The 144,179-nt window shown below is 49.3% G+C and overlaps 1 protein-coding gene across 2 annotated transcripts; it reads left to right on the top strand.

The window, feature by feature from the left end:
• The first annotated feature begins 47,404 nt into the window (after positions 1-47,404).
• LOC146869337 (E3 ubiquitin-protein ligase TRIM39-like) lies at positions 47,405-136,562 on the top strand. 2 transcript variants are annotated; one of them, XM_085650879.1, is made up of 7 exons: positions 47,437-47,884; positions 65,800-65,895; positions 87,409-87,639; positions 105,932-105,954; positions 114,883-114,932; positions 115,451-115,528; positions 135,477-136,562. In XM_085650879.1, exons 1-7 carry the CDS (start codon positions 47,471-47,473, stop codon positions 135,986-135,988), a joined length of 1,404 nt encoding a protein of 467 aa, XP_085507005.1. In that variant the 5' UTR covers positions 47,437-47,470; the 3' UTR covers positions 135,989-136,562. The 2 variants fall into 2 exon arrangements, with proteins under 2 accessions (XP_085507057.1, XP_085507005.1); XM_085650931.1 differs by lacking the exon at positions 115,451-115,528 and having other exon boundaries at positions 47,405-47,884.
• Positions 136,563-144,179: the final 7,617 nt, after the last annotated feature.

The raw sequence follows: 144,179 nt of genomic DNA, 5'->3' as shown, positions 1-144,179 counted from the left end.
GCCCTCTCAGCCCCCCCCATTCATGGAGCGCCTCCATCGCTGCGGCAGCCCTCTCAGCCCCCCATTCATGGAGCGCCTCCATTGCTGCGGCAGCCCTCTCAGCCCCCCCATTCATGCAGCGCCTCCATCGCTGCGGCAGCCCTCTCAGCCCCCCATTCATGGAGCACTTCCATCGCTGCGGCAGCCCTCTCAGCCCCCCCATTCATGGAGCGCCTCAATCGCTGCGGCAGCCCTCTCAACCCCCCCATTCATGGAGCGCCTCCATCGCTGCGGCTGCCCTCTCAGCCCCACATTCATGGAGCGCCTCCATCGCTGCGGCAGCCCTCTCAGCCCCCCCATTCATGAAGCACCTCCATCGCTGCGGCAGCCCTCCCAGCCCCCCCATTCATGGAGCGCCTCCATCGCTGCGGCTGCCCTCTCAGCCCCCCATTCATGGAGCGCCTCCATCGCTGCGGCAGCCCTCTCAGCCCCCCCATTCATGGAGCATCTCCATCGCTGCGGCAGCCCTCTCAGCCCCCCATTCATGAAGCGGGTTCATCGCTGCGGCTGCCCTCCCAGCCCCTCCCATTCATGGAGCGCCTCCATGGCTGCGGCTGCCCTCTCAGCCCCCCCATTCATGGAGCATCTCCATCGCTGCGGCAGCCCTCTCAGCCCCCCATTCATGAAGCGGGTCCATCGCTGCGGCAGCCCCCCCAGCCCCCCCCATTCATGGAGCGCCTCCATCGCTGCGGCAGCCCTCTCAGCCCCCCCATTCATGGAGCACCTCCATCGCTGCGGCAGGCCTCTCAGACCACACATTCGTGGAGCACCTCCATCACTGCAACAGCCCTCTCAGCCCCCCATTCGTGGAGCGCCTCCATCGCTGCGGCAGCCCTCTCAGCCCCCCATTCATGAAGCGGGTCCATCGCTGCGGCTGCCCTCCCAGCCTCTCTCATTCATGGAGCGCCTCCATCGCTGCGGCAGCCCTCTTAGCCCCCCCATTCATGGAGCTCCTCCATCGCTGCGGCAGCCCTCTCAGCCCCCCATTCATGGAGCGCCTCCATCACTGCGTCAGGCCTCTCAGCCCCCCCATTCATGGAGCTCCTCCATCACTGCGGCAGCCCTCTCAGCCCCCCCATTCATGGAGCGCCTCCATCGCTGCGGCAGCCCTCCCAGCCCCCTCATTCATGGAGCGCCTCCATCGCTGCGGCAGCCCTCTCAGCTCCCCCCATTCATGGAGCGCCTCCATTGCTGCGCCAGCCCTCTCAGCCCCCCCATTCATGCAGCGCCTCCATCGCTGCGGCAGCCCCCTCAGCCCACCCCTTCATGCAGCGCCTCCATTGCTGCGGCAGCCCTCCCAGCCCCTCCCATTCATGGAGCGCCTCCATCGCTGCGGCAGCCCTCTTAGCCCCCCATTCATGGAGCGCCTCCATCGCTGCGGCAGGCCTCTCAGCCCCCCCATTCGTGGAGCGCCTCCATCGCTGCGGTAGCCCTCTCAGCCCCCCCCATTCATGGAGCCCCTCCATCGCTGCGGCAGCCCTCCCAGCCCCTCCCATTCATGGAGCGCCTCCATCGCTGCGGCAGCCCTCTCAGCCCCCCATTCATGAAGCGGGTCCATCGCTGCGGCTGCCTTCCCAGCCCCTCCCATTCATGGAGCACCTCCATTGCTGCGGCAGCCCTCTCAGCCCCCCATTCATGCAGCGCCTCCATCGCTGCGGCAGCCCTCTCAGCCCACCCATTCATGCAGCGCCTCCATTGCTGCGGCAGCCCTCTCAGCCCCCCATTCATGGAGCGCCTCCATCACTGCGTCAGGCCTCTCAGCCCCCCCATTCATGGAGCGCCTCCATCGCTGCGGCAGCCCTCTCAGCCCCCCCCATTCATGGAGCGCCTCCATCACTGCGTCAGGCCTCTCAGCCCCCCCATTCATGGAGCTCCTCCATAGCTGCGGCAGCCCTCTCAGCCCCCCCATTCATGGAGCGCCTCCATCGCTGCGGCAGCCCTCTCAGCTCGCCCCATTCATGGAGCACCTCCATCACTGCGGCAGCCCTCTCAGCCCCCCCATTCACGGAGCGCCTCCATCGCTGCCGCAGCCCTCTCAGCCCCCCATTCATGAAGCGGGTCCATCGCTGCCGCAGCCCTCTCAGCCCCTGTTAGACCTGACATCCTTGGCGTGGGTTTTTCCCCTATCTTTTGCCTCTGCTACCTGGTTTTTTGATGCTATGCTGAATTTCGTTTTTGCTGGTTTAGATGCTTTGGACACTCTGCCACTGCTAATCAGTGCCAGAGTGTAAGTGCTCCCTGTGTAAAATATCATATTGATTGGATATACCTGATTGGCATATTTGTATCACCATGAAGTCCCTAGTAAAGTGCACTGTGTGTGCCAGGGCTGGTGATGACAGATGCTACTAGTGGGCCTGCAGCGCTGAGTGCGCCACCCACATGAGTAGCCCTAAAATAGTGTCCCAGGCCTGCCACCGCAGGCCTGCCCGCAGTCCCTGGACTGCCATGTCCTCCTGGCCAGTGTCCACACTGGCCGGGCCTAACCCTTCCCTTTTTGTGCACATCAGTCATCCCTATGGAAGGCCCAAGTTACCCCCCTGGGCAGGGTGCAGTGCATGTAAAAGGTAGAGCGTGTACTAGTGCAGGTACCATGCTCTGGTAGTGAACAGCGGCCATTTTGTGTGTTCACTGCTGCAAGGTTATCTTGCTCCATAGGCTAACATGCGGGAGGCTGGTGCCAATGGCCATCCGCCTATCTTCTCATAGGAACAAGATAAGACATGAGTTTTTGATATCCCTGAGCTCAGCATTTAATAACACATCTTTTAGAAGAGGTTGTTTTTAAATCCTGAGTTGGAGACCAGTACTTTTTAGAGAGTAGCTGTTCTCTTGTCTGACCCTTCTGTGTGCCTGGGCATGCTTGTGGATTGACTGTCTGGTTTGAGAGTGACAGGGGCTGGGGAGCCCCCAGGAGGTTGGATGAGTCAGCCCTTTGCTGAATGACTGCATTCGCAAGTAGAGTGGAGGGAGGAGATAGCACCTGGGAGTGAATAGGGCTGTGCCTGCCTGCCACACTGCTGGCTCCACCTCCTGCTGGGCGGCTGACGACTCTGCCCCTCACTCTGAAAGGAAAGAAGAAGCCAGGAAAACAAAGTGCTCCAGCAACACCCAGAACTGGATCAGACCGGGCTCAGGACCCACTTGCACAAAGACTTCAAAGACTTTTAGGGGTATAAGTACAGGACCCCTGACAACAGATTTTTAGATTCTACAATCAAGAGGAACCTCTGCCAGAAGAAGGACCGCGGAAGAACTGAAGGAAGATTGCCTTGCTGTGTGCTCCAAGGGCTGACCTGTTCTGCTGTTCAACTGAAGGAGAGAAGAAGGGCTTGCTGTGTGCTGTGCCCCTGCCTACTTGTAACTACCAAGACTTTGCTGTGTGCTGTGTCGTTGACCGAATCTCCAAGGGCCTGAGAAGAGCTGGCCTCCTGTCCTGGAACCCAGGGTCAAAAGGTTCCCAAGAAAGTGAACTAAGCTATCAAGACCGTGCTGTACCTGCCTGGAGCGTGAATTTGTCAGCAGCTGCTAAGAGACCCGATCGGTGTGCTCATCGGCACACGGCTTTTGCGAGGGTCGGAGGACTGTGTGGCCTCCCCTCGTGAATTCTGCCTCAGATCATCAACGGGGACCCTGAGGGCGGCCTAGCCGTGGCCAGCACCCTCCAACCCCTGTTGCCGTGAAGGTTTCTCGCTGCCAGAGGGCCGTACATCGCCCCGCAATCTAGCCTGCGCTTCCGAGGTGAAGATCGAGCCCGCTGCCCTCTCATTGGTTGAGAGGATCAAGCCCCCTCGCTGATGCCGCGCTGGGATTGGCCAGCGTCACCGGGACATCCCGAGAAGCCGGCAGAGTGGTGTCCGAGTCATCGGCGTGACCCGTCTTCGTCGAGGGAGCCGCAAGTGTATTCAGCGTGCCCCCCCGGCCTGTGAACCTGTCGTGGTCCGGTTGTCCTCAGAGTCGCACGATGCTGTAAGGGGTCCACCTCCCGATAACCCCTTGGTCTGATAGATTATGCACAGACACAGAAGGGTGATCAGGCGAGGGAAGGAAAGGAAGGGGACAGCAGGGAGGGAGATCTGTAATGAGAAAGAACAGGAGACAGCGGTTAAATCAATCCCTAGCTGTCTTATATCACTTTCACCCCTTAACTCCCCCTTATACCTGTAAACGAAAGAAAGCCCTCTGGAAACAGGAGACCGGGTGGACCTGATCCCCAGGCAACTGGAACCCTACAGACAAGACACTGGTCAGCCTATGGTGTGACAGTCGTAAGAATACCCCCTTGTCGTAGTACCCCTCTGCGACCTGACCTACCATAAGTTCTGGATTCTTTTCTGAACAGGGGGGAAGGACGTATGCCAGCAGTGACCTTTCCTCCCCTGTAGTGATTACAAAAACGAACAAATAAAACGCAGCAGGGCAATGGATGATGAGTACTTTCAAGATGCCCTAGAAGGTTTCTCCCTCCTTTACTGTATCTATATTTCTGAGGCAATGTTCCCCAACATATATATGTAACAGCTTTATCACGGATGCTGGCCTCCTCCCTCGTAGAGGGTTGCCAACAAACACAGTTGCGAGATGCTCTCGCTCAGAACTTAGCGGCAGCCCTCCGCCCTCTTCAATGTCAAAAGGCGGGTTCGAAATCGGGATAGCAATATGCAAACGTAACTATCCTTCAGGAATTGCGACCCCGCACACCTCCAAGTGGCATCCAACGGGGCCACGAAAAACTCTGCAAACGTAACTATCCTTCAGGAATTGCGACCCCGCACACCTCCAAGTGGCATCCAACGGGGCCACGAAAAACTCATACAACGTATAATCAAACTACCCTCCGCCCGACTCGACGGGGGTAACCAAGAACAAAGGTGCGTACCAAGTCAGCTTAGGAACTAAGGGGTTGGTGCAGAGCACCCCTACCAGAACGTCGTTCTCCGTCCGCACCGCACTCCGACCTGGATATCAAAATAACCGGCACCCAACTGATGCCGGATGTTCCTTTCCTTCAACGCTGCGCCAAACGCGCTGACGTCACGAGCGCCAGCCCGCATTGTTCCATGGGACTTGTAGTTCCCGTTATGTCCGCCTCCAGCGGAAGGTAGACGCTCCGACTGACAGTGCTCTATTGCGTTCCCTATGGGCCACAACAGTACATCCCTCCCCCGAAGAGCACTGACACAAACATGCTTTCTTAGGATATTTCTTGTGGAACTGGGCTACAAGAGTGGGGGCGTGAACGCTGGTAGCTGGTTCCCAAGAGTTTTCCTCGTCCCCATAACCCTTCCAAGCCAGTAAATACCACAACCGAGAGCGATAAATCTTGGAATCAAGAACTCCTCTCACTTCGTATTCTGCTTCGCTATTTACAATGACTGGAGGAGGGTTCTTACTCGGTCCTACCAGAGCAGGCTTTACTAGGGACACGTGAAAAGCAGGATGTATCCGCAAAGAAGAAGGCAGAGACAGCCTCACCACTACCAGATTGACAATTTCACCACCCGATAGGGCCCTATGTACTTGGGGTTGAATATGCTATACTTCTTGAAACGAATGTTTCGTGTAGATAACCATACATAATCCCCCACTTTATAAACTGGACCAGACCGTCTACTCTTGTCTGCGAAAGCCTTGTATCTGCTCTTAGCCTCTCTCAAATTGGTTCTTGCCGCCTGTAAGGTTGTGTGAATGCGCTCTAGTCTACTCTGCGCCTCCGGTACCTTTTGTGTTTGAACAGGACTAAGGAAGGGCGAAAACCTTGGATGGAATCCATAAGAGCAAAAATAGGGCGTCAGTTTGGTGGAAGCATGCAACGCGCTATTATACGCTACCTCCGCCAACCAGAGTAAATCTACCCAATCATTCTTAGAAGCGCTAGAATTGCACCGCAAGTATTGCTTAAGGGTTTGGTTAACCCTTTCTGTCTGACCATCAGTTTGAGGGTGAAAACTAGTGGAGATGTTGGACTCTATTCCTAACGCCAAACACCAGGTCTTCCAGAAATGTGCTGTGAATTGTCCCCCTCTGTCGGAAACAATCCTCCTAGGCAAACCGTGTAGACGAACCACATTAACCAAGAGCAGGTGTGCTAACTGTCCTGACGTGGGCAGCCTCTCACAGGCTATAAAGTGTGCCATCTTTGTTAAATAGTCCACTATGACCGTGATCACTGTACAGCCCTTGTCACAAGGCATTCCCACTATAAAGTCCACTGAAATGTTTTCCCACGGGAGGTCAGGAGTGGGTAGTGGTTGCAGCAATCCTGCTTGTTTTGCATGTGAGGCCTTCATTTGGCTGCATATTCTGCATTCTTTGATCCACGTGCTCACATCTTCCCTGACTGTAGGCCACCAGAATTGCCTCAGGAGCCTTTCAAGCGTTTTCTCCCTTCCGTTGTGACCTGCTATAGGTAGAACATGACACCATTTGAATGCTTGAAGACGTAAAGCTCGGATGGGAAGGAGAATCTGCTTTCCTCGTAAGGGTATGTCTTGTACCAGTTTCCAGTCAGGATGTTTTCTCAGCCAGTTCTTCCATCGTGGATTATTAATGTTCCGGGATACACTCTTCAAAAACGGATCCGTGCACGTCGCCCCGATAACATGTTCTGGGCTGATGATGGCTCCTTTAGGAGAGATAGGGAGATCATTCTGGGATGCCTGCCTGGATAAAGCATCTGCTTTTTGGTTTTCCTTTCCGGGCCTATAAGTAACCAGAAAGTTGTATCCCGCAAAGAAGAGAGTCCACCTTAATTGACGGGGTGTAAGGTGTCTAGCCGCCGTCATGAACTGTAAGTTCCTGTGATCGGTATAGACCGTCACCACATGTCTAGCGCCCATTAAATGATGCCTCCATTCACTGAAGGCGTCTTTGATGGCAAGTAGCTCTTTTTCAGCAATGTTGTAATTGCACTCAGCGGGGTTTAATTTTCGTGACATGTACGCCACCGGATGTAATTGCCCTGTTTCGCCATGCCTTTGGGACAACACAGCTCCCAACGCTGTGTCGGAAGCATCCGCCTCCACGTTGAAGGGATGTTCTGGGTGTGCATGAGCCAACACAGGGGCCGTAGAAAACGCCTCTTTTGGTTCTTCGAAACCTTTTTGGGCACCTGCAGTCCCTAGAAAAACGGACTTCTTACGCAACAGCTGGGTGAGAGGGGTTGCCAATTCTGAAAAATGGTTGATAAAACGACGGTAACAATTGGCAAACCCTAAGAAACACTGTACATCTCTAAGGTTGTGTGGGGTAGGCCACTTCTTTACTGCGAGAACCTTCCTCTCTGACATTTCCTGCCCCCACGGAGTGAGGTTTACCCCTAGAAATTCCACCGATGTCACCCCAAACTCACACTTGCTAATTTTGCAAAATAAGTGGTGTTTTCGTAGGGTCTGGAGAATGGTTCGTACGTGTTGATTATGTTCTCTTGTGTCGTGGGAGTATATCAATATGTCATCGATGTATACTATGACAAAATGGTCCAGATATTCGCGAAGGACATCATTTAGGAAAAACTGAAAGGCCGCAGGGGCGTTGCACAGCCCAAAGGGCATAACCAAATACTCATAGAGCCCGAATCTAGTTTTGAATGCGGTCTTCCATTCGTCCCCACTTCTCATTCGGACCAAATGGTACGCCCCTTTCAGGTCTAAACGCGTGTAGATCACGGCCTCTTTTACCTGCTCCAGCAGAACATTAATTAACGGTAGAGGATACCGATTCTTCACGGTGATGGCATTTAATGCTCTGAAATCCACACACGCGCGAAGTTCTCCGTTGGCCTTAGGGATAAAAAAGAGGGGCGATGCAGCGGGAGATTTCGATACTCTGATAAACCCCAGGCCCACATATTTATCCAAATACTCCCGAAGGTATTTATGTTCCGGCTCTGTTAGCGCATACACCCGTCCAGCGGGAATGACCGCTCCCGGTATCAGTTCTATTTGGCAATCATACGACCTGTGTGGCGGCAATTCTTCTGCATTGTCCTCATTAAAGACATCTTCGTATTCTTTATATACCTCTGGTAAGGCTACTGCTTGTTCTACAGCGGTAGCCACTTGGTAACAAAGCGCCAATGAAGTAGCAGGGTTCTGTGTGGGAATTGTGCAGTTTGCCCAACAATAGTCGGATGTAAACCTCAGGGTTCTTTCGGACCAGTTGATGATAGGGTTGTGAAGGCATAACCACGGTAACCCCAGAATTAATCCGTAATGGGGTGCCGGAATAACGTTAAAAGAAATCAGCTCCTGATGCTCCTTCCCCTGTCGTACCGATAAGGGTCCCGTATGGAATCTCACGGGTCCTGAATCCAACATTTTGCCATCAACAGCAAAGACCATCTCAGGCCTCTTCTTCTCCTGTAACGTTAGTCCGAGTCGGACCACCTGATTCTGATCCATAAAACACCCTGTGGCCCCTGAATCCACTAACGCCCTGACTGGCAACCATACGTCTTGCACCATAATGTGTACTTTCACATAGAAATGATTTCTTTCCTTGGTCTCTATGTCTTCCAATGAAGGGATATACATGGAGCTCAAAGGATTCCCTTCCTCCTCCTTTAAGCTGACTCGTTTCCCGCCACTGAAGCGTTTGTTCTGGTTACCGCAGCTTTCTGCTCCATTCTTGAACCTTTAGGCCTCAGACTACATTCACGTATGAAATGTCCCTTCCGTCCGCAATACAAGCATAAGCCTCTCTTCCGCCTGTACTCGCGTTCTTCTGATGTGAGCGGGGAACGGACAGCTCCAATTTCCATGGGTTCCGATTTTGTTGGAACCTGGTGGTTCGCAGCTCTGGTAGGTTCCAAGCTAGGTACTGGTCTCTCCCTCCGTCGGTGATCCCCTTTCCTTGCGCTTATGCGATGATCCAACCTTAACACCAGACTGATGAGAGCTTCGCATGTGACAGGTTGTGGGTCAATCTGAGCCAACACGTCCTTCATCTCTTCGCTTAACCCCTGATGAAAAATGGCCAATTGCTTCTCTTCTGGCCACTCGGTTTCTGAGATCAGTCTCCTGAAGTCGTTAAGATAGGAGATAACATCCCTACTACCCTGTCGCAATTCGAGCAGATCTCTGTCTGCCGAGAGTGTGGCGGCTCTGCGGTTGAAGGTTTTCTCGAATTCCCCCAGAAAGGCATTCCAATCGTAGAGGAGTTGATCATCTCTTCTCACCAATGGGACTGCCCATTGAGCGGCGTCCCCCGATAAATAAGAGAGAAGAAAAGCGACCTTCGCATGGTTGGTGTTAAACGCTCTTGCCCTACAGGTGAAATGCAACATGACCTGGGTGAGAAATACTTGCAATTTCCCCCCATCCCGGTTGAATCGTTCGGGTGTGGCTAACTGAACTTGCGTGGGAATCTCCACTACTACAGGGGCCACTGGGGTAGCTCTTTGTAAGCCCGCATCAAATGGATTGCGTTCCAGGCGGTCTACCTGCGCCTGTAGTGTTGCTGTCTCTGTTCTAGAGGCAACCACCTCAGCCTGTAACAAGGCCAAAGCAGCTATGACATCCTCTAAAGTGGCCATCCCACCGTGCGACTGGGAGGACAGTAATCCGTGGGCCGGTTATTCTGTCGTGGTCCGGTTGTCCTCAGAGTCGCACGATGCTGTAAGGGGTCCACCTCCCGATAACCCCTTGGTCTGATAGATTATGCACAGACACAGAAGGGTGATCAGGCGAGGGAAGGAAAGGAAGGGGACAGCAGGGAGGGAGATCTGTAATGAGAAAGAACAGGAGACAGCGGTTAAATCAATCCCTAGCTGTCTTATATCACTTTCACCCCCTAACTCCCCCTTATACCTGTAAACGAAAGAAAGCCCTCTGGAAACAGGAGACCGGGTGGACCTGATCCCCAGGCAACTGGAACCCTACAGACAAGACACTGGTCAGCCTATGGTGTGACAGTCGTAAGAATACCCCCTTGTCGTAGTACCCCTCTGCGACCTGACCTACCATAAGTTCTGGATTCTTTTCTGAACAGGGGGGAAGGACGTATGCCAGCAGTGACCTTTCCTCCCCTGTAGTGATTACAAAAACGAACAAATAAAACGCAGCAGGGCAATGGATGATGAGTACTTTCAAGATGCCCTAGAAGGTTTCTCCCTCCTTTACTGTATCTATATTTCTGAGGCAATGTTCCCCAACATATATATGTAACAGCTTTATCACGGATGCTGGCCTCCTCCCTCGTAGAGGGTTGCCAACAAACACAGTTGCGAGATGCTCTCGCTCAGAACTTAGCGGCAGCCCTCCGCCCTCTTCAATGTCAAAAGGCGGGTTCGAAATCGGGATAGCAATATGCAAACGTAACTATCCTTCAGGAATTGCGACCCCGCACACCTCCAAGTGGCATCCAACGGGGCCACGAAAAACTCTGCAAACGTAACTATCCTTCAGGAATTGCGACCCCGCACACCTCCAAGTGGCATCCAACGGGGCCACGAAAAACTCATACAACGTATAATCAAACTACCCTCCGCCCGACTCGACGGGGGTAACCAAGAACAAAGGTGCGTACCAAGTCAGCTTAGGAACTAAGGAGTTGGTGCAGAGCACCCCTACCAGAACGCCGTTCTCCATCCGCACCGCACTCCGACCTGGATATCAAAATAACCGGCACCCAACTGATGCCGGATGTTCCTTTTCTTCAACGCTGCGCCAAACGCGCTGACGTCACGAGCGTCAGCCCGCATTGTTCCATGGGACTTGTAGTTCCCGTTATGTCCGCCTCCAGCGGAAGGTAGACGCTCCGACTGACAGTGCTCTATTGCGTTCCCTATGGGCCACAACAGAACCAAGGAAGAGAAGTGCCGCACTGCCTCCCCGCCGCTCGTTGGATTGTCGAGAGCGGGCGGAAGAGCGGACGTGATCGGCCGGGGCTGCTTCAGAAGATTCTACCCAAGCTGAGGCTGCAGTGTAAAGCGCAACGGTGAGAAGAGCTGACTGGGTCCCACAGCCCTGCTGTGATACCCCTGTGATAGCGAGTAGAGACTTGAGACTGCTTTTGAGTAAAAGAAACTTCCTAGTAACCTAGTGCAACCATTAAGCTTGTGTGCAATTACCCTGTAAGTGATCGACTTTCTCTCCTGCTAAACTAGATAAAGATATATTTTTATATACCTACCTGTGTGGTCTACCTTTGTGGTGTACTGGGGGGGGGGGGTCATCGTGGTGATTGAGAGTAAATACCTAACACATTGCCTTGGGGATAAGCCTGCCTGCTCGAGCCAAGCTACCTAGAGGGTGAGCAGGGGTTATCTACAGTGTGTGTCCCTGTGCCCTGACTAGAAGCAAGGGTCCCTATTTGGTCTCAGGTACTTACCTCTGCCAACTAGAGACCCCCAGATCTAACAGCCCCCCATTCATGGAGCATCTCCATCGCTGCGGCAGCCCTCTCAGCCCCCCATTCATGAAGTGGGTCCATCGCTGCGGCTGCTCTCCCAGCCCCTCCCATTCATGGAGCGCCTCCATCGCTGCGGCAGCCCTCTCAGCCCACCCATTCATGGAGCCTCTCCATCGCTGCGGCAGCCCTCTCAGCCCCCCATTCATGAAGCGGTTCCATCGCTGCGGCTGCCCTCCCAGCCCCTCCCATTCATGGAGCGCCTCCATCGCTGCGGCAGCCCTCTCAGCCCCCCATTCATGAAGCGCCTCCATCGCTTCGGCAGCCCTCCCAGCCCCCCCATTCATGGAGCGCCTCCATCGCTGCTGCAGCCTCTCAGCCCCGCCCATTCATGGAGCACCACCATTGCTGCGGCAGCCCTCTCAGCCCCCCATTCATGGAGCGCCTCCATCGCTGCGGCAGCCCTCTCAGCCTCCCCCATTCATGGAGCGCCTCCATCGCTGCGGCTGCCCTCCCAGCCCCCCCCATTCATGGAGCGCCTCCATCGCTGCGCAAGCCCTCTCAGCCCCCCCATTCATGGAGCATCTCCATCGCTGCGGCAGCCCTCTCAGCCCCCCATTCATGAAGCGGGTCCATCGCTGCGGCTGCTCTCCCAGCCCCTCCCATTCATGGAGCGCCTCAATCGCTGCGGCAGCCCTCTCAGCCCCCCATTCATGAAGCGGGTCCATCGCTGCGGCTGCCTTCCCAGCCCCTCCCATTCATGGAGCACCTCCATTGCTGCGGCAGCCCTCTCAGCCCCCCCATTCATGCAGCGCCTCCATCGCTGCAGCAGCCCTCTCAGCCCACCCATTCATGCAGCACCTCCATTGCTGCGGCAGCCCTCTCAGCCCCCCATTCATGGAGCGCCTCCATCACTGCGTCAGGCCTCTCAGCCCCCCCATTCATGGAGCGCCTCCATCGCTGCGGCAGCCCTCTCAGCCCCCCCATTCATGGAGCGCCTCCATCGCTGCGGCAGCCCTCTCAGCCCCCCCCATTCATGGAGCGCCTCCATCGCTGCGGCAGCCCTCTCAGCCCCCCCATTCGTGGAGCGCCTCCATCGCTGCGGCAGCCCTCTCAGCTCCCCATTCATGAGCGCCTCCATCGCTGTGGCAGGCCTCTCAGCTCCCCATTCATGGAGCACCTCCATCGCTGCGGCAGCCCTCTCAGCCCCCCCTTTCATGGAGCGCCTCCATCGCTGCGGCAGGCCTCTCACCCCCCCCATTCATGGAGCGCCTCCATCGCTGCGACAGCCCTCCCAGCCCCCTCCATTCATGGAGCGCCTCCATTGCTGTGGCAGGCCTCTCAGCCCCCCCATTCATGGAGCGCCTCCATCGCTGCTGCAGCCCTCTCAGCCCCCTCCATTCATGGAGCGCCTCCATCACTGCGGCAGCCCTCTCAGCCCCCCATTCATGGAGCGCCTCCATCGCTGCGGTAGCCCTCTCAGCCCCCCCCCATTCATGGAGCGCCTCCATCGCTGCGGCAGCCCTCTCAGCCCACCCATTCATGGAGCGCCTCCATCGCTGCGGCAGCGCTCCCAGCCCCCTCCATTGATGGAGCGCCTCAATCGCTGCGGTAGCCCTCTCAGCCCCCCCCATTCATGGAGCGCCTCCATCGCTGCGGCAGCCCTCTCAGCCCACCCATTCATGGAGCGCCTCCATCGCTGCGGCAGCCCTCTCAGCCCCCCCATTCATGGAGCGCCTCCATCGCTGCGGCAGCCCTCTCAGCCCACCCATTCATGGAGCGCCTCCATCGCTGCGGCAGCGCTCCCAGCCCCCTCCATTGATGGAGCGCCTCAATCGCTGCGGTAGCCCTCTCAGCCCCCCCCATTCATGGAGCGCCTCCATCGCTGCGGCAGCCCTCTCAGCCCCCGCCAATCATGGAGCACCTCCATCGCTGCGGCAGCCCTCCCAGCCCCCCCATTCATGGAGCGCCTCCATTGCTGCGGTAGCCCTCTCAGCCCCCCCCATTCATGGAGCGCCTCCATCGCTGCGGCAGCCCTCTCAGCCCACCCATTCATGGAGCGCCTCCATCGCTGCGGCAGCCCTCTCAGCCCCCCCATTCATGCAGCGCCCCCATCGCTGCGGCAGCCCTCTCAGCCCACCCATTCATGGAGCGCCTCCATCGCTGCGGCAGCCCTCTCAGCCCACCCATTCATGGAGCGCCTCCATCGCTGCCGCAGCCCTACCAGCCCCCCCATTCATGGAGCGCCTCCATCGCTGCAGCAGCCCTCTCAGAGTGTGCAGAATAGCAGACGGTCTTTCAACCTTTTGGGTTTTTCTCCTCGTTGCCACCTAGATCTGTCTGTTCTGGGATGAAAGGTAGAGAGGGCTCCTGGACTCCGTCAGTCCTTCAGCGCATTTCCATGTATCAGTGAAGAAGTGAGATTTCCTATTGTGCAAGACTTTCAGGTTCGCTTGTACTTGAGGTGTAATTCAGGGAGTTGTTTCTTAACTTCCAGATAGGTTCAATCAGTCAATCAATCAGGGGGAGCATCTGAGGTTCTGCTCCATTGTGGAACCCTTGGAGTATAATCGGGAAATAACAGTACTTTTGCATCAACAGCTGGCTATGGGCCATCCAGGCCAGTCTGAAGCTTTTGTGGTGCCCTGACCCAAATAACCTGGCTACCTAGAATGACTAAACTGTGTGACCCTGGGCAGTTGCTTTTCTTCACTGTGACTCCCTTTCCATGATCATTATATTTGAGAACATCTTGACATAAGTGTTCAGGGTGCACACTGTACTAAAACATCTCCTGTACATTGTTTAATGGACCATAATGTTGCTCGATCTATAGCAGCAAAGGCCATACATGGGAGGTTCCAAACCCCAGCCTAGGCACGTCTGCCTGCCACTACCTGTCAACCGGAAGCCAGGTGTTTTGTCACAGCACGGGCATGGCCCGTTTCATAGCACGACCATGATTACAGTTCCTGGCACCCTGTGAATCATGCTGTGCATGGTGCGCACAGTCTCGCCCTAGCGCCTCGCAAGGCCTCATCAAGGAGCATAACAGGAAGGAAAGTCACGCCTACCCACTGTGTGACAGTGCTGGAGCCGTCTCGCCTGCACACAGCAGGATGGTGTCTCTTAGGCTGTTGCTTAACAGCTCACAGAATATAGGTCTGGCTGGCTGTCCGGACGGCAGTATCGATACTATGGTCGTGTGTGCCTGTTCAACCGAAGAGAACTTGGTCAGGAAATTGGTTGCGCGTGTTGTGCTTAGGAACCCCATACCTGCAGACCTATAAACAAAGTTCACTGTGTGAGGAGGGGGCGTGGCCTTGGGCCAAGAGCTCCCTGAGAAGCACTCTGCCCTCCACCAACGCACCCACCCCATGCCAAAATACAAGGGTTGTTGAGGCTACCACTGACGTTTTGGGGTGTTTTCACATCCCTTAATGGACATTGGCTGCTTACAGCCTCAAAAGACCAGCTCTAAATCCACTCTTTGCAGGTCTTTCCAGCTTATCTTTCCTGCCACAGTGTGATTTCGACTCCCCGCTGGGTGATCGTGTGAAAGGAGCCACAATCGTGTGGCACACATTGGCACCGCGTGCACTGGCCGATCCGTGAGCCTTCCAAAGAAAGTTCAGTGCTCAAGCTCTTAGTTCATTTATTGAGGCCCCCATCTGAACGCTGGTCCTCGTGGCTTTTCCTTCTGCCTCTTCGGCCCAGTATTCAGGAATGAGATGCTGTCGTCCGCGCCCTCAAAGTGCCTCCTGAGGACTCAGGTGTCATTTCAATGTTGCTTCAGCTTCTGATGCTGGACCTGCCAGTTTCTGGTGGTCCTCTTCAAGTTAAGAGCACATCAAACAGTAGAGACTCCATCTTTGCTGCCAGTGCTGTGAGCAGGATAGGTTCACCGCTCTCCCCCAAGCCCTCATCTTTGCTGCCAGTGCTGTGAGCAGGATGGGTTCACCGCTCTCCTCCGAGCCCTCATCTTTGCTGCCAGTGCTGTGAGCAGGATGGGTCCACCGCTCTCCTCCGAGCCCTCATCTTTGCTGCCAGTGCTGTGAGCAGGATGGGTTCACCGCTCTCCCCCGAGCCCTCATCTTTGCTGCCAGTGCTGTGAGCAGGATGGGTCCACCGCTCTCCTCCGAGCCCTCATCTTTGCTGCCAGTGCTGTGAGCAGGATGGGTTCACCGCTCTCCCCCCGAGCCCTCATCTTTGCTGCCAGTGCTGTGAGCAGGATGGGTTCACCGCTCTCCTGCAAGCCCTCATCTTTGCTGCCAGTGCTGTGAGCAGGATGGGTCCACCGCTCTCCTCCGAGCCCTCATCTTTGCTGCCAGTGCTGTGAGCAGGATGGGTCCACCGCTCTCCTGCGAGCCCTCATCTTTGCTGCCAGTGCTGTGAGCAGGATGGGTTCACCGCTCTCCTGCGAGCCCTCATCTTTGCTGCCAGTGCTGTGAGCAGGATGGGTTCACCGCTCTCCCCCGAGCCCTCATCTTTGCTGCCAGTGCTGTGAGCAGGATGGGTCCACCGCTCTCCTGCAAGCCCTCATCTTTGCTGCCAGTGCTGTGAGCAGGATGGGTTCACCGCTCTCCTCCGAGCCCTCATCTTTGCTGCCAGTGCTGTGAGCAGGATGGGTGCACCGCTCTCCTCCGAGCCCTCATCTTTGCTGCCAGTGCTGTGAGCAGGATGGGTTCACCGCTCTCCCCCGAACCCTCATCTTTGCTGCCAGTGCTGTGAGCAGGATGGGTTCACCGGTCTCCTGCAAGCCCTCATCTTTGCTGCCAGTGCTGTGAGCAGGATGGGTCCACCGCTCTCCTCCGAGCCCTCATCTTTGCTGCCAGTGCTGTGAGCAGGATGGGTTCACCGCTCTCCCCCGAGCCCTCATCTTTGCTGCCAGTGCTGTGAGCAGGATGGGTCCACCGCTCTCCTCCGAGCCCTCATCTTTGCTGCCAGTGCTGTGAGCAGGATGGGTTCACCGCTCTCCCCCCGAGCCCTCATCTTTGCTGCCAGTGCTGTGAGCAGGATGGGTTCACCGCTCTCCTGCAAGCCCTCATCTTTGCTGCCAGTGCTGTGAGCAGGATGGGTCCACCGCTCTCCTCCGAGCCCTCATCTTTGCTGCCAGTGCTGTGAGCAGGATGGGTCCACCGCTCTCCTGCGAGCCCTCATCTTTGCTGCCAGTGCTGTGAGCAGGATGGGTTCACCGCTCTCCTGCGAGCCCTCATCTTTGCTGCCAGTGCTGTGAGCAGGATGGGTTCACCGCTCTCCCCCGAGCCCTCATCTTTGCTGCCAGTGCTGTGAGCAGGATGGGTCCACCGCTCTCCTGCAAGCCCTCATCTTTGCTGCCAGTGCTGTGAGCAGGATGGGTTCACCGCTCTCCTCCGAGCCCTCATCTTTGCTGCCAGTGCTGTGAGCAGGATGGGTGCACCGCTCTCCTCCGAGCCCTCATCTTTGCTGCCAGTGCTGTGAGCAGGATGGGTTCACCGCTCTCCTCCGAGCCCTCATCTTTGCTGCCAGTGCTGTGAGCAGGATGGGTTCACCGCTCTCCCCCGAGCCCTCATCTTTGCTGCCAGTGCTGTGAGCAGGATGGGTTCACCGCTCTCCCCCGAGCCCTCATCTTTGCTGCCAGTGCTGTGAGCAGGATGGGTTCACCGGTCTCCTGCAAGCCCTCATCTTTGCTGCCAGTGCTGTGAGCAGGATGGGTTCACCGCTCTCCCCCGAGCCCTCATCTTTGCTGCCAGTGCTGTGAGCAGGATGGGTTCACCGCTCTCCCCCGAGCCCTCATCTTTGCTGCCAGTGCTGTGAGCAGGATGGGTTCACCGCTCTCCCCCGAGCCCTCATCTTTGCTGCCAGTGCTGTGAGCAGGATGGGTCCACCGCTCTCCTCCGAGCCCTCATCTTTGCTGCCAGTGCTGTGAGCAGGATGGGTTCACCGCTCTCCCCCGAGCCCTCATCTTTGCTGCCAGTGCTGTGAGCAGGATGGGTCCACCGCTCTCCTGCAAGCCCTCATCTTTGCTGCCAGTGCTGTGAGCAGGATGGGTTCACCGCTCTCCTGCGAGCCCTCATCTTTGACTGTCGGCTCTGCCCTGCCTTTCACATTTCCCACTGGTTCTGCCCATCTTACATGCATGTCCCCCCCCCTTCCTGTTCCTCGCTGCCCAGTACGTGTTTCACTGGTCCTGTCCCTCATACACTCACCTTTCCCCTGCCCCTCACTCCTCTAGCCTGCTACTGTCTCTCAGGCTCCTGCTCCACCTGCATCCATGTTTACCTCCATGCTGTGTCTTCCACCTGCCAGGCAGTCACCAAAATGGTGGATATTTCTAAATTAAGGCTGGGAAAGACCCTTGGAACGCAACAAAAGCTGCTAGTTATTCCTGTTTGAAATACACGGTTTAAACAGTTAATACAAGCATATATCCTGGGCAAATTATGCGATTGTGCGGCCGAGTCGTTTTTTGCATAGTTATAGATTCGCCGCATTTGACATAATCCATCATCTGTTGTATATTTGCGGATGTTAACAGGAATAAATTTGATTTTAGCTCAAAGACTTCAAAAGTTACTAAAACACAGTGGAAGGTCCTTTGCAAAGGGTGACTGGTCAACTTTCAGTTTCTTACTTCAGTATTTGGGTGCTAAATTGGTACTAATGAGGTGCAACCAATGCTGAGATAGTGCTACTAAGTGTAAAAATCACAAATTAACAAAATGTGCCACATTACGCTGCATAATTTGCCTTTTCTTGTATAATTTACTCAACACTACCGCATAATTTGGCTTTCCTTCTGCATATTTGCAGTGGCCCGCATATTTCACTTCGCTTCAGGCACTGACACCCCCGCACAGCGGAACTATCGCTGCAGCGGGTGAGGTGTTTTGGACCTTCTTGCCGCCATTCGCCGCGGCCAGCAAGACACGCCCACTTGCGCAGGCCACGCCCCCTCCACCAGGCTCCTATTTAAGCGCTGAGTACGAGCGCCGCCCTATTACACCGAATCCTCCTGAGGCACAGCCGGGAGCAGCTTACTTAGTGATTTTTTTAAAAACTTGTATACTTGTGTGTTTTTAATTTACCTACTCACTTACCCCTGGGCATTTCACTTCGCTTCAGGCACTGACACCCCCGCACAGCGGAACTATCGCTGCAGCGGGTGAGGTGTTTTGGACCTTCTTGCCGCCATTCGCAGCGGCCAGCAAGACACGCCCACTTGCGCAGGCCACGCCCCCTCCACCAGGCTCCTATTTAAGCGCTGAGTACGAGCGCCGCCCTATTACACCGAATCCTCCTGAGGCACCTCCGGGAGCAGCTTACTTAGTGATTTTTTTAAAAACTTGTATACTTGTGTGTTTTTAATTTACCTACTCACTTACCCCTGGGCATTTCACTTCGCTTCAGGCACTGACACCCCCGCACAGCGGAACTATCGCTGCAGCGGGTGAGGTGTTTTGGACCTTCTTGCCGCCATTCGCCGCGGCCAGCAAGACACGCCCACTTGCGCAGGCCACGCCCCCTCCCAACCTCCTCTTCACCAGTATATAGCATGTGTCCCTACCGGAAGCGCAGCGGGCGCGACGATGGCGCGCCAAAGGCGCGCCTAAGGCAAGCCCGTCTGCGCCCGTCCGCGACCGACCGGACCAAGGGCCACCTCTCTCTGCCCCATCGAGACATTATTTGTCAGCCCAACTTTACGGTCTCCAAGGCCCTTGGCCGATAAATGACTCTGTGACCTCTCACATTGACAGTTTGGGACTCACAGCCTCCATACCCCCATCCTCTTTTCCTTCCTCCTCGCACCCCCCCTTGTATCCCCCCGTCTCCCGTCCTGAGCCCTATGCTGCACCTACACCTGCTTCTCTCTCCATCTATTACCTCAACACGCGTTCTGCTGTTAAACACTATCACGAGCTCTCTGTCCTCTTAGACCAATACAAACCTGATCTCCTATTTCTCACAGAGACCTGGTTTCGTGATAGCTCTCTCCCCTCTTTATTGGCAGCTCTCCCAACCTCTTACTACGCGATTCGAGCCGACCGATCCACGGATAAAGCGGGCGGTGGTGTTGCTTTGATCGCTCGGAAAGAATTCCTCTTCCAGCCTCTTACCTTCCCCCCTATTGGTACTTCCGATTTCTTAGTAGTCCGCTCTCTTTCTTTCAAAGTTCCTCTCACTTGCCTACTCGTGTACCGTCCCTCCCAACCTTCCCAAGCCTTTCTTCCTGGGTTTCAAGATCTGGTGGCCACCCTAGCGGTTAACAACTCCTCCATCATGGTGCTAGGTGATTTTAACTTCTGGCCCTCTGACCCTGTAGAATGTTCCAATTTCAAAGAATTTTCTGACACCCTTCGTTCTCTCAATTTCAATTCCTACGTTCACTCCCCTACTCACAATCAGGGTCACACTCTCGACCAGATTTGGTCTCTCAACTGCCCTATTGTGTCTCTCTCTATCTCCCCCTGTTCCTGGTCTGATCACTTTTTGATTTCCTTTTCTTCACCTCTTCACTTAACCACCAAGCCCTCACTTCCTAAAAATATCTGGGCACGCTCTTAGGGCCGGATTGACACTTCTTTAGTGGCCTCCACACTCCTTCCCCTCTTCCCCGATTTATTTGGATTACCGCTTACAGTACAAGCTGATTCTATTAATTCATGGCTCCAGTCAGGCTGTGACTCAATTGCTCCTTTCTGACGAGTTTCCTCTAAACGGCCGTATGAGTCCAATCGCTGGTTCAGTGAGGAACTGAAGGCGCTGAAACTCTCAGTTCGCCATGCCGAACGAGCTTGGAGACGCCGCTACTGCCCCAACCTTATATCCCAGTACACTTCCCTCCTATTGCAATACAAAAAAACTATTTTAACTACCAAAACGGAATATTTCTCTTCCAAAATCTTAGCCGCCGAGAACCAGCCTAAAGAAATCTTTTCTATAGTTCACAATCTTGCCTATGCTGACAGAACCACTCTCAAACCCCCTCCGTCACAGTCTCTTTGTGATTCCTTGAACACCTTCTTCTTGGATAAAATTGACAAAGCCAAAAAGCCAATATTCCTCCTCCCTCGCTCTCTTTTTACAATCCCCCTAGCCCTCCTGCAAAGGCGTATTTTGACTCATCCCCCCCACTAACCGAAGACTCTTTCCTTTCCCTTCTATCCTTGGTCAAATCTGGTTCCCCCCTAGATCCTTGCCCTGCTCACATCCTCAGGCTCATTTTCACAACTTGTATGTTACCACCTCTCTCCTTTCTCAACTGCTCCTTATCTCAGGGCGTTGTTCCCCCAAATCTAAAAACAGCCATTATTCTTCCCATCTTGAAAAAACCTGGCACTGACCCCTCCGCCCCAGTCAACTTCCGACCCATTTCCTTACTCCCCTTTTTAGGGAAAGTACTGGAACGACACGTGACCAGAGCCCTTACCACCTTTGTAGAAGAAAACCAGGTCTTGGCCCCCCGTCAGGCCGGATTCCGCCCCGCTCATTCCACCGAGTCTGTGGCGATATCCGTCCTTGACAACCTCAGAGAAGGTATGGACACCAACCTCCCCCAGGCTCTGGTCCTCCTCGACCTGTCTGCCGCCTTCGACACGGTGGACCATTCCATCTTACTCTCCCGTGTCGGGGCGGCCGGGCGACTTCTCGGCTAAGCCCTGTAAGGTGCCGTGTGGGGTTCCCCAGGGTTCCTCCCTTTCCCCACTACTGTTCAATCTATACATTGCACCTCTCATTTTTGCCCTTCAACAAATGGAGGTCTCCGTATTTAACTATGCGGATGACCTCCAGCTCATCTTTACTCTGTCTCCATCCACCGACTCCATATCTAATTTTCAAACCACTATGATCTTCATCCGGGACTGGATGAGCCACAACCACCTGAAACTAAACCCGGATAAGACCGAATTGGTTTTGACAGGTGGTTGTGCCAATCCCTGGTCGTCTCTCTTCTGGCCCCTCTCCTTGGGCTCCCCCCCTTCCCCCTCTTCTTCCGTCAAAGCGCTCGGTTTCAAGATCAATGATCAACTCACTTTGCACTCCCAGGTGAGCTCTGTGGTGTCCTCTTCCTTCCTTTCTCTCCGCACTATCCGCAAGGTATCCCGCTTTTTCTCTTTCTCTGCCCTTAAACTTATTGTGTTGGCTATGGTCGTCTCTAGACTAGACTACGGCAACGCATTATACTGCGGCATGCCTGCTTACAATGTTCGACGGCTTCAGCTGGTGTAGAACCAGGCCGCTCGGCTAGTCTATAATTTGTCCAAGTCACACCACGTCACTCCGCTTCTAAAATCCCTCCACTGGCTCCCTATCCTTGAACGCTCATTGTTCAAAATGGGTTGTATTTCTTTTCAGGCCCAGTCAGGATCCGCCCCCGCCTTTATCTCTTCTGAGATTAGAATCTATACCCCTGCAAGGGAACTGAGATCATCCTCCCAACATCTGCTGACTGTCCCCCGTTTTCGCCGAAAAAAATGGGGAGGCTCCAAATTTTCCACTATTGCCCCCACCTTCTGGAATTCTCTCCCGCTTCACCTCAGGTCCCTCACCCATTATCCTCTGTTTCGTAAAGCATTAAAAACCTTTCTTTTTTCTCAGGCTTTCTCCTAATGATTTTCCCCCTGCCCCCTGGTCCACCTGCTAATTGAGGTTCAGTGAACCACAGCGCCATGAAACCGTTAGGTGTACGTGCGCTTTAGAAGTGATTTAAACTCAAACTCATATTGCATCAACATTATTTCCAATCAATAAATATAATTCCTACATTATTATTTAAGCTAACAGAATTGTGATTGATTTTATTTTTTTAATGGAGCATACTGAGGATTGTCCATAAGTTGCTATTCACATACCAGCTCTGTTCCCATTTGTATCTGAAAAAGGTGGCAACCCTATATACATCTATCATTCGTCCACTTAAATTCCCCGTGATGTGGGTGTGTTCCTTTTCATGATACCCTGTTCATTCCTGGGCGGAGAGGGCAAGCTTCACTTCATACCTATGAACCCTTTAACACTGCTAATCTCGTCGCTGTTGTCATGCACATACAGTGATTAAGCCATGGCATAGCCCTGCAGGGTGTAGCATCCTGCCAGCCCAGAGACTCTCCATTAACCAGACCACACAAGGAAAGTCATTTTACACATCTTTATTCTGCTGCGTGTAAGTCAGAACTCAACATTTTAAGTCTGCTTTAAACTCATCTCTCCAACGCTTACGTCAAAGGCCTATGGTGTACAGTGGGAACCAAGAGTCCCAGCGTTCTTTTATTCACAAGACACTACATCTCCTGCTTTGTGAAATAAAAAGTTACAACATTTCAAAATAGATGAATAAGTAAAGAAGTAAATAAATACACAAGTACATACATGAATAAATACACAGATACTCATAGATATACAGGCATTTATAATTCTTCAATTAAGCATTGTGGCACCTCAATCACACGTCTTGATCGGGTCACTGGAAACTGGGAACTGATTGAAAGTGTCAGTGATCTGCACAGGTGTGGTGGAATTATCAGCAGATAAAGAGTCGTCAGCAGTCTGTCGGGACACAGTCTCTACATTGACATCAATGTTTGGTGAGTGATGGGCCACATGTTGATAATGAGAGGTATCTTTCATAAGGGACTTCCCAGGACCCTGAGCAGTCACCATGTGACTTTGGTGTTTGTGATGGTAAAGGGTTCTGCCTCAAAAGAAGCATCAGACTTTCTTTTTCTGTGTTGTCTGACAAGCACTCGATCTCCGCTTGTAAAGGTGACATCTTTTAACATGACGTCGTCTGTCAGCATATATTTTCATCTTATGTTTGCGACCAAAGTCCTCAGCATGAATGTCATCTTCATTCTTGGATCTGAGTTTGGTACATTGGGGTAGCTTGGTCGTCATGGCTCTTCCAAACATGAAAGTTCCAGGACTTTTCCCCTGTCGTTGAGTGAGGCTTGAACAATAAGCACGAAGAGTAGTGTTCAAAACAACTTTGAGGTCGAGCTGCTCCAACGCAGCACGCTGAACAGCTTTCTTTAGAGTAGTCATAAACCGTTATACCAGACCATTGGCCTGAGGAGTACTTTTTTGCTGTATTATATTGAGGTGAATTAGAAAGTCTTGAATTCTTGTCTATTACAAGTTGGGCTGTTTTCAGATTTTAAAATTGCAGGTACACCCCATGTTGCAAAGATGCCATGTAATTTTTTAATAACATTTTCATGTGTAGTGGATGAAAGGTCTTCTTCCAATGGAAAACTGGAGAATTCATCAACACTAACTAGAAGATGATGTTGATGCTCAAGAGGACCAAAGAAATCAATAGCAATTTTCTCCTACGCATGATGCGGCAATTCTGACATGTTCAAAGGACGCTGAATTTCTTGAGATGAAAAGCAGTTGCATATGTGATAAGTCTTCAATTCTTTGTTGACCCTTTTGTTGGGATACGTAAACCAGACTTAATCACGGAGAGCTCTCTTAGTGGCAACTATTCCTCATTGTCCCTCATGGGCAACATCGGTTACTTGTTGTCGGAGACTCTCTGCAATGACAATTCATGTACCCCAGAGTGAGGCTTTCTTGAGTCACTGAAAGAATATTCTTCCATTTTTGAACTTCGAGTACTCACTGCCATTAGTGAGGGGTCGAGAGTGCTGGTTCCACGATTGATGAGCAATAATGTCTTTTAACATGTCACTATCTTGGCTCGTGGTGGTGGCAATTTGTTCTAAAGACATGGCAGCTGGTGTGCTCGATTTCACAATAAAATTGATGGAGGCCTCTGCTGTCTTAGATGGGGTACCTGGGCACTGTAACCACACACTTGAAAAAAAATCAGCAAGATTCCGACCTTTCCCTGGATGATGAAGATTTTTCCTAGTTTTATTCTTGTAACCTCAAACCCAGTCGTTCAATTCTAAAACTTAGTGAACCTCCAGGATCTGCGGACCTCCGCCCCCTTTCTCTCAGCGCCTTGAGACCCGTTGCGGGTGAGTAGCTTGTGCTTTATAAACACCTGATTGATTGATTGATACGGGGTATTTTGACTTTGGGATTGCCTCATATCATTACCAGTGCTTGATGATCAGTCACTACTGTGAAAGGCTTTTCGTACAAAAACACTTGGAAATATCTGCCAGCCTAGACCACTGCCAAACTTTTTTTCTCAGGTTGTAAATAAACATGTTCCGTTTGTGACAGGCTTTTACTGGCGCTGCCGCAATATGTCTCCTGGTGTTTGGCTGTCTGTTCTGCTATTGCTAGGCTTGCACCTAACCCTACAGGGCTAGCTTCAACAACAACCTCTGTGTGAAGTTCAGAATCAAAGTAGCCATTTCAGTGGCACTCTCAATAGCTTGCCGACAAACTCTTTCTCGTTAGTTTTCGAAATGGTGCACTGACCATGGCAAAGCCTTGTATCATGTATCTAGAACAGTAATTGGCCATTCCAAGAAATAATCGTAATATAGAAATGCCTTATGGGGGATTTGCCATACACAATGCTTGCACTTTTGCCAGATCAGATTTCATAGCCCCATCAGAAAATAGATAGCCAAATAGTTTCAAACTTTTCTTGTGAAATTCACATTTGTCAGTATTCGGAGTTAAGCCTGCATTGTTCAGCAAACAACTTACTTGCGCATGAGCTTTGTCATGCTTTTTCTGTGTGGCTCCGAAAACCAAAATGTCATCACTATAGTTAATGCATTTACTATAGGCTGTATGACAAATCGAATAGCGCCTTGGAAAGTTCTGCAGCATAGGATATACCAACCTCATTTGCTTGAGTATGCGTAGAAAAGGTTGTAATGTACCAGGGTTTGTCTACAAGTTGCAGTTGGTGTTATCCTTTATGTAAGCCGGGAGAGGAACTTCGGGCCAATCAATTGAGTTATCATATCAGCAATGTGCAGACCGGGATGTCTCTCCTCACTCAAAGTCCTTGTTGGTCTGACGCATGTCAGCATATGCGTATAGCTACTTCATAATCTCACTTTTAGGCACTATTACAATCGGAGATAGTGTTGGACCAGTTCAGCATTCAACGATGTCCTGTTTAAGCAACAAATTAGGTTCTTTTTCAACAGATTTTTGTAAGTGAAACTCGACTAGTCTGTGTCTTTGAGCAACAGGATAAACGTTCTCATTTATGTGTGCCTTTAGTTTCATTGTTTTGAGTTTTCCTAATCCCAGAAATAATGAAGGAAATTAACATAAAAATTTCATGATGAGCTGCATATTGTAGTTCACTGATATCAGTCCCATATCAGCAGCAGTGTTAAAACTCAGGAAACAGGCACTTGAAGTTGTTCCTTGAAGTATATAAACAGGTGCTTATACCACAATTTCCTTATGTTTCATCATAGCTACAGACGAACCTTGACTTTTTAGGGACGTGGAAGCAGCCGACATCTGACTTGTCCCACATGTGCATGCCTTTTTGAAGTAAACATTGCACAATTGTCATTGTCACTAGAAACGGATACTGAGAAAGTCTTTGTCGATGATTTGGACGACGATCAACTTTGTTTGGTGTCGAGTTGCCTCAGTTGGTGTGACTGCTTGGCCTTGTGGGAGTGCGTCGATAGTCAGTGAGGTAGCGTTTGGTTGGCCATTTTGTCTTCATGCTGTGAGGCACTTACTTTTCTCTTCACCTTGCATGTTGTCACAAAATGGTTTGTTTTACCACAGCCAATTCATATTTGTCCAATGGCAGCACATTTACCTTTGTGTGGAAACAACAGTCCACATCTATAACACGTTTTCTTTGGAGACATCTTTTTGTGTCCCTCAGCCTTATAATTTGGCTTACTTTTCATGCTCATGACTGATGCATTTTAGGCGAGTCCATGTCAGTTGCTTAACAATCAGCACACTCTTCAGCGCCGGATGCCTTGAGGACTTGTTCTAAGCTCGGAGTTTACACTAGCATTGGTCGTCGAAAGGAATCTGACTGACATCCATTGATTACTCTGTGGCGGGTAGCTTCCTCACCATTAAACTCACTGAATTTGCCGTGCCTTACCAGAACATCCACTCTCTCAACAAACTCAACAAATGGTTTTGCCGAGTCTCTGGTTCTTGGCTGAATATGTATCTTCCATAATCCACATTTGGCACTGGATTAAATTTGAGATTCAAGGCGGTTTTGATTAGATCGCACGTCACTACACCGTCTTGTGGTATCTTTCTCGTAGCCTCTTTCATTCCTTCACATGCCATGTTCTTCAGATACTTTATACTCGTTTTATCCTCTTTTTCATCTATTGCATCTATGAAATCTTCAAAAGTCTCTATTCATGCGGTCGATCTATTGCCAATATTGTGTTTCTTGGCTGTATTAAATGCAGCAGCCATATATACATTGGTGGAAAGTAGTGGTCTCGTAGGAGCTTCTTGTTGAACTTAAGCAGGCACAGTATCTCTGGCGCCTTGTGAGGTGCTGGCTTCAGGGTCAGCCATAACGACTTTTGGAGCTTGGATCTCAGCCTTGCTCTCCATTGGGGCATTTACTTGATAGCGGTCTGTGAAATTGTTCTGGGCCCTACTGCGCTTGCTGTAGTGATGGGGTCGCTCTTTATGGGGAACAGCTCCATCTCTCCCTGGCTTTCCTTTGGAGCTCTTTATCTTAGTTTTGGTGGTGCTGTGGCTTCTTCGGGTATAGCAGCTCCACAAGTACCACCCTGACCCTCCCTCCGGGGCGCTTCACAGCACGTTGTGGGCCGACGATTCGCAAGTGGTTTTGGTAAGTAGATAAGCCTTTAAGCCTTGTATTCTACTAGTCCATGAAAGCAGATAATGTTATGCTATTTGGTCTGCTTTGTGCTTAAAGTTTCTTCACAAACACCTGGTTAATCTCGGCTTCTTAGCACATGAATTTCAATTTGATTTGTACTGAAATATTGCTGTGCACTGCTTTTGTAACCTGGTTGCATCCGCCTTTAGCTTTCTTACTCAGTGTTGCGTATGGCATTAATTTGCGTGATGGAGCAGTACCTTTTAGTGTGGTTGTTTCATTCAGTTCCTGGTCACCGACATGTAGACATTCTATCTCACTTTCTTTAGCTTCACGGGTTGTGTACAGGCTGGCGTTGTGCTGAGACTCCACCAGTGCCAGGGTTGATTCTGTACTTCAACTGCAGTACACATGGCATGCACGAGTAGTTTGCTGGACCGCGGCAATCTCTTTGGAACAGCGCTTTAAGCATGCGGGCTTTGTATCCCCTATCTCGTCACCAGTTGTAGCGTCCTGCCAGCCCAGGTTCTCGCCAATAACTACGCCACACGGAGAGTCATTTTACACATCTTTAGTCTGCTGCGTGTAAGTCAGAACTCAACATTCTAAGCCTGCCTACGTCACAGACATACGGTGTAAAGTGTGAATCAAAAGAGTTCCAGCATTCTTTTATTCACAAGACACAACACGGGGGGGCTGCTCAAAGAAAGAAACAGAAACGAAGATAAACACAGAGGCTTGCTGTGAATGGTTGGGCTTTAGGACGGCCAGTAATACTTTGAATAGTCCTGGATAACTGGCATTCTCAGCCCAGCCCATGGCAGAGGGTGGTGGGGGGGCTGAAGCCCTTTCAGCCCAATGGTTTTTGTGCACCTGTGCCTGCATTGTGCGCTAGTCGGCACACAGTGTGCCAGGGCAAGGAGAGAGCACAAATGTTCCATATCTTTGTAAATATGGAGCATTTTTGCTCTCTCACTTTCACGCAACTGAGTGCCACAACTTTGCTTGCTCCCCCGTGTTGTGCCAAAGTTTAGTAAATATGCCCCCGGGTTCAGAAGTAGTAACCATAGTACATCAATCTTGCACTCAGCATCTGAGTACAGCACAGGCAGTCACGGAGCAAGCTTCTCACTCACATACAGAATATGGCACCAGCACCAACAGTGCAAGCTTCTTATTCACACAGAGTACAGCACAGGCAGTCACAGTGCTAGCTTCTCACTCACACACTGAATACAGCACCAGCACCCACAGTGCAAGCTTCTTATTCACACAGAGTACAGCACCAGCACCAACAGTGCAAGCTTCTTATTCACACAGAGTACATCACAGGCAGTCATGGTGCTAGCTTCTCACTCACACAGTGAATACAGTACCAGCACCCACAGTGCAAGCTTCTTATTCACACAGAGTACAGCACAAGCTGCCACAGTCAAGCTTCTCACTCATACACAGACTACAGCACCGGCACCCACAGTGCAAGCTTCTTATTCACACAGAGTACAGCACAAGCAGCCACAGTCAAGCTTCTCACTCATACATAGTGTTAGAAATGGGGGTCTCTAGTTGGCAATGGCTGGCCACTGTCCAAGTAGGGACCCTTCTTCCTAAGTCAGAGCAAGAAGGCTACACCCTTTGATAACCCCTGCTCAACCCTGTGGTAAAGTAGCACGAGCAGCTAGGCTTATCTCGGAGGCAGTGTGTGAAGCATTTATGACCATGCACAGTAACACAGTGAGGAATACTACAAAGGGACACCACACAAGTAGTTATAGAAAATAAGTATCTTTATATATAGACTTAACACAAGACCAATAACGGTAAAAAGCCACAATACTGTAAAATAGGATTACTCTTGAAATGCTGCAAAAATAGTTCAAAGTGTGCAAAGAGGAGTTCAGTTCAAAGCAGTGGTCTCTGCGACCCTTTTACTTACAAAGTACCTGGATTTCATAGCAAAACCAACAAAATGTCGCAAAGAAGCTGTAGCGATGATTTTCTGCACGCGATTCCGGTGATGTGATGAATCCTTGCCGCGAGGGAGGAGACGATGCGCCGATCTACTGCTGTGCGCGGGGACAAGGCGACAAACTTCTGCACGCTAGGCCGTTGATGAGATGACTCCTTGCCGCGAGGGAGGAGACGAGGCGACGATCCTGTTGCGTGTGCGATTGTGTTGCGATGCGAAGAAATGGCGCTCCGCGAGGAAATGACGATCCTGATGTGATGCGATGAAAATGGCGGACGCTGGCATCTGCGCTGCGATGTCGTGATGCGATGATCTCGATGCGATGATCTTTGGTTAGCGAGCACTTGGCAGCCCACAAACGTGCGATGCGATGATCTTCGGTAGCGAGCACTCAGCGGCAGCAGCACAATGATTTTCCGTGCGCTTTCAGCTGCGGCGGCTCGCAAACGTTAGCGTTGGCGACGATGTTATGTTATGTTATGTTACCTGTTTTGTAGAGCGCAACAGCTGCCCCAGCGACGGGGCGTCCCGGCGCTAGAACCGTAACACAATCTACTGGATGCGAAAGAGGGACCTACGGGGCGGGAAATAGATGGGTTTTAATCGCTCTTCGGAAGGCTAGCAAATCATCCATGCAGCGGATGTGGAGAGGGAGGGAGTTCCACAGTTTGGCCCCCAGTAGCTTGAAAGAGCGACCTCCGATGCGACAGAATTTCGTCTGGGGTATCAGAGCTAGATGTTGCCCCATAGACCGGAGGTTCCGTTTGGGTTTATAGGGGGTCAGCAGAGGACGGAGAAGCTCTGGGCCTTCATTTTTCAAGATCTTAAAAGAAAATATGAGGGCCTTGAACTGGATACGGGCTTCTATGGGCAGCCAGTGAAGTCTGTACATAGTTGCTCTCACTGAGCACCTTCTTGGAAGGCCTACTATCGCTCTAGCCGCCGAGTTCTGGATTCGTTGGAATCTTTTTATCTCAGCTTTATTAGCTCCCAGCAACAGGACGCTCGCATAGTCCAGTCTTGACAAGATAGTAGACTGCACTATGAGTTGTCGTGTCTTGGGGTCGAAATAGCCTAGGATGGGGTATAGGCTTCTCAGAAGTCCAATGCAGGTTGCGGCAACTTTTTTAGTGTGCGATTGGAAGCTCAGGGTCGAGTCCAGCCATACCCCTAGATTTTTTACTAAGTTTTTTGGAGGGGGTGCTGGGCCCAGGGACTGAGGCCACCATGAATCGTTCCAGTTATTGCTGTTTTTTCCCATTATCAGTACCTCGGTTTTGCCACCGTTCAGTTGGAGGCAATTTGCTGTCATCCACTTGGCGACAGCAGACAGTCCATCCCTGAAGTTGGTGGCTTCCGGGGAGGGGGCCTCACTAAGGCTGATGACTAACTGAGTGTCGTCAGCGTACGACACCATTGTGAGGCCCCATATCTTAGCAACCTCCACCAAAGGTTGCATATATAGATTAAACAGGGAGGGACTGAGAGCCGAGCCCTGTGGGACACCTTGTCCTATGTCTTGGGGTTTGGAGATAAACGGGGGGGCAGAAACCCTGAATGATCTGCTGGTTAGGAATGACCGAAACCATTGGAGCGCTGAGTCCACGATTCCTATATTTTCCAGGCGTTTTAGCAGAATGGCATGGGACACCGTGTCAAAGGCCGCGCTGAGATCGAGCAGTATCAGCGCGGCACTTTTACCGGTGTCCATGATTTCCCGCAGGCTCTCAGTGGAGGTGAGGAGCGCGGATTCCGTACTATGGCCCGGCCTGAAGCCATGTTGGGAGGGGTCCAGGATATTATTTTTCGCCATATACTCACTGAGTATTTTATTTGCGTGGGCTTCCGCTAATTTAGCGACCCAAGGTAACAGTGAGACAGGCCGGTAATTCTCTGGTTTAGCGGGGTCTAGGGAGGGTTTTTTTATAATCGGAGTTACCCAGGCCTGTTTCCAACAGATGGGTACCGTGGCCGTAGCATATGATAGATTCAGAATCACGGTTAGGGGTGGGAGGAAGAATTCCAAGGCTCCTAGAAAGTGACTAGGTCTCATTGGGTCTGTGGGTGCACCCGACTTCACCTTCCTACAGAGTTTGGTAAGTTCTTCACTGGAGATGGCGGGTAGGCACGTGAGCCTTGCGTCTCCGAAGGTGGCGTTAGGAGAGTCGACGTCTCCTGGGATGTCCTGGGTGAAGGTGTTGTAAATTTTCTTCACCTTGTCTGTGAAGAAGGTAGCTAGGTCTTCACATTGTTGCGTGGAGGTGATATGATTGACCGGTTTGGCTCCGTTTTGTATTTTTTGCACAATTTGAAAGATAGTTTTCGTGGGGTTTGAGCTGGATTCTATTTCAGAAGCGTAGAAGGCAGCACGGGCTGTCCGAATTGCCTTGTGGTATGATTTCAGCGAAGCCAAGTATAAGATTTTATCATCCTGCTTATATTCCTTCCTCCATTGCCGTTCCATTTTCTTGCAGGCTTTCCTCATTTTTTTCAGGCTATCGTCAAACCAAGGGTTGGAAGGAGTACTACGTCCTTTAGTCCACTTGGCTGGTATGATAGTATCCAGCCCTTTGGTGATCCAATCCTGGAAAGACGCGTAAGCTTTTTCTATGTCGTCTGTGCTCTCCAGGATAGGTTGCCCCAGGCTGGCCGCAAGGTCCCCTTGTCGGAGTTTATGCCAGGGTCTTTTTAAACAGGAGGTGGGTAATTTTTTCTTAGGAGGGGAGTTATTCAGAATGGAGAGGGTTACTAATGAGTGATCAGTCCATGCCATAGGTTTAGGGTCATCCGTTCTGGCCTCGGGAATGTTAGTAAATACTGGATCAAGTAAGTGTCCTGCTACATGCGTGGGAGATTTGACCAGCTGGGTTAGTTGCAAGGCGGCTAAATCCGCGACAAAGTTGCTAATTTTAGCGTCCGTTCCATTGTCTAAGTGGAGATTGAGATCTCCTAAAATCGTGAAATTAGCCGAGCCAGTGATCAAGGTATGTGTAACATCGATGACCTCTTCCGTGAATTTAGTAGAAGGCCCCGGGGGTCTATAGATAAAAAGGCCCGAGAGAGTGCAGTGGGGGCTCGTGGAGATTTTAAAGCGGGCACATTCGCAGTCTGCAATACTTTCCTTTTGGAAGGAGCAGGTAAAGGGAGTTCTGTAGATGGCAGCAATACCGCCTCCTCTTGAGTCTCTATTGATGCATGTCATAGAGAACCCGTCTGGTATTGTTAAATTAGGGATGCTAGTAAGGTCGTCTTTGAGCCATGTTTCACTTAGAAACATTATGTCTGGGTTCTCGTCCATTAGGAGAGTTCTTACCTCTGCATGGTGTTTAACCAGAGATCTGACGTTCAGCTGCATGATGGTGAGTGAGGTATCGTTCCTTTTAATCTCTTTATGGCTTGTCAGGCATGGTTCCGGTATGGCCAGATTACAAAGCTTGCAGTAGAGGGAGGTACGACCAATGCAACCTTCTATATTGTTGCATCTGGGGCCGATGTTAAGCGACCGCAGAGTGTTACTGTCGTAGACGATTTTTTGGGCAGGGGGTCTGGCGAGAGGCGAGGACTTGGCGAGGACGGGCGAAGACGGGCTTGCCTTGGGCGCGCCTTCGGCGCGCTGACGGCGCGCCCGCTGCGCCCGTCCGCTGCGCGTACGGTAATTGCACATCCCTAAGAAGGGGAAAGGGGGGGGGGTGGGTGTGGCCTAGAGGTAGGCGTGGCCTCTACTCCTCGCCGTCAATGGCGGCAAAACATTTGTTTTGAAGTGGGTCGTTGCAGCGAAGGAGTCGCTGTTTAAGCGTATCACTGGCCCGCTATGAAGGTGGCAACCAGGTGAGTGCGCGTTTTAAAAAGAACAAAGTATTTACAAGTGACACAAGAATGATTCAAATTTTAAAAAGATTCCGTCGTCTCCCGGCTTCCGCCTCAGGAGATAGCAGGGTTCTGGTAATGTAGCGCTAGAGGCAGCGTTTATATAGTGCGGCGGGTGGGCGTGGCCTAGAGGTAGGCGTGGCCTCTACTCCTCGCCGTCAATGGCGGCAAAACATTTGTTTTGAAGTGGGTCGTTGCAGCGAAGGAGTCGCTGTTTAAGCGTATCACTGGCCCGCTATGAAGGTGGCAACCAGGTGAGTGCGCGTTTTAAAAAGAACAAAGTATTTACAAGTGACACAAGAATGATTCAAATTTTAAAAAGATTCCGTCGTCTCCCGGCTTCCGCCTCAGGAGATAGCAGGGTTCTGGTAATGTAGCGCTAGAGGCAGCGTTTATATAGTGCGGCGGGTGGGCGTGGCCTAGAGGTAGGCGTGGCCTCTACTCCTCGCCGTCAATGGCGGCAAAACATTTGTTTTGAAGTGGGTCGTTGCAGCGAAGGAGTCGCTGTTTAAGCGTATCACTGGCCCGCTATGAAGGTGGCAACCAGGTGAGTGCGCGTTTTAAAAAGAACAAAGTATTTACAAGTGACACAAGAATGATTCAAATTTTTAAAAAGATTCCGTCGTCTCCCGGCTTCCGCCTCAGGAGATAGCAGGGTTCTGGTAATGTAGCGCTAGAGGCAGCGTTTATATAGTGCGGCGGGTGGGCGTGGCCTAGAGGTAGGCGTGGCCTCTACTCCTCGCCGTCAATGGCGGCAAAACATTTGTTTTGAAGTGGGTCGTTGCAGTGAAGGAGTCGCTGTTTAAGCGTATCACTGGCCCGCTATGAAGGTGGCAACCAGGTGAGTGCGCGTTTTAAAAAGAACAAAGTATTTACAAGTGACACAAGAATGATTCAAATTTTAAAAAGATTCCGTCGTCTCCCGGCTTCCGCCTCAGGAGATAGCAGGGTTCTGGTAATGTAGCGCTAGAGGCAGCGTTTATATAGTGCGGCGGGTGGGCGTGGCCTAGAGGTAGGCGTGGCCTCTACTCCTCGCCGTCAATGGCGGCAAAACATTTGTTTTGAAGTGGGTCGTTGCAGCGAAGGAGTCGCTGTTTAAGCGTATCACTGGCCCGCTATGAAGGTGGCAACCAGGTGAGTGCGCGTTTTAAAAAGAACAAAGTATTTACAAGTGACACAAGAATGATTCAAATTTTAAAAAGATTCCGTCGTCTCCCGGCTTTCGCCTCAGGAGATAGCAGGGTTCTGGTAATGTAGCGCTAGAGGCAGCGTTTATATAGTGCGGCGGGTGGGCGTGGCCTAGAGGTAGGCGTGGCCTCTACTCCTCGCCGTCAATGGCGGCAAAACATTTGTTTTGAAGTGGGTCGTTGCAGCGAAGGAGTCGCTGTTTAAGCGTATCACTGGCCCGCTATGAAGGTGGCAACCAGGTGAGTGCGCGTTTTAAAAAGAACAAAGTATTTACAAGTGACACAAGAATGATTCAAATTTTAAAAAGATTCCGCCGTCTCCCGGCTTCCGCCTCAGGAGATAGCAGGGTTCTGCACGATTTCAGCACTCTCTCCTCTGTAGTAGAACTAGAGGACCTGGAACTCACAGGAGCCTCACCTGCAGATATAAATCCTCGCTGGGAGGAAACAGGAGGCTGGTGGTGAAGTCTGATGTGCCTGAGACTTCAACAGGAGGCTAGCTCTCTCCTAGCCCTTGGGTGATTGCTGTAGCAAGATAAATAAAAGTTCTCTCAAAGTCCTTTTCCCTCTTCTTCCAAGTCCAATGGTAACCACTGCAGGCCAATCCAAGAAACAGCACACAAGCACAAGGATAGTCACCTCCTGCAGAATCCTTCAGTTACATGGACGGAGGTTCGTCTTGTTGTCCAGGAGCAATACAAATTGTAGGGGTTTCGGCACAGGTATTCATACCCCAAAAGTCTTTGTTCTCAGAAGCTACAAGTCACTGAACCCAGCCAGAACCAGTTCTGCCCAGTCCTGGAGCACTTTGTTTACCAGGCTGCCTCCTTCCTTTGAGAACTAGGTGGTCTGCCATCAGACGCACAGTAGGAGGTGGAGCCAGCATTCACCTATTCAGGTCAAGGAGCTACCCCTCCCCATACTCCAAATGCAGATCTCTCTATTCAACCCAGGTCTGACTCAGCCTGCCCCGTCCCTCCAAAACCAGACAGCCAATACACATAACAGCAGAGCACACTGGAAGGCTTAGGCAAGAAAATACCTACTTTCTAAAAGTGGTATTTTCAAACACAGAATATAAAAGTAAACTTCACTAAAAGATGTATTTTAATATTCTGAGCTCAGGCATACTAAATTCGTTTTTCTACCATGTTCCTTGGGTCAGTTAGGACTATAGAATGTATTAGTCACACTGCCCATTCTGGCCTATGGAGAACAGATAGCCTTACAGTAGTGAAATTGGGTGTAATTCACTACCAGGACATGCTACACACACCAAGGCATGTCCTACCTTACACATACAATGCACCCTACCATAGGGGTGGCTTACATGATGTCAGGGGAAGGTTCAGGGGCTGGGAAGTGGGTGCACTTCACAGCCAAGATGGCAGTTCTGGACTGCACACAGAATCTGCAGTGGCAGGTCTGAGACACACTTTACAAGCAAACCAGCGCTGCAGGCCCACCAGCAGCATTTGGTTTACCAGCCCTGGGTACACACCGGCCACTCTACTAGGGACTAACAAGTAAACCAAATAAGCCAATCATGGATATACCAATTCACATGTCATATTTACACAGGGAGCATTCATGCTGTGGCACTGAATGGCAGTGGCACAGCGCCCAGAGCATCTAATACCAGCAAAAACAGAGGAGACAACAGCGAAAAATAGAAGGGAGACCCAAGCCAATGAGTTTGAGTTGAAATCATTTCTAAAGCGCGCGTACACCTGGCGGTTTCATGGCGCTGCAGTTCACTGAGCCTCAGAGAGCGGGGGGTCCAGGGGGCATAGTGAGGAGTTATTGTGGGAAAGCCTGTAAAAAGAGAAAGGTTTTTAGTGCCTTTCGGAAGAGAGAGTATTGGGTGGAGGATCTGAGGTGGGCCGGGAGAGAATTCCAGAAGGTGGGGGAGAGAGTGGAGAATTTTGAGCCTCCCCATTTATTACGCCGAAAACGAGGGACAGTCAGCAGGTGTTGAGAAGATGAGCGCAGTTCCCTTGCGGGGGCATAGGCTTTAATCTCAGATGAGATAAAGGCAGGGGCGGAACCTGACTGAGCCTGAAAAATGATTCAGCCCACTTTGAACTGGGAGCGTTCGCGGATAGGGAGCCAGTGCAAGGATTTTTAAAGCGGGGTGATGTGATGGGACTTGGCCAAGTTGTAGACTAGACGAGCGGCCTGGTTCTGAACCGGCTGTAGCCGTCGTACGTTGTATGCAGGCATGCCGCAGTATAGGGCATTGCCGTAGTCTAATCGAGAGATGACCATAGCTAGTACAATAAGTTTTAGGGCAGAGAAGGAGAAGAAGCGGGAGACCTTGCGGATGGTGCGGAGTGAAAGGAAGGAAGAGGACACCACTGTGCTCACCTGGGAGTGCAAAGTGAGTTGATCGTTAAGTTTGATCCCAAGCGTTTTGACGGAGGAAGAGGGGGACGGAGGGGGACCAAGGGAGGGGGGCCAAAAGAGGGGGGACCAGGGACTGGTACAACCACCTGTCAAAACCAGTTCGGTTTTGTCTGGGTTTAATTTCAGGTGGTTGTAATTCATCCAGTCCCGGATGAAGATCATAGTAGATTGAAAGTTGGACATGGAGTCAGGGGATTGAGATAGGGAAAATATAAGCTGGAGGTCATCCGCATAGTTATATACGGAGACCTCCATTTGCTGAAGAGCAAAGATGAGGGGGGCTATGTACAGACTGAACAGTAGTGGGGAAAGGGAGGAGCCCTGAGGGACCCCGCATGAAACCTTACGTGGTTCAGCCGAGAAGTCGCCCAGGCGCACCGCTTGGGTGCGGTCCCTTAGGAAGGAGGACAGCCAGACCCGGACCGAACCGGCGACCCCAGCCGCCCCGACACGGGAGAGTAAGATGGAGTGGTCCACCGTGTCGAAGGCGGCGGACAGGTCAAGGAGGACCAGGGCCTGGGGAAGGTTGGTGTCCATGCCTTCTCTAAGGTTGTCGAGGACGGATAACACCACCGACTCGGTGGAATGAGCGGGGCGAAATCCGGCCTGACGGGGGGCTAATACTCGGTTTTCTTCCACGTGGAAGGGCCAAGTTGTAGAAAAAAAGAAATCAGGGAGTGGTCGGACCAAGAGCAGGGGGAGGTGGAGAGGGACGCTATAGGACAGTTGAGGGACCAGATCTGGTCGAGGATGTGGCCCTGAATGTGGGTAGGGGTGTGGACATGAGAGTTGAATTTGAGGGAGCGAAGGGTATCTGAAAATTCTTTGGAGATGGAGCATTCTGCTGGGTCAGAGGGCCAAAAGTTGAAATCACCTAGCACCATAATGGAGGAGTTGTTAACCGCTAGGGTGGCCACAAGCTCTTGAAACCCAGGAAGGAAGACTTGAGAGGGTTGGGGGGGACGGTACATAAGTAGGCAGGTAAGAGGAACTTTGAGGGAAAGGGAGCGGATAACTAAGAAATCTGAGGTGCCGATAGGGGGGAAAGTTAGAGGCTGAAAGGGGAGTTCTTTGCGGGCGATCAAGGCGACACCCCCGCCCGCTTTGCCAGAGGGTCGGTCGGTACGAAGCGCGTAGTAAGTGGCAGGGAGAGCTGCTAATAGAGAGGGGAGGGAGGTATCACGGAACCAGGTCTCTGCAAGGAATAAGAGATCAGGTTTGTGCTGGTCTAGTAGAACAGAGAGTTCATGATAGTGCTTGACAGCAGAGCGCGTGTTGAGATAGTAAATGGAGAGGGAAGTGGGTTTGGGTGCAGCAGGGGAATCGGAGCGGGAAGTAAGGGGGAGAGAGAGAGGGAGGGAGGGACGGGGAGGGGAGAGAAGGAGAAGGGCTTAGGGTAGACAGTCCCAAACTATCGATGTAGTTGGTCACGGAGTCATCGATCGGCCACGGGCCTTGGAGTCCATGTAGTTGCACCGACGAGTATTGTCTCGTTAGGGCATGGTGGAGTGGCCCTAGGCCCGGTCGGTCGCGGACGGGCGCAGACGGGCTCGCCTTAGGCGCGCCATCAGCGCGCCCGCTGCGCTCGTCCGCTGCGCGTACGAAAAAGGCACATATTTGGTGGTCGGAGAGGCAGCGGCGGTGGGCGTGGCCTCTGTGAAGGGGTGTGGCCTCGGCGCTCGCCGGAATGGCGTCCAGAGGTGGATTTGTTAGGTTTCTTGCCGCAGCAGCGTTAAGTCGGCTGCGCGGGGAACACGGATCAAGTGGTGAGTGATTAAAAAATGCTAGAACAAGTGGTGAGGAACAATTTTTAAAAAACCAAGTCGCGCTCCCGGCTTCCGCCTCAGGAGGTTCAGGTGATCTGGGTAAACACTTGTATTCAGCGCCCTTTTATGCGCGGCGGCGGGGGGCGTGGCCTCTGTGAAGGGGCGTGGCCTCGGCGCTTGCCGGAATGGCGTCCAGAGGTGGATTTGTTAGGTTTCTTGCCGCAACAGCGTTAAATCGGCTGCGCGGGGAACACGGATCAAGTGGTGAGTGATTTAAAAATGCTAGACACAAGTGGTGAGGAACAATTTTTAAAAAACCAAGTCGCGCTCCCGGCTTCCGCCTCAGGAGGTTCAGGTGATCCCTGCCAGGGAGCCAATGGTGCCAGGTCTTATACACAGAGTACAGCACAAGCAGCCACAGTGCAATCTTCTTGTGTATACAATCGGAACAGAGCACATGCCATCAGAGTGAAAGATTCTCCCTCACATAAAAGTTAAGGGCAGTTGCAGCAGTTCTAACACACTGAGCAGGCACAGTGCAGTATCAAACCGGTACAGGCAGAACAAGCTTCCTTCACACACAGAATGGGTACAGCAGCAGCAGTGCTCACACATGGAACAGGCACAGTGCAAGATCATACAGGTAGAACAAGCTTCCTTCGCACACATAATGGGTACAACAGCAATGCAGACTTCCCTTATGTGTGGAACAGTCACAATCAGGACACAGGCATTCATACCACAGCTGGGAATACTCAAGAGGCAGATTTTAAAACACAAGGCATATAAAATTAGCCCCTGGCTTGAATTTGAGAAAGTGATAGCCTTGATAGGAGAAAAAAGATCCAAAATATGAAAATGTAGACGCGCTTAAACTTTGTTGCCTGCAGGGGAACTACCAGCCCCAGAATCCCTTGCTCCCAGGTGGGAGGTGCCATCGCTGCCCTAGCGCTTAAGAAGCGCCGCCATACATCACAGCGCGGGACGCGCTGAAACTTTGATGCCTGCAGGGGGACTACCAGCCCCAGAATCCCTTGCTCCCAGGAGGGAAGTGCCATCGCTGCCCTAGCGCTTAAGAAGCGCCGCCATACACCGCAGCGCGGGACGCGCTGAAACTTTGTTGCCTGCAGGGGGACTACCAGCCCCAGAATCCCTTGCTCCCAGGAGGGAGGTGCCATCGCTGCCCTAGCGCTTAAGAAGCGCCGCCATACATCGCAGCGCCCGGGCAAAGCCCGGGCCAAGGGCGGGCCCGTCCTTGCCCGTCTGTGACCGGATGAGACTGGGCTGGGCCACCCCCTTTATTGCATGACCTAAAGGTACTGTAGCTGTGACATTGTTACCCCCAGATTGGAAAAGCCCAGTTATTTTAAAACAGATCTATACATTATGGGAAAAAGGAAGATCACCGAGGGTGGGAACGAGAATGCAAGTGCGCTGGTCAAGGTTAAAAAAGCCAGAAAGACAAGGAAGATTGCACCACGCACGGGAATAATTGTGTTTTGAATCGTATAGATGACCTAATTGAGGAATGTGGTGACCTACTGATAGACAATCCAGTCTCAAAAAAACAAGTAGAAAAAGGGTGTAAAAATTCACCCATAGCATTAAGGACTGGCAAAAAACAGGGTCCTGTGGTCCCCAAAATGTTTGTAACTAGGAGCAAAAATGATTACTCCAGCAAAGGCCAAGATCGAATTAACATCGAGGGGGGGTGGTAACCCCTAATACCAACATTGAGGCAAGATGTATCTCCCCCCTTGTGGTCGATTCCATCATAACATGCAAAAACAGATTTTCAGCCCTAGCAAATTCAGTAAGTGATAATCATATGGCAGACCATGATATACACTTAGCTAGCTCACGTAAGTCTGACTCCTTTTTAGGTGCAAAAGAGATGTCATCCTGTGATGTTCCTGATCCTCACGCGTCTAACGTAGATGGTCGGATTGATCTGACCTTCATGGTCCAATCACTACGTGAGGCAGTTGAATGTATGAAAACCAAGATTGATAATCTCACTGCTATAGTGAGTAGTTGTCTACTAGCCAAAGGTCACTGCCCATCCTGCTTAGCTAGTAAACAACCAAGTGGCATATCTAAAGCCCCGAGCCAGTGCAATCCTCTATGGATGGCACTTGTGGAGATTATGGACAGCCTGAAACTGCCGCTCAGTATAGTGAAGTGGTTAAACGAAAAAAGGGGGTTGAGAAAGCTTACAGTGTAAATCACAAACATGATGGTCCTAGGAATCTACTGCCTAATGAAAGGAGTGGTCGACAACAAGCAAATGATATGCATACTAATAGTAATTTTTCCCTTTCATCTAAGCAAGATAACAATATAACCATCACTGATTCTAGAGGAGATTACCCAAGCATTACAAAGATGCCTAGAGTATCTAAAGTTTATATGGTGAATGTTCCCAGACTGGGTGTAGGAAAAAATGTAGAAACAATAGATTCCTTAACAAACAAGGCTATTCATTGGATCAGGCACACCAGGGGCTGTTGCTCTGTGATCAGAGAAGATATTACCAGGGCGCGTAGGTTTACCCACTATGGGGAGTCTACTGATTGCATTGAACTGACTTTTAAACAGGTAACTATGGCAGAAAACTTAGTCTCACTGGAGTTTAGAAGTTGTTCCCCAGACTATTCGGCTATCCAACCTAGATCCACTCTCCTCCGACATTGGCGCGACAGTCAGATAAGATGGACAATTGAGAAAGGTAAAGATAGCTTGGGCCTTGAACTTAATGATTGACTACGGGGGCCAGGCGACCTAACTAATCCTCCCCAGGGTAATCCTGATTTAGGCTTTACGAGTACTCCAGTAATTTTAGGTACATTGGAAGGTCTACCTCTACTCGGGCAAAGAAATTACCTAAATGATCCTAATAAGATTGAGCCCTCTAATTCCCCCGATACTCTACTCTAGTGAATCCAGGTTCCATTTTATCTTGGAATATTGCAGGTTTGAATTCCAAAACACTGATCTCGGAATGGACCACCTTTATTAATTTACATAGTATTTGTATATTCCAAGAAACATGGCTTCTTGATCCCCAATTCCTCGTTGGGTATCTAAATTTTAATATCCCAGCAGTGAGGGGCGCAAAAGGGCGTCCATCAGGGGTTTTGACTATCTGGATTAAGCAGAATCTGTAAATCAGCGTGAAGTCACTTCCATCTAACCACAGGGATATCCAGTTTATCAGCCTCAAACAAGGGCACTCTAAACCTGTGGATATTTACAATGTATATGCTAGGAGCACAGGGGGTAGGAAATCTGAGATTATAACTGCCCTAGAAGATCTTATGGAAAGATATTCTACGCAATCGTATATAATTGTTGCTGGTGATTTTAATGTGACATTCGAACCTCTGTTAAGCTATGATTTGAACCTCACCATGGAAGAAGATGCTCAATGGGGTATCCCAAAACTGGAACTTACGCCAATCAAAAGATGGACAGAAGTGGCCATCCAGATTAATTCAATCTGCTTAAATAAGGGACTCAGGGCAGCCAATGGTAGGACCGCACAGGACAGGCTGGGGGCTAATACCTATAAGACCAGCCTGGGCCAAAGCAGAATAGATTATATCCTGCTGAGCCTAAGTTTATGGGTTTATCTAGAGGATATGTCGGTTATTGACCGGTTGGAGAGTGATCACAACCCCCTATGCATGTCCCTGTCTCGCTGGGTATCGACCATACCTGAAAGTATGTACAACGAATTGTCCTCTTTAAATGTGGTTCCCACAAACGACATGCGTCATTTGAAGTGGGTACAAATGGTAGATAACCAGGCGAAAGTAGATTCTATTTCTAGCAAGTTATCACATGCAACCCATGAGATGAGTACCATCCCTAGTAGTAGCTCAGACCTAGAGTCTTTCACCAAGGTCCATGAAACGTTCTTCCAGCAATTAAAAAATCTCTTTGTTAGACCAGTAAAGCTAAGTAAGAAATTGCCTAATAACTCGCCACGCTGGTACAACAAGGAATGTAGACAAGCCTGTTTTGCTTTGTGACAGGCTATAAGAACAGGAACTAGTAATGCTGTCCGTAGTGCAAGGATTGAATATAAAAAAAATCAATGTACAAAGCAAAACGTGCATGGGACGAACAGAGATGGCAAGAGCTTAAAAAAGCTAGTGCCCCTAAGGACACTAAATGCTTTTGGGGCATAATCAAGTGGGGATGTGGTGGTAAACCAGAAAAACCCCATAACTGGGTTGCACAGGATGACTGGGTGGATTATTTTAAGCCCCAATATGCAAAAAGCTCGGCAGCATGCACAAGGGATAAACCCATTTATTCATCCTTTATAGACGAGGCTTTTAATATAGGGGACGTAAACCTGGCATTGGAATCTGTGGTAGCTGGTAGGGCACCGGGCATAGACGGTGTCCCAGCAGACACCTTTTTGCATGACAAAAAGTCTTAGGGTAGATACATACTGCTACTAGCGAATGCAGTGGCAAAAGGAGCGCCCATTCCGGCCTCGTGGAATGGTGCGGAAATTATTCCAGTTTATAAGAAGGGGGACAAGACACTCCCCGGTAACTACCGCCCGATCAGTCTGATAGATTCCATGCAAAAGATTCTAGGTAGAATGATTTTAAATAAAATCCAGATCTGGGAGCGAGAGCAGAAAATGTTGTCACACCTCCAAGCAGGATTTAGGGCTTGCACCAGTACCATTGATCAAGTTTTACATTTCTCTATGTTACACTGGAAGACAGTACAACTGGAAAAAGGTAGTCTTTATGCTGCCTTTATTGATTTAAGGCGGTACAAAAGGGGGTGGTGATGGACGGAGCATCAGAACCAATCAAACACTCACACCCAGTCAACAGATCTGGGTTTGATCCATCACCGTTCTTTAGCCCACTCTGCCACCCCAGTTCAGACATGGCCATATGCAAATCAGTCTGACCCTGTGCCTCATGGGAACAGTCCAGCCCGAACTGCCAAGCCATGCCTTCCCTGGACCGGAAACAAGCTTCCTAGGACCGGTTTCTGGCATTTCAGCCATCTTCAGCCAGGCTTGCTTGAATCCAGTGGCAAAGTGAGCAAGGGCCTCACGTCTGAGCATACCCTGCCAACTTATGGCGAACAAAGCGGTACAAAAGGGGGTGGTGATGGACGGAGCATCAGAACCAATCAAACACTCACACCCAGTCAACAGATCTGGGTTTGATCCATCACCGTTCCTTAGCCCACTCTGCCACCCCAGTTCAGACATGGCCATATGCAAATCAGTCTGACCCTGTGCTTAATGGGAACAGTCCAGCCCGAACTGCCAAGCCATGCATTCCCTGGACCGGAAACAAGCTTCATAGGACCGGTTTCTGGCATTTCAGCCGTCTTCAGCCAGGCTTGCTTGAATCCAGTGGCAAAGTGAGCAAGGGACTCACGTCTGAGCATACCCTGCCAACTTATGGCGAACAAAGCGGTACAAAAGGGGGTGGTGATGGACGGAGCATCAGAACCAATCAAACACTCACACCCAGTCAACAGATCTGGGTTTGATCCATCACCGTTCTTTAGCCCACTCTGCCACCCCAGTTCAGACATGGCCATATGCAAATCAGTCTGACCCTGTGCCTCATGGGAACAGTCCAGCCCGAACTGCCAAGCCATGCCTTCCCTGGACCGGAAACAAGCTTCCTAGGACTGGTTTCTGGCATTTCAGCCGTCTTCAGCCAGGCTTGCTTGAATCCAGTGGCAAAGTGAGCAAGGGACTCACGTCTGAGCATACCCTACCAACTTATGGCGAACAAAGCGGTACAAAAGGGGGGTGGTGATGGACGGAGCATCAGAACCAATCAAAGACTCACACCCAGTCAACAGATCTGGGTTTGATCCATCACCGTTCTTTAGCCCACTCTGCCACCCCAGTTCAGACATGGCCATATGCAAATCAGTCTGACCCTGTGCCTCATGGGAACAGTCCAGCCCGAACTGCCAAGCCATGCCTTCCCTGGACCGGAAACAAGCTTCCTAGGACCGGTTTCTGGCATTTCAGCCGTCTTCAGCCAGGCTTGCTTGAATCCAGTGGCAAAGTGAGCAAGGGACTCACGTCTGAGCTTACCCTGCCAACTTATGGCGAACAAAGCGGTACACAAGGGGGTGGTTAAGGGCAGCTTTCGATCTTGTTCCTCGCTCTACCTTGTGGTTGGTTTTGCACGACTTGGGCATGCCTTGTGCCCTTTTAACTTTGGTCATGAGACTTCATGAGCATAACTACGCACAAATCAGGTGGGGCTCTCCTGGAAATGTTACCAGCCAGTTTCCAGTAGAGAGAGGGGTACGCCTGGGATGTGTCCTGGCACCCACCCTGTTTTCATTGTACATTAATGACGTAGCGAAGCTAATGAACGAAGCCAATGTAGATGCCCCAATTTTAGCTGGTGTCAAAGTACCCATTTTAATGTTTGCAGATGATACCCTAATTGTTTCCAAGACCCCAAGTGGGCTACAGAGAGCGCTAGGTATTTTTGAAGAATTCTGCACCATACGAGGCCTTGAGGTAAATGTGCTAAAATCAAAATTTATGTCTTTTAACCCGCACAAAACCTTCAAGGGTAAACTTTTTATGAACAACTCACCGCTCGACCAAGTTAGGGCTTTTAGCTATCTGGGTATAAATGTCCAACATGATTTACATTTAATTAATTACATTGCAAATCTGCGCCCGGTGTTATATTGGAGGCGCCTGTGGTCAACCCCTGAATTAAGAACATATGCCACAGGTATTATGGATATCATAGAACATAATACTTTCCACAAAATCAAATGGCTAGTTGGCATCAGGGGTATTCTTGGAGAACTGGGTATGGAATCTTTATGGGAGGACCCTCTTAACGCTAGCTTTCCCTCCAAGAAAGCCATTAAGGACAAATACTGAGAGATGGTAGTAACTAAGATTTTCAGGACAAGTACCCCACTTTCGCTCACAGAGACGTTCTTAGATCTAAAAGATGAAATTGGCCTTGAAGCTTACTGGGATGATATAACCAAGCCACTCGATAGAAAACTCTATTTCCAACTTAGAATTGGAAGCTTGCCAATTAGAGCGTTTACATCAAGATGGTCCCAAGGCGGTATGGCTACCTGTCCTAGTTGCTTGGCATCTATGGAATCAGTTGCTCACATTCTATTTGAGTGCCCGGTATACTCTGTTCTGCGCAGGGTTTGGCTGAAACCCATGTGCAAGTTATTTGGCACTAGGAGTGGTGTGTTAGCAACTAGAATTATTTGTTCTTGTACCACTCCTCTTGTTTCTATATCAGTGGCAAAGTTTCTTTTTTGGTCTTGGGCACTAAGGAGAAAAATGATTAGTGGTTGATCCTTTCAAATATTTTATACTGTATTATATCTATTATGTAAACTTTTTATCCGCATTTTAAGATTATGACGTTTTTTATGTGAAATCTTTTTTAAAGCTGTTTTTTTTAAAGCATGGGTATGAATTTTTATGCTAATGTGTATATTGTGCTTTTATGACAATTGTCGAATAAAGCCTGTTTGAATTGAAAATGTAGACTCAGAACATCTTTACAATCATAAAAGGTACACAAGGCACACGCAACGACGATTTAAGTTTCCCTCATACACAGAACAGGTTAATTACAGGCAATAGGAGTTCATGCTTCCTCTCTACAGGTGGACTATAGGCAACTGAGGTGCATCACAGACAATACAACAGCAGTGCAAGCTTCCCTCCACAGAAGAGGGAACACAGATGCCAGCAGTACAAGTCTACCTCACACAAAAGAGGTGCAGCACAGACACCAGCAGTGCAAACTTCCATCATACAGAAGAGGTGCATCACAAGCAACAACAGGGGAGGCTTCCTGCACACACAGAAGAGGTGCAGCACAGACAACTGCAGTGCAAGCTTCCTTCCCACAGAAGAGATGCATCACAGACAACAGCAGTGCAAGCTTCCTTTACACAGAAGAGGTGCAGCTCAGACATCAGTGTAAACTTCCTTCACACAGAAGAGGTGCAGCACAGACAACTGCAGTGCAAGCTTCCTTCCCACAGAAGAGGTGCATCACAGACAGAAGCAGTGCAAGCTTCCCTCCCACAGAGGAGGAAACACAGACACCAGCAGTACAAGTCTACCTCACACAAAAGAGGTGCAGCACAGACACCAGCAGTGCAAGCGTCCCTCATACAGAAGAGGTGCATCACAGCCAACAGCAGTGCAAGCTTCCCTCACACACAGAAGAGGAGCATCACAAGCAACATCAGTGGAGGCTTCCTGCACACACAGAAGAGGTGCAGCACAGACACCAGCAGTGCAAGCTTCCCTCCCACAGAAGAGGGAACACAGACGCCAGCAGTACAAGTCTACCTCACACAAAAGAGGTGCAGCACAGATACCAGTAGTGCACGCTTCCCTCACACAGAAGAGGTTCAGCACAGACACCAGCAGTGCAAGCTTCTTTCACACACAAGAGATGCAGCACACACAACAGTAGTGCAGCACAAGAAGCAGCAGTGCAGGTTTTCCTCACACACAGAAGAGGTGCACCACAAGCACCAACAGTACAAGCTACCCTCACACACAAGAAGTGCTACCCCGCGCACAGAAGGTTACAGCACAAGCAGCAGCAGTGAAATCTTCCCTCACACACAGAATAGGTAATCACAGGCAGTGGTTACAATCTTCTCTTAAACATAAATCTGCTACTGGAAAGGCATCAGCAAGTGAACATGCACAAAGTACAGGTGGGGTTGCCATCTGGACGGTTATTTACTGGCCTGACTAGTATTTTTATGCATGGCTGGAATAGATTAAAAAACATGAAGCAAAAGCAGGTATTTTGCAGGCTTTGAAACTTAAACGTAAAATTGCAAATGCAGAAAGAAATTGCCTAAAAACAATTTTTAAATGCGTATAATTCTTAGACAATGATTACAATCAACATATTTTTAAAAAAAATACAATGGCTTTTACAGACAATCGATTTTAAGTGCCAGCTCCTGAGACTTGCAGAAAGTGAGAACAAAACCAAGTGGCAGTTCCCTCCTGCTCTATGACTGTAACATGAACCCGGAAGTCCCAGCGCAGCCAGAGAGGGGCAGACGCATAGACACGCCCACTTCAAACAGAGAGAGAAATGAAACTTAAGTTTACTTCCTGCATTTCTGAATCATGGCGGCAGCAGCTCAGCTCGGGAACCTCAAGGAAGAGGCCACTTGTTCCATCTGTTTGGAATATTTTACTGATCCGGTGATGATCGATTGTGGACACAACTTCTGCCGCTCCTGCATCACTCAGAGCTGGGAGGGAAGAGATGGAAACTTCCCCTGTCCACAGTGCAGGGAAACATCTCCTGGGAAAAGCCTCCGACCCAACAGGCAACTGGGGAACATGGTGGAAATTGCACAACAGCTTAATCTGCCCCCAGTGAAGCCTCAGGGGGAGAATCTGTGTGAGAAACATGAAGAGAAACTGAGACTGTTCTGTGCAGAGGATCAAAGGATGATATGTTTGATGTGCTGGGAGTCAAAGGAGCATAAAACACACTCTGCAAGTCCTCTAGAGAAGGCTGCAGAGGAGAACAAGGTATGTCTATAGGCATTCAGGGATCACAGTTTCACACTATGATCCCCATTGAGGAACCGGCATATGACTATAAGGGGGGGAGGTGTGCGTGTGCGTGTGCGTGTGTGTGTGTCAATTGAAGATCACAGGGCATGTCTGTGGACAATCAGGGATCACAAAGTCACTCTGTGAGCCCCATCAAGGAGGCAGCTTAAGAGCACGAGCTATGTGTGCACGTACTTAGAGGTCACAAGTCACTCTGTGTACCTCATAGAGTCGGCTGCAGAAGAGCACAGGGTATGTGTGTGCTCAGGATTCACTAGTGAATACACTCCTCGAGGCTTTCAGAAGTTACAATGTCTCTGGGTCTTCAGTGATCAAAGGCGCCCTGTGAGCCCCATAAAGATAGTTGTCCAAGAGCACAAGTTATGTGGGTGGGTGCTCAGAGTTCACTATGAAGACATGCAATGAGTCATACGAAGGAATACAAGATATCTAAGTTTGATTTTAGGGCTAATAGGTTGTTCAAGCCTCAAAGAAGGGGCTGGAAAAGAGGACAAGGCTCGTCTATGGGCATTCAGGGGTCACAAAGGCACTCTGAGCCCCAATGAAAAACCTACAAACAAGCACAAGGTGAGTGTGGGTGTTTAGGAACGACAAGTGAAGAGCACAAGGTATGTCTGTGAATATTCAGGGAACACAAAGTCACTTGGTGAGCCACACCAAGGGGCAGCCGGAGAGCACAAGCTACGTGTGTGAGTGTTCAGAGGTCAAAAGTCACCCTTTGTATAGGGTGACCAGATGGCTCTGTGTCACTGGAACACCGTTTTTTCTATTCCTGGACTTAGCTTTTATATATCATTTTTATCTGGTGTGTTGAAGCAATAGGATTCAGTAAAGTGAACCAGGACCACAACTCCCAGAATGCACTAATATGTTACATCAAAAGCTCAGAAATTGAAAGTTTGAGTGCCGGTGGCATGGCGTCATCTACTTATCCTACCTGTGTGTGCAATTGAGGAGACTGCTGAAGAGAACAGGGTGTGTCTGTGGATGTTCAGGGAATCAAAAGTCGCCGGAGAGTCCATAGAGGAGGCTACTAAGAGCTCTTGGTATGTCTGTGATTGTTTATAGGTCATAATGTGCCAGTGGGCCCCAAAGAGAAGTCTGTGCAAGGAGTGTATGTGGGTGTTCAGGACTTACAAGTGAAGACACTCTGTAAGTTACCCAGAGGAAGAACCTGCAGAGGAGCACAAGGTAGGTGTGTTGGTGTTCAGGTACCACAAGGGAAGTCACTTGTTAAGTTTTTAACCCCTTGTATGCCCATGACGAGCTGGACTCGTCATGGAGCACAGTCGCGCTGTGCCCATGACGAGTCCAGCTCGTCATGAGGCATACCCTAGGGAATCCCTCTGGTGCGGGCACCAGAGGGATTCCCTTTCGTGCAAAATAGCCTCGGGAGCTGGGGAAGAGCTTCCCCAGCACCCGAGGCCCCCCTCCCCCACCCCCCCCCCCTTTCACTGCAATGACGATCGGCGCGCACGTCGCGCCGACGTCATTACAGTGAAAGTGAAACTGAAATGAGCCAAGAGGCTCATTTCAGGTTTCACTTTGTACAAACACGGGAGAGCTATCGTTGGAAAGGGGAGAATCGCCACAGGAGGGCGATCCCCAAGCAGGTATCCACCCACTAGACACCAGGGAGGGGGGAGCAGCCCCTTGGGCAAGGGCCTTTGCTCCCCCCTGTATATTTTGGCCATTTTAGTCTTTTTGCCCCCCCTGGGGGCAGATGGGGGCATTAGCCCCCAATCTGCCCCCCGGGGGGGTAAAAAGCCCACTAGACACCAGGGAAGTTACATAAATAAATAAATAGGGGTGGGGGCTGCCCAAAACGGGCAGGCCCATGCCCCCCCCAATTACTACAGTCTTTCTGCCCCTCCGGGGGGGGCAGAAAGCCCACTAAACACCAGGGATTAGTTTGCAGTTTTATTTTTAGGGTGGGGGCTGCCCGCAACGGACAAGCCAATGCCCCCACCCACCACCATTACAGCCTTTCTGCCCCCCCTGGGGGGCAGATGGGGCATCTGCCCCAATCTGCCCCCCCGGGGGGGCAAAAAGCCCACTAGACACCAGGGACAGGGACTCGTGTGGGAGGCCCAAGTACCCGCGACAGGCAAGGGCCCAAAACGTAGTGAGGCGCACTACGTTTAGGACCCTTGCCTGTTGAGGCGCACTACGTTTTGGGGCCTTGCCTGTCGCGGGTACTTGGGCCTCCCACACGAGTGAGGCACCGTTTTTATCGGGAGACCCGGGGGAACGTTGGGTGGTAGGAAATTTGTGTCAGCCCGGTGATGCCACAACTTTCCCACACAAAAATGTGTGAAAAAGGTGATTTTTTTCAGCTAAATTTGAGGTTTGCAGGGCATTCTGGGTAAGGAAACGTTGGGGGATCCACGCAAGCCATACCTCCCTGGAATCCCCCGGGTGTCTAGTTTTCAGAAATGTGTGGGTTTGGTAGGTTCCCCTAGGTGGCCGCCGAGCACCGGGCCAAAAACCCAGGTGACCCCCCTTGCGAAACCAGGTCGTTTTGAGGTAGGCAATTTTCATGTCGCCTCAATACGTTTTGGGGCCTTGCCAGTCGCGGGTACTTGGGCCTCCCACACGAGTGATGCACCGTTTTTATCGGGAGACCCGGGGGAACGCTGGGTGGTAGGAAATTTGTGTCAGCCCGGTGATGCCTCAACTTTCCCACACAAAAATGTGTGAAAAATGTGATTTTTTTCAGCTAAAATTGAGGTTTGCAGGGGATTCTGGGTAAGGAAACGTTGGGGGATCCACGCAAGCCATGCCTCCCTGGAAGCACACGGGTGTCTAGTTTTCAAAAATGTATAGGTTTGCTAGGTTTCCCAAGGTGCCCGCAGAGCTAGGGTTCAAAAACTACAGCTAGACATTTTGCCAAAAAAGGGTCATTTTTCACTGCGAGATTGAGGTGTGACCATGTTGCGTTTTGCACCGTTTCCTGTCGCGCGCACTAGGCCGACCCACACAAGTGAGGTACCGTTTTTCTCGTAAGACTTTGGGGAACGCGTGGTGGGTGGAAATTTGTGGATCCACGCAGATTCCGGAACTTTCCACCACAGAAATGTGTGGAAAATGTGTTTTTTTTGTCAATTTTTTAGGTTTGCAAGGGATTCTGGGTAACAGACCCTGGTGGGAGGCAGTCAAGTCACCCCATCCTGGATTCCCCAGGGTGTCTAGTTTTCAAAAATGTATAGATTTGCTAGGTTTCCCAAGGTGCCCGCAGAGCTAGGGTTCAAAAACTACAGCTAGACATTTTGCCAAAAAAGGGTCATTTTTCACTGCGAAATTGAGGTGTGACCACGTTGCGTTTTGCGCCATTTCCTGTCGCGGGCACTAGGCCGACCCACACAAGTGAGGTACCTTTTTTCTCGTAAGACTTTGGGGAACGCGGGGTGGGTGGAAATTTGTGGATCCACGCAGATTCCGGAACTTTCCACCACAGAAATGTAGGGAAAATGTGTTTTTTTTGTCAATTTTTTGGGTTTGCAAGGGATTCTGGGTAACAGACCCTGGTGGGAGGCAGTCAAGTCACCCCATCCTGGATTCCCCTGGGTGTCTAGTTTTCAAAAATGTATAGGTGTGCTAGGTTTCCCAAGGTGCCAGCAGAGCTAGGGTTCAAAAACTACAGCTAGACATTTTGCCAAAAAAGGGTCATTTTTCACTGCGAAATTGAGGTGTGACCACGTTGCGTTTTGCGCCGTTTCCTGTCGCGGGCACTAGGCCGACCCACACAAGTGAGGTACCATTTTTCTCGTAAGACTTTGGGGAACGCGGGGTGGGTGGAAATTTGTGGATCCACGCAGATTCCGGAACTTTCCACCACAGAAATGTGGGGAACATGTGTTTTTTTTGTCATTTTTTTAGGTTTGCAAGGGATTCTGGGTAACAGACCCTGGTGGGAGGCCGTCAAGTCACCCCATCCTGAATTCCCCTGGGTGTCTAGTTTTCACAAATGTATAGGTTTGCTAGGTTTCCCATGGTGCCCGTAGAGCTAGGGTTCAAAAACTAGAGCTAGGCACTTTGCCAAAAAAGGGTAAATTTTCACTGCGATATTGAGTTGTGACCACGTTGCGTTTTGTGCCGTTTCCTGTCGCGGGCACTAGGCCGACCCACACAAGTGAGGTACCGTTTTTCTCGTAAGACTTTGGGGAACGCAAGGTGGGTGGAAATTTGTGAATCCATGCAGATTCCGAAACTTTCCACCACAGAAATGTGTGGAAAATGTGTTTTTTTTGACAATTTTTTAGGTTTGCAAGGGATTCTGGGCAACAGACCCTGGTAGGAGGCAGTCAAGTCACCCCATCCTGGATTCCCCTGGGTGTCTAGTTTTCAAAAATGTATAGGTTTGCTAGGTTTCCCAAGGTGCCCGCAGAGCTAGGGTTCAAAAACTAGAGCTAGGCACTTTGCCAAAAAATGGTAAATTTTCACTGCGATATTGAGTTGTGACCACGTTGCGTTTTGCGCCGTTTCCTGTCGCGGGCACTATGCCTACCCACACAAGTGAGGTACCATTTTTATCGAGAGACTTAGGGTAATTCGGTTTTGTAAAGGAACTGTTATTATCTATTGACTTTCGATGCATTTCTGCCTTCCAAATGAAAGATATTGTGTAAAAAAGAAGTCATTCTAAAAAATGACGGATAATTCTCATGCTAGTATGAGTATCCCCAATTTCAGAAATGTGCAAATATCTACTGTTTCAAACTCTATATTTTGTTCCCATTTCAGAAATACATAGGTGTCTTTCATACCGATTTTTCCATGTACACATTTTTACAGAATAATTACTATATACCCGGTACATAATAAAAAACCATTGCAAGTTGCTGCTCAGTTTTTGGCTCTGGGTTCGTCGGGTTCTTGGTGAACCTACAAGTCCTATATATCCCCACAACCAGTAATGTCCAGCGTATGTAATGGTATATTGCTTTCAAAGAACTGTCATAATTAGAAGAAGTTACAGGAGAAAACGTTGACACAAAAGGCATTTTTTTTCAACAAATTTTTAATTTATCCTATATTTAACTGTTAGTTTCTATAAAAAAGCCTTGATGGATCTACACAAATGACCCCTTGCTGAATTCAGAATTTTGTCTTCTTCTCGAAAATGTATAGCTGTCCAGGATCCATTACTGCTTTTGTACCCATTTCTGCCATTAACTGGAAAGAGGTCAAAAGCACAAAAAATAGCAAAATTAGGCTATGTCCCAGAAAAATGCCAAAACTGTGTAAAAAATGTTGGGTTTCTGACAAAAGTCTGGTATCCCCGAAAAGCTGGGAAAATGGTGATTCCAACCCCACAAACTCTTTAATGATAACATTTGCAGGGCAAAAACCCAGATGCTTTCATTTGCAGCCCGTTTTTCCAATTTTTCCAAAAAAAAACAACATTTTGCTGTATTTTGGCTAATTTCTGTGACCCCTCTGGGAGAATCCACAAACCCTGAGTACCTTTAGAATCCCCATGATGTTGGAAGAAAAGGACGCAAATTTGGCGTGGATACTTTATGTGGTCAAAAAGTTACAGGGGTCTAAGCGCGCACTACCCCAAATAGCCAAAAAAGGGCGTGGCACAGGAGGGGAAAAGGCCTGGCAGCGAAGGGGTTAAGAGGATATAAAGTATGTTTTCGGATGTTAAGAGATTATAATTCACCCTGTGGATCCAATAGAGAAGTGTGCCCAAGAGCACATGGTATATATGTGGGAGGTCAGGATTCACAAGTAAAGACATCCTCCGAGTCTCACAGGGGAATACAATACAATACACTATGAGCCTCATAGAAGAGGATGCAGAAGAGCACAAGATATGTCTGTGGGTATTCAGGGATCAAAGTGGACTCTGTGGATCCCCTGGAGAAGACTGCCCAAAGCCCAAAGCCACAAGGTATATTTGTGGGTGCTTAGGGATCGTAAGCAAATGCACTCTGTGAAACCTATATAAGAAACTGGAAAAGAGCTCAAAGTGTGGCAGTTGGAGCGCTGAGACAACAGGTGTATACCTTGAGCCCCAGAGGCGGCTGCAGAGGATCAGAAGGGATGTGTGTGGGTGTTTTTGGGTCTCACGTGGCACTCAAAGGGTTCAGTGTGGTAATGACAGTTGTTAGTGTCAGAAGACTTGATGCAGTAATGTAAGGTGTAGCACACAGGCTCCCAAGAGCATCAGACTGAGCAGAAGATGTGCAGCAATGCAATGTGTAGCACACAGGCCCACAAGGGTATCAGACGCAGCAGAAGAGGTGCAGCAATGCAATGTATAGTACTCAGGCTCCCAAGGGTATCAGACGCAGCAGAAGAGGTGCAGCAATGCAATGTGTAGTACTCAGGCTCCCAAGGGTATCAGACACAGCAGAAGATGTGCAGCAATGCAATGTGTAGCACACAGGCCCATAAGGGTATCAGACGCAGCAGAAGAGGTGCAGCAATGCAATGTGTAGTACTCAGGCTCCCAAGGGTATCAGACACAGCAGAAGATGTGCAGCAATGCAATGTGTAGTAAACAGGCTCCCAAGGGTATCAGACACAGCAGAAGATGTGAAGCAATGCAATGTGTAGCACACAGGCCCACAAGTGTATCAGACGCAGCAGAAGAGGTGCAGCAATGCAATGTGTAGTACACAGGCTCCCAAGAGCATCTGTGCAGATGACTCCCAGCAATGCAGGGTTCATCAGGCAGAGGTTCAGCTGGGCTGGTTGCTTGTCACAGACCCCATAGGAGCCTGTTGCCTCTTTTCTGTTGCAATCTCTGTAAGGGGCTGGTGTCTGAATTGTATTTCAGATGCTGGGAAGGGTTGGAACCTGCCCTGATTTAAACTCTCTCTGAGGGCAACTACCTGATCCCTGTCATAGGCCCTGAGAGCGGCTGATGTCTGCTCCCTATCTCTTGCTGTCTGTTTCTTGCCTTCTACTGAGTGTGGTGTCTGCTGTCTGTTCTCTCTCACAGACCCTGTATGAGGCTGGCACCTGCCCGCTTGATGTAAATGTGTGTCTTCCTGGTACCCACTCCCTCAATATGTCTTTTCTCAGTCACTGACCCTTAATGAGGCTGGTTGCTCCCCTGCTGTTCCTGTCTTTTCTCCATCTGAGATCCTGAAGGAGTCTGGTACCTGCTCTCTCAATGGGTTTGTTCTTGGTCACACACCCTGTATGAGACTGATATCTGCTTTCGCCCTGTGACTGTTCTCTGTCACATACCCTGTAAACGTTTGGTGTCCCCTCTCTCTCTTGTTTTAGTTTTCTCTTCTCTGTTGCAGACTCTATGGGACTGGCACCTGCTCTGTCACTGTGTCTGTCTGTTCTCTGTCACAGACCTTGTATGAGACTGATATCTGCTCCCTTAATGGGTTTGTTCTCAGTCACAGACCCTGTATGAGACTGGTATCTGCTCTCGTCCTGTGACTGTTCTTTGTCAAAGACCCTGTAAACGCTTGGTGCCCGCTCTCTCGTTTTAGTTGTCTCTTCTCTGTTGCAGACTCTCTATGGGGCTTGCACCTGCTCTGTCACTGTGTCTGTCTGTTCTCTGTCACAGACCCTGCCTGGGGATGGCGCTTGCACTCTTCCTTTGCCCCGTTATCTGTCACAGACTGTGATCATGTCTTTAATTGTCTGTTTTCTGTCACAGACCCTGCATGTGGCTGGCACCTGTATAGAACAATCTCCTTAAATGGTTAATAGGTTAAGGAAGTGTAGATGTACAATATTCAAAAACAATATGGATATGTGTGGTCAAGAATTTACAATCTAGATGTGAATGTTATTAGCACTTACACTCTTAATCTATATGGGTAGTACTTACTGTCTGGATACAGAGCACTAAACCGGGCAAATGGTCCTTGGGAAGAAACCATTGCTATGAGAAGGTCAAGGGTGGGCTGTCGGATCAGGGGCAGTGCTCACTGAAGAGATGTGTCCTCCTCATTTTTAGGTCCAGCCTAGGCAGCGCACATGCACTTTCTGCAAGACCATATGTAAGCACCGTGCGGAGTGTAAGCTCGCCTGCTACTTACTATTGGATCACTTCTACGTCACTCCTCTTTGCTGCCTTCTTAGTCGTTCACTCAGCCGATACCTCACTTCCTGTCAAGACTAAGGAGCACCGGCCAAGCAAAGTTTCCTTACACTTACTTTCTTCATCTGTTCTTTTAGATGATCTGCAGCGCCAGGAGACTCTGTCAGGAGTGACAGTTGCGCTATACAAACCGCACTTTTCATTTCATTTATGCTAGTCGCTGCTTCCACCCTCCCACCACCTTCCTCTACAGATGCAGTGTTTTCAAGGGCTCCTTTAATTTTAACCAAGTTTGACTGTAATCTGCTTGAACAACACCACTGAATTTATGGTGATACACGTTTCCAACATTGTTTACGGGCTCTGTCATTTCACCAATAATATGCACGTTTGCTCCCACCTACATTGGTTTGTAAGCTGCGCTTGTTTTGAGCTTCTTTTTACATTCATTCGTGCTTGTTTTGTGGTCTTGCCCAGGAAGTCTACTATGAGGCTTGCTGGTGTTCAGTGAGACAGACTCGGAAATCCTGCCATTTTACATGCACACTCCCACATGTGCAGCACTTGTGTGTGCCGCTGCCAGGGTGGGCCCCTTCCCACAGAGTGCCCAGACAAGCATGGCTTAGTGGTGCAGCCCTGAGCGTGCAGAAGGGGCTCAGTCTGTGCCAGAAGGACTCTGGAGATCTTCTCCGAACTTTATGTTGGCGGCCATGTGGACTTGGAGAAACGCTCCAGTATCTGCTCTCTGGACAATCTAGCGAGCCGGCCTGGGTTCAATCAATCAATCAAGATATTTATAGAGCGCGCTACTCACCCGTTAGGGTCTCAAGGCGCTGGGGGGGGGGGGGGGGGTGGTGCTGCTACTGCTCGAAGAGCCAGGTCTTGAGGTGCTTCCTGAAGCTGAGATGGTCCTGTGTCAGTCGAAGGTGGGAGGGGAGGGAGTTCCAGGTCTTTGCTGCCCGGTAGGGGAAGGATCTTCCTCCGGAGGTGGCTCTGCGGATCCGTGGGACGATGGCGAGGGCGTTGCTGGTGGAGCGGAGCTGGCGGTGGGGGTGTAGAACGTGAGACGGCTGTTGAGGTATTTCAGTCCCATGTTGTGGAGGGCTTTGTGTGCGTGGGTGAGCAGTCTGAACGTGATCCTCTTGTTGACGGGGAGCCAGTGGAGCTTTCTTAGGTGCGTTGAGATGTGGCTGCGGCGAGGGATGTTGAGGAGGAGACGCGCAGAGGCGTTTTGTATGCGCTGGAGACGGTTTTGGAATTTGGTTGTTGTTCCAGCGTAAAGGGCGTTCCCGTAGTCCAGTCGGCTGGTGACGAGGGCCTGGGTGACTGTTCTTCTGGTTTTGGTGGGGATCCATCGAAAGATCTTCCGGAGCATGCGCAGGGTGTTGAAGCATGCGGAGGAGACGGCGTTGACTTGCTTGGTCATTGTGAGCGAGGAGTCCAGGATGAAGCCCAGGTTGCGTGCGTGGTCGGTGGGAGTTGGTGCGGCGCCCAGTGCCGAGGGCCACCAGGAGTTGTCCCATGCGGAGGGGGATTGTCCGAGGATGAGGACCTCCGTCTTATCCGAGTTGAGTTTGAGACGGCTGTGCTTCATCCAGTCTGCTACCTCTTTCATTCCTTCCTGGAAGTTTGTTTTTGCGGTGGCTGGGTCCTTGGTGAGGGAGAGTATCAGCTGGGTGTCGTTGGCGTAGGAGATGATGTTGAGGTTGTGTTTTCGTGCGATGGCGGCGAGGGGGCTCATGTAGATATTGAAGAGTGTTGGGCTCAGTGAGGATCCTTGGGGTACGCCGCAGATGATTTCGTATGCCGAGGAGCAGAAAGGGGGAGGCGGACTCTCTGGGTTCTGCCGGTGAGGAAAGAGGTGATCCATTCCAGGGCCTTCCCCTGGATACCCGTTTTGTTGAGGCGGTGGACTTGGGTGCGGTGGCATACGGTGTCAAAGGCTGCTGAGAGGGCGGCTGTTTCTCCGTTGTCCATTAAGGTTCTGATGTCGTCTGTGACTGCGATGAGGGCGGTCTCGGTGCTGTGATTTGCTCGGAATCCGGATTGGGAAGGGTCGAGCGAGTTGTTGTCCTCGAGGAAGGCGGTCAGTTGTTTGTTGACGGTCTTCTCGATGACTTTGGCCGCGTAGGGGAGGAGTGAGATGGGCCGGAAGTTCTTGAGGTCCCTGGGGTCAGCGGTGGGTTTTTTCAGAAGAGCGTTGATCTCAGCGTGCTTCCAGCTCTCCGGGAAGGTGGCTGACGTGAAGGAGCTGTTTATGGTGTTCCGTAGGTGGGGTGCGATGATGGTGTCGAGAAGCACAGCACAGGTAGGAGCAGCCTAGTGACTTCTCTGAAAGCTCAGCTCATGCGTTCTCTTGCGGGCTGGACCCTTATCTGCTGTTGCTGTGTCTGTAGGGTGGTACCATCTGCATGCGCACCCCAGTGGAAGCCCACACAAATACACTGACCCTGGGACCCTCTGCCTGCCAACGCTGGCTTCTCATCTGTTCCTTACTGGGCCCCTCTACCTTCATACAATTTCTTCCTTTCTTCTCTCTTAATTCTCCACCTGTTTCCGTTCTTCGTCTGTCTCTATCAACAGGTGCATCTGCTCGCTCTCTCACGTCCCTGTCTCCACCGTTCTCTGCATCACATATCTACCTATTGCTCATGTGCTGGGCCTGAGCTGGGCTCTGTGTGATCAGGACAAGCCCTCTCCTAGCAGGCAGTCCACCTCCTGAGTCCTTCACCAGCAGCTACAGTTTCTTCCAAAGTCCTGGGGTCTAGCGCTTACTTGTAGGAGGGAGACAGACAAGATTCCTGCCTCTGCTCTTTGCCTTTCTCTCAGTGCTGTGCAGAGCTCCTGAGAGTTAAAAGGGGACAGTTTGTATCCTTTCCTAGGAATTTTGGCTCCTGTGCAACTGTTCATCCAGATTCATAGTTAGCCCAGAATTTTGTAGGGAACCCTTGAACTTGACAGTGAACCTCAAACGATCTCTCCTTCCGTCAGGATAGATATTCAACCCAGAATGTTGTACTCGGCCCTAAAAATATTCTAATAGAGGGTGGGGCTGGAAGAAGCAGTAAATTGTTGGGGGCGATACAAAGAGAAGGGAGGCTGTAGGCACTGACTACAACTAAGACTTTGAAAGACTCTACAATGCAACAGAAAGCATTCCACCCATCATGAGGCCCCCACTGCAGCACACGTGAGCCCCACCTCACATGTCCACAAGCACTGCATCCTATAGGCCTGGACCTGAAGGTACCTGAGCCTGAAAGCGCTGTGAGGCCCTGCTAATTGTAATACAGGGCCATTGTAGGAGAGTAGGGTCTGCTATCCTATGGTCACCCCAAATTTTTGCTTTTTGCTTCACTGGTTTTTGACATATTGAGGCTGTGGGCCTGCTAATCAGACCCCCAGCCTGCTGTTCTCTCTACTAAATTGACACTATGCACTTTAGGTGCATAACCAATTGGAACTGGATCACCCTGTGAGCCCCTGTACCAGTGTACACAAGGTACCCAGGGCATTGGTGTATCTAAGGCCTACCAGGGGCTGAAGCATGTATTGTGCCACCCCTGGCCTGGCCTAACAATTTGACACAACTGGCTGATCACTCAGCTGGGGTAAGTTGGTGTATCCACCTCTTACTTAGGTGTAGTATACCTATACCTAACCTTAAATGGGACACATGTTAACCTATAAGTCACTCCTATGGCAGGCCTTAACAATCCTGAAGGCAGAGTGCTTGGTTCCATGTGAGATGGTGCTCTGGCATGAGCTGAGCCTGTCTGCAGTGGTCGGAACAACCTCCTTCTACCGTTTACAGATATCGCCATACAATATACTCTTAAGTGCATTATGAACCTCGCGGTTAAATGCTATCTTTGGTTTGGCTTTATCAAAACATGTCGAGTAAGGTGTCATACGAATTGGAATACTAACCCCTCGCCAGTTCTGGCGACGGGGTTAGCATTCCACCCTTCTAGAGGGACACGACATGTACCGAACCTGAAACCCGGGTAAAATCAGACATAGCCTCAGCTTCACAAAATGGACGCTGCCACCACCGACACAAGTCTGCCCTCCTGCTGCTGGGAGTCCTTCCAGCTTGGGAGACGTGGACAAAGGGTTTCCTGCCAGGGGAGGTGCGAGCACCACCCCAGACAGGATTTTGTGTATTGGTCAGGTAGGGCTTGAATAGAATCAGACATGCCTGAGGCTCACAAGGAGCCTCGGTGCATATGCCAGTTCAAACCGGTCCTAGGGCACACCAGCCCCGGACCTGGGGCGAGCTGGACAAAGGATTGGGGGTGTAACCACCCCCCTTCCTGGTCCCACCCTTAGGGAGGGACCTAGCAGGTAGTCCGGCCCCTAGAATCCGCTTAAAGGTAGGAGCTGTGTCCTAAGACTTCAGACATCCTGGAATCAACTTGAAACTAAGAAGAAGACGGGAACTTCGACGTTCTGCTGCACAGAAGACTGAAGGAAATCTCCACTGTGGTCAGGGAGTGACCATCTTGCTAATGCAAGCACCATCCAGCGAATCGACGTCTGCTTTGCCGCCGCCTCCTGACGGAGCCCGAGCCCAGAGACCGACAAGAACTGGACCTCCAGACCTCTCACAGCCCGATCCACAGTCCCTGCAAAGAAGGAACCCGTGGAGGCACCGAGACACGTGGAGCCAGCCATCTTGGAAGACACTCGACAAGCTGCAAGCGCGACAACAGAGGCTCCCTCCGAGTTGTGCTTTGGGTCCTGAGAAGCCCAACATCCGAGCAGCATCTGCACCAAAGGTGAGCCCTCCAGCATCTCCACGATCTGCGTGGGGCCCCTCTGCACTTTGCAACTCGACGCGCCTGCCCGGTCCCTGGCCCGTTCGCTAGTGGCCATCTTGGTGACCAATCTTGAAAACTACAATGCTGGTCTGGTTGCTCCAGACTGGCCCCTGCTGCCCTCCAAAGGAGCAACCCCTCTGACCTTGCTGGTCAGAACTACAAGCTTTCTTCGATTCCTGCTACTCCTGCTTTTGTCAAGGCTTGTTTGCTTCCTTTGAGTCGCCGACACCGCAGACAGCGAGAGCCTGCGTGGGACAGCTCGTGAACCGACTCCTGGACGTCGTCGACCTTCAGGGACCACGTGGCTGCGGAGACAAGCTACACCTCTTCACCTGTTTGCACCCGACATCGCCTGGTACCTACCTGGTGCCACGCCGGTCACTGGCTAGTGACTGTGAACACTGTCCCCTCTGCTTACAGGTCTTCTACAACTCCGATCCACCGCATCTCTTCTGGACCGGCCGCCTGCAGCATCTTTGTCGTCAGGCTCCATTGAACAGATAGACGAAACCCGACGCACTTCGAGACCTATGCACCCGCTTCCTGTGGGTGAGGTAAAGCTGGCACTCCGGTGCACAAGTGTAGAGAAATATCTCTAATGTCTAGGTTTTAAGTCTTAAGTTCGTAGTCCATCCAGAAGACCCTTTTAGCAGTAACTTTTGAACTTTTACGCGCCCATTGAAAACCTATGGGAGCCCGCGTGTAACTTTCCTCACTGCACACGCGACCCGTGGACCTCCTGGTCACTAACTGAAGTTAGCTCCTTGTAGGCCCAGCGATTCTAGAGGCCCTAGGCCTTTTCCCTTTCCTAGTCGTGGTACTTATACCACTATTTTAGTATATGATTTGAGTGGCCACCAGGGCCTATCCATATAAAGTGCAACTTCTGTATATTGTAATACTTTCTTGTTTAAGGATTTGTGCTCCTGTGCTCATAAAGAGTCTAGGGGATACTTTGATTAATAAATACATATATATTTTGAATATATATCTGTGTGGTGTCCTTTCATTGGTATAAAGGGGGGTTACATATGGTAAAACAGCTTGCTTTACATGCCAAAACGAGTTTAGCCTGAAAGACTGCTTAGCCTACGCTACCACTAGGGCAGCTGGTCCGAAAAGGTTGACTTACAACCACACCATAAGGGTTGCTTGGCATGGTACAAGGTGGTCACTTTAATTAGTGAACATCATATACCAGGCCAACTTCTCACAGCCATACACATCTGTGTCCCAACATGTATGTTACAGTCAGATGGAGCCCAGGGATGACATGAAATGCAGAGTCAGAAGGTAGTATCAGTCACTCTCCGATCTGAGCTTGAGGCAACATCTACCCCACTACTCTGCTAGGCTGCCACAAACCTTTAGTAGTGTCATGGGCTGGCCATGGAGGGGGTTCCACTTAGGTTAAAATCAAGACCACTCAGGGTGGACCGCAACCTCGTACTCTGCTGGAGAGCAACACGCCAGATGTAAGGCACTTGTAACATGACTCGTGGTGCGGGCCTCCTGCACTAGAAGGTATCCTGTGCCAGAATAGTAAAACGGAAGCAGTTTGTCACATGGACACTGTGCCAAAACCTTTGGCCCTACTGTTCACGCTCTCAGTCTGACTGCTGCCATCCTGCCATACACTATGCTTGGGGTCGGTGCCTGCTCTCCTGGTCAGACGTCATCAGCACGTTGCCTGCTCTCCCACTATTCCTGCCTATTCTCCGTTGCAGCCCTGCATGAGTCTTGCCTATTCCCTCGTGCAGACCCTGTAAAGGGCTCGTGTCTGCTCTCTCTTTCTGGCAAGTAGCTTGTCACAGACCCTGTATGAGTGTGCTGCCTGTTTTCTGTTGCAGACCCCGTAAGAGGCTAGCGTCTGATTCTTGCTTCAGACCCTGTAAAGGGCTGGTGTCTGCTCTGTTAATGTAGCGTTTTGAGGCATTTCCTGAAAGGGAGGAGAGCGCATTCCTTGCGGAGGCCAACGGGTATTTTATTCCAGAGTTGCGGGAGCAGGACAGAGAGGGCTCTGCCTCCCTTGGATATCGTATTAAACCGGGTAACTACCAGTAGGCAGCTCTCGGCGGACCGGAGTTTCCGGCCTGGCACATAGTTTTGAAGATGCTCTTTAATGTAGGTCGGGCCTGCCGTAGATTGCTTTGTGGGCAATACAAAGACCCTTGAATTTTGCCCTCTGCTTGATGGGGAGCCAGTGAAGCTTTCGCAAGAGAGGGGTCACATGTGCCTTTCTGGGAATCCTGAAGATCAGCCTAGCTGCATCATTCATGGTCACCTGTAATTTGTTGGTTAGTTTTTTCGGTAGGCCGATATACAGGGCTTTCCCGTAATCTAATCTGGACAGGATGGTGGCTGATACTATCATCTGTAAAGCTGCAGTCGAGCATCTGTCTCAGCAGGCGAGTGCATATACCAGTCACGGTCGCAACTTGGTTGGACATAGAGAGGTCTGCATCTATCTTAATGCCCAAGCTTTTTACGGTCGTGACCGGCGTATGGGTTATGCCCAGCTCTTGGGGCCAGAAACGATCGTTCCAAGGGTTTGTCTTCCAGGGGATGACCAGGACCTCAGTTTTGTCTGGGTTGACCTTGAGAGAGTTGGTCGTCATCCAGTTCATGGTGTATCTAAGAATGTTTTGAATCAATGAGGGGGCCTGTTGGGAGTTGGCGATCTGGAGGATGAGCTGCGTGTCGTCCGCATAGTTAAAGACTTGGCATTCCATGCGCGCCAAGGCAGCTATTAGCGGCTGGAGGTAAATGTTGAAGAGGAGCGGGGATAGTGCTGAGCCCTGGGGGATGCCACACGTGAGGGTGCCCCTGTCAGACACCTGCTCCCCAAGCTGAACCCTCTGTGACCGCCCGGAAAGAAAGGATTCAAGCCATTGGTGGGCCAGCCCGATGAGGCCCAGCTCGGAAATGCGGGCTAGAAGCTGCGTATGATTGACCGTGTCGAATACTGCCGACAGGTCTAACAGCACCAGGGCGCACGTTTTTTTATTGTCGGGCATGACTCTGAGCTCGTCAGGTACCGGTAGCATTACCAGCTCAGTGCTGTGGTGGGACCTGAAGCCCGCCTGCTGCCCTTGGAGTAGCTGGTGTTCTTCCAGGAAGACCGAGGGTGTTTTTAGGATGTGTTGCTCTATGACTTTAGCCAGGAAAGGGAGCTGGGAAATTGGTCTGTAGTTTTTGAGAGTGGCAACATCCGCCCCAGGTTTCTTCAACAGGGGGGTGACCCTGGCTTCCTTCAGACTGGAGGGAAGGTAGCCTGTCTCTAGGGAGCGATTTAGTAGGACTCTTTCTCTCTTTCTGTTTATTTACTGCACCCGTGATTCTTGCCTCATAGCATTCGGCCTTCCTAGTCATAATGGCCTTTTTATATGAGATAAGCAAGAGTTTGTGGGCAACGAGATCGGCTTGACTGTCTGATTTTCGCCACCTTCTCTCAGCTTGGCGTAGGGATTGCTTCCTGCCCCTCAGTTCTTCATTGAACCAGGGGGCGCCCTTTCCTTTATCTCTAACTTTCTCCCTCCGTGCCGGTGCTACCTGATCAATGGCTTTCTTAAGCGTGTCGGTAAGGGCAGCTCACTCATAGTCCAGGTTGCCTGAGGTGGGTGCTTTCATGGGGAGTCTAAGTAAGGTACCCACCAGATTTTCTGCCTTAATTCTATTCCAGCTGCCCACAGTTTTACAACTAAGTGGCGGCTGCAATGGGAAGCTATCCAGCGGGACCCAGCACCTAATAAGCGAGTGGTCAGACCAGGTGCACGTGCTGATATCTGTAAGCTGGGTTTGTCGCTGGGAGGTCCAGATGAGATCGAGTATGTGGCCCTTAATATGAGTTTGAGCATTCACCAGAATCTGGCTAGCCTGCAACTCTCTGGGAGTTTTGTCCCAGTGGTAGTTAAAGTCACCCACCACTAGAAGTCGTTGGTAGCGTGAGCAGAGATCACTGACCAACTCAGAGAAGAGTTAGTTGAACCTAGAGGTTGGTCCATTTGAGGATGGAAAGGAGGTCTCTCCAGTTGAGGATGGAAAGGTGGTCAGTCCAGTCGAGGGCTATAGGTGTCTAGCCGCAGATATTGGGAGATGCTGATAGAATGAGGCCTGGTGTGTTGACTTTGTGTTGGGTTATTGATGCGTTGTTTCATTTCCAGTGTCTTTAGTAGTGTGTAGGAGGCGTCCTTCATGTATTTTGTGTTGGAGGTGGAAGTCTTCAAAGAACGTGTGGTGGCTGCGTTGAATACTAAGGACGCTGTTTTGGAGATTGGTAGAGGTCAATAGCAGGAGAGGAGCTTGAAAGAGGTGGGTCTTGTAGAATTACTAACAGTGAGGGTCAGAGTGTCCTGTGTGTGACTTCAAGCCTCCCACGTCCTGATTTGAGTGTGTGATCTATGTATGGAAGCATCTAATTTTAGGGCTGAGGAGGCCCAGGATGTGCGTGAAGGAGGGTGTGAACCAGGCTGGAGGTTGAAACTAGGTTGTGTCACTGCACAGTATGCATTAATGAACATCAATCAAGAAATGCACATATAATTTACCTTTTTCCATTCTTTTTGCCAAAAATGCTTCCTGTTTATTCTTGGTATATGGGCTGCACACATGGTTATTGCACTTATAAAAATGTGTTAGATTAGATATTTTCACATGGTTGTGTGTTGTTCTAAAATATCATATAATGTCTCTAGGACAAAGTTTGTTTTTTAAAGTAGTGCCAAGTCTAAATCTCTCCATGCAGTTAGGCTTAAAGTGAGCACAGTGTCTTTCTAGGCAAGAACAGGACCAAAGAAGTGACACCGTTGTCTGTGTCCTTGTCTGTGACACTGGCGCTGGTGCTCACAACCCTGATATGTGCGACTGGTACTTACAATCTGCATATGTGTGGCTGGTACTTACACTATTAATGTATGACTGGTACATACAGTCTGGGCACGTGTGGCAGATACTGTAGTGACTCTTTTTTGTGAGTAAGACTACACTCTACAAATATACACTTATTTCTTGCGCTCTCATCCCTGCAGGTAAAACTTCAAGAGTGGCGGCGTCTCCTGAAGAAAGAGGAAGAATATATTCTGGAGTCTAAAGTCAAGGAAGAGGAACAATATAAAACCATGAGGGTGAGCGGCTGCAGTGAGTGCTGTGTCTCTGTGTGCCTGTATATGTCTGTGCCGTGTGTTTGTGGTGACACACAGAGGCTGATGAGTCGCCCTACAGACTGCGTCATGATCCCCTCCAAATAAATATACTGACCGGAGTCACTGTGCTTGGATTTTGGGACTGAAATCAGCCAACAGCTTGTCCTAAAATAAATAAAAACAAGAATTACTCTTCTGACCTTAAGGTAATACTTACATACTGGTGTGTGTTTAGTGTATGTGTGCACAGATGTCTCATTCGCTAGCTGTGAGTATATACCAGTGTGTGTGTTTGTGTGCACACCCGTATGTGTGCGAGCATATTCATGCTTAGGTGTAAATGTTTAATTATGTTCAAACCACCTCCAACTTCTACTCCAGAAATTAGACTCCGACACTTGGGTAAGTTTCACCATCCAGCTTTTAGTTTATTTGCTTAGCTTGACGCGTTTCGGCACACTTGCCTTGTTCACAATGTGTAGTCAGTAAAAAACACCACTTATAAACACATAGTTGAAGGTCACATGGTTGTTTGTATAATAGATATAGTGAACAGACTACGCAAATGAGACATCATTATTATTGTTCCTCAGACCGACACGTTATTCCAGTAGTTAAAATCACTACTAGGTCCACATATATATTATTTAAAAATCCATATTATATATGTTGAAACTTAATACATAATGTGAACCATAATTCTTTGGGAAAAAATCGTTTTTGAATTAACATGACTAAATTGTCACTGTTTAAACTCAAATATAATTCCCACAAACAAATAATTACTATTTCCTGATAACCTCTCAGGGTGACAAGCAATTTAAAACATCAATCATGATATACTATAAATCATCACATCAAATCAGCATGGTGTCGGTCATAATGTCCATTTTCAAAGGAGTAGTTTAATTATGTATTCATGTATGGATGGCCCTGGAGTTATTCATGGTAGTGCATGCATATCTACTCATCTCTGTGTTTGTGTGTTTTTGTGGACATGAACAAGTGTTTCTGTGTCTTCGTATGCATGTATATATTTTGAGTCATAGAGTATCCAGATGCATGTGCTCATATCTGTACATGTGTGTAATACATCAGCGAGATCACATATGCATCTCTGTGTGAATATGTATATGTATGGGTGTGCCTATGTGAGAGTGTGAATCTGCTGGGTTTGTTTATACACAGTCTGGAGATATTCATCTGTGAATGTGTACTACTGAGGTCATTTACCTCTGGTGTCCTGGGGTCTGTCCTACTATGGCTCGAAACTGGGTCAGGGACATCCCTCTCTGGACTTGACTCCCAGGATAGCGAGGTCGAGCAGTCAAAGGCTTCTCACTGAGGTAGAGGGCGGGGCAGGCATTCAGAACTCAACAGTCAACCAACAGACACTATAATGTTATGTCTAGCCCTGTTCTTCAGAAATAAAGTCCTTTAAGCCCAAATAAAGGGAAACACCACACAGTTCAATAAAGATACACTTGCAGGGTTGCAATGTACAATCCACAAAAAAGCCCGGAACCCCCTCTGATGCCCTTCTACCGCTGTAGAATTATTAATGTCTGTGGTCTCCTGTATGTTCTCCGCGCCCGGATACCCTCGTAGTTGATTAGCCGCGTTCTATAAATCCTGTTTGATTGGTTGATGTCATATGGGCCTAGGGTTTATTCAAGCACAGACTCAGTTCACTCTGGGTCACCCCACTGGCTGCTGCATAGATCAGTTCAATGGCTTTTGCCTCAACGAGTTCACACGGGCAAACACTATATTGCTCAGACTGCAGATTTCTCTGCCCTGCTATACCTGCTCTGTGGTAGCGTGCTCGCAGTACCCATTCCTGTATCAGCGGATTCAGCTACGCAGATCTGTAGGGAAGCCTCACTTGGGACAAGGACCGCTGGCCATAATCAGTGCAGCAGGTCTGCCATATATTCGTGACAAATTGCAGGAGTACAACCCCCTGACTGTAAACTAGTAACAGCACAGGAAAAAACCATTCTACCTCTATACTAGTGACACAGCACAAAAGCACAGTCCTCTACCTGTATACTAGTGACATATACAGAAGCACAACCCTCTACCTGTTTACTATTGACACATCACAGAAGCACAACCCACAACCTGAATACTAGTGGCAAAGCACAGGAGCACAACCCGTCTTCTCGATATTTGTGACACATCACATGAGCACAACTGTCTGCCAGTCTAGTGACACAGCACAGGAACACAACCCTCTACCAGTATACTAGTGACAGAGCACAGATGCACAATCCTTTACCTGTATACTAGTGATACATACAGGAGCACAACCTCCCACCTGTATCCTAGTGACACAGCACAGGAGCACAAACCTCCACCTGTATACTAGTGGCACAGCACAAGATATACTAGTGAGACATCACAGGAGCACAACCCTCTACCTGTATACTAGTGACACGGCACAAGAACACAACCCTCCACCTGTATACTAGTGACGCACACGGGAGTACCCTTATAGTAGCGATACAAAAGAGGAGCACAACCCTCTTTCTGCATACTAATGACAGCACAGGAAAACAACCTCCTACCACTATATAACTGACACAGCACAGAAGCACGATCCTCTACCTGCATATTAGTGACATATATAGGAGCACAACCGTCCACCTGTACACTAGTGACATATACAGGAGCACAATCCTCTGCCTGTATACTAATGGCACATAATAGGAGCACAACCCTATACCTGTGTGGTATTGACACATCACATGAGCACCTGAGCACAACTGTCTACCTATATACTAGTGACGCACCACAGAAGCACAACCCTCTGCCTGTGTACTAATGACACACCACAGGAGCACAACCCTCTGCCTGTATACTAGTGACACAGCACAACCCTTTACCTGTATATTAGTGGCACAGCACAGGAGCACAACCCGCTACCTGTATAGTATTGACACATCACATGAGCTTGACACAGCACCTGAGCACAACTGTCTACCTATATACTAGTAACACACTGTTGGACCCGGCCTCGTAGTATGGCCCTACGTGCCCCCGCACCACCTAAACCTGGTACCTGCAGCCCCAAGCACACGGCCTAGCCGATCCTCCCCACCAGGACACACGCACCCGACCCGGACATCCCCGTCCATGGCCTCTCTCCTTTCAGCCACCCCGGGCCCGTGTGCCCACTTCATGCACCAAGATGGCCGCCCGGCCCCAGCGCGACCCGGACCTAGAGGCGCCACTCCGGCTGGAGGACATCACACTCGCCAGGGGATGAGAGAGGGAGGAGCAGTTTCTATCGCACCTCTGAACTCCCCTGGGACGATGGGTTTCGATCGGCCCTCCGGCCTCCCTGAGGGCTGGCTCCATGCCTGCTGGGTGTCTGGCACTCCTCCCGACCCGGCCCTGAAAGGATCAAAAGACAATGACAGGAAATCCCGACAAGCGACCCCCAGGTGACAAGACCCCTGCCTGCACAGACTCCGGACATCAAAGAGGGGTCGACCTATAACAAGGGGTGCTCTGGGTCTGTCCGGCAGATTCGACGCTGGAACAACGAGAGCCTGCCGACGTGGTCGCGGCTCCTGGAACTTGGACCCTCCTGAGCCCTGCTGAGTGACTCGCGGCTCCCTGAAGATCGTAAGACCTCCGAACTTGTACCGAAGCCTGCTGAGTGACTCGCGGCTCCTTGAAGATCGTAAGACCTCCGAACTTGTACCTGAGCCTGCTGAGTGACTCGCGGCTCCTTGAAGATCGTAAGACCTCCGAACTTGTACCTGAGCCCGCTGAGTGACTCGCGGCTCCCTGAAGATCGTAAGACCTCCGAACTTGTACCTGAGCCCGCTGAGTGACTCGCGGCTCCGACAGACTCCCACGGTCCCGCCGGACCCCGACTACAACCACGTATCCCCCAGCTCGAGGATTGTGAGCTGTGCGCCGGGTACGTCCCTGCCTTGAACCTTTGCCAGAGACTGTCCCGCTACCCCCTATCCCTTCCGAGACTCATTGAGCCCACGCTCTCCTTGTACATATTTGCAGTGATAACCTAATTGATAAAGATTGATTTCTAAGAACACCCGGTGTGGTCACTCTGTGTCGTGTGGTGCCAGAAGTACGATCCTAGATACGAGATTCCTCCCCCTGGGGAGTCTCCCGCCAGTGCCCGGCTACGATACTTCGAGGGTGGGTCTCAGGGTAGTCAGGACCCCTTCCGGGCTCCTCTGAGGTCGCCGTCTAACATTGGTGGCAAGCGACGGGATTCGGGCCCATCACCTAGAGGTCGTACCGTGAACGAAGGACGCACTACCGACAAAGATGGCAGAAGGAAGCGCCATGAGCCCCGCAGAAACCAACGCCAACAGGGTGTTCCAGGTGGAGCATCTAGAAGAATACACACACAAAGAGCTAAAGCAATTTTGCAAAGAACTTAAAATCGCTACCACCGGTCTCAACACTAAAGAAGATTTGCAGAAAGGACTGAAAACTTGGGTGGATACCGGGGCCTCCCGCCCGGAAGGCACGGGGGAGCGCCCCGAAGAAGCCGAACCCCCCAAAGCGAAAGCAGCAGCAATCAGGTGCGAGGCATCGTACCAGACGGGGGCCTATCCCCGGAAGAACTCGCGGACAGAGAGAGAAGTCGCAATCATGAACTCGAGTTAGCCAAACTCAAAATCGAAGGCGAATTGAAGTTAGCGGAAAAAAAGCTAGCAGTAGAGCAAATGCGTGTACAAGGCGAACTGGAAGAAAAGAAGCTCCAGCGGGAGCACGAAGGAAGGAAGCTCCAACTGGAGCACGAACGCAGCTTGAAGGAACTCGAGCTCAAGGCCAGAAACGAGGAAGGGAGGCCCCCGGGAAACCGAGAGACGGCCTCCCCAGCGGAACAGAAGGTCCACATCCCCAAGGACGTGGTCAAAGAATATTATAAAAACGATGACATTCAACAATGGTTCAGGGCCTACGAGGTCTCCATGACCTCCCATCGGGTCCCGCAGAAGGACTGGGGGGCTGGGTTGTGGGGGCGGTTTCTGAGCGAAGGAAGGGACACCCTGCTCGACCTACCCCTCTCCCTGCAGACCTCCTACAGCCACATGAAAGAGGCTCTACTCACAAGATACGGCCTCACCCCAGAAATGTACCGTCAGCGATTCCGGGACTGCAGGAAGATCCCGGGCACCACCTGGGTGGAGTATGTAAACTTTTTCAGTCGGGCCTTCGATGGGTGGATCAAGGGCAGCAAAGTCACCACCCTTGCCGAACTCACCGACCTCATGTTGTGGGAACACCTGGCTGCGAACTGCTTCATAGAACTACGCCAGCATCTGCTTGACAGCAAGCTCACAGATCCCAGGAAGCTGGCTGTGGAAGCCGACCGCTGGACCAACACCCGGGTCTCCCGGGGCATGGTAGGAGAGTACCCCCGAGCCAGTCAGGGACCACCCCGCCAGAGAGGGGGAGGGAACCAGGGAGGGCCGAGAGAGTCCCAGCCTAGCCCCCCGAAAACGCAACCTCCACCTTTCCCGGCGCCCCCCCCACCAGTGACAGGGCCCCCTGGGAGACGGGGACACCGGGTAACCGTCACGTGTTTCCGTTGCCAGAAACCCGGGCACTACGCCAATGACCCGGAGTGCCCCATGGCCAACCAAGTCTCCCCTACAACCCCTGCGAGACAGATAGCCAACGTAGCCCTGGGGGAGGAGGTTGAGGAAACCGAGGAGTGGGAACCCGCAGCGATGGCCCTAGTATCCCTGGGAGATAGGGAGATGATCCCTGGTAGCCTCCTACCCTCCAACACAAAGAAATACGGGCAGCTCGTCAAGATCAATGGCCACCAAGTAGAGGCCCTGCGGGACACCGGGGCCAGTATCACCGGTGTCCTCAGGCACTTAGTCCCCGAGGAGCAGATCCTCCCCAACGTCTTTTGCCCCGTGATTTCCGCAGACAATAGAGAAAGTATGTGTCAGGTAGCCCTGGTGCCGTTTGAGTGGGGAGGGGTGATAGGTAAACTCAAGGTTGCCGTAAGAACCTCCCAGCCGGTCGACTGCCTCTTAGGGAACGACCTGGAGAGTTCTCCCTGGAAGCACGTCGAGCGCAAGGCCCACCTAGGAATGATGGGACTCCCCGAGTGGGTGTGCGCCACCACCCGCTCTATGTCAGCCCGACTCACTCCCCAGAGAGAGGTCGAAAGCACCCCGATCGAAGAGATCAGAACAGTCCCCGCCGAGGGTCCTCCCGTCCCCCCATCCGAAGGGTCCGTCGCCAGCGACGAACCCGCACCATCCGACCCCGCCCCGGTCCCCGAGTTGGGAGATCTACCCGAGTTGGCCCAATGGCGCCACGAGGGCGGGCCCACCCGGGAAGAATTTTGCCGGGAGCAAGCCACTTGTCCTTCCCTGGTCGGGCTGCGGCGCCAGGCCGAGGGCCAAGCCGCAGGTGGCCAGACCGGGACGCACCGAATCTATTGGGAGAATAACATCTTGTACAGTGAGCAGAAGTCGGTGGAGCCGGGATCCGGACGGGTACTGGTGGTACCCCTCCGCTTCCGAGACTTCCTCCTGGGCTTAGCCCACGACGTCCCCCTCGCCGGCCACTTGGGTCAGGACAAGACCTACAGCCGTCTCGTGACCCACTTTTACTGGCCTAGAATGAGAGTAGCGGTAGAAGCCCACTGCAAGTCCTGCCCCACGTGCCAGGCTAGTGGGAAGAGTGGAGGGAAGCGCAAGGCTCCCCTCCAACCCTTCCCGGTCGTCAGTACCCCTTTCGAACGAGTCGGAATCGACATCGTGGGACCACTGGACCCCCCCACCTCCCAAGGTCACCGTTTCATCCTGGTCCTAGTGGATCACGCCACCCGCTATCCTGAGGCCATTCCCCTACGCACCACCACGGCCCCCGTGGTGGGCCGGGCCCTGATGGGGATCTTTTCCAGGGTGGGTTTTCCCCGCGAGGTCGTGAGCGATCGCGGCACTAATTTTATCTCGAAATATATGACGTCCCTGTGGCAACAATGTGGGGTGTCCTATAAGTTCACCACCCCGTACCATCCCCAAGGGAACGGCCTAGTAGAAAGGTTTAACAGGACTTTGAAAGGGATGATCGCTGGCCTAGAAGAGCCCCTCCGGCGTAAGTGGGACGTCCTGCTCCCCTGACTCTTGTTCGCTTACCGGGAGGTCCCCCAGAAGTCCTTAGGGTTCACTCCGTTTGAATTACTCTATGGACACCCCGTCCGAGGTCCCCTCAGTTTGGTTAAGGAAGGGTGGGAGGCAGCACCCCAGACCACCCCCCGAGATGTGTTCCAGTACGTCCTGGCCCTCCGGAACCAGACAAGGAAGTTCCGAGAACTGGCCGAGGCCAACCTGGAGGCCAGCCAAGAAGAGATGAAGCGCTGGTACGACCAGAATGCCACTCTGGTCGAGTTCCAGCCGGGCCAGCAGGTGTGGGTCATGGCCCCCGTGAAGCCTGGCGCCCTCCAGGACAGGTGGACTGGGCCCTACAAAGTGGTTGAGCGGAAGAGTCAAGTCACATACTTGGTGGACGTCCAGTCGCCTCGGGATCCCCTCCGGGTCCTTCACGTGAACCGCCTCAAGCCTCACTTCGTGCGGACAGAACTGAGCCTCCTGCTGGCCACCGATGACGGGGCCGAAGATGAGTCTGATCCCCTCCCGGACCTCCTGTGTGTCAAGGAGCAGGATGGCTCCGTGGAAGGAGTGAACCTCTCCCCAGCCCTCACTGCCCAGCAACAAGCGGACTGCCGCCAGCTCCTAAGACAATTTTCCGACCTCTTCTCCCTGACCCCCCGGGTCACCGACTGGTGTGTTCATGACGTGGACACCGGGGACAGCCCGCCGGTGAGACACCGAGCATACCGAGTCCCTGATCGGGTCCGGTCCTGCATTCAAGCTGAAGTCTCGAAGATGTTGACCCTGGGGGTGATCGAGCCATCTGACAGTCCCTGGGCCAGCCCCGTGGTCCTGGTCCCGAAGGCAGCGGCCCCCGGTGTCGCCCCCGAGCTCCGATTCTGCGTGGACTACCGGGGACTCAATGACGTTACCCGAGCCGATGCCCACCCCATTCCACGAGCCGATGAACTCATTGACCGACTAGGGGCAGCCCGGTTCCTCAGCACATTCGACCTCACCTGCGGATACTGGCAGATTGCGCTCACCGAGGGAGCCAAGGAGCGGTCCGCCTTCTCCACCCCAGATGGGCACTACCGCTTCCGCGTAATGCCCTTCGGAATGAAAAATGCCCCGGCCACTTTCCAGCGACTGGTGAATCGAGTCCTGGCCGGGCTAGAGCAGTTCAGCGCGGCGTATCTAGACGACATCGCTGTTTTCAGTTCAGAATGGAGTGAGCACCTCCAGCACCTCCGGAGGGTGCTGACCGCCCTGCGCCAGGCAGGCCTCACAGTAAAAGCCAGCAAGTGCCAGATCGGGCAAGGATCCGTAGTCTACCTGGGGCACCAGGTCGGGAGCGGCCAGGTCGCCCCTCTACAGCCAAAGATCGACGCCATCCTAGCCTGGGAACCACCTATCACCCAAACGGAGGTCCGAGCCTTTCTGGGCCTCACTGGCTACTACCGAAGATTCATTCGGGGGTATGGCAGCCTTGTCGGCCCCCTCACGGAACTCACATCCAAAAAACAGCCAAAGAAGGTGCAGTGGACGGCTGCCTGCCAGGAAGCTTTCGATGCCCTAAAGAAAGCCATGTGTACTGCCCCCGTCCTCCAGGCTCCCGACTACTCCAAGGAGTTTATAGTCCAGACTGATGCCTCCGAGCATGGCATTGGGGCCGTCCTGTCCCAAGTGAATGACCAAGGCCTAGACCAGCCCATCGCCTTCCTCAGTCGGCGGCTGTTGCCCCGAGAACAGAGATGGAGCACCATTGAGCGCGAAGCCTTTGCCGTGGTCTGGGCACTCAAAAAGCTACGACCCTACCTGTTCGGCACCCATTTCAGAGTCCAGACTGACCATCGGCCCTTGCGATGGCTCATGCAGATGCGAGGAGAAAACCCCAAGCTACTGCGGTGGTCAATCTCCCTCCAGGGGATGGATTTCACCGTAGAACATCGCCCTGGTACGGACCACGCCAACGCTGACGGCCTCTCCCGGTTCTTCCGCCTCAGCGAAGAGAACCCCCCCAAGGTGATGGGCAGTTCTCTCCGGCTTTCAGCTGGGGGGGACGCATGTTGGACCCGGCCTTGTAGTATGGCCCTACGTGCCCCCGCACCACCTAAACCTGGTACCTGCAGCCCCAAGCACACGGCCTAGCCGATCCTCCCCACCAGGACACACGCACCCGACCCGGACATCCCCGTCCATGGCCTCTCTCCTTTCGGCCACCCCGGGCCCGCGTGCCCACTTCATGCACCAAGATGGCCGCCCGGCCCCAGCGCGACTCGGGCCTAGAGGCGCCACTCCGGCTGGAGGACATCACACTCGCCAGGGGATGAGAGAGGGAGGAGCAGTTTCTATCGCACCTCTGAACTCCCCTGGGACGATGGGTTTCGATCGGCCCTCCGGCCTCCCTGAGGGCTGGCTCCATGCCTGCTGGGTGTCTGGGACTCCTCCCGACCCGGCCCTGAAAGGATCAAAAGACAATGACAGGAAATCCCGACAAGCGACCCCCAGGTGACAAGACCCCTGCCTGCACAGACTCCGGACATCAAAGAGGGGTCGACCTATAACAAGGGGTGCTCTGGGTCTGTCCGGCAGATTCGACGCTGGAACAACGAGAGCCTGCCGACGTGGTCGCGGCTCCTGGAACTTGGACCCTCCTGAGCCCTGCTGAGTGACTCGCGGCTCCCTGAAGATCGTAAGACCTCCGAACTTGTACCGAAGCCTGCTGAGTGACTCGCGGCTCCTTGAAGATCGTAAGACCTCCGAACTTGTACCTGAGCCTGCTGAGTGACTCGCGGCTCCTTGAAGATCGTAAGACCTCCGAACTTGTACCTGAGCCCGCTGAGTGACTCGCGGCTCCCTGAAGATCGTAAGACCTCCGAACTTGTACCTGAGCCCGCTGAGTGACTCGCGGCTCCGACAGACTCCCACGGTCCCGCCGGACCCCGACTACAACCACGTATCCCCCAGCTCGAGGATTGTGAGCTGTGCGCCGGGTACGTCCCTGCCTTGAACCTTTGCCAGAGACTGTCCCGCTACCCCCTATCCCTTCCGAGACTCATTGAGCCCGCGCTCTCCTTGTACATATTTGCAGTGATAACCTAATTGATAAAGATTGATTTCTAAGAACACCCGGTGTGGTCACTCTGTGTCGTGTGGTGCCAGAAGTACGATCCTAGATACGAGATTCCTCCCCCTGGGGAGTCTCCCGCCAGTGCCCGGCTACGATACTTCGAGGGTGGGTCTCAGGGTAGTCAGGACCCCTTCCGGGCTCCTCTGAGGTCGCCGTCTAACACACACCACAGGAGCACAACCCTCTGCCTGTATACTAGTGACATACCACAGGAGCACAACCCTCTGCCTGTATACTAGTGACATACCACAGAAGCACAACCCTCTACCTGTATACTAGTGACATACCACAGAAGCACAACCCTCCACCCGAATACTTGTGACACAGTACAAGAGCACAACCCTCTACCTGTATACTAGTGAGACATGTGAGGAACACAACCCTCCACCTGTATACTGGTGGCATAGCACAATATATACTAGTGAGACATCACAGGAGCACAGCCCTCTACTTGAATACTAGTGACCCATAAAAGAGCACAGCCCTCTACTTGAATACTAGTGACCCATAAAAGAGCACAATCCTCCACCTGTATACTTGTGACACAGTACAAGAGCACAACCCTCTACCTGTATACTAGTGAGACATGTGAGGAACACAACCCTCCACCTGTATACTGGTTGCACAGCACAGGATATACTAGTGAGACATCACAGGAGCACAGCCCTCTACTTGAATACTAGTGACCCATAAAAGAGCACAACCCTCTACCGTATACTAGTGACACATACCGGAGCACAACCCTCCACCTGTATACTAGTGACAAATCCCATCAGCACAACCCTCTACCTGAATGGTAGTGACACATAAGAGGAGCACAACCCTCTAACTCTATTACTAGTGGCACAGCAACACAACCTTCCACCTGTATACTAGTGACACACTGCCAAAAAATTATTTTCAAAAGGGGTCTAAGGGAAATTTAAAGACCTGCATGAGAACAATCCCCTAATCACTATAATTATATCAACAATAGAATCTGTGGGTCTATAAAACACAACCGAGAGCCAATGAGAACAACATAACAAGTGCAAAGAAACAGTCCTCATGAAGAGGAATAAGTCCCATCACCCACCGAAGTGGCATGCTTCATCATATGGAACCTCCTCTTAACTGCACCTAGTGCAGTTAAGGAGCTACAACTCCTTTGCTAGTGTCAAAAGAAGGAGGAGCTTCTGCAATGACAAACTTTAGATCTCCCCTGGACCAAGAAATGTACCGTCACTTTCCCAGGGCGAGAATATCAGTTCCAAACTTATGGAATATAACATATACACAGCACTTCCTAAGGTGGGCAAACTTTCAACACTCCCCCAAAGGCAAGGCAAGAAAACAATAATTTGCGCATCACTTGTCCAGGAGTAGCGCCAACTTCCTATAACACAATTACCTGCTAGAAGGGAATTCACCCATCCTTCTACAACAGAATACTTGGCCAAGAAGAGTCCACACCTCCTACTACAAGGAAAAGACAAATTGGTATATCTGGTATGTATTTATTAGTAAATAGCATCACACAGTAAGCCAAATGCACCTAACATAGCAGACTCTAACATATCAATAGTATGATTGAAACCCAATCAAGGCAAATATATATGTAGAAATATATATGTATGGATATATGAAGCAGAAAATAAGAAGGAAAGGAAAGAATTCAGAAAAGAATCAAGAGACAGTTAGTAGCAGAGACACCTCACCTAATGCTCCATCATTTCACCCCACTTTGCTCATGGGGAGTCCATTGCTTGAACCGGGTGAAGGTCAGAGGTGACACCAGCCTCTACTCTTCCGTGACAGCACGTCTGCTCCACGGATGAACTTCCACCAGGCCAGTGTAGGCTCCCCTTTTTTAATACACATTCAAACACAGCGAAGCTTCTAGCAAGCCTCACCCCCTCGTTCTCATGAGAGCCCGTACCAGCTTGCTCCAAGGCCACAGCAACGGTTGATCAGGCACTCGCTATGGCTACGAGTCAAACCATGTACATTCCTCTGATAAGAACCAGTTCTCTCTAGTCAGTAAAATCCGAAAAACAGGAAAAAAGAGCAGACCATGCCCTCCCCACTTTGCAGCTTCGTGCAGGCACAGAAAATGGCTTCAGAGTTAGTTAAGCCATGCACACAAAGGCCCAAAGCAGGATGGAATCAGAAAAGCAAGATGACATGAGACCATGTCAAAGGAGCACCTATAATTCTCATCCACACAACTTACAAGCACCACTGTGCACACAGAAGCAAGGTAAAGTCAGAAGGCAGAATGACATTAGACCACGTCAAAGCCAATAGGTCAAAGTCATAATTCAACTAACCCAAATAACATTATACACTAAATCCCTCAGTATACCACATTGAGCACATGTGTGCACCACACCCACAAGACTGCACCTCAACATCCCATACCTTCTATTCTTGGAAAGACTATTCCACTAAAAGGCAGAAGAAAAGCAGGCATGCAAACCCATCCTACATTAAGGCTAAGGTAACATAACACACTTAAGTCAGTACAGAATGGTGGTGGTTGAGGGTCATCATAGGGTGTCAGACCACAAAAGTGGCTGATTCACTACAGCTTCACGGATGTTTTGAAATAGATCTACAAAGATTACGGTCTCCTAAAGTTTAGAAGAAGCTACCTAAGGTGTGGTGTGACTGAGTCCAGTCTGCTCGGTACGATCAGGAAGACCGTCCGGGATAGCGACGGATAGAGAGCAGTCTCGCGCCCTGAGTTGTCACCAGGAGCATTGTAATACATCCCGACTAGAAGCAGGGGTTTTCCGGGTATCCCTACAGTGTTGCTCACTCGGCAAGTAGCAGGTATACATGTAGGTTGTTCGTCCAATTTGACACTTTTGCACTTTGTTTATGATTTTGTTGCAGTAGTACTTCTTTTGGTCCTGAAGAAAGCCGTGATCACAATGTTAGATCATTACCGGCTGAAACATGTTGACCATGCCTGTTATTAATGTGCATATAGATTTTCTATGCACATGCACATTGGTTTTATTTTTTGACACCTATAGATACTGAATAAATATATTTGTCTCTAGGTAGTTAATTGTATCTCACTGTCTACATACACTGCACAATTTTTACACTCAGTCACACCACACCTTAGGTAGCTTCTTCTAAACTTTAGGAGACCTTAATCTTTCTATTTCAAAACATCCGTGAAGCTCCTCCTTCTTTTGACATTAGCAAAGGAGTTGTAGCTCCTAGGTGCAGTTAAGAGGAGGTCCCATATGATGAAGCATGCCACTTCGGTGGGTGATAGGACTTATTCCTCTTCATGAGTACTGTTTCTTTGCACTTGTTATGTTGTTCTCATTGGCTCTCGGTTGTGTTTTATAGACCCAGGGATTCTATTGTTGATATAATACTAGTGACCCACCACAGGAGTGCAATCTTCCACCTGTGTACTTGTGACACATTACAGCGGCGCAGCCGTCTGCCTTTTCTTTTTAATTCTTCAAATTTCATAGTGCATGTCATCTTTGCCTTCAAGCCCTGAACTGCAGAATAAAGGATCGTGCAATGGTCCATGCAATGCAGAGAAACAACTTGCCTCCCTTATTAAGCAGCTGGCTCTCCTTGGAGACCCCGAATATTACTAAGCTTGCTTCTGGGAATATTTTAGAGTGTAAAGCGTGACATACCTCAAATAATTACGGCCAAACATCTTCTAATTTTGAGTACGTAAAAAATGTGCGGATCCAATCTCCTGTCCCTTGCTGATGACAGCAGAAACAGTTATCGTGGACTAATGGGTATATTTTATGAAGGGTTACTGGAGTATAATATGCCATCCAACGAGATAAGAACGACTTTCTTATAAAATTTGCAGGTCGTAAGGCTGTATGCCCTATCTCTGAGAGAGCATACCAATCCCTTTCTGATTAATTGCATTGTGTTCGTTTGAGAACCCTGGACAGGAATCCAGCAACTTATTTTTTCAGGGACTGGTTCCTAAGCAGTTTATACCAGTTTCCTATTCTCACCAATTTGCTTTTACAAAGTGCACAACTTATAGGGTGCATACCTTAGCTGTCCCCCAAAATATTTGCTACCAAGAAGTGGACTATCCGTCCAAAACTTGAAAAGAACCGGTTACACTGTCCCCCGCATCTGGAAAGAAGCTCCTCCCAAGAGATACATTTACCCCACATAGAAAATCTCCACATTCTTTAAAACCTATTGAATTCCAAAACATCATCCCTCTATCTGATAGCGATGCCTTAAAAACTTGCTCTGACGGAAGTGCAAAAATGAAGTGTCAAAAATGGCCTGATAAAATTTACTAAGAGCGCACAATCGTCCTCTGAACCCCTGAAGAAACTTGCATCTAATCTTTTTGGGTAGTTTCGCTGTTTTAATAAAAGCTGGTAGACTTATTTCAGATGCCTGCACCATCCTGGTTAAAAAAGAATCATCAAATCTCCCTGCCCCTATCCAAAACCCTCGCCAACGTGTTAATTTAGGCTGCTTGGTAATCACTCTGCATGTGAGGGAGTGCTGATCCACCCTGTGTTTTTTCTAATTGTAAAACACTCAGTTTCACTCTAGATATTTTTATCCAGATAAAACTCCTTATCAATGCATCTAGCTCCTGAAAAAACCTATTAGGGATTTTAACTGTTATATTGGAAAAAAAGAAATATTCACAATGGTAGGACCGGCATTTAAATCATGGCAGCTCGTCCAATTAAGGTTAAGGGAAGCAGACACCATCTTTCCAAAAGCCTTTTGATTTTTCTAAGCATTGCCTCACAAGTCAAGCGATACAAATACGCAAAATCATTCGTAAGATATATTCCAAGACACCTTATAGGAGTTTGCAACCTTGTTGGGGCTGCAGTTTGGCTGGGAGATCTGGAGCAGCTACATTAAAAAGTAGGCCCTCTGTTTTGCTTCGATTGATCTTATAACTCCCTATTCCTGTAAACTCCTCCGTCCTCTGCATTGCCCCTTGTATGTTTAACTCATCCGGTTGCAGGTAAAGAGTAATGCCATCTGCAAAAAGCTTGAGCCTGGCCATCCCCTCTATTGGTGCCCTGATATCACTTTTACTTCATTTTTCCAACAAAGGGTCGATAAAAATTAAATACAATTTAGAGAAAAGGGACACCCTTGACGTTTGCCTCTATTAATTAAAACGGTGCCAACCATTTAATCATTTATCATAACTTTGACATCTGCACCACGATGTAGATTCACCAACATTGTGGTGAATTGTGAGGGAAATCCAAATGTTTTCAGGCTATAAAATAAAGGATCCCAGTTTACAAGATCAAATCTCACATCTCAAATTTTCAGCATCGATCATCATTATTAACGCATTTATGTGGTTAGTTGTAGAATAATCTGTTGCCTGTGTTAAAACTGTGTGTTCGCTGATCTTTGTGGATTAATGACTGAGCGGCAGGCATCATTTGGGTCGCCCAGACTGTCATCGTCATTTTATAATCTGTATTTAGAAGGCTGATGGGTCTGTACGAATTTATATTTTTCTGATTTTTGTCTGTCTTAGGGAAGCTCACAATAGTTGATTCTTTGAAAGAAGAGGGGACTTCCCCCACCCTCTGTAATATAATTAAATAGCTATACCAAAAAGGGCACAAATTCTCTGGCAAATTATTGATAGAATTCTGAGGTTAATCCATCATTTTCGCATGCCTTCGCATTGGGCCTTCTTTGGAGTGCTTCTAAGATTTCCATAGGCGTAATTGTCTCCAGCATTGCCTGAGTTTGCCCATTGGGGAGCTGGATAGAAGCACAGTATTGTTCTATACTGGACGTTGAAACTTCTTCTGTTGTCGCTCCACCGGTAATGGGATTCTCCACGATCTTCATCGTAGCCTCTTCAATTTCATTCCAGGTGGACCAGGCTAAAAACCTGCCTATGTGCTGATTTTCTTCGTATAGCTTGTGCTGGAAAGCGTTAAAATTGCTTATCTCCTGTAATGTAAAGAAATCTTCGAGATTTTGTTTTGCCAAACCTAGCTGTGCAGCACCGGGCGCTATTTCATTGGCCCCCTCCCTTGCTCTTGTAGCTTGCTCTACTGCAGCCTGGAGCCCCGCTATTTGCCGTGCACGTTCCCTGGCTTGATTTGCTTTGAATGCGATAACCCTCCTCTCATTGTGGCCTTAAAGGCTTCCCATACTGCAAACAGAGAAGCAGTATTTCTACTGATAAGAAAAAACTCAGAGATGAATCCTCTCATCTCAGTTCCTCACTCTGAATGAGTCAGGAGGGATCTGTTGAGTTGCCACCTCGGCCTCTTCCTTCTGGCTGATCCTAGTTCCACCGCAGTTGAGGACACCGAGTGGTCAGGAAAGCATTAGCCCAGGTATCAGACTGCACCCTATTTATTGTACGAGATGTTAAAAAAATCTAGTCGGGATGCAGTTTTAAATCGATATGAAAAGCACGTATATTGCGCGAAGCCTGGGTGATCCTCACGCCATGGATCAACAAGCTGTAAGCTTGATTTTAATACATCAATCATTTTTTTAGTTTTTGGTTTCAGCTGCTTCTTTGCCTTATTGGATGTATCCAAAGCCGGATCTTTAATGTAATTGAAGTCTCCCCCCAAGATCTGCAGACCGACTGCCCCCATTGCTATATTATGGATCTGGACTAGTGAGTCAAAATCATCACCTACAGGGCCATAGTAATTGACTACGTTGAAACGCAGCCCTTTTACCACAACTTTCAGCCACAACCATCTGCCTTAAGAATCTCGAAGCACCGCCCGGACATCCCAATTCCTCAACCTAGATAAATTGCTACCCCCTCACCGCAGCTTGGGCTGATGCAAAGAAGGCCATAGAATATTTATGTGGAATAAATATCTTTGGGGTATTACATTTGAGGTGGGTCTCCTGTAAATAAAAAATGTGGGTGAAAAAGATGTGAGCCACCTCATGAAGCTCCCGTATTAATGCCTATTTATAATACCGTTGGCATTACAAGAAAAGATCCTGACCTTCTGCATCTCAGTAGGTATTACTCATCCTATCCCCAAGTTACAATTCACCCCCACTGCCACCACCATGCCCCCACATTGAAGAGATACCACTACCAAGCCCTGTAAATACTTGGCAAACAATTTCCCACCCAAATCGTAGCCCGATCGATTCTCTCCTGCTGCCCACACTCTTTCTTGCCCATTATATTTCTGCTCATTTTTTCCCCCTTTAAATAGAACAAACGGTTCTGTCGGGTTTAAACAATTGCTTATATTGATATATTTGCTTTAATGAACGAAAACGTATTTATAGCACATATAAAGAAACAATCAAACACACCGACAAACAAAATAGAATCAATCATATATTGAAGAGGGGATTGAATTCCCCTGGCGGTCACAAATGCAAATGAAATTGCAGCAAGAAAATAAGTGACTGTGGTGAAAGCGTGACATATAGTGATTAGTGAGATAGACAGTACACTATATACATAACAAATACATTGGTGACATGAACAATTATTTGTTTAGAGTATTGTCCTATATGATTTTACACATGTAATGCAAGAGCCCTTGATGAATCAAATCGTGATCAAGAGAACTGTATGGACATATGTTAAATTTCGACGTTTAACATATGTCATTGGTGCTAAATGATGCTATCTAGGATGTAGCTTAACTTTAACTTCAAAACATGATTTTGCTAAGGCACAATATGCATTAATCATTCATCCTAGGCATTCTTGCTACAAAGGTAGCAGCTGTGAGGTAATGCTGGCTAGAATGCATCTTAACTTCTAAACATGATTTTTCTAGGAAGCCACATAATGCATTAATCAGTCATCCTTTGTCATGACACTGCAGCTGCTGAAATAGCTCATTCGCCTGCTGGACTGAGCCTGAAATCTGTATTTGCCCCTTAATAAGAACCTTCAACTTTAACTGCTGCTCCAAGGCAGGCTGGACTTCCTGTTTTTTTAAAAGTTCCAGCATCGACTTGTGACAACGCGCAGCTGCCACTGCGGACATGTGCGAAAAGATGTTAAATCGAGACCCGTCTGAAGCCTGAAATCCCTTTTGCATATAGCAACCAATAAGATTGATTCGTTTGTGCAGAAGTCTCCAAAGTTGACAAAAAAAGTGCGCGGGTACTTGGCATTGATTGGCTGATGAAATGGAACATGATGTGCCCTCATGATTGAAAAGTGCTCCATATTGGGAGAACACCCTGGGCATCCATTTTCTTTAACCAAATCAGAGATATGTCATGGGATCCTGCCCCGTCTCTTGCCCCTTTGGGAGGCCTGTGAAATGTAAATTTGGGAGTCTGGATCGATTTTCAAGTTCATCCAGCTTCATATGAACTTCTAGCATCTCCTTTTGATGTTTTACTTCGAAGTTCGAAGGCTTTTTTGAGATTCTTCCACATTCGCTATGGTCTGCTCTGCTTGCGTGAGTCTCTGATTTAATTGCAAAATATTATTGTTGATTGATTCGAGCTGAGTTTGAACTTCCCTGTGGGCCTTTTATCGTGCACGTTTCAACCCCTGTATCTATTGCAAAATCGTCTGAAGAATCTCTCCGATCTGAGTTTGTTAAGAGAGGCTTCCCAAGCATCCTTTGCATTCTGGGCACCTTCAAGAGCCTGGGCGGTCAGATGGAAGCTTGAGATGTTGACTGTTCCTGTTATGTGTTCACAGCTTGCACGACCAGGGGCACTTGGCTACTGCCTAGAGCCAATGGAGCAGACAAAGCTAAATCCTGCGTTCCTATCCTCGATTCCCCGGGCATTAGCGAGACCTTGGCAACCCTCTTCGAACCAAATTAGGGGTATGTTGGTTTCTCACTAAGGGCATCATTAGGATATGGAGCGGACTTTGTCCACCCACCATCCTTTCGTAGAATGGGACCGCCCGCCATAGGTGCGGGGGTCCCGTGGGTGACATTAGGATGGCGGGCGCATCCTGCATTCTTGACATTGTGGCGGGCGGTGCTCTCAGCATCGCCCGCCGCAATGCCAAAAAGGCATGTCGTGCAGTTCCATGCACAACCTGGTGTCTGCCATGTTGTGCATGGAACTGCAGGGGGGTACCTGTGCACACCCCACCCCTCAGAATCCCTGGGGGCCCGCTACGGGCCCCCAATGACGAGACCCGCATGCCTTTCCCTGGCGGGAAACGCAACACCCCGCATGCATCATAATATGGATGGCGGTGTCACTGCCACCATATTAACTGCTTTTCCGCCCAGTAGGCAATCGGGCGGATTGTCTACCGGCGGAAAACCTGCGGACGGTCTTTCCGTCCGCCGGGCTCCCCCCCGCCATAGTAATATGGCGGGGGGGAATTGGTATGTGGGCGGGCACAAATTTCGGGCTCTGGCGATCCGCCCGACATGCTAATGGGCCCCTTGGTTTCATGCCAGGAGGGGTACTGGGTGTTGCTCCATGGCTGTCACGTGAAGCGATATCCCAAGTTTGCATGGGATCCTGCCTATCAAGAGAAGACGCCCCCTGCACTGGCGTGGAATTAGGAGGAAGCGGCAGTCGATTTTTAGCCATCAATACAGTAAACCCCCTGACAAATGCCTTGCAGAGAGACCCCCTCTAACACACTTAAGTTTGTGGTTGGGCTGCTATCTCCCCTCTGTTCATCCATATTCAAAGACTCAGCTTGCACAACTTGTTTTTTTCTGACCTTTGCAAATTTGGCTTTATTTAGAACCTTAGTAGGGGTACGAGCCCTCCCCGCAGACTCCCGAACTGTGTGACGCTTCATAGACCCTCTTTCTGTGAACTAGTGACAGAGCATAGGAGTGCAACCCTCCATCTGCATAGTGCTGGCACATCACAGAGCTCAGACCTCTCCTTGTATACTAGTGGCACAGCACGGGAGCACACACCTTTACCTGTATTCTAGTGAAACATCACAGGAGCACAACCCTCTACCTGTATACTAGTGACACACCACAGGAGCGCAACCCTCCATCTGCAAACTAGTGACACATACAGGAGCACAGCACTCTACCTGCATACTAATGGTACAGCACAGGAGTGCAACCCTCTAGCTATATACTGGTGACAGCACAGGGGCACAACCCACTCCCAGCTGTGGCGACATAACTGACTCTACCGAATTTCTGAGTCCAGTCCTTCTTGGTGACAGCAGCCTCCGAAGCTGCGGTGTGACATACCTCACCTGGTAACACACTGGTTCCTGCTCAGTGTGACATACCTCACCTGACAACACACTGGCTCCTGTCCTAATCCACAGTGTGACGCAGCTCACCTGATAACACATAGGCTCCTGCTCTGCGCTACAGTGTGACATACCTCACCTGATAACAGTCAGGGTCCTGCCCAAATCCACAGTGTGACATACCTCACCTGATAACACACAGGCTCCTGCGCTAAGTTACAGTGTGACATACCTCACCTGATAACACACAGGCTCCTGCGCTAAGTTACAGTGTGACATACCTCACCTGATAACACACAAGCTCCTGCTCTAGGCCACAGTGTGACATACCTCAGCGGATAACACACAGGCTCCTGCTCTAAGCCACAGAGTGACGTACCTTACCTGATAACTCACAGCCTCTTATCTTAGGATTGGAGAAGATTTCTAACCAAACTCCACACCCATCTTCTATAGGAATTGCTGAATTACCTGCAGAAATCGGTGCAGTACATTCATTTATCTGGTAGTTCTCCATTCAATAACAGAATACACATAATTTGTTTATGATTCTGAACGTGAAATAACCACATCAGTGATTCCCCCTCAGCATCTCCTTCTGGGCAAACACATGCAGAGTCCTGGCAGGACAGGGGCAGCCTGCACATCACGTACATCCTCTCTTTCGTCCCAAGGGCTCAAACTTCCTGCCCCCACTCATTTACATTCTATTGTGTCTGTCATATCCACTCACACTTGACTTCAGCCAGTCTCCACTCAGCCTGTCTCTGGGTCTTTGACTGTCTCTGCCTGTGGTGGGTTCGCTTCCTTGCACTTTCTTCAGTGATCTAACTTCTCTGCAGCCTCACAAATTCTGACCTCCCCACAGTTTGTGAGGAAAGGGGGAGGGCAGGAGTGGGAGAAGGACAGAAGACGGTAAGAAGGAAGGTAGTAAGAGGCTGCAGTTCTAAAATTGAGAGAAGCACGCTAGTGTTCTGATTTTTGAAAGTAGCTATCAATCCCCTCCATCCTCCCCTGAACTCCCTCTCTAGGGACAGCTTTTAGGAAGCTTTTTAATATCTAACCAGCTTTTGTGTCTTTGCTTATGACAGGACAAGTTAAGAACTGAGAAGAATAAAATTGAATCTGGGTTTGAAAAACTGCGGCAACTCCTGAAAGAACACGAGCAAACACTTTGTGAAAAACTGGAGGAGATGGAGAAGAAAATTACCATGGTAGAAAATGGAAATATCACCAAACTGTCCAATCAGATCACCTCTCTCAACGCCCTGATAACAGCGATAGAAAAGAAGTGTGAAGTGCCAGCGTGGGAACTCCTGAAGGTGAGATATCAATCTACTTGGATTTGTAGAGCAGGGCTAATCACCAGTCTTGTGGCGGCGTTCTGGATGTTCTGTAGCTTGCGGTGAGATTTTTGTTAATTCCGGCGTAGAGTGTGTTGCCGTAGTCGAGTCTGCTGGTGACCAGGGCATGAGTGACGGTCTTTCTATGTTCGAGGGGGATCCATTTGAAGGTCTTACGTATGAGGCGGAGGGTGTGGAAGCAGGAGGACGAGACGAAGTTGATCTGGCGGTCCATTTTGAGCTCGAGGTCCAGGGTGATTCCCAGGTTGCATGTGGGGGCCACCAGGTGTTGTTCCATGCGTCATGGTTTGGGCCCGTGATGAGCACTTCTGTTTTGTTGGTGTTTAGTTGTAGGCAGCTGTTTTTCATCCATCTGGCGACGGCTTCCATGCCTTCTTGAAAATTGGGTCTGGCGGTATTGGGTTCGTTGGATAGGGAGAGGATGAGTTGGATGTCGTCTATGACACAATGTTGAGTCTGTAGATTTTGACGATGGGGGCAAGCGAAGCCATGTAGACGTTGAAGAGTGTAAGGCTGAGGGAGGACCCCTGGGGGACTCCGCAGGTGGAAGGTGTAGGGTCGGAGAGGAAAGGGGGGAGTCTGACCCGCTGTGTTCTGCCGAAGAGGAAGGAGCGGAACCAGTTGAGGGCCTTGTCTTGGATACCTGCGTTGTGGAGTCTGTGTATTAGGGTGCGGTGAGAGACTGTGTCGAACGCCACTGAGAGGTCGAGGAGGATGAGGGCTGCCGTTTCTTCTTTGTCCAGCAGGGTGCGTATGTCGTCTATTGCAGCGAGGAGGGCAGTTTCCGCACTGTGGTTTTTTCTGAAGCCGGATTGGGAGGAGTCGACGATGTTGTGCTCTTCGATGATTGTGGCGAGTTAGCTGTTGACGGCTTTCCTCGATGACTTTCGCTGGGAACGGGAGCAGGGAGGTGGGTCTATAGTTTTTGAGGTCAGTGCGGTCCGCCGAGGGTTTCTTCAGGAGGGGGTTGACCTCGGCATATTTCCAGTCGTCGGGGAACATGGCGGTTGCCAGGGAGCGGTTGATGGTGTGGCAGAGCATGGGTGCGATGGTGTCGGCGGCTCTGTTGAGAATGTGGTGGGGGCAGGGGTCCGTGGGGGCCCGGGAGTGGATTGACTTCATCGTCTTCAGTGTGTCTTCGGTGGTGAGGGTCCAGTTGTCAATCGCTGGCTTCAGGGTGTCAGGGGTGGTTGGTGAGGGTTCAGTGTGTTGGTTGTCTTTGTCGAAGTTGTCGTAGATTCTCTTGGGGTTGTCATTTTCCACGATGGTTGGGGTGGAGTTGCTCAGAGAAGAGGTAGCTGGTCGTCAGTGATTCTGGTCCAGTTTCTTCGTGGGAGCAGGTGCAGGTGTCTGGTTGGTCAGTCTATGGGAGTTCGGTGGTGTGGCTGAAGGCGATGGAGTTACCTGTTGTGAAGAGGGGGTCGAGGGTGTGTCCTGCTAAGTGCATGGGTTCGGTTATGATCTGGCAGAGTCCAATGTTGTGGAAGTTGTCCAGGGGGATGTGGTGCTGGGGTCCAGTTGGTTGTCGAGGTGGAAGTTGAGGTCTCCCAGTAGGGTGTAGTTGGTGGACGCAATGGCATGTGGGGAGATGATTTCCGTGTTGGAGTTGGCGAAAAGTCCACGGGGTCCAGGGGGTCGGTAGATGAGGGTTCCTCGGAGGGTGGTGGTAGGGCTGGCAGGTATCTTTTAGTGAAGGTGTTCCATCAGGTCTGTGGGCTCGTCCGCGCGTGTGCTTTGTGGAGGTTGTATTTGTGGACGATGGCGATTCCTCCTCCCAGGCGGGCTGGGTGGTCCTTCCTGGAGATCTTGTATCCTTGGGGAAGGGCGATGGCGATGTCCGGTCCCGAGGTGGTGTTGGTCCATGTTTCGGTGAAGAATGCTACGTCCGGGGTGGTGCCGTCGAGGAGGTCCCAGATTTCGTCGGCGTGTTTGTGAAGGGATCGGACGTTGAGGAGGATGCATTGTAGGGTCTTCGGTTGGGTTGTGGTCTTGCGGGTGGCCTGGACCGGGTATGTGTTCTTGGCGGTGCTGCAGGTGTGCCGGCGGCAGTGAAAGCTGAAGGGTCCGTGGGTGTCGGCTGGTGATGCTAGCTTGCAGTTGTTGTTGCGTCCTGTGTTGAGAGCATGAAGTGCCGCTGGGTCATAGCATTGGCGTTGCGGAGATCCAGGGTTCCTGGCGCTGGTCGCGATCGGGTCATGGACGGGCGCAGACAGGCTTGCCTTTGGTGCGCCTTTGGCTCCCCATCAGCGCGTCCGCTGCGTGGGCGTGCAACGACTGCCATTAAGTAGGGGTCGGGGAGGGCTGGACAGCTGGGAGGCGGGAAGGGGTGCTGGATTGGGCCGGTTTCGTTGGTCGTGCTGGGAGGGTGGGGCCACGGGGGCAGCAGCGGCAGGCAAAAATGGGCGGAAAAGGCAAAAAGAGAGTAAAGAGTGGAACTGAGGCAGTGAAAGGTGCAAGAAAAGTGGGGGAAAGACACAGAAGGAGAGTGAGAGGGGAAGATTAAATCAGTGAAAAACTAGTGAAAACGGAGGAAAAACACAGGGGGAGTGAACGTGGGAGATTGAAATCAGTAAAAAACAAGTGAAAACGGAGGAAAGACACAGAGGGGAGTGAAAGGGGGAGATTGAAATCAGTAAAAAACGAGTGAAAATTGAGGAAAGACACAGTGGGGGAGTGAAAGGGGAGATTGAAATCAGTGATAAACGAGTGAAAACTGAGAGAAAGAGCGGAGCGAGAGAAAGGAGACAGAGGTCCACTGGACCACCGGGCATGAGGTGCAGGTAAAACCTGCGGCTGGAGGAGGGCCTGGAACACCAACACTTGAGCGTGCAGGGGCTCGGGGTAAGGCCTCACTTGACGGTGGAGCTGCGAGGGGGAGTGCAATTTCACTGACAATGAGTTGTTCCATGACTTAGCAGTGAGGTAGGAGAGGTATCATCCTCCACTGTTGCTTCGGTGGATGTGGAGAGTGTGAGTGAGGGTGAGGGAGGTGAAGGTCAGGTGTCTAGAGGGTTGGTGGAAGTTAAGGCGGTGGTTGATGTATGCTGGTCCTTGGTCGTGGATGGCCTTATAGACATTGGCGAACATCTTGAATTGGGATCTTTTCTGGATGGAGAGCCAATGGAGGTACCTGAGTTGGGGGGTGGTATGGTTCCTCCCGGGGAGGTCCAGGATGAGTCTGGCAGTTGAGTTCGATATCGTCTGGAATCCATTCAGGAGTTGGATGATGAGTCCTGCGTAGAACGTCGTAGTCCAGCCAGCTGGTGACTAGAACTTGAGTGACAGCTTACCTGGTGTTGATGGGGAGCCATCTGAAGATCTTTTGGAGCATGTGGAGGGTGAGGAATCAGACGGAGGAGACTGCATTGATCTGGTCTTTCATGGTGAGCTTGCTGTCCAGGATGATGCTGTGGTTGCGTGTGTGGTCTGTCGGTGTGGGTGTGCGTCTGAGTTAGGAGGGCCATCAGGTGTCGTTCCACAGGGAGGTGTTATTCTCAGAATATCAGCACTTCTGTCTTATCCATGTTGAGCTTCAGGCAGATGGTCTTCCTCCAGTCGTTGACGCTCGTCATGCAGTTGTGGAAGTTGGTCCTGGTGGTGGAAGGGTTTTCTGTGAGCGAGAGTATGAGCTGGGCATCGTCTGTGTAGGATATAATGTTGAGGCCGTGGGTACTGACGATGTCGGCCAAAGGCTTCATGACTGTGTTGAACAGGGTGGGGCTGATTGAGCAGCCTTGAAGGACGCCGCAGATTATTCTCTTGGGTTCTGAAGCGAAGGGTGGTTGGCAGATCTTTTGGGTTCGTCCTGTGAGGAAGGATTAGAGGGCGCCTCCCTTGATCCGGATTAGGCGGATTATTTTGATGAGGGTATGGTGAAATACGGTGTCAAATGCTGCGTAGAGGTTGAGAGGGATCACGGCCGCTGTCTCTCCACAGTTGAGGAGGGACCTACTGTCATCGGTGGAGGTGATCAGGGCAGTCTTGGTGCTAAGGTTGGCGTGGAAGCCAGTTTGGGAGGTGTCCAACAGATTGTTGCTCTCCAGGTGCTCGGTGAGTTGGTGATTGATCCCCTTCTCACGGACTTTGGCTGGGAAGGGGAATAGAGAGATGGGGCGGTAGTTCTGGAGTTTGCTGTGATTGGCCAAGGGTATCTTGAGGAGCAGCCTGACCTCTGCATGTTTCCATGGCTCAGTAAAGGTGGCTGTGTTGATGAATGTGTTGAGATTAAGGTGGTGGGGGCAGGGGTCCGTGGGTGCTCCAGAGTGGATGGAGTTCATGATTAACCCTGGGTGGACAACTACGTTACGCTCTCGAAGTTTGCGTAGTTTGTGCTACTTCACGCTACACAAATTGCACATAGCACAGTGCAAAATCACGTAGCGTAGCGTAGTTGGCATTTTTTGCTCGCTAGCGGTCCTCAACGTCAAGATGGCGACCGCGAGTGAGCAAAATGACATCCCGGCGAGACTTTTTCCTCGTTCCCGATCAGCAACATCAAGTTGCCGATCGCGAGCGTGGAAAATAAACCTCCCAGCGAGATTCTCAACGTGGGGAGGTCAGGTTTCTCATTGCGAGTGGTCGCGTATGGTCGCGACCGCTCGCGATGAGAAACTACCAGTCCGCGTTGAGAAATCTGCCGCTCTAGTAAAAATCTACTCGAGCGGCAGAAAACGACAGCTCGCACTGTGCAAGATGCCGTTTTCAATGATTGCACAGTGCGGACAAGCATCCGGCATCTGTGCAATCATCGCGAACAGCACACTACGCAGTTCGCGTAGTGATACCCGTATCTCGCATAGTGCCAAGTGCACTTCGCGTAGCTACGCGTAGGGCTACTACGCGAACTTTGCCCAGGGTTATTCACGATGGCTGTGGTGCTCTGTGTGGTGAGCAGTTTCCATGTGGTGGCATCAGTTGACATGAGGAGGCTGTAGAGGTCGTTGTTAATGCAAAACACCAGGCAATTCCAGTTACAGTAATTAACATGGAAATGAAAGAGAAAATTGTGAAAAAAGCTGAGCCAGCATCTTAGAGAATTGAAAAAAAACAAATTCCTCCTTTTCTAAGAAGTTTGAAAATATTTCTGTTCTAAAGTAGTTACTTTTTTCCTGAGACAGATGGCCACTTAGGACTCCTAACTTTACTACTTCTAAACTGTGAAAAACCGTAACATTAAGACTTTCGGTATTCACAGAAGGCATTTAGGAGTCCTAAAGTTAGGACTCCTAAATTCTGCTAATACCGAAATGAGTAAGTGCCTTCTGTGAACAGCAAAATGGTAGTAAGTTTAGGATTTTGTCTTAAGTTAGTTCTGTGAATCGGGCCCCAAGTCACTCAATCTTGGCTGGAAGAGAGAGTGGAGCTGTGTGTGCCGTGACAGAGGAAACTGAGACAAAGGCTCAGAAGAGAGGCCGAGGAAACTGAGACAAAGGCTCAGAAGAGAGGCCTTCCCTCCCGGCTGCTACACAGAACTGCATCAACTCTTCTGGGGATGAAGAATGCAGGAAGTGAACAGCGAATGACCTTCAGAGCATCCTTTGTCTCCCTCATTCCTTTCCTTTCACAGAAGACTGGTCCACTTCAAAGACCTTAAGAAGGTTTCCACAATCTACCTTCCTATCTGGCAGGTCCCTCCCTCCTCCATCATATGTACTATTCACACACAGGGGATCCAAAATGGACTCCTGTCCTCATGCATTAAATCACAATAGACACACTCCATGCTCATCCAAATGTAGCACGCATGTAACATGCACTCTCTCCGTAGGTGTCTATGGGCTATAGATAACAGCATGTAGCTAAATTGTAACAATGATTATAGTGTATGAGACCCCATTACGACGACTCGCATCACTGCAGAGGTCCAAATACCTGTATTCAGAGCGTGACAAACAGAGTGTTCATGGGAAGAAACCAACTTCCATTTGCCGCTCTAGCTGTGCTCTCAGTGTGTGTGATATCATTTGTAGGTCTTGTAAAATGTCTCTTCTACGGGTGGATATCATTCATGATTTATAATGTTATGTGAAATTCTCCATGTGCTGGGTCATGTGACACAGATTAGAATATAACAGACAATGCAGTGTCATGTGACCCCATTCAAAATATCACAGACTGTCATGTGGCCTCATTCAGTAAATCCTACACTGCACTGCTTCATGTGATAACATTCAGAATATCAGAGATTGCGTCATGTGACTTGTTTTAGACCAGCAGACTGTGTCATGTAAACTCATTCATCTCACCCACTGCTGTGTCATGTGACCAGGGACATTGAATCTAGGAGTGGGTGGAGAACTCCGCTTCTTTGGCACAGTTTTGCCACATCCTGTGCTCTGCTTGGAGCACGGAGTTTGGCAAAACTCTGCCTGCCGCGAGCTGAGCAGAGTTTGGCTCCGCCCACCCTACCAACACTGCTCAGAAATCAATCTGCTCCCAAGAATTTGAGTGGGAAAACGAGCTGCTTACATGGGCATTGTGGGCTTTGTGCATCTCTGAAACGCCCGAAAGCTGTAAGATGCCTGCGCACATCCATGTCCACACTTTCCAGTTAGAGTCTGAATACTATGCCCTTCAACACCCTTTAACGTCCTTCACCGTCCCCTTTCATTCTGGTGACAAAACTGAATTCAGAATATAAACTTCTGCTTCCATCAGTAACGCTGAAGACGGTGCGGAAGTACGGCAGGATCTGCTGTTGTTACAGAGTTACAGAGTTGTTACAGAGTGCCATAGCCGTTGGCCCGAGACAGGTTCACCTTCTCTTAATGAATAGGTAAGTGGTCCCCGCTTCCTCCTGATGCAATGCCCCTATAGGCCGCTACTTGCTCACATTGGATACTTCGTATTTGTTGTTATGATCTGCTGGTAAATAATATGCGCAGTTCACACAGCATGTCGCAACTTGGACAATAACATCAGAACATTGGAATTCTCTATAGGAGGGTGACACAGGCAGCGGGCGTGTGCCGAATAGGAACATGACTGTCCCTCTTGCAAATCCTGCTCGTTCTACAGTGGTAACTTTTTACTGCATGAACCGTCGGTGCTACCAGTAATCCGTGTACACCAGGGGTCTCCAACCTTTTCTGTTGAGAGAGCTACTTCTGATCAGTAAAATCATTGTGAGCTACTAAAGGCCGAGCAATTGGTGCATTGTTCCCAGGGTCCCCCCTATTGCCCCCTAATAAAGTACAGCTTGCAAGTGGTCCCTAGGCACAAACCGGAGCCAGGAACCTATTTTACATCTCTCATTATTTTATTACAATTTATAATCCTTCCAGTGAGGGTCTTTAGGCGCTGTCCATAGGCCACAGTCGATAGGAGATTAAGTCATTTGCCCAGAATCAGAGGATGTCGAGCCTACGCCGATACTCGAACCTGGATCCCCAGCTTCGAACTCAGCAGCTCTGGCCCTTACGCCACACCCTCTCAGTCATTCAAATTCAATGAAAAGAAATGTAAAAAAATGTTCCTGGCTCCGGTTTGTGGCCAGGAATGACTCAGATTACTTTATGTATTTAAAAATAAAAGTTCCCTGTGAAATTCTGCTTTAATTTGCATGATCAGGCCTCGAAAAATTAAAAAAATGCAAGTCTAGTGACCTGAATACTCTACTGAGAATCTAGAGTGCAGCTAATAATTCAACAACACACACATGCCGCAGCTGGCGCGTGGGGGTTTCCGAGATGGGATCTTGCGAGAGGGATGGTATAGGAACACCCCAAACAAAACTGTATGCTCACGTTTCCAGTTATCTCGAGACACAGAGTTGTGAACATGCATCACCCGCTTCCCACCAGTCAGCCTGCACTGCCAAAAGAACAAGTATTTAAGTGACCTTTCCTACAATAATAGTATAATTTTAGCAAAGCAGCTGATGCACTTCTGTTTCTTGAGAAAGCTTCACATCCACAGGCGCCACACCAGCAAAGCAGCTGATGCACTTCTGTTTCTAGAGAAAGCTTCACATCCACAGGCGCCGCACTAGCAAAGCAGCTGATGCACTTCTGTTTCTAGAGAAAGCTTCACACCCACAGGCGCCGGACTAGCAATGCAGCTGATGCACTTCTGTTTCTAGAGAAAGCTTCACATGCACAGGCGCCGCACTAGCAAAGCAGCTGATGCACTTCTGTTTCTAGAGAAAGCTTCAAATCCACAGGCGCCGCACTAGCAAAGCAGCTGATGCACTTCTGTTTCTAGAGAAAGCTTCACATCCACAGGCGCCACACTAGCAAAGCAGCTGATGCACTTCTGTTTCTAGAGAAAGCCTCACATCCACAGGTGCCGCACTAGCAAAGCAGCTGATGCACTTCTGTTTCTAGAGAAAGCTTCACATCCACAGGCGCCGCACTAGCAAAGCAGCTGATGCACTTCTGTTTCTAGAGAAAGTTTCAAATCCACTGGCGCCGCACTAGCAAAGCAGCTGACGCACTTCTGTTTCTAGAAAAAGCTTCACATCCACAGGCGCCGCACTAGCAATGCATCTGATGCACTTCTGTTTCTAGAAAAAGCTTCACATCCACAGGCGCCGCACTAGCAATGCATCTGATGCACTTCTGTTTCTAGAGAAAGTTTCAAATCCACTGGCGCCGCACTAGCAAAGCAGCTGATGCACTTCTGTTGCTAGAGAAAGCTTCACATTCACAGGTGCCGCACTAGCAATGCAGCTGATGCACATCTTTTTCTAGAGAAAGCTTCACATCCACAGGCGCCGCACTAGCAATGCAGCTGATGCACATCTGTTTCTAGAGAAAGCTTCACATCCACAGGCGCCGCACTAGCAATGCAGCTGATGCACTTCTGTTTCTAGAGAAAGCTTCACATCCACAGGCGCCGCACTAGCAAAGCAGCTGATGCACTTCTGTTTCTAGAGAAAGCTTCACATCCACAGGCGCCGCACTAGCAATGCATCTGATGCACTTCTGTTTCTAGAGAAAGTTTCAAATCCACTGGCGCCGCACTAGCAATGCATCTGATGCACTTCTGTTTCTAGAAAAAGCTTCACATCCACAGGCACCGCACTAGCAATGCAGCTGGTGCACTCCTGTTTCTAGAGAAAGCTTCACATCCACAGGCGCCGCACTAGCAAAGCAGCTGGTGCACTTCTGTTTCTAGAGAAAGCTTCACATCCACAGGCGCCGCACTAGCAATGCAGCTGGTGCACTCCTGTTTCTAGAGAAAGCTTCACATCCACAGGCGCCGCACTAGCAAAGCAGCTGATGCACTTCTGTTGCTAGAGAAAGCTTCACATTCACAGGTGCCGCACTAGCAATGCAGCTGATGCACATCTGTTTCTAGAGAAAGCTTCACATCCACAGGCGCCGCACTAGCAAAGCAACTGATGCACTTCTGTTTCTAGAGAAAGCTTCACATCCACAGGCGCCGCACTAGCAATGCATCTGATGCACTTCTGTTTCTAGAGAAAGCTTCACACCCACAGGCGCCGCACTAGCAAAGCAGCTGATGCACTTCTGTTTCTAGAGAAAGCTTCACATCCACAGGCGCCGCACTAGCAATGCATCTGATGCACTTCTGTTTCTAGAGAAAGCTTCCACCCACAGGCGCCGCACTAGCAAAGCAGCTGATGCACATCTGTTTCTAGAGAAAGCTTCACATCCACAGGTGCCGCACTAGCAAAGCGGCTGATGCACTTCTGTTTCTAGAGAAAGCTTCACATCCACATGCGCCGCACTATCAATGCAGCTGATGCACCTCTGTTTCTAGAGAAAGCTTCACATCCACAGGCGCCGCACTAGCAAAGCAGCTGATGCACTTCTGTTTCTAGAGAAAGCTTCTCATCCACAGGCGCCACACTAGCAAAGCAGCTGATGCACTTCTGTTTCCAGAGAAAGCTTCTCATCCACAGGCGCCGCACTAGCAAAGCAGCTGATACACTTCTGTTTCTAGAGAAAGCTTCACATCCACAGGCGCCACACTATCAAAGCAGCTGATGCACTTCTGTTTCCAGAGAAAGCTTCGCATCCACAGGCGCCGCACTAGCGATGCAGCTGATGCACTTCTGTTTCTAGAGAAAGCTTCTCATCCACAGGCGCCGCACTAGCAAAGCAGCTGATGCACTTCTGTTTCTAGAGAAAGCTTAACATCCACAGGCGCCGCACTAGCAAAGCAGCTGATGCACTTCTGTTTCTAGAGAAAGCTTCACACCCACAGGCGCCACACTAGCAAAGCAGCTGATGCACTTCTGTTTCTAGAGAAAGCCTCACATCCACAGGTGCCGCACTAGCAAAGCAGCTGATGCACTTCTGTTTCTAGAGAAAGCTTCACATCCACAGGCACCGCACTAGCAAAGCAGCTGATGCACTTCTGTTTCTAGAGTAAGCTTCACATCCACAGGCGCCGCACTATCAATGCAGCTGATGCACCTCTGTTTCTAGAGAAAGCTTCACATCCACAGGCGCCGCACTAGCAAAGCAGCTGTTGCACTTCTGTTTCTAGAGAAAGCTTCACATCCACAGGTGCCGCACTAGCAAAGCAACTGATGCACTTCTGTTTCTGGAGAAAGCTTCACATCCACTGGCACTACACTAGCAAAGCAACTGATGCACTTCTGTTTCCAGAGAAAGCTTCGCATACACAGGCGCCTCACTAGCAAAGCGGCTGATGCACTTCTGTTTCTAGAGAAAGCTTCACATCCACAGGCGCCGCACTAGCAAAGCAACTGATGCACTTCTGTTTCCAGAGAAAGCTTTGCATCCACAGGCGCCTCACTAGCAAAGCAGCTGATGCACTTCTGTTTCTAGAGAAAGCTTCACATCCACAGGCGCCGCACTAGCAAAGCAGCTGATGCACTTCTGATTCTAGAGAAAGCTTCAAATCCACAGGCGCCGCACTAGCAAAGCAGCTGATGCACTTCTGATTCTAGAGAAAGCTTCAAATCCACAGGCGCCGCACTAGCAACGCAGCTGATGCACTTCTGTTTCTAGAGAAAGCTTCACATCCACAGGCACCGCACTAGCAAAGCAGCTGATGCACTTCTGTTTCCAGAGAAAGCTTCACATCCACAGGCGCAGCACTAGCAAAGCAACTGATGCACTTCTGTTTCTAGAGAAAGCTTCGCATCCACAGGCGCCTCACTAGCAAAGCAGCTGATGCACTTCTGTTTCTGGAGAAAGCTTCGCATCCACAGGCGCCTCACTAGCAAAGCAGCTGATGCACTTCTGTTTCTAGAGAAAGCTTCACATCCACAGGCGCCGCACTAGCAAAGCAGCTGATGCACTTCTGTTTCTAGAGAAAGCTTCTCATCCACAGGTGCCACACCAGCAAAGCAGCTGATGCACCTCTGTTTCTAGAGAAAGTTTCAATATCCATAGGCACCGCACTAGCAAAGCAGCTGATGCACTTCTGTTTCTAGAGAAAGCTTCACATCCACAGGCGCCGCACTAGCAAAGCAGCTGATGCACTTCTGTTTCTAGAGTAAGCTTCTCATCCACAGGTGCCACACTAGCAAAGCAGCTGATGCACTTCTGTTTCTAGAGAAAGCTTCACATCCACAGGCGACGCACTAGCAATGCAGCTGATGCACTTCTGTTTCTAGAGAAAGTTTCAAATCCACTGGCGCCGCACTAGCAATGCATCTGATGCACTTCTGTTTCTAGAAAAAGCTTCACATCCACAGGCACCGCACTAGCAATGCAGCTGGTGCACTCCTGTTTCTAGAGAAAGCTTCACATCCACAGGCGCCGCACTAGCAAAGCAGCTGATGCACTTCTGTTTCTAGAGAAAGCTTCACATCCACAGGTGCCGCACTAGCAATGCAGCTGATGCACATCTGTTTCTAGAGAAAGCTTCACATCCACAGGCGCCGCACTAGCAATGCAGCTGATGCACATCTGTTTCTAGAGAAAGCTTCACATCCACAGGTGCCGCACTAGCAAAGCGGCTGATGCACTTCTGTTTCTAGAGAAAGCTTCACATCCACAGGCGCCGCACTAGCAATGCAGCTGGTGCACTCCTGTTTCTAGAGAAAGCTTCACATCCACAGGCGCCGCACTAGCAAAGCAGCTGATGCACTTCTGTTTCTAGAGAAAGCTTCACATCCACAGGCGCCACACTAGCAAAGCAGCTGATGCACTTCTGTTTCTAGAGAAAGCCTCACATCCACAGGTGCCGCACTAGCAAAGCAGCTGATGCACTTCTGTTTCTAGAGAAAGCTTCACATCCACAGGCGCCGCACTAGCAAAGCAGCTGATGCACTTCTGTTTCTAGAGAAAGTTTCAAATCCACTGGCGCCGCACTAGCAAAGCAGCTGACGCACTTCTGTTTCTAGAAAAAGCTTCACATCCACAGGCGCTGCACTAGCAATGCATCTGATGCACTTCTGTTTCTAGAAAAAGCTTCACATCCACAGGCGCCGCACTAGCAATGCATCTGATGCACTTCTGTTTCTAGAGAAAGTTTCAAATCCACTGGCGCCGCACTAGCAAAGCAGCTGATGCACTTCTGTTGCTAGAGAAAGCTTCACATTCACAGGTGCCGCACTAGCAATGCAGCTGATGCACATCTTTTTCTAGAGAAAGCTTCACATCCACAGGCGCCGCACTAGCAATGCAGCTGATGCACATCTGTTTCTAGAGAAAGCTTCACATCCACAGGCGCCGCACTAGCAATGCAGCTGATGCACTTCTGTTTCTAGAGAAAGCTTCACATCCACAGGCGCCGCACTAGCAAAGCAGCTGATGCACTTCTGTTTCTAGAGAAAGCTTCACATCCACAGGCGCCGCACTAGCAATGCATCTGATGCACTTCTGTTTCTAGAGAAAGTTTCAAATCCACTGGCGCCGCACTAGCAATGCATCTGATGCACTTCTGTTTCTAGAAAAAGCTTCACATCCACAGGCACCGCACTAGCAATGCAGCTGGTGCACTCCTGTTTCTAGAGAAAGCTTCACATCCACAGGCGCCGCACTAGCAAAGCAGCTGGTGCACTTCTGTTTCTAGAGAAAGCTTCACATCCACAGGCGCCGCACTAGCAATGCAGCTGGTGCACTCCTGTTTCTAGAGAAAGCTTCACATCCACAGGCGCCGCACTAGCAAAGCAGCTGATGCACTTCTGTTGCTAGAGAAAGCTTCACATTCACAGGTGCCGCACTAGCAATGCAGCTGATGCACATCTGTTTCTAGAGAAAGCTTCACATCCACAGGCGCCGCACTAGCAAAGCAACTGATGCACTTCTGTTTCTAGAGAAAGCTTCACATCCACAGGCGCCGCACTAGCAATGCATCTGATGCACTTCTGTTTCTAGAGAAAGCTTCACACCCACAGGCGCCGCACTAGCAAAGCAGCTGATGCACATCTGTTTCTAGAGAAAGCTTCACATCCACAGGTGCCGCACTAGCAAAGCGGCTGATGCACTTCTGTTTCTAGAGAAAGCTTCACATCCACATGCGCCGCACTATCAATGCAGCTGATGCACCTCTGTTTCTAGAGAAAGCTTCACATCCACAGGCGCCGCACTAGCAAAGCAGCTGATGCACTTCTGTTTCTAGAGAAAGCTTCTCATCCACAGGCGCCACACTAGCAAAGCAGCTGATGCACTTCTGTTTCCAGAGAAAGCTTCTCATCCACAGGCGCCGCACTAGCAAAGCAGCTGATACACTTCTGTTTCTAGAGAAAGCTTCACATCCACAGGCGCCACACTATCAAAGCAGCTGATGCACTTCTGTTTCCAGAGAAAGCTTCGCATCCACAGGCGCCGCACTAGCGATGCAGCTGATGCACTTCTGTTTCTAGAGAAAGCTTCTCATCCACAGGCGCCGCACTAGCAAAGCAGCTGATGCACTTCTGTTTCTAGAGAAAGCTTAACATCCACAGGCGCCGCACTAGCAAAGCAGCTGATGCACTTCTGTTTCTAGAGAAAGCTTCACACCCACAGGCGCCACACTAGCAAAGCAGCTGATGCACTTCTGTTTCTAGAGAAAGCCTCACATCCACAGGTGCCGCACTAGCAAAGCAGCTGATGCACTTCTGTTTCTAGAGAAAGCTTCACATCCACAGGCACCGCACTAGCAAAGCAGCTGATGCACTTCTGTTTCTAGAGTAAGCTTCACATCCACAGGCGCCGCACTATCAATGCAGCTGATGCACCTCTGTTTCTAGAGAAAGCTTCACATCCACAGACGCCGCACTAGCAAAGCAGCTGATGCACTTCTGTTTCTAGAGAAAGCTTCTCATCCACAGGCGCCACACTAGCAAAGCCGCTGATGCACTTCTGTTTCCAAAGAAAGCTTCTCATCCACAGGCGCCGCACTAGCAAAGCAGCTGATACACTTCTGTTTCTAGAGAAAGCTTCACATCCACAGGCGCCACACTATCAAAGCAGCTGATGCACTTCTGTTTCCAGAGAAAGCTTCGCATCCACAGGCGCCGCACTAGCGATGCAGCTGATGCACTTCTGTTTCTAGAGAAAGCTTCTCATCCACAGGCGCCGCACTAGCAAAGCAGCTGATGCACTTCTGTTTCTAGAGAAAGCTTAACATCCACAGGCGCCGCACTAGCAAAGCAGCTGATGCACTTCTGTTTCTAGAGAAAGCTTCACATCCACAGGCGCCGCACTAGCAAAGCAGCTGATACACTTCTGTTTCTAGAGAAAGCTTCACATCCACAGGCGCCACACTATCAAAGCAGCTGATGCACTTCTGTTTCCAGAGAAAGCTTCGCATCCACAGGCGCCGCACTAGCGATGCAGCTGATGCACTTCTGTTTCTAGAGAAAGCTTCTCATCCACAGGCGCCGCACTAGCAAAGCAGCTGATGCACTTCTGTTTCTAGAGAAAGCTTCACATCCACAGGCGCCGCACTAGCAAAGCAGCTGATGCACTTCTGTTTCTAGAGAAAGCTTCACATCCACAGGCGCCGCACTAGCAAAGCAGCTGATGCACTTCTGTTTCTAGAGAAAGTTTCAAATCCACTGGCGCCGCACTAGCAAAGCAGCTGATGCACTTCTGTTTCTAGAGAAAGCTTTACATCTACAGGCGCTGCACTAGCAAAGCAGCTGATGCACTTCTGTTTCCAGAGAAAGCTTCGCATCCACAGGCGCCGCACTAGCGATGCAGCTGATGCACTTCTGTTTCTAGAGAAAGCTTCTCATCCACAGGCGCCGCACTAGCAAAGCAGCTGATGCACTTCTGTTTCTAGAGAAAGCTTCACATCCACAGGCGCCGCACTAGCAAAGCAGCTGATGCACTTCTGTTTCTAGAGAAAGCTTCACATCCACAGGCGCCGCACTAGCAAAGCAGCTGATGCACTTCTGTTTCTAGAGAAAGTTTCAAATCCACTGGCGCCGCACTAGCAAAGCAGCTGATGCACTTCTGTTTCTAGAGAAAGCTTTACATCTACAGGCGCTGCACTAGCAAAGCAGCTGATGCACTTCTGTTTCTAGAGAAAGCTTCACATCCACAGGCGCCGCACTAGCAAAGCAGCTGATGCACTTCTGTTTCCAGAGAAAGCTTCACATCCACAGGCGCCGCACTAGCAAAGCAGCTGATGCACTTCTGTTTCTAGAGAAAGTTTCAAATCCACAGGCACCGCACTAGCAAACCAACATTATTCAAGTTCTGCAGACAGAGTCTCTGCACGTGGGGGCTGGCAGAGGCAGTGTACGCACATCCCGCCTTGTATATCAGCCAATGGGAAGTGGACAACATGGACTGGAAGCGTACCAGTTACTGACGGGGGGCTGTCTAACACTGCTCATGCAGGACTGACGTCACTCGCTTTGACCCACCACTCCCCAGTGACGCTTAATAGCCAATGGGAGCAGTTGGTGTGTGCGAAAGTGGGCAGGAATGGATAAGAGGCCGCAAAGGCCTGAAAATTAACAAAATTGCTGTGACAGGATACAAAAGTGGGGGTCAGGCTGCGAGGTACTGACAGGTTGTCGGCGAGCTACCAGTAGCTCGTAATCGACTGTTTGCAGACCCCTGCTTCAAATGTTTCTGGATTTTCTTGCCATAATTCTAGACAGTAATTTCATTGAAAATGAGCCAACGTACGACCACAGGACGCTTGCTTATTATTAAACATTTATCATCCTGAAGTCCTACTGTAATGAACCAACATACGGCCACGGGACGCTTGCCTATTATTCTGAAATGTTATCATCCTGAAGTCGTACTGTATTACCGTTTTAGTGCTGCTTGGCCTTCTAAGATCGTCTCCGAGGTAGCATGGTAACACTTAAGTGATGAAGTCTACATTTTACCAATCAGAAAATGTATATTTTTGTGCCTCACTCATCTGGCTTCCCCATGTGATTTTATTTTTCTCTCATCTGTTGTTTAGCTCTCTACACCCTTCAATTTCATGGTCCGTTTTCATTATGTTTTTTTTACCATATTCTGATCATTTTCTCAGGTATCTCTTATGTCTGTTTATCACGTTAATTTTCAGTATTATACAACATCTTAAGAAAACATTAATCCTGTAAAATAGTTTATTACCATAACTGTTACTTACTCGCATCGCTTCTCGCCCTCGTCTTTGCTACTCCTTGGGCTGGGCATGATGATGAGGTGGTAACAGTAGAGGGACTGAAGGGAAGGCCTTATGTGCGTATGCCGGGTTGGTCATAGGAAGACATCCATCCATCCTGACATGCGCACTTACACATCTTTAGACCCAGACACTCTTCCGGTGCTGTCTATAATGATGCCACGCCCCCGCCCACTCATAAATTGAAAGTCTGTTGCTTGCAATGTGCAGCCTGCCCACCCCTGTAATTTAAGCACCGCGACCGGGAATATAAACTGTCTAAATGCATAATAGGATCCAGGGGGGCAGGAAATACAGGGGGACAATGCCCCCATGAAGAAATTGCACCTGGGTGGAATTACATCCAGTACATCAGGACTAGAATTTTGTGATTGTTGCCCCCCATATGTCATGGTTTTCCTCCCTTATGCCAAGAAGCATCTCCAATGAGCTAGTGCCAGTATCTTACCACAGTTACCCCCATGCCAAACATTGCCTCCAGTCGGCCAGAAGCAGTGGTTTTCACAGGTGCCTGTCCATGCCTACAGTTGCCTCCAGTTTGCCAGTAGCAGTAGTTTTCACAGGTGCCTGCCCATGCCAACAGTTGCCTCCAGTGTGCCAGTAGCAGTAGTTTTCACAGGTGCCTGCCCATGCCAACAGTTGCCTCCAGTGTGCCAGTAGCAGTAGTTTTCACAGGTGCCTGTCCATGCCAGGAATTGCCTCCAGTATTCCAGCAGTAGATGTTTTGTATAGGTCCCTTTATAAGCCACAAATTACCTTCAGTATGTAAGGGTCAATGGCAGACTAGCAAGCATTACATCATATCCTCACTCACATTTACTCAACCACACTAAATCATTCATTCTCACTCAGTCTACCTCACTCTCACTCATTCTTACTCTGACTCCAACATACTTACTCATACTCACTTGCTCTAATTGTCATTCTCACACACTGTATCACTCATTCTCTCTCCTTCATTCACACTCACTCCAACTCTTACTCACTCATACATTTTCTCTTATTGTCCCACATTCTGACTCATACTCACCGACACTCATCCTCACTTATTCTCACTCACTCCCTTTTAGTGGCTGTCACACGCTACGTGTCACTGACACTCACTGTTACTTACAGACACTCTAGATTCTCGTGCCCCATTTTTATTTCACTAACAGTGAATAATAATCTATTATTCACTATTAGTGTAATATAAAATTGGCTGAAAACGAAGGTGGAGCACGGCTCCCTTCAGAATAAGGTGCCTCTGTGTTCTTGGTACTCATTTTGCTACCTCTGAAGCCAGAGGTCGCACAAGCAGTGCCAGGGGTCACAAGGGGCAAGCCAGGAGTCACAGGTGCGACCCCTGGCAATCCCTAAATGATGCCCATGCATGTGACCCTGTTGCGAACATCATACATTGTGTCAGGTGACTCCATTCAGAATATCAGAATGTGCAGTGTTTTTGTGACTCCATTCAGAATATCAGAATGTGTTGTGTTTTTGTGACTCCATTCAGAATTACACTGTGCTATGTCATCACCATTCCGAATATCAGTTTGTTATATCTTGTGACCTCATTCAGAATATCACATTCTGTGCTTAGACATGCGATACCCCAGAATGTGCTGTGTCATGTGACCCCAGTCACTGTTTTCTAACCATAGATAGTTAAGTGTTTCACTCCTAAAAATACTGCCAAAACTTTAACATCTCCTGTGGAAACTGATTTCACTGTGTTTGTTTCCCTGTTTTTCAGGATGTCAGAAGCACCCTAAGCAGGTAAGGCTGGTTTATTATCCTCCTGTCAGTGTGTAAGGAGCAGGTTTCAATGCTGCTGTGTGTAAATGCCACTACTGAGCTCACACAAAGTGTTAGGAAACTTTCAGATCCTCGTAAAATCAATTTACATTCTCAAAAAAAATCTTACATCCTCAGAAACCTCCCCTGCATCATCAGGAAACTCTCTTAAATTTTCATAAATCCCTGAAAGTTTTCAGCAAACCCTTTTGAGTCTTGAAATAATTGCTACAGAAATGAACTGCTGTCCTCACAAAACATATTTGTATCTTTAAAGCCTAACTGAAGTCGTACGAAAAGTACCCTGAACATACAGAAAAAGCAAGCCCATTCTGGAAAAGTCCCCCCAGGTTTTCCTCAATTCAGAGTTGTGCAAAAACTAAGTCACAATTTCCTAACTATACAAACACAAATGGTGGCTACGCTCACAACAACTGCAGGTCCAATTTTCAGCACCATTGTTAGGGATGTTGGATCATACACATAAATCTTCATGGGGGTAGAGGTGCTACCATGGTACTACAGACACCCTGCCACCTAGGGTGTGCACCTGCTTAGGACAATGTCCTTGGCAACAATTATAAAAAATAATAAGTACTAGAGCACACATAGAAAGGCCATTTAATAAAGAAAGTAGTCCTAATATGAAGTCCATCAAATGTTTTGTTCTTTTTTGTGAAGTTATTTTATTCCATTTGTAGTTCCCACAATGTTCGGTTTATATATCAGCAGGAACGGCCAATATCTGGTCTATACGAGCACAAGCAGCTGACACGTGTTTCGTCCATTGGGCTTTGTCAAGGCTGCAGACAAAATACATACATTGGAATGGAACATCATCTCTCATGAAATCTTTTATGTAAAATTCTTACGAGTCAACCTCATATAGCAGTGATGAGGCATTGGAAAATAGTGAGGTGAGATTATAAATGCCGGTCACAACGCAATGAGGATATTGTGTAAAAATGCATTGTAGCGTCAGCTCACCCAAAGCCATTAAAAGTGCTACCCATGATAGGCGATGTTGACCGAAAGATGAGAACCCAAGGAAGGGGGACATAGGGAATGGCTGTATATATCATAATACAAGGGAAAAACTAGATTTTACATGCATTGTGCTCTCTAAGATACGAAGAAATATGCATGTTTAGTGTTCCATTTTGCATGCAAGGAAAGAATAAACATTAGTAGTGAAATTTAATAAGAATACCTGAGCGCCCTGTAGTAAGGACAGTGTCCAAAAGTAGTCCGAGAGATGCAGAGAAGATCTTGTCAGAATTTATTTAAAATATATATAAAATTTTATGTATATTCGACCATGCTGAGGGAAAATAGTAGTGTGCGGATGTAGGAGAGTAGGGTCTGCTATCCTATGGTCACCCCAAATTTTTGCTTTTTGCTTCACTGGTTTTTTACATATTGAGGCTGTGGGCCTGCTAATCAGACCCCCAGCCTGCTGTTCTCTCTAACTAAATTGACACTATGCACCCTAAGTGCATAACCAATTGGAATTGGATCACCCTGTGAGCCCCTGTACCAGTGTACACTAGGTACCCAGGGCATTGGTGTATCTAGGGCCTACCAGGGGCTGAAGCATGTATTGTGCCACCCCTGGCCTGGCCTAACAATTTGACACAACTGGCTGATCACTCAGCTGGGGTAAGTTGGTGTAACCACCTCTTACTTAGGTGTAGTATACCTATACCTAACCTTAAATGGGACACATGTTAACCTATAACTCACTCCTATGGCAGGCCTTAACAATCCTGAAGGCAGAGTGCTTGGTTTCATGTGAGACGGTGCTCTGGCATGAGCTGAGCCTGTCTGCAGTAGTCGGAACAACTTTCTTCTACCGTTTCCAGATATCGCCATACCATATACTCTTAAGTGCATTATGAACCTCGCGGTTAAATGCTATCTTTGGTTTGGCTCTATCAAAACATGTCGAGTAAGGTGTCATACGAATTGGAATACTAACCCCTCGCCAATTCTGGCAACGGGGTTAGCATTCCACCCTTCTAGAGGGACACGAAACGTACAGAACCTGAAACCCGGGTAAAATCAGACATAGCCTCAGCTCCACAAAATGGACGCTGCCACCACCGACACAAGTCTGCCCTCCTGCTGCTGGGAGTCCTTCCAGCTTGGGAGACGTGGACAAAGGGTTTCCTGCCAGGGGAGGTGCGAGTACCACCCCAGACAGGATTTTGTGTATTGGTCAGGTAGGGCTTGAATAGAATCAGACATGCCTGAGGCTCACAAGGAGCCTCGGTGCATATGCCAGTTCAAACCGGTCCTGGGACACACCAGCCCCGGACCTGGGGCAAGCTGGACAAAGGATTGGGGGTGTAACCACCCCCCTTCCTGGTCCCACCCTTAGGGAGGGACCTAGCAGGTAGTCCGGCCCCTAGAATCCGCTTAAAGGTAGGAGCTGTGTCCTAAGACTTCAGACATCCTGGAATCAACTTGAAACTAAGAAGAAGACGGGAACTTCGACGTTCTGCTGCACAGAAGACTGAAGGAGATCTCCCCTGTGGTCAGGGAGTGACCATCTTGCTAACGCAAGCACCATCCAGCGAATCGACGTCTGCTTTGCCGCCGCCTCCTGCCGGAGCCCGAGCCCAGAGCACGACAAGAACTGGACCTCCAGACCTCTCACAGGCCGATCCACAGTCCCTGCAAAGAAGGAACCCCTGGAGGCATCGAGACACGTGGAGCCAGCCATCTTGAAAGACACTCGACAAGCTGCAAGCGCAACAACAGAGGCTCCCTCCGAGTTGTGCTTTGGGTCCTGAGAAGCCCAACATCCGAGCAGCATCTGTACCAAAGGTGAGCCCTCCAGCATCTCCACGATCTGCGTGGGGCCCCTCTGCACTTTGCAACTCGATGCGCCTGCCCGGTCCCTGGCCCGTTGGCTAGTGGCCATTTTGGCGAACCTAATTGAAAACTACGACGCTGGTCTGGTTGCTCCAGACTGGCCCCTGCTGCCCTCCAAAGGAGCAGCCCCTCTGACCTTGCTGGTCAGAACTACAAGCTTTCTTCGATTCCTGCGACTTCTGCTTTTGCCAAGGCTTGTTTGCTTCCTTCGAGTCGCCGACACCGCCGACAGCGGGGCTGCAGAGACAAGCTACCCCTCTTCACCTGTTTGCACCCGACATCGCCTGGTACCTACCTGGTGCCACGCCGGTCACTGGCTAGTGACTGTGAACACTGTCCCCTCTGCTTTCAGGTCTTCTACAACTCCGATCCACCCTTGGATCCACCGCTTCTCTTCTGGACCGACCGCCTGCAGCATCTTTGTCATCAGGCTCCATTGAACAGATAGACGAAGGCAGACGCACTTCTAGACCTATGCACCCGCTTCCTGTGGGTGAGGTAAAGCTGGCACTCCGGTGCACAAGTGTAGAGTAACATCTCTAATGTCTAGATCTGAAGTCTTGATTTCGTAGTTCAACCAGAAGACCCTTTTAGCAGTAACTTTTGAACTTTTACGCACCCATTGAAAACCTATGGGAGCCCGCGTGTAACTTTCCTCACTGCACACGCGACCCGTGGACCTCCTGGTCACTAACTGAAGTTAGCTCCTTGTAGGCCCAGCAATTCTAGAGGCCCTAGGCCTTTTTCCTTTCCTAGTCGTGGTACTTATACCACTATTTTAGTATATAGTTCGAGCGGCCACCAGGGCCTATCCATATAAAGTGCAACTTCTGTATATTGTAATACTTTCTTGTTTAACGATTTGTGCTCCTGTGCTCATAAAGAGTCTAGGGGATACTTTGAGTAATAAATACATATATATTTTGAATATATATCTGTGTGGTGTCCTTTCATTGGTATAAGGGGGGGTTGCATATGGTAAAACAGCTTGCTTTACATGCCAAAACGAGTTTAGCCTGAAAGACGGCTTAGCCTACGCTACCACTAGGGCAGCTGGTCCGAAAAGGTTGACTTACAACCACACCATAAGGGTGGCTTGGCATGGTACAAGGTGGTCACTTTAACTAGTGAACATCATATACCAGGCCAACTTCTCACAGCGGAAAAGTAAACATTAGTGCACCGCAAGGACAGCAAAGTCTCCTGAGTAGTAGAAAGGGCAGTGCAAATAACAACATATAAAAGTAGACCAGTTCAGAATGGAAACTGATCACCCAGGTGAAACGAGGGAAGTGATTACATGTGTAGTGCAATACAATTAAAAGGGCCAATGTATGAATATTTGTCTTGTGAATTTCCTAGTGGAGTGGGAAATAAGCAAGTAGCATTTTATGACTGACTGGTGGTGATCGGTCAGTATAATACCAAAAAAGGCCATCTAGGGTAACCTACCAAACCCTCACATTTCTGAAAACTAGAGACCCGGGAGAGTCCAGGGAGGTATGGCTTGCGTGGATCCCCCAAAGTTTCCCTAGCCAGAAACCCCTGCAAACCTGAAATTTTGCTGAAAAAAATCAAACTTTTCTCAAATGTCTGTGTGAGAAAGTTCTAGGATCACCGGACTGACACAAATTTCCTGACACTCAGCGCTCCCCCAGGTCTCCCGATAAAAATGAGACCTCACTCGTGTGGGTGGGTCAGGTACCCATGACAGGCAAGGGCCCAAAACATATTGTGGAGACTTCAAAATTACCCATCATAAAATGACCTGGTTTTGCAGGGAGGGGGGCACCATTTTTTTTTTGCCCCTGGGATCACGGCCATCTAGGGGAACCTACCAAACCCACACATTTCTGAAAACTAGACAACTCGGGGACTCCAATGAAGTATGGCTTGCGTGGATCCCTCAACGTTTTCTTACCCAGAATCCCCTGCAAACCTCAAATGTAAGTAAAAAAATCACTTTCTCTGTAATTTTTTGCTTGGGATCACGGTGCCGGCACAAATGTCCTACCACACAACGTTCTCCTTGTTCTCCCGAGCAAAATGATACCTCACCTAGGTGCCGGCAGAGCTAGCGTTCAAAATCTACAGCTAGGCACTTTGCATAAAAAGGGTCAGTTTTCACTGTAAAAATGTGGTATGTCCATATTGCGTTTTGCACCGTTTCCCGTCGCGTGGCCTTTGCCTACCCACACAAGTGAGGTAACATTTTTATCGGAAGACATTGGGGAATGCAGGGTGGGTGGAATTTTGTGGATCCACGCAGATTCCAGAACTTTCCATCACAGAAATATGAGGAAAATGTTTTTGTTTTTTTACAAAGTTTGAGTTTTGCAAGGGATTCTGGGAAGAGAACCTGGTGGAAGCCACACAAGTCACCCCATCCTGGATTCCCCTGGATGTCTAGTTTTCAAAATTTTATAGGTTTGCTAGGCTTACATGGGTGCCAGCAGAGCTAGAGTTCAAAGTCTACAGCTAGGTACTTTGCAAAAAAAGGGTCGGTTTTCACTGTAAAAATGTGGTGTATTCGTGTTTTGCGCCGTTTCCTGTCGCAGGCACCAGGTCTACCCACACAAGTGAGGTATCTTTTTTATCGGAAGACTTTGGGGAATGCAGGGTGTGTGGAATTTTGTGGATCCACGCAGATTTCAGAACTTTCCATCACAGAAATGTGAAGAAAATGTGTATTTTAAAAAATAAAGTTTGAGGTTGGCAAGGAATTCTGGGTAAGAGAACCTGCTACAAGCCACACTAGTCACCCCATCCTGGATTCCACTGGGTGTCTAGTTTTCAAAAATGTATAGGTTTGCTAGGTTTCCCTAGGTGCCGGCAGAGCTAGGGTTCAGAATCTACAGCTAGGCACTTCACAAAGAAAGGGTCAGTTTTCGCTGTAAAAATATGGTGTGTTCACGTTGCGTTTCGGGCCATCTCCTGTCGCTGGCACTAGGCCTACCCACACAAGTGAGGCACCATTTTTGCTGGGAGACTTCGGGAAACATAGAATAGTAAAAGTGTTTTTGCCAACTGACTTTCTGTGCATTTATCCCTTCCAAATGTAGGACAGTGTGTAAAAAAGTATAATTTTCAAAAAAGCCCTCTAATTCACATGCTGGTATAGGTATCCACATATATGGAGTTGTGCAAATAACCACTGCTTCTAAACTCCACATGTTGTTCCCATTTCGGAAATACATAGTTTTCCTCGATACCTATTTTTCACTCTTTATATTTTACCAAGTGAATTGCTGTATACCCGGAACACAATGAAAAACCATAGCAAGGCGCAGCTCAGTTACTGGCTCTGGGCACATCGGATTCTTGGTGAACCTAAAAGTCCTATGTATCCCTCCCTTGCTTCAGGCTCCTCCTTCTTTCATGAGATCCTGGCTCCCCTGGATACCCATATAAAGCTGCCGACCCTCCCTTGCTTCAGGCTCCTCCTTCTTTCATGAGATCCTGGCTCCCCTGGATGCCCATATAAAGCTGCCGACCCTCCCTTGCCTCAGGCTCCTCCTTCTTTCATGAGATCCTGGCTCCCCTGGATACCCATATAAAGCTGCCGACCCTCCCTTGCTTCAGGCTCCTCCTTCTTTCATGAGATCCTGGCTCCCCTGGATGCCCATATAAAGCTGCCGACCCTCCCTTGCCTCAGGCTCCTCCTTCTTTCATGAGATCCTGGCTCCCCTGGACACCCATATGAAGCTGCCGACCCTCCCTTGCTTCAGGCTCCTCCTTCTTTCATGAGATCCTGGATGCCCATATAAAGCTGCCGACCCTCCCTTGCCTCAGGCTCCTCCTTCTTTCATGAGATCCTGGCTCCCCTGGATACCCATATAAAGCTGCCGACCCTCCCTTGCTTCAGGCTCCTCCTTCTTTCATGAGATCCTGGCTCCCCTGGATGCCCATATAAAGCTGCCGACCCTCCCTTGCCTCAGGCTCCTCCTTCTTTCATGAGATCCTGGCTCCCCTGGACACCCATATAAAGCTGCCGACCCTCCCTTGCTTCAGTCTCCTCTGGGGCTTCTTTCATGAGATCCTGGCTCCCCTGGATACCCATATAAAGCTGCCGACCCTCCCTTGCTTCAGGCTCCTCCTTCTTTCATGAGATCCTGGCTCCCCTGGACACCCATATAAAGTTGCTGACCCTCCCTTGCTTCAGTCTCCTCCTTCTTTCATGAGATCCTGGCTCCCCTGGATACCCATATGAAGCTGTCAACCCTCCCTTGCTTCAGTCTCCTCCGGGGCTTCTTTCATGAGATTCTGGCTCCCCTTGATGCCCATATGAAGCTGCAGACCCTCCCTTGCTTCAGTCTCCTCCGGGGCTTCTTTCATGAGATTCTGGCTCTCCTGGATACCATATAAAGCTTCGCACCCTCCCTTGCTCCAGTCTCTTCCGGAGCTTCTTCCATAATCTCCTGGCTCCCCTGGATGCCCATATAAAGCTGCCGACCCCCTCTTGCTTCTGTTTCCTCCGGAGCTTCTCTCATGAGATCCTGGCTCCCCTGGATGCCCATATAAAGCTGCCGACCCTCCCTTGCTTCAGTCCCCTTCTAGACCTTCTCTCATGAGATCCTGGCTCCCCCGGCTGCCCATATAAAGCTGCTGACCACAGTTCAACTAAGATATAGGTCTATAGGACTCTGCTAACCTAGCATCTTTACCCGGCGGAAGGATCATAACTACAGTTGCCTCATATTAGGAAGGTGGAATTTAACAGCCTTCCAGAGAGATCTCATTAAAATAAGATACCCAGAAAGAGACCAAAGATTTTATCAATTTTTATAGTGTTCAGATGGGATCCCGTCTGGGCCCGCTGCTTTCCCTTTACTGAGCCTCCTAACCTGTTTCCTTATCTCTCCCTCTGTGATCCCATCTGGGCCTGCTTCTTTCCCTTTACTGAGCCTCCTAACCCCTTCTCTTATCTCTCCCTCTGTAATCCCGTCTGGGCCTGCTGCTTTCCCTTTACTGAGCCTCCTAACCCGTTCTCTTATCTCTCCCTCTGTGATCCCGCCTGAGCCTGCTGCTTTCCCTTTACTGAGCCTCCTCACCCGTTCCCTTATCTCTCCCTCTGTGATCCCGCCTGGGCCTGCTGCTTTCCCTTTACTGAGCCTCCTAACCTGTTCCCTTATCTCTCCCTCTGTGATCCCGCCTGGGCCTGCTGCTTTCCCTTTACTGAGCCTCCTAACCTGTTTCCTTATCTCTCCCTCTGTGATCCCGCCTCGACCTGCTGCTGCTTTCCCTTTACTGAGCCTCCTAACCTGTTCCCTTATCTCTCCCTCTGTGATCCCGTCTGGGCTTCCTGTTGCTTTCCCTTACTAAGCCTCCTAACCTGTTCCCTTATCTCTCGCTCTGTGATCCCGCCTCGACCTGCTGCTGCTTTCCCTTTACTGAGCCTTCTAACCTGTTCCCTTATCTCTCCCTCTGTGATCCTTTCCCTATGTCCTAAAATCTGCTGTTCCGTACGACGTGGGAGTTTTTGTTTTGCAACCAGTTTTTCATTACTAAGCGGTCTGGGTTCAAATCGTTCGTATATATCCCACTAAAGCTACCCAACATCTTTAGGTGTAGAGGATGGTGACAAGGTTTAGACCGGCTGGGATTGGGTGTTGTAGTGTTGTGTTGTGGGTGCTGTCGGGAATTCACATGGACCTCAGGTAAGAAGGTATTTATTAAGTATATACACAAGATCCACCAGGAGCAGATGTAACCTGTCTCTGCCCCCCTCTCACTCAGCTAACGGCCGCTCCTACAAGACCCACGCTGTGGCATTCAGTGGCATCACATGAAGCGCACTTGTCTCACTGAGCCATCTGCCTTAAAACACACCTGTCATAAGATGTTAAAGGTACTTTTGGATATCGTTAGAGCTTTGACTGTTGTGTATGAACAGTAACTCACACTGAGCTCTAGTCCGCAGGCGCTGCTCCATATACTGAATCTTATTTCAACTACAGGTCCTATGTGATGTTCATGCTTTGGTCCTGTATCTGTCATTGCTCTATAATACAAAGATGATGTTTGTTATTACAGGTGTAATAATGTGAAGATTCAGAGCCCAGAGGTGGTGAAGAGTTATAAAGGTAAATATCATTGCGATGATTAGCTCTGTATGCTATTGTTCATGAAAATGATATGGTATGATATGGTGTGGTGTGCTACGGTATGGTGTGGTGTAGGATGGTATGGTGGACTATGGTGTGGTGTGGTATGGTGTGGTGTGGTATACTATGGTATGGTGCGGTGTGGTGTGGTGTGATATGCTATGGTGTGGTGTGGTGTGCTACGGAATGGTATGGTATGCTATGGGATATTATGGTGGGATGGGATCAGATGGGATGGTGTGGACTGGTATGGTATGGAATGTTATGATGGTATGGTGTAGTGTACTATAGGGTGAGACCATGGTATAATATGGTATAGTGGTATGGGATGGTTTGGTATGGTGGTAATGGATTGAATGGGATGGCGATATGGTATGGTGTGGTATGATGTGGTGTGGTATGGTAGTTGTGTGGCATTTAGTGGTAACGTGCACTCACGTCAGGGTACAGTTACTTGATTTGTGTCTCTAAACTTTGTCTTTTCCAGATCTTTCTAGATTTCTACTTATCTCCATTCTGTATACGTGCTGCTGCATTTCCTTTGTTTAAATCATTCTTCCCCTTGGACTTTCCTGCTAAGTTTATCAGAAATTCAGATGCAGTAATTTCACACCTCACATTAAAAATACTGCTAGGCTTGACAACTGCGAGCAACTCAGTTACTGCAGTATTCTGGGACTATTGAATGGAAAATTACCTCAGAATTTGGTATTTACCACATAACACATTCTATTTGCCAGAGTTTTAGCACCAACAGGGACCAAGAGCATGCATCGACACGGACCCAACGCATGCATCTAAACTGACCTAACGCATACATCTACTCAGACCTGGCTCATGCAACTACACTGACCTAACGCATGCACCTACACTGACCTAGAGCATGCACCTACACTGACCTAGCACATGCACCTACACTGACCTAGTGCATGCACCTACACTGACCTAGCGCATGCACCTACACTGACCTAGAGCATGCACCTACACTGACCTAGTGCATGCACCTACACTGACCTAGCGCATGCACCTACACTGACCTAGAGCAAGCACCTACACTGACCTAGTGTATGCACCTACACTGACCTAGTGTATGAACCTACACTGACCTAGTGCATGCACCTACACTGACCTAGAGCATGTACCTACACTGACCTAGAGCATGCACCTACACTGACCTAGAGCATGCACCTACACTGACCTAGCACATGCATCTACACTGACCTAGTGCATGCATCTACATTAACCTAGTGCATGCACCTACACTGACCTAGCACATGCATCTACACTGACCTAGTGCATGCACCTACACTGACCTAGAGCATGCACCTACACTGACCTAGAGCATGCACCTACACTGACCTAGCGCATGCACCTACACTGACCTAGAGCATGCACCTACACTGACCTAGTGTATGCACCTACACTGACCTAGTGTATGCACCTACACTGACCTAGTGCATGCACCTACACTGACCTAGAGCATGTACCTACACTGACCTAGAGCATGCACCTACACTGACCTAGAGCATGCACCTACACTGACCTAGCACATGCACCTACACTGACCTAGCACATGCATCTACACTGACCTAGTGCATGCATCTACATTAACCTAGTGCATGCATCTACATTAATCTAGTGCGTGCACCTACACTGACCTAGCGCATGCACCTACACTGACCTAGCGCATGCACATACACTGACCTAGAGCATGAACCTACACTGACCTAGAGCATGCATCTACACTGACCTAGTGTATGCACCTACACTGACCTAGCGCATGCACCTACACTGACCTAGAGCATGCACCTACACTGACCTAGAGCATGCATCTACACTGACCTAGCTCATGAACCTACTCTAACCTCGCTTGTGATCCTACACTGACCTAGCACAAGCATCTACACTGGTCTAGCGCATGCATCTACACTGGCCTAGCACATACACCTACACTGACCTAGCGTATGCACCTACACTGGCCTAGCGCATGCAGCTACACTGACCTATTGCACACACACACAGTTTATAAGATCTTCCCTCACAGTCTACACTCACACCATGCACTCGCAGTTAGACCCATCGCATCACGCACATATGCTCTCATGCCATGCACGCACGCACACACACAATACAAGACAACAGTAGAGTACTAATGCACTTTTATTTCTGCAGATAATTCCTGAATACTATTTGTCATGTTCCTGCTACAATTTCTGTAATTTCTGCTAAAGTGGAATGTGTCCCCAGTAATATCTGGTTGAGTGGAACCGCATGTGGTAATACCGCATGTGGTAATCCTGCATGTGGTTATGCTGCATGTGGTATTCCTGCATGTGGTGATCCTGCATGTGTTAATCCTGCATGTGGTAATCCTGCATGTGGTTATGCTGCATGTGGTTATGCTGCACATGGCTATACTGCATGTGATAATACTGTATGTGGTAATACTGCATGGGGTTATGCTGCACATGGCTATACTGCATGTGGTAACACTGCATGTGGTAATCTTGTATGTGGTACTACTGCATGTGGTAATACTGTATGTGGTTATGCTGCACATGGCTATACTGCATGTGGTAATACTGTGTGTGGTAATCCTGTATGTGGTAATGCTGCATGTGGTAATACTGCATGTGGTTATGCTGCACATAGCTATACTGCATGCGGTAATACTGTATGTGGTTATATTGCATGCGGTAATATTGGATGTGTTTATACTGCATGAGGAAATCCTGCATGTGGTAATACTGTATGTGGTTATGTTGGATGTGGCTATACTGCATGTGGTTATACTGCACATGGCTATACTGTATGTGGTAATCCTGCATGTGGTAATACTGCACGTGGTTATGTTGGATGTGGCTATACTGCATGTGTTAATACTGCATGTGGTAATACTGCATGTGGTAATACTGCATGTGGCAATACTGCATGTGGTAATCCTGCATGTGGCTATACTGCATGCGGTTATATTGTATGTGGTATTACTGCATGTGGAAATACTGCATGTGGTAATCCTGCATGTGGTAATACTGTGTCACTTGGAATACAAGTTGGGCAGAAACTTAAATGTTCGAGGCATATGAGCTGCAGAATTCATACTTTTGCAAAGATCGCCATCTGGTATTGGGCTCGGATGATTGCAGTTTGTTGTTGTCTTGGAAGAAGTCTTTGTAGAGATAGGTGACTCCTCCCTTGGATGATAGTGCGCATTGGCATCGACTCCATCCTCAGATTGTTTTTTTCCGCCATCGGGTTCGGATGTAACTTCGGCGTTCCGGTTCGATACCGTGTTTTCCAAACCTTTTCGATGCGCAAACCATCACAACTCGATGGTATTGTTTTCGTTCACGTGCTCTTCGACGCGCTAACTCAAAAATACTCAATTCCGGTCGTCGACGTGGGCTGATGGGCCTATCGGCGCCATTCGTGCATACGGCTAATGGAAAGGACTCCATTCAAGAAATGTCCCCAGTTTGGAGCTAAATTTCCACACAGCGACCACCACAAGGTCTGCAACCTTTGTCTCTAGCCAGAATACAAGGAAAAAGTTTGCCAAGCCTGCGCCTCCTTTCGATCCAAAAAGACTATCCGTGATCACCGGGCTTGACGACACGTTATGGTGGAATAGGCTGCACCGGTGCAAGAAAACATCTTCGATAAAGGCCCCAATGTTCCAGAGGCAGAGTATTTGGAAGAGCTCGACATCGTACCTTAAGCTGATGACTCTGATGACCACATCACTCCAGGTCAAGGAGTGAGTACAACTGCCCCTGCACCTAGCCCACACGAAAAAAAGAAGGCTCTGGTCAAAACTTTGCATGGCGGTCTTAGTCGCTACCCAAAGAAAACTTCAGAAGCCCCGCCTCCAGGCCCGGCTCCGAAGACAAACGAAAAGCCTTCCGGCTGCTCGGGACCGAGCAAGCCGCATATCGTGCCCAAAAACACTGTTGGTGCCAAAATCGGGAATACATCCTACTCCTGTTACCTCCAAAAAGGCCTCGGCATCGAGCTCTTCAGCGCCGAAAGACCAAAAAGCCTTGGATCTGAACAAACCCCGAAAACCTTCAGATCCGAAAAAGATTTCCAACTCGACATCGAGCAAAAAAACCCTTATAAGGCTCCAGAGCAGAAATCAACACCACGTTCGGAAATGAAAAAATCGGCCCCGAAAGGAGACACAAACCAGGAAGAACTGTTTCAACCAGATCCTAGCGATCTGAAACAAAAGACGTTGCATGTGGACCCTAAAACAGGCCATATTGTCAGTATCCCAACAAAGAAGAGGACATTGAATACCTCACACACTCCTGAGGTGCCTGTGAAGAAAAGAGACTTTGCCACTTCACTCCTAAGACCCTCTTCTCCTGTTTTTCCTACTAAGCCTTTGTCTCCTACAAAGTCTCTTATACACTTTCCTAGAGTCTCTCCACCACCACAGGATGATGATGACATAGGGGAAGGGTGTGGACATAATGACCCTTTATATGACCCTGATGATGACACTGCTATACCACAGAACACATGGACAGATTACAATGATCCTGCAGATCCGCCAGACCTTCCTGACCCAGATGCATATCCAACACGGCCACCTCCCCGATGACAACATAGGGTTTAGACAGCTTATTGATAGGGCTGCCCAATATCATGGCGTACAAATGCATTCAGACCCCATGGAGGAAGACATCCTGGTAGATACTTTTGCCCGGTCACAAAAGACAATATAAATATTGCCCATGCTCTAAGGTGTCATTAAACACGCTCCAGGCGTCTTCAAAGACCCTGTCAGGACCAGAATTCTCAATCCTCGCATTGACAAAAAATATAAACTTACCCCCAATGATCCCACCTACATTAAAGGACAACTCCCTTTAGATTCTTTGGTAGTGTCCAATGCAAGGAAACGTGCCAATTCTCAATCCTCCGGTGATGCTCCATCTCCAGACAAAGAGTCTAAACTGCTAGATGTTTCAGGCAAACAAGTTGCCTCCCAAGCAGCCAATCACTGGAGGATAGCTAATGCACACGCACTGCTTGCCAGGTATGATAGGGCTCACTACGATGAGCTTGAGGACCTAATTCAGCATTTGCCTGACCAATACAAGGCCAAAGCCAATGATCTGGTCCAGGAGGGCAAGTTAATTACAAATGCATCCATTTAATGTGCCCTCAATGCAGCAGACACCGCATCTAGATCTGTCAACACCAGTGTCTTACACCAGTGTCTTACTACGCAGACATGCATGGTTGCGCATTTCTGGTTTTAAACAAGAAGTGCAAACTACTATCTTAAACCAGCATTCGACCAAGAACACCTGTTCGGTCCAGCTATAGACACAGCTTTAGAAAAAATGAAGAAAGACACAGACGCAGCAAAATCTATGGGATCCTTACAGTCTCCATCCACACGAGGCTCCTTTTGTCGCTCCTTTTACGGGGGCGCATCCAAAAACATCAGCGCAGACACTGCTTCCTCCTCCTACAAAAGCCCCACACAAACTTCCCCCAACAAGGGATATTTCAGAGGTGGGTACAGGGGAAATAACAACAAAGGCAGAGGCCTAGGTAACAACACTCGCGCCTCCCCCACTACCAAACAATGACTTCCCTACACTCCCTCCAGACCATTCCACTCCGGTCGGAGGGAGACTCTCACAGTTCCTACCTGTCTGGAACTCCATCACCACAGACAGGTGGGTAAAACAAATTATCCAGTATGGTTCCTGCCTGGAACTTACTGCAACTCCCCCCAACATACCGCCAGCATCCAATGTCCACGGAACATCTAACGCTCCTCAAACAGGAAGTTCTCTCACTGCTTCAAAACCATGCAATAGAACCAGTTCCCCTACAGCATCAAGGGACAGGGGTTTACTCCCTGTACTTTCTAGTCCCCAAAAAGGACGGTACTCTCAGACCAATACTGGACCTCAGACCTCTCAATCTCTACATACAGTCATATCACTTCCACATGATCACTCTTCAACAAGTCCTTCCACTGCTGCAACAAGGCGACCTCCTTGCCACTTTAGATCTCAAGGACGCCTACTTCCATATTCTCATACACCCCGCTCACAGGACATATCCAAGGTTTACAGTGGACGGCCAACACTATCAGTTCAAGGTTCTCCCATTCGGAGTGACCACAGCACCCAGGGTCTTCACAACGTGTCTTGCCGTAGTAGTCACACATTTACGAAGACAGCAGATTCATGTGTTTCCATACCTGGACGACTGGCTAATGAAAGCCAAGTCACACAGCCAGTGTGTTCACCACACTTACAAAACAATTCAGCTGCTCCACGACTTGGGGTTCACAATAAACCTCACCAAGTCACATCTCCAGCCCTCCTACTTATATCAGTATCTAGGGGCCACAATAGACACTTCTAAAGCTCTGGCATACCCCAACCCAGCCTGGATAGCTAGTATGCAAACCCTCATCACAAAGTTTCAACCCCAACACTCCCTACCAGCTCAAGTGTTTATGCAGCTCATAGGAGTGATGGCCTCTTGCATTTTCATAGTACCTCATGCAAGACTTCAGATGCGCCCTTTACAGGAATGCTTAGCACGTCAATGGAACCAGGCTCACGGTCAGCTTTCAGATCTGGTGTTGGTGGACAGCCGCACACATCGCTCTCTGCAGTGGTGGAACACACAAAACCTTTTCCAGAGGGCGGCCGTTCCTAGATCCAGTTCCACAGATAGTGCTAACAGCAGACGCATCACTCACCGGCTGGGGAGCCCATCTCCTAAACCACACAATTCAGGGCAGGTGGACCCCTCAACAAAAAGTGCTCCACATCAATCACCTAGAATTACTGGCAATATTTCTAGCATTAAAATCATTTCAATCATTCCATTCTCTCTCATGAGAGTAAGTGAGATCCAGGCTTTAACCATACAAGAACCATTCTTACAAATACATCGTAACAAGGTGGTTCTTAGAACAAATCCAAAATGTCATCCCAAAGTAATCTCTGCTTTCCATCTTAATCAATCTGTAGAGTTACCTGTGTTCTTCCCAAACACAGATTCCCTAGCAGAGAGAGCTCTTCACACACTTGATGTCAAAAGAGCTGTACTTTATTACATTGACAGAACTAAACCCTTTAGAAGCACAAACCAACTGTTTGTAGCTTTCTCTCCACCTCATAAAGGAAACCCCATCTCCAAAGCTGAAATTGCCAGGTGGATAGTCAAATGCGTCCAAATATGCACCAGAAGGCAAAACACACATTACCATCACCCTAGAGCGCACTCAACACGCAAACTAGGGGCTTCCATGGCATTCTTAGGGAACATCCCCTTAGATGACATCTGCAAAGCAGCAACATGGTCTACGCCACACACCTTCACCAAACACTATTGTGTAGACGTGCAGGCAAAACAACAGGCTTCTGTAGGCCAGGCGTTCTTAAAGCACTTTTTCAGACCACTGCAACAGATACAGGTGACCACCGCTAGGCGAGAGCACTGCTATACAGTCTATGCAAACGTATGAATTCTGCAGCTCATATACCTCGAACGGAAAATGCTACTTAGCAGTATGCGTCTGTTCTTGGCATGTAGAGCTGCAGAATATCACACGCCCACCCGCCTCCCCGGAACCTCTATCTGTTCCAGAACTGTAATTAGGAATCTTTGGGCTGTGGCTTCTGATAGGGCAGTGGAGTTTAGTAAGATATTCTGGCTCAGCCCCTGTAGTGTTTCTACAGGATACCTGGGTCTCGAATATGTCTGTAAATAATCGGACACCCACATTGTAAATCTTGCTTTGTTCCCACTGTAACTTGCTAACCCACAAATGATGTGCGGTGGTTTATTTCCCTAAATACTGGGATTAAAAAAAAAATTATTGGGAAAAGTGAAAACCCTCCCACACAACACTGTAGTCTTGACATCACTAGAGCTTAGCTCAGGCCTGGGACCGGCCCCTGCTGGAAGTTAATCAGATTAAAATGATCCTCTCTCCAGCTGCACTGACCTGAGGTAGAAATGTTTATTCCCACTCAGACATTCCTAAGGCTAGACAGGGCCCCTGGGAACATGGACTGAGATTGGACTTCCCAAGAGATGCACCTCGGCTTTCCGGCATTCACGTCACAACCAAATGTGTCTCGTCCACAGCACTTCTGATCAGAACCTTAGCTGTTACCCCCATATCCTGGCTGAGGTCTAGTAGGAATAGGGAGGCGGCATCTGTGGACAGCTAAAGCCAAAGGCAGTCTCTGCAAATGTCTGTGGGAATATAAAAGACACAGCAAGATGTGCAGAGTGGTATCTGTGCATGAGTTTACCTGCTGCGGACTTACACCTGGAATAATAGCTGTATCTACACTCACTAATTCTACTAATGCCAACCAATCGAAGCATCTCTAAAGGACGGTGTCTACCTGGGTCTCTAAACTAGTACAGTATACCTTCTAGTAGCTCTGTCATTCTGTACCATCTGATACTGTGTGCTCACTTGTACAGTATACATTCTAGTAGCTAATTTACATTGTACCATCTAATGCAGTGTACTGACTAGTACATTATACCTTGGGGTAGCTCTACCACTCTGTACCATCTAATATAGTGTACTGACTAGTACAGTAGACTTTCGAGTAGCTCTGAAACTCCGTAACATCTAATGCCGAGTACTGATTAGGACAGTATACCTCCAAGCAGCTCTGTCACTCTGTTCCACCTAATGCAGTGAACTGATTTGTACAGTACACACTCTAATAGCTCTGTCATTCTGTATCCTCTAAAACAGTGTACTGACTGCTGCAGTATACCTTAGAGTAGCTGTCAGTTACTCTGAACTTTACTAGTGCGGTCACTCTATTCCAACTAATACAGTGTACTGACTAGTATAGTATACTATGTAGTAGCTCTGCCACTCCGTACCATCTAATGCAGGGTACTGAGTAGTAATGTATACCTGGGAGTAGCTCTGTTACTCTGTGCCATCTAGGGCAGTGTACCGTCTAGTACAGTATACCTTAGAATAGCTCTATCACCCTACACCATCAAATGCAGTGTACGACTAGTACTGTATACCTTCTAGTACATCTATTACTCTGCACAATCTAATGCAGTGCACTGATTAGTACAGTATACCTTCTAATAGCTCTATCACTCTGTACTTTTCGCCCTAAGTGGGATGGGTATGCCCAGACATGGGTCCCTTGCTCACTGTGCCACTGGTTTCAAGGTAGCCTGTCTGAAGAAGGGTGACATACCCTGAACCCGGTCCCAGGATGCTTGTTTCTGGTCCAGGGAGGTCCTGGCCTGGCAGTTCGGTCTGGACTGTTCCCATGAGGCACAGGGTCAAGACTGATTTGCATATGGCTGGGTCCAAACTGGGGTGGCGTAGTGGGCAAAAGAACGATGGATTTAACCCAGATCTTTTGACTGGGGGAGAATGTCTGCATTATCAGCATTCCGTCCATCATTTGTTTGCTGTAACACTCCAGAATAGTATTATCACAGTTTGCCAGCCAAGGGGTCGCACTTTTAGCTAGGGGATTCTCATTTTCCGCCCCTTGTATACCGGGTTTTGCAGTATGTGTAGGGCTGTTCACAAAGTTACACAGTTCCCCATTACCATCACCATTTCCTTGATTTTGCTGTCTTTCCTGCCCAGCCTTTTCCTTTTCGCTCATGTCTAGGGGTAGAAACATGTTCGAGATGGAAGGTTGCGACCTCCCTACCTCTCCGAACGCCTGTAAGCGTCGGGGAATTGTCTTTACTGGAGACTCTATTTTTTCCTTTTACTGCTGTTCCTGTCCTCCGCACCAGCACAAGGGTCTTCCTTCCTGCCCTCCAATTTGGCATCTTTCTGTTTACAGCGTGATTGTATGGAGGTGGTAGCAGGGGCAGCCGTCCGTGGTTCCCCTTTTCCGCGAGCAGCCATCACCGCTAACTCTGCGGTCTGCGTTCCAGCCAGTGGAGCGTTGCTGTATCCAGCCTGTCAGCAGCATCCGCGTTAGAGCCTCCCAGCGGCCAAAGCAGGTGCCCGTTCTTCCCCAGCACAAGCGTGTCCAGTGCCTGCCTTGTTGTTCTGCCGGAATAGGCCCATAGAGATCTCCGGTCAGACAATAGCCCCAGCACATAATCCAGTTTCACGGCATGGAGAAATATCCAGCGAGAGGAGAGAGGTGAGTGGTGGCCTCACTCAGACTTCATCTTGCCTCCTTCATTCCAATAAAACGTCGGCGCTCCGATCCTGCATTGCGTCGTCTTCGTAGGAAGCAGCCCTTACTTTATACCTTCTAGTATAAACCAAGAAGACCGTCAATGCACAATTCTCCATCTTTGACACCTCCAAATCTGGATTCCACAGCAACCACAGCACCGAGACCGCTCTACTCACCGCCACAGACTACATCCACACCCTCCTCTGTAGTATCTAATATAGAGTACTGACCAGCAACGCCAGCCAGCCTACCATCTCCTCCTGGACCCCAGTAACCATCGAAGACACCACTTCGACCATGAAAGACATCCACTCAGGGCCCCCCCCTGAACCCCAGCGTGCCACACATCTACCACAGAGCCGCCATCACCATCGCTCCAGAACTACGACGCACCATCAACGCCACCTTCAAGACCGGCATCTTCCCCGACGACTGGAAATGCACAGAAGTCAGACCCCTGCTCAAAAAGCCCTCCGCAGACCCCACGGACCTCAAGAGCTACCAACCTATCTCCCTCCTCCCCTTCGCGGCCAAAGTCACGAGAAGACCGTCAATGTACAACTAACGAGATTCATTGGAGAAAACTCCATCCTCAACCCCTCTCAGTCCGGATTCCACAGCACCGAGACCTCTCTACTCGCCACCACAGGCGACACCCACACCCTCCTCGACCAAGGACACTCCACAGTCCTGATCCTACTCCACCTCTCGGCAGCGTTCGACACCGTCTCACAATCACCGCCAGACTCCATGGCGCCGGCATACAAGGAACCGCCCTCGACTGGACCTGCTCGTTCCTCACCGGCATAACCCAAAGAATCAGACTGCCACCCTTCCTCGCCGAACCCACGGAAATCAACTGCGGAGTACCCCAAGGATCATCGCTCAGCCCCACGCTCTTCAACATCTACATGGCCCCCCTCACCGCCATCGTCAGACAGCACGGACTCAGCATAGTATCCTACGCCAATGAAACCTAGCTCATCCTCTCCCTCACCAAGGACCCCTTTACCGCAAGACTCAACTTCCAGGAAGCAATGAAGGACGTCGCATCCTGGATGAGCAGCAGCTGCCTAAAGCTCAACTCGGAGAAGACAGAGGTCCTCGTCCTCGGACCCTCCCCCTCTGCATGGGACAACACCTGGTGGCTCACCACCCTCAGCAGCCCTCCCACTCCCACGGACCACGCCCAAAACTTCGGCATCATACTAGACTCCTCCCTCTCCATTAACCGTCAGGTCAACGCCGTCGCCTCCTGCTGCTTCAACACCCTCCGCATCCTCCGAAAAACCTTCAAATGGATCCCCCCCGAATCAAGAAAGGCCGTCACCCACGCACTCATAACCAGCAGACTGGACTACGGAAACACCCTCTACGCCGGGATCAACAAGTCTCTGCTCTGCAAGCTCCAGACCATACAGAACACCGCAGCCAGACTCGTCCTCGGTATCCTTCGACATGAACACATCACCTAACATCTGCGGAACCTCTATTGGCTCCCCGTTGAGAAGAGAGTTACTTTCAAGATACTCATCCATGCCTACAAATGCCTTCACAACATCGGACCCCAATACCTCAACAAGAGAATTTCCTTCCACCTACCCTAGAGAAACCGCCGACCTCGCCGAAACCCTGCGCATCCACAGAGCCAGAAGACGTAGAAGAGCATTCTCCAATATTGTGGCCAAGACCTTGAACGAGCTCCCGATCGACATCAAATGTGCCCCAACCTGAACAGCTTCAAGGAAGACAGTTAAAACCGGGCTCTTCAACTGAACGGAGCTGCTCACCCCCTCTTTGCCCCCCCCCACCCCCCCCAGCGCCTTGAGACCCTCAGTGTGCTTACAGCTCCCCTGATTGATTGATCAGTACAGTATGCCTTGGAGTGACTCTGTTACTTTGTACTATCTAATTCTGTGTACTGGCAAGTACAGTATGAATTGGAGTGGCCCTGTAACTCGGTAACATCCAATACAGTGTACTTACTAGTATAGTACACCTTCTGGCAGCTATGCCACTCTGTACCATCTAGTGCAGTATACTGACTAGTACAGTATTCCTTCTAGTAGCTCTCTTACTCTGTACCACCCAGTGCAGTGTAATGCCTAGTACTGTTTACCTTGTAGTAGCTCTGTCACTCGGTACCATCTAATGCAGTGTACTGAGTAGTACTGTATACCTTCTAGTAGCTCTCATACTGTGTACCATCTAATATAGAGTATTGATTAGTACAGAATGCCTTGAAGTAGCTCTGTCACTCTGTGCCATCTAAAACAGTGTACTGACTAGTACAGTATACCTTCTAGTAGCTCTGTCACTCTGTACAAACTAATGTAGTGTATTGACTAGTACTTTATACCTTCTAGTAGCTCTCCTACTCTGCACCAGCCAATGCAGTGTACTGACAAGTGCAATATACCTTGGAGTAGTTCTGTCATTCTGTGTCATCTAATGCAGTGTACTCACTAGTACTGTATAACTTAAAGTAGCTCTGGTACTGTGTACCATCTAATGTAGGGTACTGACCTGTACAGTATGCCTTAGACTGACTTTGTTACTGTGTACTATTTATTGCAGTGTACTGAGTAGTACAGTATACCTTGGAGTAGCTCTGTTACTTTGTTCCATCTACTGCCGTGTACTAACTAGTGTAGTATGCCTTGGAGTGGCTCTGTTTCTTTGTAACATACAATTCAGTGTACTGACCAGTACAGTACACCTTCTGGTAGCTCTGTCGCACTGTACCATCTAATACAGTGTGGGGACTACTACAGTGTACCTCCTAGTAGCTCTCTTGCTCTGCACTATGGACTATCTAATGTAGCGTACTGACTAGTACTGTATCCCTTGGAGTAGCTCTGTCACTCTGTGCCATCTAATGCAGTGTTCGAGGCATGTGGGCTGCTGAATTCATATCTGTGCATAGATCGCCGCCTAGTGTTGGGTCCGGATGATTGCACATTGTTGTCCTGGAAGAGTCTTCGAAGTATCACGAGATAGGTGACTCCTCCCCTGGACCATAGTGCGCATGGGCATCCTCTCCATCCTTAGATTGTTTTTTTCCGCCATTGGGTTCAGATGTGCTTATCTTAGCTCAAGTTAGGAAAATTCAGTTTAAGGCCAAAAGGCCTTTAGTTATCGTCGGTACTGTTCCCGTTCGGTGTCGACTAGTTTCTTTAGTGCTTTAGCACCTTCTTACAGCTTTTCTGATCCGCTTGGTCCGAACATCAAACTTCTATCGACGATGGAATCGAGGACTCCATTCAAAAGGTGTCCTTTATGCCACACGAAATACCCACACATCGACGTCCACCCGGTATGCAACAAATATCTCTCACCGGATCACGATGAGTCGAAATGTATGGCCTGTGCCCGATTCCGCTCGAAGAAGACTCTCCGGAATCGACGGGCAGCGAGATTGGAGGCGCAGCAATCGGCGCCTGCCCCGACTAACATCTTTAGCACCGAAGACGAGGACGCTGAGAGCGTGGAAGACGTAGACTCCAGCCCCGCTTCCGAACACGATTCCCGATCGGAAGACGACGATGAGGTGATCTTTCAGAGAGAAGAAATCGTCGAAGAGGTAGGAGACTACGATGAGGCCTTTGGGGCCGAGGAAGATAGCTCCAGTGAGGAGCTAGGCCCACCCGTCGCTACGGAGGCCGAACAAATAAGTCGTCATAAGGCTCCGGTCGAGGGATCGCCTTCGGGCCTAACCCGAGATCAATCTCACGGTTCTTCGGCCCCGCCTTCAGGCCCGGCCTCGAACATTTTGCAAGAGCCATTATTATTGAAGACGACTGGATTCCATTCAGTGAAACCGAAACCATCCATCGCACCAGTTCCATCGAAAACGAAAGTGAAACTGGTTGTGATCGGCTCGAAGGCCTCGAAGCCCTCCACTCCTTCGACGCCGGCAAAGGTCATCGGCTCCGACCACGCAAAAAGGGATTTCGTTGCCGAGCTCACCGCAGCGGATACGGGTGCAGAGGCAAAGAAAAAGGCCCTCGGTCCCCACAAGGCACCTCGCCCTCTGGCACCGAAGACATCGGCCCGACCACCAAGTCTGCGTCGACGTCTAAAATGGTGGCGCCTGCCAAGTCATCGACTCCAACAAGCGTCGATACCTCCCTTCGGATCGATGACCCCATGACTGCAAAAACGTCGGGGGCCGCTTCGACGCCTACCTCCAAAGTGCCGACCGGCTCCAAAGAGCCATCTGCGTTCACCGTGCAACAGGTCTCGGCATCGTTGCAACGCATCAGAGAACAGGCAGCCCTCCACTCTACGTCGGGTCCCGACACGCACAAGGCTTCGAAGACACCCTCGGCGCCGAGCAACATCACGTTTGGGTTGCCGCCGCCCACGGCGCCGAAACTGTTCGAGATTCGGACACATGTCCGCCGAACACAGTCCCCATCCACAGGACAAACAGATCTCGAGCCTTCACAGCCACGATTTATCGACGCCAACACTGGTAGGTTGATTCTCGGCAAGCGGAAGATCACACCAGAGAAGGGATTGGACTCCTATAAAATTCTTCTCAAACACAAATTACCAGCAGGGTCAGAGTCAGTGCTTCATGAACACTTTCAGCCCTTCCATCAGGATCCACCGTCCTTTTCTCCTACGCCTTCAGAGGCAGACGCAGTAGAGGACTATGTAGGGGTTGATACCACCTACTCTGGGGATATCGATCCTGATGATCACCTGCAAGACCCAGATCAGGCATGGGACGACCCCACAGACCAGGGTATCGCACCAGATACCCATGACACGCAGCTTTATAACATAAAGACATCTCCCACAGAGGACACTGCTGCCTTTAATGCCCTCATAGAACGGGCTGCTGTCAATCATGGAGTAGAACTCCATTCTGACACTGTCGAAGAAGACTTCTTGGTGGACACTTTCGCCTCTTCCGAAAGAACTGTCAAAACTCTGCCCATGTTAAAAGGAGTTCTCAAGCCTGCAAAAGACATTTTTAAAGAAACAACCAGGGCGCTGGTGCTAAACCCCAGGATTGAAAAAAAATACAAGCCTTCACCCGGAGACCCTATGTACATTAGGGGTCAGTTACCTTTGGACTCCATGGTGGTTGCTAATGCTCGCAAAAGAGCCCACTCACAAACGGGTGATGCTCCTCCCCCAGACAAGGAGTCCAAAGTGCTGGAGACATCAGGCAAACGGATTGCAGCGCAAGCAGCAAACATCTGGCGCATTGCCAACACACAGGCACTCCTGGCCCGTTATGATAGGTCCCACTACGACACACTAGAATCACTGCTACAACATTTGCCAGATGAATACAAAGAGGCAGCGGAGCTCCTTATCAGAGAGGGACAACTCCTTACCAATGCGTCCATCAAATGCGGACAGGATGCAGCCGACACTGCAGCGAGGGCGATCAACACAAGCGTCATGTTAAGACGGCATGCATGGTTGAGAATCTCAGGCTTCAAGCCGGAGATTCAGAACAATATCCTAAATCAACCGGTCAACCCAGACTATTTATTTGGGCCTGAAGTTGACACTACCCTCGAGAAAATTAAAAAAGACACTGACACTGCGAAATTAATGGGGGCTCTGCAGACGCAGCAGTTTCGTAGTGGCTCCTTTCGTCGCCCCGGGAATAGAGGAGCAGCTAGAGGTCAGGGGTCACAACAGCAATACACTAAAGGAGGCACACAAAGTACCTATGACAAAACCAACAGAGGTGGATATCGTGGCTCCAGTACCAAGGGCAGAGGACGTGGTTACGGCAACACCAGGTCCTCCCCCAAAAACAAACAGTGACGCCCTCTCCCTGCCCCCCGACCACATAACACCTGTCGGGGGGAGACTCCAACGGTTCCTGTCAGCGTGGAAAGCCATCACCACAGACAGGTGGGTCAGGGACATTATCCAGCACGGTTACTGTCTCGAATTAACGTCCACTCCACCCAACATACCGCCAAAGCACTGTCCTATGTCCGTAGAGCACTTGGCATTATTGCAGCAGGAAGTGCTAAGTATGCTGCAAAAAGGTGCAATAGAGGTCGTGCCCGTCAACCAGCAGGGGACAGGGGTGTACTCTCTGTACTTCTTAATCCCAAAAAAGGACGGGTCGCTCAGACCTATACTAGACCTGAGACCCCTCAACCGCTACATTCTCTCAGAGCATTTCCATATGCTCACCCTACAGCAGGTTCTCCCGCTACTCAGTCAGGGAGACTTCCTAGCCACACTGGACCTAAAAGATGCGTATTTCCACATACCCATACACCCTTCACACAGGAAATATCTCAGGTTCACTATCCAGGGGCATCACTATCAGTTCAAAGTTCTCCCCTTCGGAGTAACGACAGCACCCAGGCTCTTTACCAAGTGCCTAGCAACAGTGGCGGCACATCTACGAAGACAACAGATTCATGTCTTCCCTTACCTGGACGACTGGCTTGTTCAGGCAAAGTCAGCCCAGCAATGTGCCAGCCACATTTCCCTCACCATTCACCTTCTTCACAGTCTGGGATTCTCACTAAATTACCCAAAATCACATCTCCAACCCGCACACGTACGACAGTACCTGGGCGCGACCATAAACACTCTGGCAGCCACAGCTCAGCCAAATTTAGTGAGGATCAACAGCATGCAACTGCTGATCTCAAAGTTCCAACCTCAACACTCCCTTCCTGCGCGAGTGTTCATGCAGTTGATAGGCATGATGGCCTCCTGCATTTTCATAGTCCCGCACGCGAGACTACATATGCGCCCGCTTCAGGAGTGCTTGGCACGTCAATGGAATCAGGCTCACGGGCAATTAAAAGACCTAGGGGCAGATTTATGAGCCCCTTGCGCCACTTTTGCGTCACTTTTCCCATGTTAAAAGTGACGCAAAAGTGGCGCAAGGGGCTCATAAATCTGCCCCCTAGTGTTGGTGAGCGGTCGGGCATACAACTCTCTGCATTGGTGGACTCCACAAAACCTTTGCAAGGGCCGACCGTTCCAAGAGCCTGTTCCACAAATAATACTGACAGCGGACGCCTCTCTCCAGGGTTGGGGAGCTCATGTACTCACTTACACAGTGCAGGGACTATGGACAACGCAACAAAAGAAGATGCACATCAACGTTCTGGAACTGATGGCAATCTTCCTAGCCATGAAGGCATTCAAAGTACACTTGTGCAACAAAGTCGTATTGATCCGGACGGACAACATGACTGCCATGTACTACATACAGAAGCAGGGAGGAACACACTCTCCACAGTTGTCTCAACTGGCTCAGAGCATGTGGAAGTGGGCCATTCAGAGGAACATATTCCTCATGGCGGAACACCTCCCCGGCAAGGACAACCAGATGGCGGATCTGCTCAGCAGACACAGCCACCAGATGCACGAGTGGGAGCTACACCCGTCAGTACTCCAACCGTACTTCCAACAGTGGGGTCATCCAGAGATAGACCTATTCGCCACAAACGAAAACGCAAAATGCCAAAGCTTTGCCGCCAGGTTCCCACACCCACAGTCGCAGGGCAATGCGATATGGATGAACTGGTCCGGCAGATTTGCGTACGCTTTTCCCCCAGCGCCACTAATACCTCTAGTGGCACGCAAACTGCGACAGCACTCACTGACACTCATCCTAGTTGCTCCCACATGGGCGCGCCAACCATGGTACAGCACCTTTCTAGAACTTTCCGTGGTGCCGCATCCAAGGCTGCGGATCAAACCCGCACTTTTAACGCAGAACCATGGCGAGATTCAGCACCCAGATCCGCAACAGCTGAACCTGGCAATCTGGCTCCTGAAGTCTTAGAGTTTGGCTACCTAAACCTGCCACCTAAATGGAAGAGGTTTGTCATTTACTGCAACAACAATGACATTAACCCGCTGGACGCATCCATTCAAAATATCATCTGTTACCTCTTACACCTATACCGATGCAATCTGGCGTACAACTCAATACGTATCCATTTAACCGCCATAGCGGCCTATCTCCAAAACAGGCAGCACCTCTCTTTATTCAGAGTGCCTGCGATCAAAGCCTTCTTGGAGGGACTCAAACGAGTAATTCCCCCAAGACACCCACCGGCACCAGTGTGGATCCTCAATTTGGTCCTCACCAGATTAATGGGTCCACCCTTTGAACCTCTCCATTCATGTGAGATTCAGTTCCTCACCTGGAAAGTAGCTTTCCTAGTAGCAATCACTTCGTTAAGAAGAGTTAGTGAACTCCAGGCACTAACCATTCAAGAGCCATTTATACAGGTTCACGCAAACAGGGTTGTACTACGTACCAACCCCAAATTCATGCCCAAAGTCATATCGCAGTTCCACATTAATCAAACTATCGAACTGCCTGTTTTCTTTCAAAATCCACAGAATGTCGCAGAGAGAATGCTCCATACACTAGATGTAAAGAGGGCCCTCATGTACTATATAGACAGAACTAAGGACTTTAGGAAAACAAAACAACTTTTCGTTGCCTTTTCTCCACAACACAAGGGCCACGCCATTTCCAAAGCAGGTATAGCCAGATGGATCGTTAAATGTATTCAAATTTGCTATCAAAAAGCTAAACGCACATTAACGATTCCCCCAAGAGCCCACTCAACACGAAAGTTAGGGGCATCCATGGCTTTCCTAGGAAACATTCCTTTACAGGAAATATGTAGAGCAGCCACATGGTCCACTATACATACATTTACCAAACACTACTGTGTAGATGTACACTCAAAACAGCAGGCAGCTGTAGGACAGACTGTTCTCAAAACTCTTTTTCAGACTGCTGCAGCTGGCACGGGCAGCCACCGCTAATAAGAGGTACTGCTGTATAATCTATGCACAGATATGAATTCAGCAGCCCACATGCCTCGAACTGAATATGCTACTTACCAGTATGCATCTGTTCTTGGCATGTAGGGCTGCTGACATTCATATCGCCCTCCCTCCTCCCCGGCGCCTGTAGCGGCTGCAGCACTCAGAATTACTGTATAGCATGGTCATCACTTACTGTATCTACTCCATCACTGCCACAATGGCGAAAAACAATCTAAGGATGGAGAGGATGCCCATGCGCACTGTGGTCCAGGGGAGGAGTCACCTATCCCAGGATACTTCGAAGACTCTTCCAGGACAACAATGTGCAATCATCCGGACCCAACACTAGGCGGCGATCTATGCACAGATATGAATGTCAGCAGCCCTACATGCCAAGAACAGATGCATACTGGTAAGTAGCATATTCAATACTGACTACTACATTATACCTTCTAGTAGCTCTCTTACTCTGTACTATCTAATATAGAGTACCATCTAATGGATTACTACGGTACACTTCTAGTACCTCTGTCACTCTGACAGGTAATGCAGTGTACTGACTAGTACTGTTTACCTCGTAGTAGCTCTGTCACTCTGTGCCATCTAATACAGTGTACTGACTAGTACGGTACACTTCTAGTTGATCTGTTACTCTGTGCAATCCAACTCAGTGTACTGACTAGTGCTATATAACTTCTAGTTGCTCTCTTTGTCTGTGCAATATTATACAGTGTACTGACTAGTACAGTATACGTTCCAGTACCTCGTCACTCTGTGACAGGTAATGCAGTGTACTGACTAGTACTGTACACCTTGGAGTAGCTCTTTCACTCCATACCATCTAATTCAGTGTATTGACTAGTACAGTACACTTTTAGTACCTCTCTTACTCTGTGCCGTCTCATGCAGTGTACTGACTAGTACTGTTTTCCTTGTTGCAGCTCTGTTACTCTGTACTATCTATTATAGAGTGCTGACTAGTACTGTATACCTTCTAGTAGCTCTCATACTGTGTACCATCTAATATAGAGTATTGATCAGTACAGAATGCCTTGAAGTAGCTCTCTCACTCTGTTCCATCTAATGCAGTGTACTGACTAGTACTATATAACTTCTAGTAACTCTCTCACTGTGTAAATCAGTCTAGTGCCGCACGCTTTAGTGTAGTGAGCAGTCCAGTGCCGCACGCTTTAGTGTAGTGAGCACTCTATTGCCCCACGCTTTAGTGTAGTGATCAGTCTAGTGCCGCACGCTTTAGTGTAGTGAGCAGTCTAGTGCCGCTCGCTTTAGTGTAGTGAGCAGTCTAGTGCTGTGTGCTTTAGTGTAGTGAGCAGTCTAGTGCTGCGTGCTTTAGTGTAGTGAGCAGTCTAGTGCAGCGCGCTTTAGTGTAGTCAGCAGCCTAGTGCCGCGCTCTCTAGCGCCGCATGCTCCTTCCAGGTGTGGTGTACATTATTCATATGTAAAACAGAAGCAGTAATTACAGCCTTTCTTTGTGTCATTAAATCTCTAATTGTGAATCTCTTCTCTGCAGTGATGGTGACTCTGGATCCTGACACGGCTCATCCTGAGCTCCTCCTGTCTGAGGGGGGGAGACGTGTGAGACGGACGGACACCGCACCGACCCTGTCGGACACCCCCAAGAGATTCACCCACTACTTCTGTGTGCTGGGGAGTGAGGGGTTCACCTCCGGCAGACATTACTGGGAGGTGCAGCTGCTGCAGGAGGGGGGAGCGTGGGAGGTGGGGGTCGCAGCAGAGTCTGTGGACAGGAAGGGAGACTTCACATGCTCACCTGAGGGGGGAGTCTGGGGTGTGAAGGGGTGGGAGGGTCAGTACAAGGCTCTCACCTCCCCTGCGACCCCTCTGTCCCCTCGTGAGAAGCCCCTGAAGCTGGGGGTGTATCTGGACTACGAGGGGGGGCGGCTGTCCCTGTACAATGCTGACTCCATGGAGCTTCTCTACTCCTTCCCGCGGGCGCCCTTCACACAGAGGCTCTTCCCCATCTTTGGTCTCTATCAAGGAACGAAGCTGAGGCTGGTGTGAGCCCCCCTCCACCCCCCCAACTGTCATCTACAGTTCAAACACCAACATTCCAAAGAACCTTCTTCACAAGGACCCTCTGACCTGTTTCCATGACAATCAGAAGCCTCACGTGAAACTATGTATCTCTTTTCCTTGTTCATTTTTAAAACAAGGGCAGACAATGTTTGTCATGTGAATTATGCACCAAACCGCATGTAACATATGATAAAGTCTCTGCAGAATTAAACAAGCATTGGCATAGCCAACAGGTCTCGGCTTTAGGAGCTTGTAAGTGTTTAGGTATGTTGCAGAGCAGTGTACTGCAAACTTGTTGTCTAGTGCAGTGACGTGGGGCAGTGGCATGGTGTGCTGTGTTGTTATAAAGTGTGTGTTGGTGGGATGCATGTGGGTAGTGTGCTGGGGTGCATGTGGGTGGCATATGCATCTTTACAACAAAAATCCCCAATTGTAATTAGATCAATAATGCTTGTCTACAAACTATTGAAAAGGCAATAAGGGTAAATGTAATATGCATGGCTCCATGGACCAATCTAACATGTTTATAATAGTAAAATATCGATTGAAAACAACGAAACTACCGGCCTGTTGTTAACTCTTACTTTGCTGTTTGTGTTTCCAAATTGTTAAATCTCTAACCGCATCGATTGGCGGCAATTTCCCAGAACACACAGTCACTCATTGCAATGATCTAGCAACTTTTTTTTTTTAAATGTCTGAAATTTACTATTCCCCATAAAGTACAATAAATGCACCAAATTCTACCCCCGAAAAAAAGACTCTAGACTCACCCACCGTTTGCCTCACAAACGCCCCCTCCGCATTACCAGATAAACTCTTCCAACACTTTTTTGTAAAGTGAAATCTAGTTCTGCTGTAGACTCCACACATCCCCACATGCTCCTTCAAGGATACAGCCACTAGCTACAACTTCCTTCTCACTCTCGCAGGAACCTTAATCGCCAAAGTTACATTTACATTTTTGTTGTCGCCTAAAAACCTCTGAACACACAAGGACATGTTCTTTGCAGCAAACATGTATGTTAATCCACTGCGCTACTTTAGCATCACTGGAAACAGACACTAAATTAAACTCCCATCTCTCTCCAGCAGGAACATTAATCGCCAAAGTTATGTTACATTTTTATTGTTGCCTGAAAACGTCTGAACACACAAGGACATGTTCTTTGCAGCAGGCATCTTAATCCTCTGCACTACTTCAGCATGAGTGGAAACAGCGACTAGATAAAACTTCCATCTCTCTCCAGCAGGAACATTAATCGCCAAAGTTACCTTTACATTTTTATTGTCGCCTGAAAACGGATGAACACACAAGGACATGTTCTTTGCAGCAGGCATCTTAATCCTCTGCACTACTTTAGCATGAGTGGAAACAGCAGCTAGAAAAAACTCCGATCTGTCTCCTGCAGCAACATTAATTCCCAAAGTTACCGTTACATTTTTATTGTTGCCTGAAAACGTATGAACACACAAACACATGTTCTTTGCAGCAGGAATCTTAATCCTCTGCGCTACTTCAGCATAAGTGGAAACAGCCACTAGATAATAGTTCCATCTCTTTCCCGCAGGAACTTTATTCGCCAAAGTTACCTTTACATTTTTACTGTCGCCTGAAAACGTATGAACACACAAGAGCATGTTCTTTGCAGCAGGTATCTTAATCCTCTGAACTACTTCAGCATGAGTGGAAACGGCCACAAGATAAAACTTCCATCTCTTACCCGCAGACACATTTGCCAAGGTTAACTTTACATTTTTATTGTCGCCTGAAAACCTCTGCACACATAAGGAAATGTTCATTGCAGCTGGCATCTTAATCCTCTGCGAAACTTTAGCTTGAGTGGAAACAGCCACTGGATAAAACTCCGATCTGTCTCCTGTAGGAACATTAATCGCCAAAGTTACCGTTACATTTTTATTGTTCCCTAAAAACTTACAGACATGCAAGGACATTTTCTTTGCAGCAGGCACCTTAATCCTCTGCACTACTTTAGGATGAGCGGAAACAGCCGCTAGAAAATACTTCCATCTCTTTCCCGCAGGAACTTTATTCGCCAAAGTTACTTTTACATTTTTATTGTCGCCTGAAAACGTATGAACACACAAGGACATGTTCTATGCAGCAGGCATCTTAATCCCCTGCACTATTTTAGCATGAGTGGAAACAGCCGCTAGAAAAACTGATCTCTCTCCCGCAGACACATTATTTGCCAAGTTTAGCTTTACATTTTTACTGTCGCCTGAAAACCTCTGAACACACAAGGAAATGTTCTTTGCAGCTGGCATGTTAATCCTCTGCGAAACTTTAGCTTGAGTGGAAACAGCCACTAGATAACACTTCCCTCTCTTTCCCGCAGGAACTTTATTCGCCAAAGTAACCTTTACATTTTTACTGTTGCCTGAAAACCTCTGAACACACAAGAGCATGTTCTTTGCAGCAGGCATCTTAATCCTCTACGCTACTTTAGCATGAGTGGAAACGGCCACTAAATAAAACTTCTGATCTCTCTCCCACAAAAACATTATTTGCCGAGGTTACCTCGACATTTTTACTGTTGCCTGAAAACCTCTGAACACACAAGGACAAGGTCTTTGCAGCAGGCATTTTAATCTTCTGCGCTACTTCAGCATGAGTGGAAACAGGCTCTAGATAAAACTCCGATCTGTCTCGTGTAGGAACATTAATCACCAAAGATACCGTTACATTTTTATTGTTGCCTATAAATTTACAGACACACAAGGACATGTTCTTTGCAGCAAGCACCTTAATCCTCTGCGCTACTTTAACCTGAGTGGAAACAGCCGCTAGAAAAAACTCTGATCTCTCTCCCGCAGACACATTATTTGCCAAGGTTAACTTTACATTTTTATTGTCGCCTGAAAACCTCTGAACACACAAGGACATGTTCTTTGCAGCAGACATGTATCTTAATCCTCTGCGCTACTTTAGCATCACTGAAAAGACCAACTAAATTAAACTCCCATCTCTCTCCAGGAGGAACATTAATCGCCAAAGATCCCTTTACATTTTTATTGTTGCCTGAAAAAGTATGAACACACAAGGAAATTTTCTTTGCAGCTGGCATCTTAATACTCTGTGAAACTTTAGCTTGAGTGGAAACAGCCACTGGATAAAACTCCGATCTGTCTCCTGCAGGAACATTAATCGACAAAGTTACTGTTACATTGTTATTGTTGCCTGAAAACGTCTGAACACACAATGGCCTTGTTCTTTGCAGCAGGCATCTTAATCCTCTGCACTACTTTAGCATGAATGTAAATAGCATCTACATAAAACTTCCATCTCTCTCCAGCAGGAACATTAATCGCCAAAGTTCCCTTTACATTTTTATTGTCGCCTGAAAACTATGAACACACAAGAGCATGTTCTTTGCAGCAGGTATCTTAATCCCCTGAGCTACTTCAGCATGAGTGGAAACAGCCACTAGATAAAGCTTCCATCTCTTTCCCGCAGGAACTTTATTCGCCAAAGTTATCTTTACTTTTTTATTGTTGCCTGAAAACCTCTGAACACACAAGGACAAGTTCTTTGCAGCAGTCATTTTAATCCTCTGCGCTACTTCAGCATGAGTGGAAACAGGCTCTAGATAGAACTCCCATCTCTCTCCAACAGGAACTTTAATCGGCAAAGTTGCCTTACATTTTTATTGTCGCCTGAAAACGTATGAACACACAAGGACATGTTCTGTGCAGCTGGCATCTTAATCCTCTGCGAAACTTTAGCTTGAGTGGAAACAGCCACTGGATAAAACTCCGATCTGTCTCCTGCAGGAACATTAATCACCAAAGTTACAGTTATATTTGTATGCCTATGAACTTACAGACACACAAGGACATGTTCTTTGCAGCAAGCACCTTAATCCTCTGCACTACTTTAGCATGAGTGTAAACCGCAACTAGATAAAACTTCTGATCTCTCTCCCACAAAAACATTAATTGCCGAGGTTACCTTTACATTTTTATTGTTGCCTAACAACCTCTGAACACACAAGGACATGTTCTTTGCAGTAGGCATCTGAATCCTTTAGCATCAGTGGAAACAGCCTCTAGATAAAACTTCCATTTCCGTCCTGCAGGAACCTTAATTGCCAATGTTACCTTTACATTTTTATTGTTGCTTGAAAACCTCTGAACACACAAGGACATGTTCTTTGCAGCAGGTATCTTAATCTTCTGTGCTACTTCAGCATGAGTGGAAACAGCCACTAGATAAAACTTCCATCTCTTTTCCGCAGGAACTTTAATCGCCAACGTTACCTTTACATTTTTATTGTTGCCTGAAAACCTCTGACCACACAAGGACACACTCTTTGCAACTGGCATCTTAATTCTCTGCGCTACTTTGGCATGAGTGGAAACAGACACTAGATAAAACTTCCATCTCTTTCCCGCAGGAACTTTAATCGCCAAAGTTACCTTTACATTTTTATTGTTGCCTGAAAACCTCTGAACACACAAGAGCATGTTCTTTGCAGCAGGCATCTTAGTCCTCTGCACTACTTTAGCATGAGTGTAAATAGCATCTGGATAAAACTTCCATCTCTGTCCAGCAGGAACATTAATCGCCAAAGTTACCTTTACATTTTTATTGTTGCCTGAAAACCTCTGAACACACAAGGACATGTTCTTTGCAGCAGACATGTATCTTAATCATCTGCGCTACTTTAGCATCACTGAAAACACCCACTAAATTAAACTCCCATCTCTCTCCAGGAGGAACATTCATCGCCACAGTTCCCTTAACATTTTTATTGTTGCCTGAAAACGTATGAACACACAAGGAAATGTTCTTTACAGCTGGCATCTTAATCCTCTGCGAAACTTTAGATTGACTGGAAACAGCCACTGGATAAAACTCCGATCTGTCTCCTGCAGGAACATTAATCACCAAAGTTACCGTTACATTTTTTTTGTTGCCTATAAACTTACAGACACACAAGGACATGTTCTTTGCAGCAGGTATCTTAATCTTCTGTGCTACTTCAGCATGAGTGGAAACAGCCACCAGATAAAACTTCCATCTCTTTCCCGCAGGAACTTTATTTGCCAAAGTTACCTTTACATTTCTATTGTTGCCTGATAACCTCTGAACACACAAGAGCATGTTCTTTGCAGCAGACATGTATCCTAATCATCTGCGCTACTTTGGCATCACTGAAAACACCCACTAAATTAAACTCCCATCTCTCTCCAGCAGGAACATTAATCGCCAAATAAACCTTTACATTTTTATTGTTGCTTGAAAAAGTATGAACACACAAGAACATGTTCTTTGCAGCAGGCATCTTAATCCCCTGCGCTACTTCAGCATGAGTGGAAAACAGCCACTAGATAAAACTTCCATCTCTTTCCCGCAGGAACTTTATTCGCCAAAGTTCTTTACATTTTTATTGTTGCCTGATAACCTCAGAACACACAAGAGCATGTTCTTTGCAGCAGACATGTATCTTAATCATCTGCGCTACTTTAGCATCACTGAAAACACCCACTAAATTAAACTCCCATCACTCTCAAGCAGGAACATTAATCGCCAAAGTTGCCTTTACATTTTATTGTTTCCTGATAACCTCTGAACACACAAGGTCAGGTTCTTTGCAGCAGGCATCTTAATCCTCTGCGCTACTTTAGCATCACTGGAATTAGGCACTAAATTAAACTCCCATCTCTCTCCAGCAGGAACATTAATCGCCAAAGTTCCCCTTACATTTTGTATTTTCGCCTGAAAACGTATGAATACACAAGCGCATGTTCTTTGCAGCACGCATCTTAATCCTCTACACTACCTTAGCATGAGTGTAAACAGCAACTAGATAAAACTTCCATCTCTCTCCAACAGGGACTTTAATCACCAAAGTTACCTTTACATTTTTATTGTTGCCTGAAAACCTCTGAACACACAAGGACACGTTCTTTGCAACTGGCATCTTAATCCTCTGCGCTACTTCAGCATGAGTGGAAACAGCCACTAGATAAAACTTCCATCTCTCTCCAACAGGAACATTAATCGCCAAAGTTACCTTTACATTTTTACTGTTGCCTGAAAACCTCTGAACACACAAGAGCATGTTCTTTGCAGCAGGCATCTTAATCCTCTGCGCTACTTTAGCATGAGTGGAAAAAGCCACTAGATAAAACTTCCATCTCTCTCCAACAGGAACTTTAATCGCCAAATTTACCTTTACATTTTTATTGTTGCCTGAAAACGCATGAACACACAAGAGCATGTTGTTTGCAGCAGGCATCTTAATCCTCTGCACTACTTTAGCATGAGTGTAAATAGCATCTAGATAAAACTTCCATCTCTCTCCAGCAGGAACATTAATCGCCAAAGTTCCCTTTCTATTTTTATTGTTGCCTGAAAACCTCTGAACACACAAGGACATGTTCTTTGCAGCAGACATGTATCTTAATCCTCTGCACTACTTTAGCATGAGTGTAAATAGCATCTGGATAAAACTTCCATCTCTGTCCAGCAGGAACATTAATCGCCAAAGTTACCTTTACATTTTTATTGTTGCCTGAAAACCTCTGAACACACAAGGACATGTTCTTTGCAGCAGACATGTATCTTAATCATCTGCGCTACTTTAGCATCACTGAAAACACCCACTAAATTAAACTCCCATCTCTCTCCAGGAGGAACATTCATCGCCACAGTTCCCTTTACATTTTTATTGTTGCCTGAAAACGTATGAACACACAAGGAAATGTTCTTTACAGCTGGCATCTTAATCCTCTGCGAAACTTTAGATTGAGTGGAAACAGCCACTGGATAAAACTCCGATCTGTCTCCTGCAGGAACATTAATCACCAAAGTTACCGTTACATTTTTTTTGTTGCCTATAAACTTACAGACACACAAGGACATGTTCTTTGCAGCAGGTATCTTAATCTTCTGTGCTACTTCAGCATGAGTGGAAACAGCCACCAGATAAAACTTCCATCTCTTTCCCGCAGGAACTTTATTTGCCAAAGTTACCTTTACATTTCTATTGTTGCCTGATAACCTCTGAACACACAAGAGCATGTTCTTTGCAGCAGACATGTATCCTAATCATCTGCGCTACTTTGGCATCACTGAAAACACCCACTAAATTAAACTCCCATCTCTCTCCAGCAGGAACATTAATCGCCAAATAAACCTTTACATTTTTATTGTTGCTTGAAAAAGTATGAACACACAAGAACATGTTCTTTGCAGCAGGCATCTTAATCCCCTGCGCTACTTCAGCATGAGTGGAAAACAGCCACTAGATAAAACTTCCATCTCTTTCCCGCAGGAACTTTATTCGCCAAAGTTATCTTTACATTTTTATTGTTGCCTGATAACCTCAGAACACACAAGAGCATGTTCTTTGCAGCAGACATGTATCTTAATCATCTGCGCTACTTTAGCATCACTGAAAACACCCACTAAATTAAACTCCCATCTCTCTCAAGCAGGAACATTAATCGCCAAAGTTGCCTTTACATTTTATTGTTGCCTGATAACCTCTGAACACACAAGGTCAGGTTCTTTGCAGCAGGCATCTTAATCCTCTGCGCTACTTTAGCATCACTGGAATTAGGCACTAAATTAAACTCCCATCTCTCTCCAGCAGGAACATTAATCGCCAAAGTTCCCCTTACATTTTGTATTTTCGCCTGAAAACGTATGAATACACAAGCGCATGTTCTTTGCAGCACGCATCTTAATCCTCTACACTACCTTAGCATGAGTGTAAACAGCAACTAGATAAAACTTCCATCTCTCTCCAACAGGGACTTTAATCACCAAAGTTACCTTTACATTTTTATTGTTGCCTGAAAACCTCTGAACACACAAGGACACGTTCTTTGCAACTGGCATCTTAATCCTCTGCGCTACTTCAGCATGAGTGGAAACAGCCACTAGATAAAACTTCCATCTCTCTCCAACAGGAACATTAATCGCCAAAGTTACCTTTACATTTTTATTGTTGCCTGAAAACGCATGAACACACAAGAGCATGTTGTTTGCAGCAGGCATCTTAATCCTCTGCACTACTTTAGCATGAGTGTAAATAGCATCTAGATAAAACTTCCATCTCTCTCCAGCAGGAACATTAATCGCCAAAGTTCCCTTTCTATTTTTATTGTTGCCTGAAAACCTCTGAACACACAAGGACATGTT

The sequence above is a fragment of the Triturus cristatus genome, chromosome 1_1 (genome assembly GCF_964204655.1).
Source record: "Triturus cristatus chromosome 1_1, aTriCri1.1, whole genome shotgun sequence".
Classification (NCBI taxonomy): domain Eukaryota; kingdom Metazoa; phylum Chordata; class Amphibia; order Caudata; family Salamandridae; genus Triturus; species Triturus cristatus.
Note: the sequence above shows the minus strand (reverse complement) of the source record. Positions and strands in the feature narration are given on the sequence as shown.

Bases quoted from the DNA above. Each gene is read 5' to 3' on its own strand.
- LOC146869337 (XM_085650879.1), top strand. From the start codon at position 47,471: ATGGCGGCAGCAGCTCAGCTCGGGAACCTCAAGGAAGAGGCCACTTGT. The intron at 65,896-87,408 runs GTGAGCGGCTGC...TGCTTATGACAG, and splicing joins AACAATATAAAACCATGAGG to GACAAGTTAAGAACTGAGAA. The intron at 114,933-115,450 runs GTAAATATCATT...AGATCTTTCTAG, and splicing joins GGTGGTGAAGAGTTATAAAG to ATTTCTACTTATCTCCATTC.